The 141,753-nt window shown below is 46.7% G+C and overlaps 5 protein-coding genes and 1 pseudogene across 8 annotated transcripts; 5 read left to right on the forward strand and 1 right to left on the reverse strand.

The window, feature by feature from the left end:
• The first annotated feature begins 9,189 nt into the window (after positions 1-9,189).
• On the forward strand, positions 9,190-10,305 carry LOC128581013 (adiponectin receptor protein 1-like; annotated as a pseudogene).
• Positions 10,306-27,567: 17,262 nt separating this feature from the next.
• On the forward strand, positions 27,568-28,515 carry LOC128581014 (olfactory receptor 1361-like). Its single transcript, XM_053583473.1, has one exon. It carries the CDS (start codon positions 27,568-27,570, stop codon positions 28,513-28,515), a length of 948 nt encoding a protein of 315 aa, XP_053439448.1.
• A 15,565-nt stretch (positions 28,516-44,080) lies between these two features.
• On the forward strand, positions 44,081-67,248 carry TPM4 (tropomyosin 4). 4 transcript variants are annotated; one of them, XM_053586717.1, is made up of 9 exons: positions 44,081-44,290; positions 50,487-50,612; positions 54,683-54,816; positions 57,956-58,073; positions 58,624-58,694; positions 59,617-59,692; positions 61,735-61,797; positions 61,883-61,952; positions 62,891-63,235. In XM_053586717.1, exons 1-9 carry the CDS (start codon positions 44,177-44,179, stop codon positions 62,971-62,973), a joined length of 855 nt encoding a protein of 284 aa, XP_053442692.1. In that variant the 5' UTR covers positions 44,081-44,176; the 3' UTR covers positions 62,974-63,235. The 4 variants fall into 4 exon arrangements, with proteins under 4 accessions (XP_053442692.1, XP_053442690.1, XP_053442693.1 ...); XM_053586715.1 differs by lacking the exon at positions 62,891-63,235 and adding an exon at positions 66,790-67,248 and having other exon boundaries at positions 44,085-44,290; XM_053586718.1 differs by lacking the exons at positions 44,081-44,290; positions 50,487-50,612 and adding an exon at positions 50,719-51,135 and having other exon boundaries at positions 62,891-63,225.
• A 4,950-nt stretch (positions 67,249-72,198) lies between these two features.
• RAB8A (RAB8A, member RAS oncogene family) lies at positions 72,199-92,565 on the forward strand. Its single transcript, XM_053586719.1, has 8 exons — positions 72,199-72,568; positions 78,144-78,204; positions 80,719-80,779; positions 84,859-84,936; positions 86,418-86,507; positions 86,863-86,928; positions 88,458-88,508; positions 91,142-92,565. Exons 1-8 carry the CDS (start codon positions 72,358-72,360, stop codon positions 91,232-91,234), a joined length of 711 nt encoding a protein of 236 aa, XP_053442694.1. The 5' UTR covers positions 72,199-72,357; the 3' UTR covers positions 91,235-92,565.
• A 5,871-nt stretch (positions 92,566-98,436) lies between these two features.
• Positions 98,437-113,023, forward strand: HSH2D (hematopoietic SH2 domain containing). The gene is made up of 6 exons (XM_053586720.1): positions 98,437-98,494; positions 102,360-102,507; positions 104,949-105,038; positions 106,323-106,488; positions 107,636-107,773; positions 111,123-113,023. Exons 2-6 carry the CDS (start codon positions 102,383-102,385, stop codon positions 111,693-111,695), a joined length of 1,092 nt encoding a protein of 363 aa, XP_053442695.1. The 5' UTR covers positions 98,437-98,494; positions 102,360-102,382; the 3' UTR covers positions 111,696-113,023.
• A 1,194-nt stretch (positions 113,024-114,217) lies between these two features.
• On the reverse strand, positions 114,218-122,616 carry CIB3 (calcium and integrin binding family member 3). The gene is made up of 6 exons (XM_053586721.1): positions 122,566-122,616; positions 122,305-122,339; positions 120,524-120,635; positions 119,119-119,266; positions 117,202-117,397; positions 114,218-114,336 (listed from the first exon to the last, which is right to left on the reverse strand). The coding sequence occupies exons 1-6, from the start codon at positions 122,614-122,616 to the stop codon at positions 114,315-114,317; spliced, it is 564 nt and encodes a 187-aa protein (XP_053442696.1). The 3' UTR covers positions 114,218-114,314.
• Between the last annotated feature and the right edge of the window lie 19,137 nt (positions 122,617-141,753).

Below are 141,753 nucleotides of genomic sequence, written 5' to 3' on the forward strand. Positions count from 1 at the left end.
GGTGCGGGGTCACGTGGTTGCCAGCAGAGTCCCTGGCCAGGGTGGGAGTGCAGAGGCCCGTCGGGCACAGGAAGTGGGGCCCCACAGTTGCTGGCAAAGTCCCAGGCTGGGGCCGGCGTGTGGAGGCTCGGTGGGTGCAGAGCACAGGGCTGCGCAGTTGCTGGCAGAGTCCCTAGCTGGGGCAAGCACTGGTCGCTGGGTCACGTGGTTGCCAGCAGAGTCCCTGGCCTGGGCAGGCATGGGCCATGCGGTTGCCAGCAGAGTCCCTGGTGTGGGGGGGAGGGCTCAGCAGGCCCCTAGAGTCTCTTGCTGGGGGGGGCACTTGGTCCAGCAGACAGGGAGGGGTCACTGCTCAAGAACTTCCTTCCTCAGTCTCAGCAGGGGTTAGGCTTCTGGTTCATCAGGTAAGGGGGAAAGGGTGTACTGGAAGTTCAGAATGGCAGGGAAGACTTTAGTTCAATTTTTCTGCCTAGCAAGAAAGTGTTCAGAGTCACAGCAGGGTCCCTCTGAAGAAGTAATCCCCACTTCCCACATCACTCACCCATGGGGTGAGACAAGAGGTCCACAGTTCACTGCTTGTAGAAAACCCGCAGGAGCAAATGAAGAGAAAAAAGAAAGGAGACAGAAAAAAAAAAAACACAGCTTTCTTGGGGGAGGGGACAGAGACTTTTCCTTTCAGATGAATTTTGTACCTGAAGCTTGGTTTCTTGGAGTCGCAGCTTGCCTTAGCAGAGTGACCTGCAGTTATCATTTCTCTCTCAGCTGGGCTCCCAGTCTTCAGCTTAATTGGGCTGTTTCTGGACATTATTGTTCCTTTTGGACAGGAGCCTCTTTCGGAAGCTGCATTCAGTCGGCCATCTTTCCCTCCTCCCCCGAATTCTGACATTTTAAGGCCTTTCCAGAAGGTTCTCCCCAAGGTAAGTGCCCCAGAGACCTCAGTCTCTCACTAACCCAGACTTAACAGACCTAGAGGAAAATGAAAAGGACATACTGAGTGTGGATCTCTTTCCTCAAGTGACCACACCTAGCTGTGCAGACAATTATATGACATCTGAGTCCCTAGTAAGGGACTCAAGGGTCAGCTCAGGGTGCAGAGATGGGGGTAAGAGCATTGTTGGTTCCCCTGGGGACCACAGACCTTCGTTCCCAATGCAGAAACCCCCAACTCCATCCTCCACATGAGTCTGCTCTCCACTGGACAGATATCTCCAAAGCCAGAAGGCACAGATGGACGGGCCGCCCTAAGCTCTAAGGCTCACATCATTACGCACCTACAATGTATTGGGAGAGAGGTAGAACAGGTGGAAGTAGAAGGAGAATGCTGCTGTTCTGGAGTCAGCCAGACCTGCTGAGTGACCTTAGACAAGTAACTTTGCCTCTATGAGCCTTGGATAGTTAGTCTACATATTATATAATAAGAGCAAAAGTACTTCATGGGTCATGCTCGATCCTCTGTCACAATGTACTAAACAGTGGGCTTTTAACAAAACCGACCTGGGTGACTTTACCTCCCAGAGGGGCAGTGTCCTCCTTTAAACAACAAGAGTAATGATAGCTGCCTCAGGGAAAGACATAAAAGAGCACCCATAAAATCACTCACACAGTGAGCACTCAATACCATGTGAACTGTAACAGGGAAATAGGGAGCTACAGCAGAGGTTCATCATGGGGAAGGCAGGTTGGGTTACTTTGCAGATTGTCAGGACGGTGGTGGAGCTAGAGGCGACATTGGGGTGACCCGTGAAGAGGCAGATGGACAGTCCAAGCAAGAGAGGATTCAAATTGCATGTGCTAGGTGGAAGGGTAGGGGACAGGAAGGAGGTCAGATCAGTTGAGGGTGACCATGTGTTGGAGCAAGAGGCAAGAGGAGAAGATAACACCTGGTCTGTTTTTGGTTTTGCTTTTGTTTTTTGATGAAGTCTAGCTCTCTTCTCCAGGCTAGAGTGCAATGGCATCATCATAGCTCACTGCAATATCAAACTCCTGGGCTTAAGTGATCCTCCTGCCTCAGCCTCTTGAGTAGCTGGGACTACAGGTGCACCACAGTGCCCAGCTAAATTTTTTCTAATTTTATTTTTTTATTTTTACTTTTTTTATTGTTGGGATTCATTGAGGGTACAAGAAACCAGATTACACTGATTGCATTTGTTAGGTTAAGTCCCTCTTATAATTGTATCTTACCCCCAAGACACAATTGTTGCACACTGAGACCCCACCCCCTCCCTCCTTCCCTCTCTCTCTGATCTCCCCTTCCCCCACCCCTCACCAAGTACTAGGTCATATCAAAATTAAGTACATATGATTCATGCTTTTCCATTCTTGTGATGCTTTACTAAGAATAATGCGTTCCACTTCCATCCAGGTTAGTACAAAGGATGTACATTTTAATAGAGACAGGGGTCTCACTCTTTCTCAGGCTAGTGTAGAACTCCTAATTTCAAGCAATCCTTCTGCCTCAGCCTCCAAGAACGCTAGGATTACAGATGTAAGCCACCATGCCCAGCCAAAACCTGGTCTCTGGTTTGAAGCTGTGAAGGTGGAGGAGATTATGAGGGCAGCTGAAAGTCCTGGAGAATGTCCACCAGGAGATGCCCAGGAGGGTGACCTCAGCAGAATGGATGGAATCCAGAGATACTGTATTATTTTAGTCCATTGTGGCTGCTATAAAAAAAAAATCTATTAGCTGAGTGCCTTATAAACAACAAAAAATTATATATCTTAGTTCTGGAAGCTGGAAAGTCAAAGATCAAGGCAACAGAAGATTCCATGTCTGGAGGGCATGCTTTCTGGTTCATACATGGCATTTTATACTGTGTCCTCACCTGGTGGAAAGGGTAAAGTTCTTCTCTGGGGTCTTTTTTATGAGGGCACTAATTACTCTCATTAGGGCTCCAACGTCATAACCTAATCACCTCCCAAAGGCTCCACCTCATAAGAACATCATATTGTGGATTTGGTTTCAACATATAAATCTCAAGGAGGATGCAACATTCAGACCATAACATGGATGGTGGATCCACTTCATTTGTTCATACAGTCTTCCTTGAGGATGGAGGACAGGAACCACTCAGCACATGCTTGTATGTATGTATGAAAGAGGAAGAGAGATATACTGAGAGACAGAGGGACAGAGAGACAGAAAGAGAAACAAAGAAAAAAGCATTTAAATTGCAGGCATTCTAAATTCGTCCTATGTCTTTTGTTTTTATTGGGTCTCCATGGAGACTGTCAAAAATCGCCAATATTGACTATATTACAAGTCATCATGGCAGAGTATTGGGAAAATTGAGGGTATATATATGTCGAAATATATCAAATTGTACACTCTAAATTTGCATTGTTTATTACTTTAACAAAGTTAGTTTATAAACAGAATAGGTCAAACATAGTGGCTCACACCTGCAACCCGAGGTTCTGGAAGGCCAAGGCAGAAAGATTGCTCCAGCCCAGAAGTTCAAGACCAACCTGGACAACATAGCAAGCTCATATCTAAGAAAAAAAAAAAAAAAAAACATAAAATATTAACCTGGTGAGCGGCGCCTGTGGCTCAGTGAGTAGGGCGCCGGCCCCATATACCGAGGGTGGTGGGTTCAAACCCAGCCCCGGCCAAACTGCAACAAAAATATAGCCGGGCCTTGTGGCGGGCGCCTGTAGTCCCAGCTACTCGGAAGGCTGAGGCAAGAGAAGCGTGTAAACCCAAGAGCTGGAGGTTGCTGTGAGCCGTGTGACGCCACGGCACTCTACCGAGGGCGGTAAAGTGAAACTCTGTCTCTACAAAAAACAAAAAATTAACCTGCTGTGGTGGTGCAAGCCCACAGTCCCAGCTACTACAGTGGCTGAGGAAGCAGGAGGATCACTTGAAGCCAAGACTTCAAGGCTATAATAAGCTATGATTGTGTGGCTGCACTTCAGTCTAGGTAACAGAGTAAGACCCAGACTCAAAAAAAAAAAAAAAAATTAAAGGAAGAAAATGAATTTTTAAAAACGGAGAGGGAACTGCAGAGGCAAAGGTGGGAAGGGACTGTTTTGTCAAGTGAGAAGAACACCTTCTAGCTGGAGTCTGGGTTCCTGGAGAAGGGATAAGTAGGAGAGAAGAGTAGGGGAAACTGGAAGCCGGATGGTGGCTGCAAGCTGATTTTTCTGCAACCCCATCTGGCGGGGGTCCTGCACTCTCCCAGGGTGCGTTTTCCAATCGAGACGCTGGGGGGCAGTGGTACATTGCGAGCCCCACGGTGGTTATTCCGAGAAAAATACTGCGAAGTCACCAGTTTCTCCTACAGACCGAGAGGCCCAGGGCTGCGCTAGTAGGTTTTCCAGAAGTCTCTGAAAACGTTCAAGGCCTGGAAGAAAAACAAAATTTTAAACCACACAGTTGGATGTTCCAAAACATAAAAGCAGGGCGGCGCCTGTGGCTCAGTCGGTAGGGCGCCGGCCCCATATACCGAGGGTGGCGGGTTCAAACCCGGCCCCGGCCAAACTGCAACAAAAAAAGAAAAAATAGCTGGGCGTTGTGGCGGGCGCCTGTAGTCCCAGCTACTCGGGAGGCTGAGGCAAGAGAATCGCTTAAGCCCAGGAGTTGGAGGTTGCTGTGAGCTGTGTGATGCCATGGCACTCTACCGAGGGTGATAAAGTGAGGGAAAAAAAAAACATAAAAGCAAAGCGGCAAAATCAAAATCCATAAACGTTTGCATGAACCGTGGTGTAGAGGCTCGGCACCAGTAGCTCAGTGAGTAAGGAGCCGGCCGCATACACCAAGCTGGCCGGTTCAAGCCCGGCCCAGGCCTGCTAAACAACAACGACAACTGCAACCAAAAGATAGCTGGGCGCTGTGGTGGGCGCCTTTAGTCCCAGCTACTTGGGAGGCTGAGGCAAGAGAATCGCTTAAGCCCAAGAGTTTGAAGTTGCTGGGAGTTGTGAGGTCACAGCACTCTACCGTGGGTGACAGTGAGATTCTGCCTCAAAAAGAAAAAAAGAAAGAAACGTGGTGTAGACTTGATTGATTGTTGACTTCAACATTCCCCTAAAATGCCAGTTGCACTTGAAAGTTGTGATATTTGTGAGTTAGAGCTCTGTGTGCAAGAATTCCTACAGGCTGGCATTCTTCCTTTCTTCCTTTGGGATGTCACGCCACTGGGTCGCTCCTTTTCTCTCCCTGCCTCCATCTTCCCCTCACTCCCTGCTCTCTGCTCTCTTTTCTCTTTTCTCATCTCTTCCCCCCACTCTCTTACCTTTCTCTAACAAAAAATAAACTATACTTTCATATCCTAATCTTGGCCAAGAGCAGTGTTTTTCAATCTTTTTTATCTCACAGCACACTTGAACCTACAGTTAAACTTCCACAGCACACTTCAATTATGTTGGTCAAAAAAAAAAAGAGTACAAAGAATATACTTACTGTCATTTTAGACTTTCATGGAGCTGCACCATCTCTTTTGCGTACAAGTTTTCTTTTTTAAATTTAGATAAAACTTTATATTTTTCCACTTGGGATTTCTCCTTGATTTGTATTCTTTGTTCTAAACTTTTAGAAATAATCTTCTTCCTTTAGAATGAAAGTAATATGTGTTTACTATAGGGGGATTTGGGAAATATACTAGAGTATGCATTGAAGAATGAAAATCAACCAAATATACTCCATTAACATATCTTCATTTCTGCCCCACTCATGGTCTTTTATGTATTTTATTGGATGCATAGATGGGTGGATCTCTTGATTTGCCTAGTAATTGGTGTCCTGTGGAATACACAGTTTAAGTTCCTTCTTCTTGTCTCTTAACATTTCATTATGAACATTTCCTCAAGTCATTGGGTATTCTCCTACATTTCCTTAAGGTTTCATCATAGTCCACGAATTGGCTGCACCATAATTGTTCTAACTAAGCTTTTTTTGTTTTCGTTTTTACTTACTCGAGGGTGTTTCTCTTTTTATTTCTATTGGTGCACAATAAATTTATATATTTACGGGGAAAAAAAAGAATATACTTACTGTGCTTTGAACTTCTTTTGAAAATAATTTAATTAATGGTCTTCAAATTTTTTGCAGCCACACCTAAGATCCTCTCATGGCATGAAAATTTTTAAACTAAAAAAAAATTAAAAATAGAGAATTCCTGTAAAGTCACAATAAACAAATGTGTCTATCATGGTGCCTTAATAATTTCAAAAGCAAAAACATAACTTTTCTTCTACTTTTTTGTAACAAAAGAAGAAATACATTGAATGAGAATGTATTTTAAAATGTTTGATGTGAAACAGGACAACACCTCCAAGAGCGCAGGTACCCAGGGATATTACGTCCAGCCTTCTGCCTTTGCATATGCTGTTCCTTTGGCCTTAATCACCCTTCCCTTCCTCCCATTTTGGCCAACTCACCCCCAATTCATCCTTCATATCTCAGCTCAGTCACCTCCTTAGGGAAGCCTTCCCTAGCCCCAAATAAGGGCTCCATTACCCACTGTCTTAACACCACATGCTTCATAGCCTTCATCACATTATAACCATAAATCTATTATTTATGCTATTATTGGATTTCTGTCACTCTTCTCCATTCAAAGATACTGTCTTCATCTGGCCTGGGACTAGGAACATAGTAAGTACTCAGTAACAATTGAATGGATGGATGAAAGAATAAATAAAAGAATGAACACAAGTGCATAAATGAGCATGATAAACTTGACCCTACAGGGCTTTCCCATTAAAGTCAAAATTTATGTGATCTCATTGCAACAATATGGATACTAGCTCACAAAGTCGTTCTCCAAACTCACACTCATTCATTTTTATAATAGCCTCTCCCCTCCTGCCGGCCCTTGGCGCCTGCCCTGTGCTGAGCTGTGTTGAGGCAGCAGGGAAAGCTTAGCCTCAGATCCTGCCCTTGCCCAGCTCTGGGGCAGAAGCCCAGAGCCGACACAAACATCCTCAACCTATGTGTTTAGGGACTGGCCAGAGTGAGGGCTCCGGGAAGGGGAGATGTGAAGGGAATATGTCCCATGGAAAGCACTTGGGCTTAGCGTGAGAGCAGAGTGTGAGGAATAGTCGGGAGCATTGGGCATTCCAAGCAGACAGACTGCAGATGCAGAGGACCTGAGGCTTTTCTTTTTTTTTTTTTTTTGTAGAGACAGAGTCTCACTGTACCGCCCTCGGGTAGAGTGCCGTGGCGTCACACGGCTCACAGCAACCTCTAATTCTTGGGCTTAAGCGATTCTCTTGCCTCAACCTCCCGAGCAGCTGGGACTACAGGCGCCCGCCACAACGCCCGGCTATTTTATTATTGCAGTTCGGCCGGGGCTGGGTTTGAACTCGCCACCCTCGCTATGTGGGGCCGGCGCCCCACTCACTGAGCCACATGCGCCACCCAGACCTGAGGTTTTTCGATACCTGTTTTAGGATATAGTAGGGGATGGAAAATGGCTACAGAGGAAACTGGAGCCAGGTTGTAAGCGACCCCGCCTGATGCCGGCATCTGCTGTTATCAAAGTGGAGCGGGCTAGATATTCTCAAGAGAAATCAGACGGGACTGCTAGGAACAGGGCAGCACGTTACGCACCGCACTAACTTTAGGGGCGACAGTGGCATAGCCGGTAACGCGAGAAAGTGTGTGTCACACACATGGGAATTATGCCACACAGTGGTTGCTACTGACTGAATGTTTATGTCTGTACAAAATTCATACATTGAGGGCAGGCACGGTGGCTCATGCCTACAATCCTAGCGCTCTTGGAGGCCGAGATGGGTGGATCACCTGAGCTCAGGAGTTGGAGACCAGACTGAGCAAATCCGAGACCCTGTCTCTAAAAATGGCCAGGCGTTGTGACGGATGCCTATAGTCCCAGCTGTCTGGGAGACAGAGACAAGAGAATCGCTTGAGCCCAAAAGCTTGAGGTTGCTGTGAGCTATTACGCCAGGGCACTGTACCAAGGACGACTGAGACTCTGTCTCAAAAAAAAAAAAAAAAGTGGCCTACATTGAAACCTAATCCCCAATGTGATGGTATTTGGAGGTGGGACCTTTGATAGCTGATTAGGTCATGAGTGAGATTAGTGCCACCCTGTGGCTCAGGGAGTAGGGAGCTGGCCCCATATACCAGAGGTAGCAGGTTCAAACCTGGCCCCAGCCAGAAACTGCAAAAAAAAAAAAAAACAAAGAGAGCTACTTCTGCCAGGTGAAGACACAGTGAGATGACAGCCATCTGTGAACCAGGAAGCAAGTCTTTACCAGACACCAATTCTGCTGCCAGCCTGATTTTGGTCTTCCCAACCTCCAGAACTGTGAACCATAAATGTCTGTTGTTTATAAGCCTCCCAGTCTGTAGTATTTTGTTACAGCAGCCTGAAGACACTAAGACAGTGGTCCTGCATGTAAGATGATAACTGAAAAACTTTCACTCACATTCATTTTTATCTTCTAAAAATGTTTAAAATAGTAATAATTAGAACATGGGAAAAGACTTGAACGCTTGAACACTTCACCAATGACCAAGAAACACAAGGAAAGATGTTCAGCATCACTAGCCGCTAGGAACAAGCAAATTAAAGCCATGATAAGATGCCACTCATCGTGACAGTCACCCAAACCCTCATCTATTACTAGCAGAAGTCCCAAACGGTATGGCTGTTGATATATGCAATGACCCACATGCATCTAAAGTATATTTTGCTGAGAAAAAGAAGCCAGTCTCATGAAATCAAATACTGCTTGATGTTATTTGCGTAACATTCTTGAAATGACAGAATTATAGGGATTATATATGCCAGATTAAGTTGCCAGGGGTATGATGTGGCTAACGAAAAGACAGCATGGGAGAGTTTTGTAGAGGATGCTGGAACAGTTCTGTGTCCTGATTGTGGTTGTGGTTACATGAATCTATGCAAGCAATAAAACTTCATAGAGCAATTCAAAATGACTAAGGGCATGTAAAAACTGATGAACCCTGGGGGAAGAGGGAATGGGGAGTTAGTGTTTAACAGGGTCAGAGTTTCCGTTTTACATGAGTAAGAAAGTTCTGTACTCGAGGGCACTGAAGATCCTGGGCCACTGGGCCGTGGGATGTAGCACAGGGGACCGCGGCCCCCAGGAGAGTCTACACTCCCGGCTTTCCTACCATCACGGAGATCTCTGCCCCCCTGGGGCTGAGAGACCCCAACTTTTCTCCAAGTTGAAGCTGCAGGGCCTTGAGATACCACCAGCCAAATGTCATCCCACAAAGTATCTGTGGTGGCACAGGGCAACGGGGCTCCAGCCAGTAACAGGGAAACTGACACAGTGGAACTGGCTGGACTGCAACCCCTGCTAGAAGAGAAAGGCAAGCAAGTAATCGCCAACCCAACCAAAGCTGAAGAAGAGCAAACATGCCCAGTGCCCCAGGACGAGGTGGAAGTGGTGCAGGTACTGACACTTCCCCTGCAAGCCCACCAGGCCATGGAGAAGATGGAGGCGTTTGTGTATAAGGTCTGGGAGGGGCGCTGGAGAGTCATCCCATATGACATGCTCCCTGATGGCTGAAGGACAATGACTACCTGCTACGTGGCCATAGACCACCCATGGCCTCCTTTCCGGCTTGTTTCAAGAGCATCTTCTACATCTATACAGAAACTGGCAACATCCAGACCCATCTGCTTGGTTTTGTGCTGTTTTTCTTTTTGGGAATCTTGACCGTGCTTAGACCAAATAGGTACTTCCTGGCCCCTCTACAGGAGAAGGTGGTTTGGGGGATGTTCTTTTTGGGTGCAGTGCTCTGCCTCAGCTTCTCCTGGCTCTTCCACACTGTCGTGTCATTCAGAGAAAGTCTCTTGGACTTTTTCCAAACTGGACTATTCAGGGATCTCGCTACTGATTATGGGGAGCTTTGTCCCCTGGCTCTTTCTATGGCTCCCCACAGCCACAGCTCATCTACCTCTCCATTGTCTGTGTCCTGGGCATTTCTGCCATCACTGTGGCACAGTGAGATCGGTTTGCCACCCCTAAGCACCGGCAGACAAGAGCAGGAGCATTCCTGGGACTTGGCTTGAGTGGTGTTGTGCCCACCGTGCACTTTACTATATTGCTGAGGGCTTTGTCAAGGCCACCACAGTGGGCCAGATGGGCTGGCTGTTCCTCAGGGCTGTGATGTACATCACTGGAGCTGGCCTGTATGCTGCTCCAACTCCCGAGCACTTCTTTCCTGGAAAATTTGACATATGGTTCCAGTCTCATCAGATTTTCCATGTCCTAGTGGTGGTGGCAGCCTTTGTCCACTTCTATGGAATCTCCATCCTTCAGGAATTCCATTATGGCCTAGAACAGCGGTTCTTAACCTATGGGTTGTGAGCCACAGGATCTGTTTTAAAGGGCCGCGGCATCAGGAAGGTTGAGAACCACTGGCCTAGAAGGTGGCTGAACTGATGACTCCCTTCTCTGAGCCTTCCCACCTGAGGGGTGGAGGAGGAACTTCCCAAGTGCTTTTAAAAATAACTTCTTTGCTGAAATGAGAAGAAGAGTCTGAGTTGTCTGTTTCTAGAAGAAACTTGATAGAGAATTCAGTATCAGCCAAGCTTCAGCCCACTTTCACACCCACTGGGCAATAAATTTAACATTTCCATTCCCTAGCTGGGAAGGGTAGGGATGGTCAAACTTAGCCATCCCCCTCCTCAGCTAGGTAACTACCGGCCCCTCACAGAGACTGTACTTTGAAACTCATGTTGAGATTTTAGCCCCCCTTCACCATTTTTGAAAAAATAATGGACTGGGACTCTTCAGAAATTCTGGGTTTTTTCTGGAAGAAAATGTTCCTCTCTTATCCCCTTCCTTACTTTGTAACCTGGCTTATAACAGGCCATTCATTCTGTAGCACACTTTTCAAAAACAATTATATAACCTGGTCCCCTCTTTCTAGGGTCTGGACTGCTTACACAGCAGGAAGAATAAAGCCACCAACTTTTACATAGCCCAGCTAATCATGGCAGTGTGTCCAGGCTTAAAACAACTTGAGTTTTAATTTTTTTTCTTGGCAGAGTAATGTAAAATTAAAGTGGGGAAAGATACTTAATATTTAATACTAAGCTTTAAAAAGAAAGATGTTATCATTGCTAGGTATCTTGATGCAAAGACTATGATGATAATAAAAGAAAATACAGAAGACAAAAAAGAAAAAGAAAGTTCTGTACTCAATCAACAGGAAAAGAGCAAACAATCCCATCTATCATTGGGTGGGAGACATGAATAGAACTTTCTCAGAAGAAGACAGATGAATGGCCAATGAACATAGGAACACATGCCCATCATCCCTAATCATCAGAGAAATGCAAATCAAAACCTGAGAGATCACCTAACCTCAGTGAGAACAGCCCACATCACAATGTCCCAAAGCTGCAGATGCCGGCATGCACGTGGAGAGAAGGGAACACTTTTACACTATTGGTGGGTCTACAAACTAATACAACCTGAGAAATACAAGCTGAGTGAATCTAGTAGACTATAAAATATTAACAAGGCACATTAAGAAAAAGAAGTATGGAGAATCTTCAAATAATTCAAAATAGACCTCCCATTTGATCCTGCAATCCCATTCCTAGGCATCTAACCAGAAGAAAAAAATGTATCATAAAGACATTTGCACTAGATTATTTATCGCAGATCAATTTATAATCACCAACATGTGGAAACAACCCAAGGGCCCATCAACCCATGAATGAATTAACAAGCTGTGGTATATGTATACCATAGAATACTATTCAGTCATTAAAAAGGTGGAGACTTGACATCTTTTGTATTAACCTGGATGGAATTGAAACACATTCTGCTTAATAAAGTATTACAAGAATGGAAAACCAAGTATCCAATGGACTCAATACTAAAAGGAAGCCAGTAGACAATTTAATACATACCCACATAAAAGAAAAACTCAGTTTAATTCTAGTTGGGGGAAGGAGGAATGAGAGAGAGGTTAGAGGGCAGGAGGGAGGGGGATTGATGCTCCCACTTCATGGGCACAATGTTAGGGTATATGGCACACCTCCTGGGGGCAGGGCAAAACTACAACAGGGACTTTACCTAACAAACGCAAACCTCGTAACCTGATCATTTATATCCTCATATTAATCTGAAATAAAAATAAATAAATAAATAAATAAAAGTTTAAAAATAGAAAATTTCTGGAGCTGGAGGTTCACCAACAATGTAAATATATCTGATACCACTAAACTATAGTCTTAAAAGTGGTAAAATATTATATTTTATGTTATGTGCATTTTGCCAGATTGAAAAATGCTGGTGAATTTGGAATAAAGTGTCTAGTAAATATTATTGTACCAATGTCAATGTCCTGGTTTTGATAATGTACTATGGTTATGTAAAATGTTAATTTGGGGGAAAATTGGGTAAGAGGTACCCGGGACCACTCTGTGTTATGTTTGAAACCTATATGTGGTTCTAAAATTCTTTCAAAATAAAAGTGTTTTAAAAAATGAGAAGAAAATGTATCTTGATATTTTACAGTCTACTATATTCACTCAGCGTTCAGCCTATTTTGACAGGGATAATGCAGTTTCCATGTGCCAAGATGATTAAATTTATAGGTTGTATTATTCATTCTCTCTCTTTCTCTCTCTCTCTCTCTCTCTCTCTCTCTCTCTCTCTCTCTCTCTCTCCCTCCCTCCCTCCCTCCCTCCTTTTAGACAGGGTCTGGTTATGATGCCCAGGCTAGTTTCAACTTCTTGGACTCAACCAATCCTCCCACATCAGCCTCCCAGGGGGCTGAGATTGCAGGTGAGCACCACTTCATTTGGCTACATTTTTATCTCAACCAATCATCAGAAATGAACCTGGGTGGGGTGGTTCACACTTGTAATTCCCGTGCTTTAGGAGGCCAGGGTAGGAGGGCCCCTTGAGGCTAGGAATTGAGACCATCCTGGTCAACGTATCTAGGGCCGCTTCTCACAAAAAAAAAAAAAAGTTAGCTGGGTGCAATAGTGCTCCTGTAGTCCCCATTACTTGGCAGACCGAGGCAGGAGGATGGCTTGAGCCTAGTAATTTGAGGCTGCTCCAACCACAGTAATGTTTGAAGGGGAGAAATGGGAACATTTGTGCCTTTCTGGTAGGAATTTAAAATGGTATGGCCTATGTAGAAAACAGTTTGGCAGATCTTCCAAAAGTTAAGCATAGAACTGCCACATGATCCAGCAATCCACCCAAAGAACTGAAAAGAGGGCCTCAAACATGTATTTGCACACCAATGTCCATTGCAGCACTATTCATAATTCACAAAAGGTAGAAACAACCCAAATCCATCCATCGAGGGATGAGTGAATGAACAAAATGTAGTATACCCATACAACAGAATATCGTTCAGCCATATAAAGAAATAAAATTCTAATCCCTTAGCCAGGCATTGTGGCGGGGGCCTATAGTCCCAGCTACTTGGGAAGCTGAGGCAAGAGAGTCGCTTAAGCCCAGGAGTTTGAGTTTCCTATGAGTTGAGGTGTCACAGCACTCTACCAAGAGTGACATAGTGAGACTCTGTCTCAAAAAACAAAAAAAGAAGAAGAAATTCTGATCCATGCTACAACGTAGGTAAACCTCAAAAACATGCTGAGTGAAAGAAGCCACATACAAAAGGTTACAAATTGTATAATTCTAGATATGAAATGTCCATAACAGGCAAATCCATAGAGACAGGAAGCAGATTAGTGGCTGCCAGGGGCTGCGGGAGGGGGAGTGGGGAGTGACTGCTAATGGTGACAGGATCTTCTTTGGGTGGAGATGAAAATGTTTTGGAACTAGATAGAGGCTGTGGTTGCACAACAATGCCAATGTACTAAATACCACTGCATTATTTTATTTAAAATAGTTAATTTTATGTAATGAGCTTATTCTCATCTAAATTTAAAAAATAAACTTTAAGAGGTCACTGCTCTCAACAGTGGAGAGCCATGGACTCATCCTAGTGTTTGAGCAGCTCCAGCAGAAGTGGGAGAATTCCCAGGGAGGCCCAGAGCCCCCAGCACACAGGAGCAAAGGGGAAAACCCAGAATGAACCGCAGTCACCTCCTCCCCAAAGAGATGGGCACAGCAGGGATGGAGTATGGAGCAGACAATTAGCAGATGCCCTAATAAAACACAAGGGACTGAGCCCAATGTCTGAGGACAGAGGAATAAATTGCACTCTGCCAGATCTTCCTCTTCCCTCCTGTGGGGCTAAAGACCTTCCCCTCATCTCACATGGCCCAGGACCCTTTCCCAAGAAGAAGTGACTTACCTCCTGCCAGACATGTCCACGGCAGGACAGACACCTCCCTCAGGTGAGTAGAGAAATGATGAGATGGAGATAGAAAAAGAAAGAGACAGAGATGAGAGAGAAACTGACCAACCAACCAGACAGGGAAAGGAAATTGCAAACGGGGGGTTATGGAGTCTCCAGCCAAGCCTGCTGTGTGACCTTGGGGAAGTGACTTTGCCTCTCTGGACCTCAGTTAACTTATCTATAAAATGAAAATAAAATGAAAAGGAAGCCCCACTAAGAGGCTCCAACTTTTAGGTCCCACATGGCAGAGTTCTAGAGCTTTGAAGCAAGAGAGATTGTGAGATACTCGATAGTTAATGTTTCTCTCCAAGCCTCCTCATCCTGTAAATAGAGGTAGGTGTTCTTATGTTAGAAGGTTAAGTAAGAAGGCATGTTGAATTCCTTTCATGGTGTCTGGTGCACAGGAAGCATATAATAAATGTTAGCTATTGGTAGCAGGGTAATAGGGAGGCAGTGCAAGAATTTAAGGAAAGGAGAGGCAGGTCATTTGGTCCTAGAGGTGGCCAGAGTGAACTAGGAGAGCAAGCTGGATCCTGAAAGATCAGTGAAGAGGCAAGTTTGAGAGTCTAAGAGTGACAAGATGAGAATCTGGTGGGGTGCTAGAAAGGAGAGGGGAAGTTCGGAAGGAGAGAGGGAACCAGGTAAAATGGTCAGGAAACAATGAGTGGGGCTTGAGGGGACCTGGCTGCTGCCTGCATCGCTGCCTGGATAAGAGATGACTGGGTGGTCAGCTAATCTGGGTTACAGAAAAAGAACCAGAAGTGGGGATAGATGCTGAGCTGGGTTTGACAGTAGAGGCTGTGAGGGGCTAAATGAGCCCAGCAAGGGCAGAGGGGCACCCAAAAGGTGTTTGCACCATCAGGATGAGAGCTCAAAGGACACAGCTACCTAGGCCAGAGAACGGTGATGGAGTCACCCACCCATCCGTCTCCTAGTAGTTCCTGGAGGGTGGAAACCACATCGGGTATACGCATGCAATATTTCAGGAATTTTTAAAAAGTGTAGACAATAATTCAATCCAGAATACAGCTTGTATTCATCACCCAATTTAAGAAGTAAAAACATTACAGATAAAACCAATGCCCTGTGTACATTCCATTTATCTCTCTCTCTCTCTCTCTCTCATTATTTAGTGTTTATCATCCCATCACATTTTTTTTACCTTTACAACATGAGACAGAGTCATAGAATTGTGTTGTGTTTTAAACTTTATATAAGTGACATTATTCTGTGTACAACCTTCTATAATTATTTTCTTCTGCCTGAATTATGTTTTTGAAATTTATCCAGATCAATGCAAGTAGTTCCACCTTTCTTCTATTTCTGTGACTCCATAAATATCCAAGTAGGAAGATCACATCTGATGCATGCACCCTACTGTGGATGGATATTTCTCCTTTCCAAATATTCTTAAAGGTGTCTTCCCATGCAACTAGAAGGAAATTCTGTTTGATGGAACATGCATGACTTCAACTTCATTAAATGTCACCAAATTTCTCTCCCAAGTGTTTGTACCAACCAGCAAGCCTTCCTGAGGTGTTTTTTCTGTTCCGTGACCACCCCATGTTTGCTGGTGTCAGATACTTCGATTTTGGCCAGTGTCCTGGATGTGAATGACATCTCATTGTGATTTCCTGGTTATCAGTGAAATTGAGCATCTTTTAATTTGTTGAATGGCCATTTGAAGGGTCAGGGATGTCTCTTTTGTGGTGTGCTTATTCATAACTTCTACTTGGTTGTGAGTGAGAAGAAACTGTCTTTACCATCATCTCAGAATCCCCTTCTGCAGCTTGGGGAATGCTTTGCTGAAGATACTCAATAAGTAATCAATAAATTAACAAGAAAGTAAGAAGAGAGTGTAGACTTGCTGGCAGGAAATGATGGGGCCAGCAGCAGGCAGAGGGGCCAAGAGAGAAAGATCCTCTCCATATCCAGAAAACCAAGTCATTGAAGGGCAGAGGACCAAGAAGCCACTGTGGGCTCAGCCATCAGAGAAGAAAGGATTTGATGTGGGTCTCTTTTTTTTTTTTTAAATTAATGTGAGGGTACAAAGAAATAGGTTACAATGTGTGCATTTGTTAGGTAGAATCCCTCTTATAGTTGTGTCCCACACCCAAGAGGTGTGCCATGTACCCTAACATTGTGCCCATTAAGTGGGAACATACCAATTGTTCTGGTATGTTCTGCCCTCTGCCTCTCTGCCCTCTCCACCTTCCCTCATTCCTCCTTCCCCTAACTTGAATTGAATTGAGTTTTTCTCTTATGTGGGTATGCATTAAATCATCTACTGGCTTCGTGTTAGTATTGAGTACATTGGATACTTACTTTTCTATTCTTGTGTTACTTTATTAAGAAGAATGTGTTTCAACTCCATCCGGGTTAATGCAAAAGATGTAAAGTCCCCATCTTTTTATGACTGAATAGTATTCCATGGTATATATATATGTCATGGTTTGTTCATTCATTCATGAGTTGATGGGCATTTAGGTTGTTTCCACATGTTGGTGATTATAAATTGAGCTGTGATAAACAATCTAGTGCAAATGTCATTATGATAAAATGATTCTTTTTTTCTTCCGGGTAGATGCCTAGTCATGGGATTGCAGGATGTGATTATCATGGATTTCTGATGTGAGTTCTTTGAGGAGTCTCCATACTTCTTTCCCAAGAGGTTGTATGAGTTTGCAGTCCCACCAACCGTGTGTTCCCCTCTCTCCACATCCACGCCAGCATCTGCAGCTTTGAGACTTTGTGATGTGTGCTATTCTCACTGAGGTTAGGTGATATCTCAGTGTGATCTTGATTTGCATTTCTCTGATGAACAGGAATGATGAGCACTTTTTTCATGTTTGTTAGCCATTCATCTGTCTTCCTCAGAGAAGATTCTCTTCATTCTATCTCTTGCCCAGTGATAGATGGAATTGTCTGCTCATTTTGTTGATTAATTTGAGTTTTCCTATATTCTAGCTATCAACCCTTTGTCAAATTTGTAACATTCAAATAACTTTTCCATTCTGAAGGTTCTCTTTTTGCTTTAATTGCTGTGTCCTTAGCTGTCCAAAAGCTTTTCAGCTTTAAGTATTATTTGTTTATTTTTGTTGTTGTCACAATTCCCACAGAATTCGTCTTCATAAAATCTTTCCCCAGGCCAACATCCTCAAGAGTTTTTCCCACACTTTCTTCTAGGATTTTTATCATTTCATTTCTTAGATTTAAATCTTTTATCCATCTTGAGTCAATTTTTATAAGGTGTGGGTCCAATTGCAGTCTTTTATATGTAGTTACCCAGTTCTCCCAGCACCATTTATTGAATAGAGATTCTTTGCCCCAGCATATGCTCTTGTTTGGTTTATCAAAGATCAGATAGCCATAGGAGACTGGTTTCATCTCTTGGTTTTCTATTTGGTTCCATATGTCTATGTCTCTATTTTTGTGCCAATATTATGTTATTTTTCTCACTGCGGACTTATAATATAACCTAAAGTCTCACAGAGTGTGATGCCTCCGGCTTTGTTTTTATTATTAAGAATTGTCTTGGTGGGCGGCGCCTGTGGCTCAGCAGGTAGGGTGCCGGACCCATATACCGAGGGTGGCGGGTTCAAACCCGGCCCTGGCCAAAACTGCAACAAAAAAGTAGCCGGGCGTTGTGGTGGGCACCTGTAGTCCCAGCTACTTGGGAGGCTGAGGCAGGAGAATCGCCTAAGCCCAGGAGTTGGTGGTTGCTGTGAGCTGTGTGATGCCATAAGCACTCTACCAAGGGCGATAAGGTGAGACTCTGTCTCCACAAAAAAAAAAAAAAAATGGGCGGCGCCTGTAGCCCAGTGAGTAGGGCGCCGGCCCCATATGCCGAGGGTGGCGGGTTCAAACCCAGCCCCGGCCAAGGCAACAAAAAAAAATAGCTGGGCGTTGTGGAGGGCGCCTGTAGTCCCAGCTGCTCGGGAGGCTGAGGCAAGAGAATCACGTAAGCCCAAGAGTTAGAGGTTGCTGTGAGCCGTGTGACACCACGGCACTCTACCCGAGGGCAGTACGGTGAGACTCTGTCTCTACAAAACAAAAAAAAAGAATTGTCTTGGCTATACAGGGATTTTTTTCTGTCTGTTCTATACAAAAGGAAGAACTATTTTTTCCAGTTCTTCAAAGTACAATATTGGTATTGTAATGGGGATTGCATTGAATCTGCAGGTGGCTTTGGGTAGTATAGACATTTAGGCAATATTTATTCTTTCCATCATGGTATTTTCTTCCATTTGTTAATGTCTTCTGCTATTTCTTTTCTCAGGTTTCATAATTCTCTCTGTAGAGGTCCTTCACCTCTTTTGTTAGTTATATTCCTAGGTATTTCATTTTCTTTGGAGCTACTGTGAAGGGAATTGTGTCCCTTCATAGGATGTGATTATTTTGGAGTATGTTCCATGGGCTGGTGAGAAGAGCATATATTTCTTAGCTTTGGGATGGTGTGTTCTGAATATATCTATTAAGCCCAATTGTTCTATGCTCATGTTGAAGTCCCTTGTATCTTTGTTTAGTTTCTGTTAGAGGATCTGTCCAATTCTGTTAAGAGTGGTATGAAAGTCCCTAGCTATTATGATGTTATGGAATATCATATTGTTCAGACCAATCAAGGTCTGTTTCATAACTCTAGGAACATTTAAGTTGGGTCCATAAATATTTAGAATTGAAATGTCCTCTTGTTGTATTGCTTCCTCAACCAGTATGAAATGACCTGATGTGGGTCTAGAAAGCCGGAAGGGGGGATGGTGCCTGTGGCTCAGTGAGTAGGGTGCTGGCCCCACATATCAAGGATGGTGGGTTTCAACCTGGCCCCAGCCAAACTTCAACAGAAAAATACCTGGGCATTGTGGCGGGTACCTGTGGTCCCTGCTGGTAGGGAGGCTGAGGCAAAAGAATCACCTAAACCCAAGAGCTGGAGGTTACTGTGAGCTGTGATGTCACAGCACTCTACAGAGGGCAAGAAAGTGAGACTCTGTCTCTAAAAAAAAAAAAGAAAGAAAGAAAGAAAGCTGGAGGGAAAAAGAGTGGAAGCAGAGAAAATGGCAAGTGAGCAATCTTGGACAAAGACACCTGTGTGTCTGGGATATGAGTTGAGAATTTGAGATTTGTGATTTTGTTCTAAATGTTATATGGAAAGTGTGCTATGTGGAGGTTAAAATCTAACTTAGTATTGTAAAAGCTCCACCTTCCTGCTTAGTGGAGATGTTATTGTAAGGACCAGAAGTGGTGTGGAAAGTCATGTGGAAAGAGAATTCCAAGCAATGAAAACAGCAAGTGCAAAGGCACCAGGGCAGGAGCATGCCTGGCTTGTTCAAGGACCATCAGAGACCATCAGAATGAACCTGGGAGAGTAAAAAACAAGATCAGAGATGATGGGGTGGAATTTCTGTTAGGGTGTTATAAGCAAGGACTTTGGATTTTTCTTCAGGGATAGACTTTGAACAAAGGGCTAATGAAAACAAATGTACGTTTTTAAAGGATTTGCCCATAAACTGTGGTATATGTACCATGAAGTACTAGTCAGCCATAAAAAAGATAGTGCCTTTACATCTTTTGTATTAACCTGGATGGAGTTGAAACACATTCTTCTTAGTAAAATATCATAAGAATAGAAAAGCAAGTATCCAATGTACTCAATACTAATATAGACCAATAGATAAATAACTACACACCTACATAGGAGAAGAACACAAATGAATTCAAATCAGAGAAGGAGGAGGTGGAGTGAAAGGGGATAGGGAGGAGGAAGGGGATCAGTAAGTTCTCACCTAAGTGCACAGAGTAAGGGTATACAGGAAACCCCCTGGATGAAGGGCTCAACAACTTGAACTTTACCTAAGAAATGCAAACAATGTAACCTAATCAGCTGTTCCCTCATATTAATCTAAAATTAAAAAAAAAAAAAAAAAAAAAAAGGAGTTGCCCAGATGTCATGTGGAGATGAGGCCATAAGAGACCAAGTGTAGAAGCAGAAAAACCAGTCAGGTGACAACTGCAAGATCCAGGTGCTAAGGACAATGGCTTGGAGTAGAAGGGGGAGTCGAAAAGGTAGTGAAACCTGTTTGGACATTTGGGTATATTTTTAGGTGGAGTCAACAAAATTTGCTGAAGGCTCAGATGTGGGTGTGAAAGAAAGACAGTCCAGATGATGCCAAGGTTTTAGGTGTGAATAACAGAAGGATGGAGCTGCCAGGTACTGAGATGGTTTCAAAGTGATAGTCACCAGAGCTCTTGCATCCTCAAAAAAACACAAGATTATTCTTGTAACATAAATAATATCATTCAAAGTGTTTAGTCTTCTCTCAGCGTCTACTGATCTAATAGAATAGTCATTAAAAGCAAAATCCTAGTTCTCATAATACTGTCCAAGATTTTTATGTATTTGAAATCTTACCCATTAATTAAGTCCCAGAAATTGTTGGTCATGTTTCTTTGATCAGCTTAAATTTTATTAATATTTGTTTTACAGAACATTAATGTCATCCTTTGATCAACTTTTAGGATTAAATAAGTGTACTTTTTTTTTTTTACTTTTGTCATCAAACAACAAATTCATTATGAAATTTAGTAGTCCCCCAATACTATCTGCACCACCATCACCTTCTCCCAGGACTGAAATTTATACTGTTGGTTTTCAAATGGCATATTTGATATACTGTCTTAAAATTATACTTGTGTTTCAGCATTCTTTTTGTTTTTTTGGTTTTGTTTTTTTTTTTCAGTGTTGGGCCAGGGTCAGGTTTGAACCCACCACCTCCAGATATAGGGCCAGCACCCTACTCCTTTGAGCCAGAGGCACTGCCCAAGTTTCAGCATTCTTTTAACCAACTTTTATGAGTTCAGTCACTTTTAATGTATTGTTTGGAGCCTATTGTTATGTATCATTGGATATGTTATTTTTAGCTTTAATGACTGAAATATTTCTTTTCTTTCTTTTTTTTTTTTTTTTTTTTTGAGACAGTCTCATTTAGTCACCCTCAGTAGATACCATGGTGTCTTAGCTCACAACAACCTCAAACTCCAGGGCTCAACAATTCTCTTGCCTCAGCCTCCCAGAGTAGCTGGGACTACAGGCACCCGCCACAATGCCTAGCTATTTTTAGAGACAAGGTCTCGCTCTTTCTCAGGCTGGTCTCAAACCTGTGAGCTTAGGCAACCCACCCGCCTCGGCCTCCCAAGTGCTGGGATTACAGGTGTGAACCATCTCGCCTGGCTAAAGTATTTCTTTCTTGTAAAGCCAAATGAAGTATTAACATCCTTCTTAGAATTGCATTTATTAAAGCCAAATCTTAAAAAGAAAAAATCATTATTTTCTAAGCGCTTACTCCTTTCTCACAATTTTTGTTGAGAAGAATTTATAAAACAACATGATTTCTAAACTTCTTTTATAACTCCAGCCCCACCAGGTTGTTCATCTGGGTTTGAATAGTTCTTTAATTCCCTTTTTAGGTACCTTTGGTTTATTCTGTGTTTATTGGACGCATGGTGGCAAAGACAAAGTTTTGAGAAAAGAGTTTAAAATGATTCATTTGAGTTAGGACTTTTGTGTGTGTGTGTGTGTGTGTGATTTTTGGCCAGGGATGGGTTTGCACCCACCAGTATGGGACCGGCGCCCTACTCCTTGAGCCACAGGCGCCACCCTGAGTTAGGACTTTTTTGGAATCATCTTATGTTTGTTATCATTGAGCACAAAGACTGAATGATACCAAATTAAAATATCCAGAACGTTTTTTGTAAATTTTGCCTGAGACTTCAGACTTAACTACATATCTGTACAAAATCCAAGAAGGTTTTCATGTAAATATTTTTCATCAAAATGACAGTTCTAAAATACCACCAGAGCATCACAAACATCATTCAGCCATGTTTTAGGTTAAATAAATTGAGTTACATTTTTTACTCTTCAGATTTTATTTCAAATGTTGCTCTGAAATAAGTCACACCACCCCGTGTGGTCAAGAACAAACCTTAAACTACTTTCAAAGTCCTGAATTTCACTTTTTATTTTTTTTTTTTTTTTTTTTTTTTTTTTGTAGAGACAGAGTCTCACTGTACCGCCCTCGGGTAGAGTGCCGTGGCGTCACACGGCTCACAGCAACCTCTAACTCTTGGGCTTCCGCGATTCTCTTGCCTCAGCCTCCCGAGCAGCTGGGACTACAGGCGCCCGCCACAACACCCAGCTATTTCTTTTTTTATTGCAGTTTGGCCGGGGCTGGGTTTGAACCCGCCACCCTCGGCATATGGGGACAGCACCCTACTCACTGAGCCACAGGCGCTGCCCCTGAATTTCACTTTTTAAATAAATTATGGGAATAATTTTAATGACAACTTTGAGGCTTCATTGATAATGGTTGAGTGGCAAAGTGATGCCCTTATCAGTTTTACTTGTTATTGGATTTCTATTAAATATTTTATTTCTGAAAAGTCTCAAATGCTTTTAACTATGCATTAGAATGGTTTAAAAACCCTGTATTCCTTTATAGGTGCTTTCTCTCTGCTGTGTCAATGTTCTTTTACTTAAAATATGTTTTTTCCTAGAACTCTTTATTATTCCATTGCTTTATAGGAGAAAATTGAATAATGATGCTCTTTTAATTTTTCCTCACCAACTATTGTGAATTTTATTTACTTGAGCCAAATACTAACAAAAAAATTATTGCCAGATTAAATAGTTTAGTATTCACATTTTCACCTTCTTCTTTTTTCAGATTAATGTGAGGTACAAACAACCAGGTTACAATGTTTGCATTTGTTAGGTAGAATCCCTCTTGTAGTTGTGTCCCACAGCCAAGAGGTGTGCCCTGTACCCTCACATGGTGCCCATTCAGTGGGAGCACATGATCCCCTCCTCCTCCCTTGTTCCCCTTCCTTTACTTGAATAACATTGAGTTTTACTCCCATATGGGCGTATTAGATCATCCACTGGCTTCATATTAGTATTGAGTACAATGGATATTTGATTATCCCTTTCTTGTGATACTTTACTAAGAAAAATGTGCTTCAACTCCATCCAAGTTAATACAAAAGATGTAAAGTCTCCATCTTTTTCTGAATAGTATTCCATGGTATACATACACCACAGTTTGTTAATCCATTCCTGAGTTAATGGGCATTTAGGCTGTTCCACAGTTGGCAATTTTTAATTGAGCTGCGATAAACAATTTAGTTCAAATGTCTTTATTTATTTATTTTTTTTTTTGTAGAGACAGAGTTTCACTTTATTGCCCTCGGTAGAGTGCCGTGGCATCACACACCTCTCAGCAACCTCCAACTCCTGGGCTTAGACGATTCTCCTGCCTCAGCCTTCCGAGTAGTTGGGACTACAGGCGCCCGCCACAACACCCGGCTATTTTTTTGTTGTTGCAGTTTGGCTGGGGCTGGGTTTGAACCTGCCACCCTCGGTATATGGGGCCGGCGCCCTGCTCACTGAGCCACAGGCGCTGCCCAGTTCCAAATGTCTTTATGATAAAATGATTTTTTGCTTCTGGGTAGATGCCTAGTAGTGAGATTGGAGGATCAAATGGGAGATCTAATTTGAGTTCTTTCAGGATTCTGCCTACTTCTTTCCAAAGAGGCTGGATGAGTTTGCAGTCCTACCAACCGTGCACAAGTGTTCCCTTCTCTCCACATCCATGCCAGCATCTGCAACTTTGGGAATATGTTTTCACCTTCTTTTCCCCCAGATTACTGAGGGATGATTGATAAATAAAAATTGTATATACCTTAAGGTATACAATGTGATGATTTGCTATACATTGTGAAATGATTACCATAATCGAGCTAATTAACACATCCATCCTCACATAATTACCTTTTCTTTTGTCGTTTGTGGTGAGAATACTTAAGTTCTACCTTTAAGCAAACTTCGAGTATACAATGCATTGTTGTTAACAATAGTTGACTAGAGGGTACATACACAATTTACTCTTCTTATAACTGAAACTTTGTCTCCTTCAATCAATACCTCCTTATTCCAAGCCCCCAATCCCCCAGGAAACACCATTTCTTTCTTTCTATGTATATATCTCTCTCTCTCTTTTTGAGACACAGTCTCACTTTGCTGTCGCCCTGTGTAGAGTGCTATGGCGTCATAGCTCACAGCAACCTCAAACTCTTGGGCTTAAGCGATTCTCTTGCCTCAGCCTCCCAAGTAGCCGGGAGTACAGGAGCCTGCCACCTCACCCGGCTTTTTGTTGTTGTTGTTGTTGTTGTTGTTGTTGTTGTTGCAGTTGTAATTGTTGTTTTAGCTGGCACAGGCTGGGTTCGAACTCACCAGCTTTGGTGTATGTGACCGGCACCCTACCTACTGAGCTACAGATGCCGCCCTCACTCTCTCATTTTTGAGTTTGATGTTTTGATCTCATGTGTGAAATTATGTAGTATTTGTGTTTCTGGCTTATTTCACTTAACATAATGTCCTCCAGATTCATGCATGTTGTCAGAAATGCCAGGATTTCTTTCTTTTTTAAACAATCTCACTTCTGGATATATAGAGGATGCCAAAAAAATGTATATACACTTTTTAAACTGTATTAAAATTGTAGCACTCAATATATACATTTGTTACCTTGCGTCTTGTATCTCTTGTAACATTTGTTATCTTGTATATTGCATCTTACATCTCTTGTAATTGCAGAAGTTAAACATGGCTTGAGTGTTGCAATTTTAATACTTTTTTTTTCATTCTTAAAATATGTATACATTTGAGCGGTGCCTGTGGCTCAAGGAGTAGGGCGCCGGTCCCATATGCCGGAGGTGGTGGGTTCAAACCCAGCCCTGGCCAAAAACCACAAAAAAAAAAAAAAAGTATACATTTTTTGGTAACCTCTGTATATCCAAAGGCAATGAAATCACTATCTCAAGGAAATATCTGCACTCCCAGGTCCATTACAACATTGTTTTTAACTTCTAATGCACAGAATTTGCTACCAATACTTATAACACCCATACCATAAGCTACCTGTGTTCTTGTTTAAAAGTTTTTATTTTTAATTGCAAAAATACAAAGTTGGGTGTTGTAGTTTCCAGTGAGTCTTACTTTACACAGTAGTGAAATTGGTCCAGGTTTCTCTGATTTCCACAAGAATTGGATATTCCAGGACTGCAGTTCACTGTGAATACCAATTCTTCACTGTTCTCACATAAATATAGGAGTATCATTCATGATATTTAATAGGAATTTTAAGATTATTCAAACTTTGTTGCCTGTTCATTCTGGATACTTAAGGTCTTCATGTTTCATTATAAACCCTTGAATTTATAATTACCAAAACATCACATACTTACAACTTATGTAAAAGTTACAATGCACAAACAATAAAAACCAAAGTATATCTTTTTATTTTTTAGTAAACCTTAACTATTTAAAAACCAGAACTGACGCTCAGCACCTGTACTCAGTGGTTAGGGTGCCAGCCACATACACTAAAGGTGGCAGGTTTGAAACTAGCCCAGGCCTGCCAAACAACAATGACAACTACAACCAAAAAATAGCCGGGCGTTGTGGCAGGCACCTGTAGTCCCAGCTATTTGGGAGGCTGAGGCAAGAGAATCACTTAAGTCTAAGAATTTGAGGTTGCTGTGAGCTGTGACGCTACAGCACTCTACTGAGGGTGATGTAGTGAGACTCTGTCTCAAATTTAAAAAAATACATAAATAAGTAAAAATAAAACCCAGAAATAATGATAAATTGGCACTTCTCCTATTGTGCAGAGCATTTCATAGACACACATCGTGCTGTTCACAGTGACATAGGCCACATTGGTAGAAAGCTCCACCAATGTTTCTCAGCTGCCACCTATGTATCATAGCTAAGATTGTTGCAATATTAGCTTGAAATTTCAGTTTACATTATAATTTGTATTAATTGTATTATTCTTTGGAGGTACTATAAGGATATCTGCCAGCCTGTGCCAAATGTTTCTGAATTTTAACAAGACAATTGTACAGGGAATAGGACTATGGCTGGATATTAATCTTAGATCAGCAATAGGATGTCATGGCTGCTCTTGACATGCAAGGACAGATGATATTTTTGAAGACTGTTGAGGTCCAATGGAGCAGAGAAAATGGGTAGCTGGAATGGAGAAGGGATTTTTTTAAAGATAAAATAAATTTTAGAATTTTTGCATCACAGTTTGGATTCTCCCCAAGACAAGTTTTGAATCATGGATTTGAGTGTAAATATTTAGGAGGTTAGGCATGATGGCTCATGCCTGTAATCCCAATACTTTGGGAGGGTGAGGCAAGTGGATCACTTGAGGCCAGGTGTTCAAGACCAGCCTATGCAACATAGCAAGATCCTCATCTCTACAAAAAATAGAAAAATCAGTTAGATGTGTTGGTGCATGCTGGTGGTTCCAGCTACTCGGGAGGCTGAGGCAGGAGGATTGCTTGAGCCTAGGGGTTTCAGGCTGCAGTGAGCTATGATGATACCACTGCACTCTAGCCTAGGGCAACAGAGGGAGACCCTGTTTAAAAACAAACAAAAATGTTTATTTAGGGGCGGCGCTTGTGGCTCAAGGAGTAGGGCGCCTGTCCCATATGCCGGAGGTGGCGGGTTCAAACCTAGCCCCGGCCAAAAAAAAAAAAAAAACCCAGGCAAAAATGTTTATTTAGGGGTGGCGCCTGTGGCTCGCGAGGAGTAGGGCGCCAGTCCCATATGCCGTAGGTGGTGGGTTCAAACCCAGCCCCGGCCAAAAACCACCAAAAAAAAAAAAAAAATGTTTATTTAGGAGATAATACTGAGACCTATTGAGCATGTGGAGAAGAGAAATGGGAATGGAGGCTCCCACTCTGGGCACCTACAGAGTGATTCTGCTAGGGGACCCCGAAAGACCATAGAACACCCCCCAGAACTGCCCCAGTCAGGAATGAGGAAGAGGAAGGCAGGAATTCACCCAACAATCCCTGGCTCTCGACAGCTAAGGGTCACTCTTAAGGGCATCAATTCCCAGGATTGCCTTCATGTGTAAACTGTGCTGCCCTGTGGCCAGATGAAGCATTCAGGCACAGAGGTGCAGGGTGGTGAAAGTAAGCCAGGATCGGTGTGCTTGGAAGCTATCTAGCCAGCTGCAGATGACATGCTGCAGGCTGGCTGGGGGACAAATGAACAGTGTCTGCTCCAGTTTATTTATTGATGAGAATGAAGGAGCAAATGGGGATAGGAAAGAGTGGGGAGAACTGTCGAACTTCTGAAACCAACACGAGGAGATGAGATCGGGGTGCAATGGCCTTGAACGTCTCCACCGTTTTTTGGGTTTTTTTCCAATTGTTCTAGGATGTTTACAGAAGAGGTGAACCTCACCCAGGTCTCGGAGTTCCTGCTTCTGGGCTTCTCGGAGGACCCTGGGCAGCAGCAGCTGCTGTTCATCTTCTTCCTGAGCACATATGTAGTCACAGCTCTAGGGAACCTGCTCATCATGCTGGCCATCTCCAGCGACACCCGGCTTCACACTCCCATGTACTTCTTTCTGGCCAATCTGGCCTTTGTGGACATCTGCTTCACCTCCACCACCATCCCCAAGATGCTTGTCAACCACGTGTCAGGATGCAAAGGGATCCCTTACGCAGGCTGCCTGACCCAAATGTTCTTCTTCATCTGGTTTGCTGGCATCGACAGCTTCCTGCTGACCGCTATGGCCTATGACCGCTATGCGGCCATCTGTCACCCTCTGCATTATGCCAGGACTGTGACGGCACAGCTCTGTGGTCTCCTGGTGGCGGCATCCTGGACCTCTGCCTTCGGGAACGCCCTGATCCACACAGTCTTACTGACCCGCCTCTCATTCTGCACCCACAACCGGGTCCCCCATTTCTTCTGCGATCTGAGCCCTCTGCTGAAGCTGGCCTGCTCAGACACCTTTCTCAACAACCTGATGGTGTACACCGTGGGCGCCCTGCCGATCATCACCCCTTTTGTGGGCATCTTAGTCTCCTACACACGCATCTTTGGGGCGGTGCTGAGGATCCCGTCTGCAGGTGGGAAACGGAAAGCCTTCTCCACCTGTGGTTCTCACCTCTCTGTGGTGTCCCTGTTCTATGGGACACTCATAAGGGTCTATTTCAGCCCCATGTCCTCCCACACGGCCCAGAAGGACACGGCTGCTGCAGTGATGTACACCGTGGTCACCCCAATGCTGAACCCTTTTATCTATAGCCTACGTAACAGCGACATGAAGAGTGCGTTAGGTACCCTCATCAGCTGGAAACCAAATGTTATCCAGTAAACACAGGATTGGGAGGACTGAGCCCTCAAATACACACTCACCTGTCTTGAATTTTCTTGCACAGCCCCCATCTTAAACATTTTCTTCTTATGCTTTCAATTCTTTTTTTTTTTTTTTTGACAGAGTCTCAAGCTATCGCCCTGGGTAGAGTGCTGTGCCATCACAGCTCACAACAACCTCCAACTCTTGGGCTTACGAGATTCCCTTGCTGGTGGCGCCTGTGGCTCAAGGAGTAGGGTGCCAGTCCCATATGCCAGAGGTGGCGGGTTCAAACCTAGCCCCAGCCAAAAACCACAACAAAAAAAAAAAAAAAAAGAGAGAGAGAGAGAGATTCTCTTGCCTCAGCCTCCCAAGTAGCTGGGACTACAGGCACCCGCCACAACGCCCAACTATCAGTTCATTTTTTTATTACTTTATTTTTCCACAAACTATTTATTGAACATCTATTTTAATATCTTGGGCACTCTTTTAAGGGCTGAGGATGCAGAAGGGAAAAAAAAAAATCCTTGACCTTGTGGAGCTTACACTCCAAAACGCAGGACACTGCGGGGTTAAAAGGAAGTGCTCCAGAAACCAGAGAGACCAAGATTCAAGTCCCTGTTTGGACTAAGGTTCACGACAAGCTGCTATTACAAAAAAAAAAAAAGACCTAAAGTGCAAAGGCTCAAAAGTCACAAGCTTTTGCAGACTGGACTCTGTCTCTTTAGCAACAGTTTCTTCAAATAATAAATAGTAGACATCTGGTCTAGTTGCTCTAGTTTAGCTAATTCAATTTCTTGGAATGATATCCCATGTTTGTTTGTTCGTTTGTTTGTTGAGACAGGCTCTTACTCTGTCACCCAGGCTAGAGTGTCATGGTGTCATCATAGCTCACTGAAACCTCCAACTCCTCAACTCAAATGATTCCCCTGCCTCAGACTCCTGAGTAGCTAGGAAGACTACAGGCACCCACCACCACACCTGGATAGTTTTTCCTTTTATTTATTTATTTGTTTTGAGACAGAGTCTCACTTTGTCACCCTCAGTAGAGTGCCGTGGTGTCACAGCTCACAGCAACCTCAACCTCTTGGGCTCAAATGATTCTCTTGCCTCAGCCTCCTAAGTACCTGGGACTACAGGTGCTCACCACAATGCCTAGCTATTTTTAGAGACAGAGTCTGGCTCTTGTTCAGGCTGATCTCAAACTCTTGAACTCAAGTGATCCACCCACCTCGGCCTTCCAGAGTGCTAGGATTACAGGCGTAAGCCATCATGCCTGACAGTTTTTCCACTTTTTTTTAGAAATGGGGTCTCCTTCTTGCTCAGGCTGGTCTTGAACTCCTGGCCTCAAGCAATCCTACAGCCTCAGCCTCCCAGAGCCCTAGGATTACAGGCATGAGCCATCTCGCCTGGCCCTGATGTTCTTTTCTGGCCAGAGTTCTTTTTGTCTGTTTAATTTGCAGCAGTTGCTTCCTTGAACTACCCACATCTTTATCACTCTGTTATCTAAAACAATCGCCTGGAGAGGCAAGCCCCCTATTACTGCTATTTAGAAAACAGGAAGCTATTGGTCTTTCCAATCTGGTGATGTTTTTGACTCTGAAGGATGACCAGCTCTGATCTAAGTTCATATGTTTATTTTAATTCTTGGCTTACAAACAGCAACAAGTGGCCCACTTTTGGTGACATTCATGCTCTTTCCTATCATTCTAGAAACACAGGTTCAGTAGACAGTGATTTACCTTTTAGGTTATCTCAGGTGATGGTCTTAGTAAATGTTGTTCTTTGACATAGCAGAGGTTCCCTACCTTTCTAGCCTGCAATATTTGTGTCCTCACTTCTGGACCACTAAGCTAATGTAATGAATTTTCCATTTTCATATTGGCAACTCACCACTTCTAGAACTGATTTTTGTATTAATTAGAATTAATGCACCAAGCATGGTGGCTCGTGCCTGAAATCCTAGTACTCCGGGAGGCTGAGGCAGGAGGTTCATTTGAGGCCAGTTGTTTGAGACCAGCCTGAGCAAGAACCTCATCTCTACAAAAAATAGAAAAATTAGCTGGGTATGGTGGCACATGCATGTAGTCCCAGCTACTCAGGAGGGTGAGGCAAGCAGATCACTTGAGCTCAGGAGTTGGAGGTTACACTGAGCTATGATGATGCCACTGCCTTCTAACTGGGGTGGCAAAGACAGGCTCTGTCTTGAGAAGAGGAAGAAAAGATGGACAGAGAGAAAGAAGAATGAGAGATCAAGAGAGAAAGAGGAGAGGAGAGAAGGGAAAGGGAGGGGAGGGGAAGAGAGGAAAGGAGGGAAAGGGAGGGGTAAGGATGGGAGGGGAAGAGAAGAGGAGGGGAGAGATGAGGAGAGGAGAGGAGAGGCAACGAGAGGAGAGGAGAGAAGGGAAGGGTAAGGATGGGAGGGGAGAGGAGAGGAGAGAAGAGAAAGGGAGGGAAGGGGAAGAGAGAAGAGGAGAGAAGGGAAAGGGAGGGGAGGGGAAGAGAGGAGAGGAGAGGAGAAAAGGGAAAGGGAGGGGAGGGGAAGAGAGGAGAGGAGAGGCAAGGAGAGGAGAGAAGGGAAGGGTAAGAATGGGAGGGGAAGAGAGGAGAGGAGAGGAGAATGGCTTATTTGCTGTATTAGTTTTCTAGGGCTGCTATAACAAAATACCACAACTAGGTGGCTTAAAGCAGCAGTCCCCAACCTTTAGCACCAGAGACTGGTTTCGTAGAAGACAAATTTTTCCATGGAATGGGAGTTGGGGAGATGGTTTCAGGATGATTCAAGCACATTACATCTCCACCTCAGATGATCGGACATCAGAGTCTTATGAGAAGCATGCAACCTCTATCCCTCACATGTGCCGTTTACAGTAGGGCGCCTGCTCCTGTGAGGATCTAACAGCCACTGCGTGTCTGACAGGAGGTGGAGCTCAGAGAGTGATGTGAGTGATGGGGAGAAGCTGTGAAGATAGGGGAAGCTTTGCTCACTCAGCCTCTGCTCACTTCCTGCAGTTTGGCCTGGTTCCTAACGGGCCACTGACCAGACTGGTACCAGGCCACAGCCTGGGGGCTGGACACTGCAGATTTGAAGAACAGAAATGTACTGTCTTACAGTTCTAGAGCCTAGAAGTGAGATTAAAATGTCTGCGGTTGTGAAGGAGAATCATTCCACATTTCTCCCCTAACTTCTCAGGGTTTGCTGCCCGTCTGTGGTGTTCTGTGGCCTGCAGATCTTCTTTCATCTTCACATGGCATTTCCCTTGTGCGCATGTCTGTCCCCACATGTCCCCTTTCTATAAAGACACCAGTTATATTGGATCGGGGGCCCACTCTTCCCCAGTACAACCTCTCATAACTATACACATGAAAAAATCCTATTTCCAAACAAGGTCACATTCTAGGACACTAGTGGTTAAGACTTCCACATATGAATTGGGAGGAGGAGAGACACAATTCAACTTGTTAAAAAGGAAGATTCTAAAAAGAACTCTAGTGGATAAATGGTACAAGAAAAGTAGATGTTTATTTCTTTCTCGTGTAACAGTTGGAGTCCTAGGGTGGCGCCTGTGGCTAAGTGAGTAGGGAGCCGGCCCCATATACCGAGGGTTGTGGGTTCAAACCCAGCCCCGGCCAAACTGCAACAAAAAAATAGCTGGGCGTTGTGGCGGGCACCTGTAGTCCCAGCTGCTCGGGAGGCTGAGGCAAGAGAATCGCGTAAGCCCAAGGGTTGGAGGTTGCTGTGAGTCCTGTGACGTCATGGCACTCTACTGAGGGTGGTAAAGTGAGACTCTGTCTCTACAAAAAGAACAGTTGGAGTCCTAGGTCAGTGGGTGACCCCACCCCTTTCAATCGCTCAGAGACCCAAGTTTCCTATATCTTATTGCTCTCACATTTCCCGGGACATTATTCTCATCTATAAGATGGAATCTGTGGACTCTAGATTGCTAAAAAATAATCAGAGAGCACAGAAAAGGCAAGCCTAGCATATTGAAATTTGAAAAAAGGACTCTAGTGGTTAAATGGTACAAGCAAAATAGATGTTTATTTGCTATATTAGTTTTCTCACATTCGATGCTGGGTTACACCTCGCTGCAAGAGATTCTAATAAATGTGGTATAGGTGGTCATCTGTGTCACTAGGCTGTGGATCTCTTAATACAGAAAAAGAAGAGAATGGATTTTTGTGGAAAGCTAACAGTCCACATACCATCCCTCTGGCCACCAATTACACGTATATGAAAACATGCTTCTTCCTACCATAGAACACATTTATATCCCTCCTTGAATAAGACTGATGCATCCAGCTCAGAGTTCAAAATCTCTGGCTGATACTCAGTCTTCTTCATTAGGCAGGTCTAAATGTTTGTCTCAGGAGCCAATAATTTGTAAACTCAAAGTCAATTTATGTGGCTCTCTCCTCTATAAGATTATAGCATCTGATGAACATGTACCACGTTAGACCTCTTGAGAGTCCACGGCAAGGATCAAATTTTGGTTGGCAGAACTTATTTTAATGACCGTCTGCTTATAAGGTGGACTAAGTCTTTTTTTTTTTTTTTTTTGTGTGTGTGTGTGGTTTTTGGCCAGGGCTGGGTTTGAACCCGCCACCTCCGGCATATAGGACCGGCGCCCTACTCCTTGAGCCACAGGCACCACCCAACTAAGTCTTTTGATTAGACTCTGGTTGGATCTTTCTGGGAAACTTCATTATCTATTGTTCACTGTAGTCTCGCATTTTGCCATCTGGGATGCTCTTCCTTGTCCACATGCTTCCATAGCCAGTGGAGTTTTAAGGAGGATACCCTGATTGCTCTATAATTACCACAGCCTGATTCCTTTGGTGCAGATTAGGGGTCTGGGTATTTATTGTCTTAGGGCTGAAACACAGGCGGGGCTCGTGGTCTCAAGATAATATTCCAAAACAATTAGCAAGCTACTTGCTTCTAGTCAGTAACCATACCCAAAGTTCTATCATAGATACAGTTTTTGCATTTCTTAGTTCACCCAGATCTCTCTACCACAATATTGGTGACTACCTGAGGTCATTCAAAACAAAAGCCTTACATTGGAAGCCTTACTTAGCACTCACTATTGAAGACATAAAGGTTGGGCCGGGCACAGAGGCTCACACCTATAATCCCAGCACTTGGGAGGCCGAGGTGGGTGGATGCCTGAGCTCACAGGTTCGAGACAGCCTGAGCCAGAGCGAGACCTCATCTCTAAAAATAGCCAGGCATTGTGGTAGATGCCTTTAGTCCCAGCTACTTGGGAGGCTGAGGCAAGAGAATCGCTTAAGCCCAAGAGTTTGAGGTTGCTGTGAGCTATGAAGCCATGACACTCTACCAAGGGTGACAAAGTGAGACTCTGTCTCAAAAAGAAAACAAAAGAAAGAAAGTTCAGGTGATTTCTTCAACTCTTTGAAGAGTCTTATCTGTGGACTCTTCCATCTCTGTTTATAAATTGGCCAAATTCTTGCCCCCAAGTCCATATCTTTAAAAACTTGTAAAATGCTTGGCTAAAAGCAGCAAGAAGCAAACAAATCACAATAATATTCTATCTCTTTCACTTCATCTACAGATGCAGACTCAACTACCATTTGAATTATCTTTCTAGTTCTCTAACATTATCGTTTTACCAACTATTTTGCCTTAGCCTAAGGAAAATATCCAGCTTTCTATGAAGAAATACCTGTGTCATCATGACCCAGCCATTAAGCAAATGCCATCTGTATGGCTGCACCCCACTTCTGAAGCCAATTACTGCATTTGTTAGGACAAAAGTCTAAACTACAGTAAAAAGACGAGAGGTCCAAAATGTAATATTTCAGACAAAGTAAAATTTACATCATTTAGGGACTTAAGTTTTTTCCATCTCATTTCTTCATCAATCCCTAACACATTACTCTGTGTGAAAACTGGGTCAGAGGTAAGTCTATATTCCAGCATGCCAGTGTGGGGGAGGGAGCAAAGAGGTGGCAGGTACACTGTCTTAGAGGCTTCATCTAGAAGGTGCACACATTTTCTTTTTTTTTTTTTTTGTAGAGACGGAGTCTCACTGTACCGCCCTCGGGTAGAGTTCTGTGGCGTCACACGGCTCACAGCAACCTCTTAACTCCTGGGCTTATGCGATTCTCTTGCCTCAGCCTCCCGAGCAGCTGGGACTACAGGCGTCCGCCACAACGCCCGGCTATTTTTTTTGTTGCAGTTTGGCGAGGGCTGGGTTTGAACCCGCCACCCTCGGCATATGGGGCCGGCGCCCTACTCACTGAGCCACAGGCGCCGCCCAGAAGGTGCACACATTTATTCCTATTCCATTCATAACCACCCACATGACCTCACTGTAAGGAAGGCTAGAGAATAAGAGGTGCCTGCCAGGTCACATTTCTGTCTGCTACAGAAGAAGGAGAGAATAGAATTGCTTCAGACTAGGATTCCCCAAAGTTTGCTTCTGCTATTTTCTTCCTGTGTAGACTTGGGCCAGAGTAAAATAAAGTAAAACAAGTAAAATAAAGATAATAATACCTACAGCCTAGAAATGTTAGAAAGATTAAATGAGAAAAAGTGCTGCATGTATACTGGTGAGCAAGATGATTTAAGATGTTAAATGATTACCATACTTTATTTAAATGTGTATTAGGAAAAAACCACAACTAGTACCTCAAGCCTGAACTTAGAATGAGGCTAAATGAGTAATTTGAGATTTTTTAATGATATATTTAAAGAAAAATATATATTTCCTGTATTCTCAGCTACTCTGGAGGCTGAGGTAGAAGGATTATATAAGGCCAGGATTCAAGAGCAGCCTAGGTAATATAGCAAGACCTCATCTCTAAAAAAATTACTTTTTTTAGTTCAGCCAGGTGTGGTAGCACATACCTGTAGTCCCAGCTATTGGAGAGATAAGGTGGGAAGATCACATGAGCCCAGAAATTTGAGGCTGCAGTGAGCTATGGTTCTGCCACTGCACTCCAGCCTTAGCAACAGAGCAAGATCCCATCACTAAAAAATTAAATTAAATTAAAAATAAAGAAAATATCAAGTAAGTGATCTGAGTACCTCTGGTACACAGAGATAGCCTTAACAGATGTTCTTGGTCACCTCTTCCCATATTTCTTTAGCCTATCCCATAGTTCACCTGCACATAGTTCTCATACACACTAGTAATTTCCAACATGGAATATTCCTGGCCCTACACAAGAAAGACCAAAGCACCAGGATATCAATGCCAAAAAGGTAAACATCTACCAAGGGACATCAAGAGCTGGTGGGCAACCACCCTCAGCATCCTTCAGCGCGATACTCTGAGTGTCTTCTGCTCGGCCATTCAGACTATCCCAAGTGGAACCACGCTCAAGTTGTCCACTTGCAAATGTATCTTGCCTCCCTGACTCCTTTCTCCACTCTGTCACTGCACTTCCCTGGGACCAACGCCCACAAACCTCTTGTTTTGGAGCCTGCTTTTTGGGAAACCCAAAGTAAGACATGGACAAAAGTTGGAGGTGATGAAAGAATGAATGAAATGTGTAAACCCTGAAATAACACCTCTACACACTTCCTCCAGGCCTGGCACATAGCGAGTGCTCAGCAAATGCTCAGCGAATGCTATTCGTTATTGTTGGTGTTACTTCTTTCAATTCATATCACATAAAATTCACCACTAAGTGTATAGTTCAGTGGCATTAAGTACATTCACTTTGTGCAGCCATCACCATCTCCAGAACTCTTCATTTTGCCAAACTGAAACTCAGTACCCATTAAACACTTCCTCCCCATCCTCCCTCTCCCTAGCCCCTGGAAGCCATCATCCCACTCTCTAATTCTATGAATACAACTACTTTAATTACTTCATATAAGTGGAATCATACAGTACTTCTCCTTTTGTGACTGGCTTATGTTATTTAGCACAATGTCCTCCAGGTTTATCCACATTGTGTCAGAATTTCCTTCCTTTCTAAGGCTGAATAATATTCCATTGCTCAGATATATCACATTTTGCTCAATCCTTCAACAACTAATGGATAATTGGGTTGCTTTCACCTTTTGATTATCACGGATAAGGCTTCTATAAATATGAGTGTACAGGCTCAGAACCCGTAGGTCAGTGGTTAGGGCACCAGCCACATCCACAAGGGCTGGTGAGTTGGAATCCAACCCCCCTGCTAAACAACAATGACAATAACAACAAAAAAATAGCTGGGCATTGTGGCGGGCACCTGTAGTCCCAGCTACTTGGAAAGCTGAGACAAGAGAATGACTTGAGCTCCACAATTTGAGGTTGCTACAAGCTGTGACGCCACGGCACTCTACCGTGAGTGACATAATGAGACTCTGTTTAAAAAAAAAAAGGGTGTACAATGCCGTTTTTACCTTTTATTATTCATTTATTTATCCAAAGTTCCAGGAATTCCAATGTGCCAATGTCCAAACTGAGGTCATTTTAGGAATAATTTCCATATACAGTCAGCCCTCCATGTCCATCCTCAGATTCAACCAATCACAGATCCAAAAGATTTGAGAAAAAACAATTAAAAATTACAGCACATGGCTCAGTGCCTGAAGCTCGGGAGTATAGGGCACTGAGCCCAGCCTGGGCCTGCTAAACAACAATGACAACTACAACCAAAAAAAAAAAAAAAAAATAGCCAGGCATTGTGGCAGGTGCCTGTAGTCCCAGCTACATGGGAGGCTGAGGCAAGAGAATCACTTAAGCCCAAGAGTTTGAGGTTGCTGTGAGCTATGATGCCACAGCACTCTATCAAGGCAACATGGTGAGACTCTGTCTCAAAAAAAAAAAAAAAAGTTACAGTACAGCAATAAAAAATAATACAAATTTTAAAACAATATAGCATAAGAACTATTTACACAGCATTTACATTGCATTAGGTATTATAAGTAGACTAGAGAAGATTCAAAGTATACAGGAGGGTACATGAAGAATATTTGCATCTACTAGGCCATTTTATATAAGGGACTTGAACATTCACAGGTTTAGTATCCAAAGGGAATCCTGAATCAATCCCTTGAAGATACATAGGGATGACTGTAATTTGGGGATATAAAGTGATTTCTCATAAAAATTGATTTATTGTCCAGTGTCCAAGATTGGCCTGGTCAATGTCCAAGATTTTGGTCTTTCCTTAAGGGAATGATTCACCAAAAAAGTGGACAATTTAGCCTACTGACCAGTGAATATTTGGCAATGTCAGGAAATATTTTTGGTTATTGTGACTGGGGATGGGTCATGACATCTAGCAGTTGTTGCTAGATCGACATCCTCCCATGCACAGGAGTGTCTCATGCTATAAGAAAGGAGTCAGGCAGTTAAGAGCTAAGGAATTCCGTCCTTTCAGGCTAATACTTCAACCTTGGCACTTTTAACTCTTGGCTGCTGCACTCTGCACCTGGTCAGAAAGGTAGCACAAAAGTGGACCAAATCCAGGTTTCCAAAAGAGACACGTTGGTGACAGATGACATCTTAGAGACAGCAAGTAAGTGTCAATACCATGAAGGGTCTGAAATCTTACCCTCCTTGCAAATTGACTTTTTAACCTGCCACACCTTAATGGATGTGGCAGAAGACATGAGACTCCAGGGTCAGAAACAAAAGACTTTATTGTTGGCAGCACAGCAGGCAATATGTGGTTTGTGTTCGCACCAGTTCCTTCCATGTCCCGGATTGGGTTTATTCTACGGCCACAGAACTCTGAGCTCCAAATTCCCAATTTTTACAGTGGACTGCAAACAAACCTGTCCTATTTCTATGTCAGCGGGAGATGTTATCTTTATCATATAGACAGTAAGCAAACCTGCCCTCTGCACAGCAGACAAAAACTATCTTTCAAAGCTGTTTGCTATATAAATAGTTAATTCTAATCCCACATCTGCCACTTCTCAGCTGTGTGGCCAGCATTGAGCAAGTTACTTCATCTTTCTCCTTTGGTAAAATGGGAATAACAGCTCCTATTTCACGGAGTTATTGGGAAAATAAGTGAGTTTCTACATGCAAGGCACTTAAAACAGCATGGGCAGATTGACATGTCAATGTTAACTATAATTATTATTAATTATTGTGATGATGGTGCCAACCTTGTGGTCATGCCTGCTGTTCGGCATCCATGGGCAAGTTCTCTAACCCACGTAGTCCCCTCGGAGTATGCCTGAGATTTTGAGGAGGACATGCAGCCCTTTATGCCCTCTCCTCAAACACTGACTTACCCCTTCCCAGGTAATTCCTTTTTGAAACAAGGTTTCACTCTGTTGTCCTGGCTAGAGAACAGCAGTGTCATGATGGCTCACTGCAACTTCAAATTCCTGGACTCAAGTGATCCTCCTGCCTCAGCCTCCCAAGTAACTAGGACTTCAGGGGCCTGCCACATTGCCCTGCTAAGTTTTTTACTTTTTGTAGAGATGAGGTGTCTACAAAGTCCAGGTTGGCTACAAACTCCTGGGTTCAAGCAATCCTCCTACCTCAGCCTTCCAAAGTGCTGGGATTATAGGTGTGAGCCACCATGCCTGGCCCAAGGCCATTTTTATCATCATCCTGGTCACATTATTATTCAATTGCACCCTGTGGAGCAAGACTGCAAAGGATACAAGCTGGGAACATACTTACTGTTCTCTATCAGAACTCAGTAAACTCACTCTGTCTTCTTGGTCTCTCTGCATGCCTCAGACTGCAGAAGACCCCTTGGTGGTGGCTGGGGTGGGGGAGGGATCATTGTACTCCCTCCTGTGTTGTTTGATTCCCGCAGCCTTGACACGCACCACACTCCACCCCCACTTCTGCACTCTAGGTGGATACTCTCCTGCTCTGGGTCCCTTCTGCTTATGACCTTTGCATATGCCCCACCACCACCCCTACCATTCAGACTTCAATTGTCACCTCCTCAAGGAAGCCTTCCCAGATTTTCCACTCAGTACTAATCAGGTGCTCAAATTATACATTCTACTTGCTTGTTTTTGCAGTTTCTAGCAGGGCCTGGGTTTGAAACCTCTGGCATATGGGGCCAGCATCCTCCCATTTTACTTGTATTTTTAACCTGCACTCTTGATGCCCTCCCAGGTGTTGTTTTGTGCACCAAAGGTGACCTTCTTCCAGTACCTGCATCTCTCTACTGGGGAGAAAGAGGGGCTTTCTCCAGCTGACGTAGCCTAATAAAGGCAGACAGCAGTGTTAGCAAATCAACACCCCCGCCCCAAGAGCAGCCTTTAAGGAATGAAGGTGTAGAATTGGTGGATAAATACCCCAGCTCCCTCGCCTCTCAGGTGAGACAAGGCCAAAGAATGTGCTCTCTGCTACCACCAAGAGGTCCCAGTGGGACTGCATCCTATTTGCCCAGGAGGCAACTGGCTTCATCACACACCCTTCACTGACCACTTCTCTTCCTTGTTTCACTGCCCCACCCTTTTTGTGTCTCTTCCGGTAACCTCCCAAATAAACTGCTTTCCCTCAAATTCTTGTATCAGGGTCTACTTGTAGGGGTGCCCCAATTAAGAGAGGCACTTCCTCTATTGAAATTAATTCCATAATTTGAGTTATTGGTTGTTTATGAAAAACTCAAACCATGATTTTCCTCTGCTCTCACACCACACCCATGCAAAAGATTCCTGTGACCCCAAAACATGTGGAGATTTCTCCCCACCAGCAAGCAAGAAATCATCAGACACAAGCTGGGTATCCTTCAAGTCAATTCCCACACTGCCTACCAAGAGGTAACATCAGATACTACAGGGTGAGGGCTCAGCCCCCAAGACTGTCCCCTGCTTTGGACCCCAGTGGCAAGTCTATACCTCCAGAACTTCTGACCGACTGGCTTCAAGTTGGGGTTCCCACAACCCCCTCTTTAGGTTCAATTAATTTACTAGAGCAGCTCACAGAACTGGGGGAACACTTATGTTTGCTAGTTGATTATAAAAGATATGAATTAACAGCCAATTGAAGGTATACGTAGGATGAAATCTGGGAGGCTGTAAGGATCCCTTAATCAACTTTCTACCAGCCTCCATGAGTTCAGCTCTCCCGAAGCTCTCCAAACTCTGACCTCTTGGGTTTTTACAGAGGCATTACATAGGCATGATTGACAACCATGTAGAAATGTGATTGGACAAAAAAGGAATGATCTCAACCCAGCAAGTCCTGTCTGTTCAGATTCTTCCTGGCCTTTCTGGGCAGCATTCCTTCCTCCAGGATATAGAACAGGACTCTCTCAGGAATGAGGGTCTTAGGACCCATAGTCAGATTACAGTCCTGCCTTGGACAAGTGAAGGTCAGAGAGACATTCTGTCTCCTGAGGCTGTTTCTAAGGCTGAAAACACCACAAAATTATGAAAGAAGACTGTAAAAAGTGCTATGGAAGTTATGAGCCAGGAACTGTGGATGAAAACTGATATATATACACACGTACTATATATATACTGGACTATATATACACCATAATATCACATGGGTTGTCTTTCCCGACTGGGCTGAGTCATGTCCAACACAGGGTCCCTAGAACTGACAGTGTCTGGCATATAGTAGATGTTTGATAAATGACCCTGAATCCCATGACTGAGGTGACTGGGATGGTGCCAGAGACTCCTGTCGCCCCCTACCCCCTCCTAAAGCCCCAGTGGGAAAGTTGAAGGGCAGGAAGGAAGTTCATTCCTTCCAAGCTATAAATGGCAGCCTCTATCTGCCCCATGCCCCAAGCCACACAGCCCAGAGAGCTGGGCCAGGGTCTCCCAGGAGCCAGGAACCCCAAATGACCCTCCAAGCCCTGGCCAGGATTCCTAAGGTGTCCCTGGGGCAAATGCACAGGGAGGTTGTAAGTCCATTCCTAAGGCTGTAGAATGGGGTCGGGGTGGGGACACAAAAGACCCTGATGGAGGCGTGCAGCCAGCCTAATGCCGTCCATCCCTAACCACCTTCTCCCCTCCTCGGCATAAGATTCCACCTCAGGAGATCCCTGACCAAAAGACTGTACCAGGAACAAGGGTCTGCCCTACAAGGCCATGGAGCAAGTGGACATCTCCTACGGGAGGGATCCCTTTCCAGAAGTGGTGGTGTCAGGTCTGGAATTAGCCACAGCACCTGTGGTGAGGCTGGTTTTAGGGTCTCTGGGGACAGGAAGGGGAGACAAGCTGACCTCTGTTGACTTCAGTGTGAGGCAGTGAAGCTAATGAAGGCAGAGTGGAAAGGGGAGCCTTAGGTCTCTCACCAGCTCTGTTCTAGAGTCAGCTGGGTCACTCACAAGCTGGGTGGCTGTGGAGAGCCACTCTTGGCCTCAGTTTCCCCATCTATAACATGGACAGGAGATAATAACTGTAACTCATTTCTAGGGTTTGTTGCTGAAACAAAGGAGACTCAGTTTGAGCCACCTCGCCTGGCTAGATGGCGTTGGGCAAACCACATGACCTTGAAAACGAACCTCAGCTTCCTCCTGTGTAAAATAGGAATAAACTCAGTCCCCAACCTCTTAGGTCACAGGGAGACAGAAGTGACATGTTGCAAGTTATGAGCTTAGCTGATGAGGTATTCATCACCTATTCCATGTCTCTCAATCGGCATTGACATTCTCCAGGATGCAATTACTACATTCTGCTTGAATCACTAGAGGAAATGGAGTCTGCACAGCCAGAACATGAGGAAGGATGAGATAAGAGAAGGATAGAGAACAGAGTTGGGGAGGAGTCTGGGAAGGACCCCCTCAGCTGCTGAACATGGGGAAAAGCCAACCTTACTGCATGAAAGAGGTTCTAGAATGTTCTGTTGCTACCATTTTGCCCCCTCTCCCCAGCACAGGAGTGAAGTTCTCACCATAACTAAGAGCAGGAAGCTGGCTTAAGGATGATGAAGCAGCTGGGCCCAGGGCTAGGAGCTAATTATCCTGGCCTGAACCCTATGCTCCCCAGAGTTTTACTCTTCATCCTGTTCCCCCTGAGGCCTTGGGCAGAAAATAACGAGGTCTCCCTACCTACACTCCATCACACCTAGAAGTCTTACTGCTTGATCCAGGTCAGTGTTTGGGAATCCAGGAAGGCTTCCTGGAGGAAGTGACATCTGATCTGGGCCTTGAAGCATGAAGATAAGTTTCATAGGCAGAGAAGCCCATGTATGTGTATATTTGTGTGTGTGTGTGTGTGTGTATGTATGCATGTGTGAATACACAGGGGAAATTGCTCATTTTATTAATATGATTTCCTCATTTTCAGGTGGCCGCAGACAAGACTGTAGCACAGGCCTGCTTCAAAGCACTTCACAGTCCAAAAACAATACTTGAATAATAACAGTAATAGTAATAGCTCCCACATTCTGAGCGTGCACTGCCAGGGCACAGCACATGAGAGGAACCCCATTTCAGTCAAATGAGTTAATGAATGAATGAATTGAACTTTCTGAAGTTAGCAAATCCTGCTCCACATTGCTGGTAGAAGGCAGGGATGGCACAACAAGCCAAGGGGACTCCACAAGCAAAGGCCTGAAGGTGGGAAAACAGAGGTCCTGTGTGGGGAGAGGTGGAGAGAGGAGTCTGTGTGGTCTATGTGGGGAGTTGAGGAGCTAAGGCCATCTCTTGTTCTCGTGAGTACTGGGGAGCCATAGCCAGGTTTGAGCAGGGAGGGAGGGAGAGCATGGGATCTAAGGAGGGCAGCAGGGGTCTCCATGAGTTCAGAGACACAGCCCGGAGTAATTGATTGAATGTAAGCTGGATGTGATGGAAGCAAGGGTGGGAGGGCAGGAAAGACAGAGGCAGAAAGAGATAGAAAAAGGGTTGGGCAGGGTGTGGTGGCGACACCTGTAATCCCAGCACTCTGGGAGGCCAAGGCGGGTGGGTTGCCTGAGCTCACTGGTTTGAGACCAGCCTGAGCTAGAGTGAAACCCTGTCTCTAAAAATTCCCTGGCATTGTAGCAGGTGCCTGTAGTCCCAGCTACTTGGGAGGCTGAGGCAAGAGAATTGCCTGAGCCCAAGAGTTTGAGGTTGCTGTGAGCTATGACACCACAGCACTCTACCGAGGGTAACAGTTTGAGACTCTGTCTAAAAAAAAAAGAAATAAAAGGAAAAGAGGTGGAGAGAGACAAAGAGACAGTCATGGAAAGAGTCAGAGGAAGAAGATGATGAGAATGAGACCCAGCAGAAATAGGTGGCAGTAATCCAGGAAGGGTCCCTGGCGTGGTGGCAGAAGTTGGGACAGAAAACTGACCCATAGAAGGGAGGAGGAAGGAGGATAGGAGCTTTCCCACTTCACAGCACCCAGACCCTACATCCACCCACAGCTTCTCTTCAATCTTTCCAATGACAGATGGGGAAACTGAGGCCACCTGGAGTGCCCCCACCCCCAGGCTCTGCTACTACAGTTCCCTCTGGGCCTGTGCTATGCTCTCATGCCCACACAGGACCTGTGTCACCAGGTTAAAAATGGAAATGGTACAGGCCTTTTTTTTCCCTCCCTTTAAGAAAACCCTAGGCCCAAATAAGGCGAGAGCTGCGGGGAGCCGGTGAGCTGGCCAAATCCTCCTGAGCAAGCGAGTGGTGGCTGGCCCGGTTGGCCTGGGCTTGGGCCTCCTCCAAGACTCACCCAGCAGCAGGGCGGGTGCACCCTGGAAGGCTATAAGGGCCTGTCCTCCACCCTCCAAGGTTCACTCAGCCCCACAGAAGCCACAGCCACCCCCCCCCGAGCCCGTGACTCCCACCCCAGCGCCCAGACATGGAGGCCATCAAGAAAAAGATGCAGATGCTGAAGCTGGACAAGGAGAATGCCATTGACCGGGCAGAGCAGGCAGAGGCTGATAAGAAAGCCGCCGAGGACAAATGCAAGCAGGTGAGCTGCCCTTCTCTGCTGGGCTGCACCACGCTGCCCAGCACCCACTCTGTGCTTGCTCCCCAGCCAGGGAAGGCCAGGCTCTGGGGCGGAGGACGCGTGGGCACAGAAACCTGCTGAGGTGAGGGCAGAGAAAGAGTGAGGCGCCATTGTCTTCCCGGGAATTGGGTGCCTGAGCTGGAAACGGAGAGAGGAGCAGGGGGCCCCATCCTCAGCAGGGTCAGTGGGAACAAGGTGAATTGGAGAGGAAGAGAGAGACAGGAGAGAGAGACAGGAGAGGGTAAAAGTAAAAGTGAGAAAATTTGTACAAAAGGGAGGGGGTATACTAGATTTTCTTAACACGGGAATGTAAGCATATTTGTGTGTATTTGAGCAATTTCATGTGTCTGTGTATAAGTGTATTTGTGTGTGTTTGAGCATTTCTACGTGTGTACCTGTGTTGTACGGTCTGTGCTGTTTGTGTGTGCGTGTGTTTTGACTGGAGAGAGGATGAGGGTTAAGGTCACTGTGAGATGGAGAGGGTAGGAGGAGAGGTGTGAGTGTGGAGGGAGCTGCGTGTGAAAGAGCGTGGATGTGTGTGACTGTGTGTAGACATGTGGTGTCAGTGTGAGTCGGTAGAGGGGAGAGTCTGGCGGTGTGTGCGCTTATGTGAAAGTTGTTGTGGGCGGCGCCTGTGGCTCAGTGAGTAGGGCGTCGGCCCCATATGCCGAGGGTGGCGGGTTCAAACCCAGCCCCGGCCAAACTGCAACAAAAAAATAGCTGGGCGTTGTGGCGGGCGCCTGTGGTCCCAGCTACTCGGGAGGCTGAGGCAAGAGAATCACGTAAGCCCAAGAGCTGGAGGTTGCTGTGAGCCGTGTGACGCCACGGCACTCTACCGAGGGCGGTAAAGTAAGACTCTGTCTCTACAAAAAAAAAGAAAGAAAGTTGCTTTGACAGTGACTGGCTGCCTGCTTGTGCTGGCATGTGTTTGTGTGTGTGTGTGTGTGTGTGTGTGTGTGTGTGTCAGGGTGACAGCAAGTTCTCCTGAGATGTATGTGTGTGGGGTTGTGCTTGTTTGGATGAGTGTGTGTTCCTGTTGGGGCATGTGTGTGTGTGGTGATGTGTTTCTGTTGGTGTGTGTCGGTGATTATGTCTCTGTGCGTGTGTGTGTGTGACTGTGTTTCTGTGGGGTATGTGCATATGTGTGTGTGACTGCTGGTGTGTATGTGTGGATGTCAGTAGCTGTGTTTCTGTTGGTGTGCGTGCCCATGTTTGAATGAGTGTATCTTTCTGCTGGCATATGTGCACACAGAAGAGAGGGTGGCAGAGGTGTGTGTGAGTATGAGTGACACTATGCCATGTATCTGGGAACACCCAACCGTGACTGGAGCCTGTAAGTTCACACCGAGGCTGCCCAGGGAGGGTGGCCCCACGCATGGGTGTGTGGTGGGGGCCCAGGGCTATGACCTGCAATGGGGGTGAAAAGATGGGGCCTGGGGGCCAGGGTGGAAGGTGAGTTAAGAGTGAGCCTGAGATGGGGCGGCGCCTGTGGCTCAGTCGGTAAGGCGCCAGCCCCATATACCGAGGGTGACGGGTTCAAACCCGGCCCCGGCCAAACTGCAACCAAAAAATAGCCGGGCGTTGTGGCAGGCGCCTGTAGTCCCAGCTACTCGGGAGGCTGAGGCAGGAGAATCGCTTAAGCCCAGGAGTTGGAGGTTGCTGTGAGCTGTGTGAGGCCACAGCACTCTACCGAGGGCCATAAAGTGAGACTCTGTCTCTACAAAAAAAAAAAGAGTGAGCCTGAGAATCTCAAAGTGTCCCTGTAAATCTGGGAATGCCCCTGCCATCACTGCTATAATCCTGCGGTCAGGGGTAAGTGGTCTACTCATGGCGGGCAGAGGGCATAGAGATCAGTTTCCATCCCCCAGTGTTCCAGGAGACCACCCAGACCAAGGGCTTTGGGGACTAGAGTCCCAGGAGGCCCTGGCACTAGGGGTGTATCAAGGAGCTAATGAGGGGCAGTAAGCAGAGGCCTGGAACAGAACAGAAGTCAGTCATCTAGGTCTGGGTGACGGGAGCAGTGAGAGGAGAAGGAAAGGTGTCCCCACAAGGCTTACCATACCCCAGGGTCAACTGCCAAGCCCTCAGAAGCATCCAGGTCTCAGATAAACCCAGGGAGACACCCAGGAGGGAGACATCCAGGTTGGTGGCAGCGAGCATCCAGCCCTGCCCAGTCTAGGCGCCAGGCCAACCTGGCAGGTAAAGGCAGCAGCTCTGAGCTCACACTGGCCATGTCTGAATTGCAGCTAGGTTACTGGGTGACCAGAGCAAACACCCTCCTAACCTCTCTGTACCTTGATGGCCACATGTGTGAGACAAGGACGTAACAGTGGAGCCTCCCTCACTGCCACCATAGCAGGATTAGAGGTGACTGTGCAGGCGGGGCCCTTGGCCCAGCCTCTGGCACAGAGTAAGCACTCAATAAATGTGGGTTTATTTCTTGCCCCACCCTACTTCCCTTTTGGACCTCCCCATCCCCCAATGTCCTGCCACACACACACTCCTCCTTCCCTTGCCTCTCCCTGGCAAACACAGAGGTCCATCCTGTGCTGGGCCCTGGACTACCAGCTTCTAGCCATTATTTAGCCCTCACATGAAGGACTTAGACAGAGATACAGACAGAAGCAAATTTATGGCTCTAATTCTCACTAAAGTGTGAGTGACTGATGCAGCTTATTTCCCATAGGCAGCCACAAGTTCAAAAGGGAATGATCCGTAAATCCTTTAGCCAGGCATGTGGCCAATGAGGTGAGGACAGATTCTCCAGCCTCTACCTGGACTTTTCATTATGCTTTAAAAAAATTTTTTTTTTTTGCCCACAAAGCTACCCTACTGGGGTGAACTTAGCTTCTTCTAGATTTGTGACTCAGAGAAGGGCATTTTCCTGCATATCCCTGAGCCCTCAGTGTTCTCATGTGTGAAAGGGGTGCAGACAATGTCCTCTGATGGCTGGGTGTGGAACCCAAAACCCCAGAGGTCCAAAGTAGCAACCAGAGACCCATGCAGCGGGTGGCTAGTCCTACCTGGGAACCGAGGTAGGAGGTGGTGAGCAACTCAAACTACTTAGAGTGCCTTATGCAGCAAGAGGCCAGAGAAAGCACATCTCAGGGCTAGGCTGACCCAGGGATGCTCAGCAAAGTCCAGATTCCTGGTTCTGCCTTTCTAGTGTGGGAACAGGACAAAGCAGGCCAGCCCCAGCCACTTCCTGTCTGCCCCCTCCCAGATCAGTGACATCCTCCACAACTGGCCTTTGACCCCACTTCCTGCTGCAGTCCTGCCCTAAGGCCTGTTTGCAGGGACTAAGGTGTGCAGCCCTTGATCCTTCTGGCTGTCTCACAGGCAGGGAAACTGAAGTCCATAGAAGGACAATGACTTGTAGGGCAAGGCTGCATGGAATTTGGACAGAAGAAAACAAAGCCAATGCATGTCAGCTTTCTTTATTTTTCATAGCCACCCCCTACGGCTGAAGAGTTTAAGGTTGTGATATTGAACCATTCCACAAACTTCCCACAGTGTTCCAATGCTGGGCCCACAGTGACTTCAGCCCTGACCTCAGGACTGACCCCCTAGGAGTCCCAGGCTAGGGGAGACAGAGTTAAACACAGATGTCCCCAGCTCAGAGGTCAGGGCTATGCCAGAGGGAGAGAGAGAAGCTGGGAGTGCCCAAGGTATGGTGAGGACTCCGCTCAGGGAAGCAGAACAGGCCACTGAGGGCATATGGAAGACCAATCAGAGTCCTCCCAGCAGAAAGTGGGCAAGCAAACCAGCTTAATATTTATAATGTTAATATTTATAATGCCTGGTATATTCTAAATGCCTGATACCCATCTTGTCTAACATCACCAAAAAATATTGTCAAAACCCCAAGCCATTTTTAAACCCTGATGAGTCCGGAGCTGTCAGATTTTTCTCTCACTCTTCTTACATGTTAAGAGAGTCCTGTGCTGGGCACACAGTTGGTGCCTAGTAAATGCTGTGATCCACAGATATGGAAGGAAGCTGGGTCAGGACTGACCTATGAAATATCTTTAAGGAAACTGGCTCATTTTCTCAGTCAAAGCAGAAGTTCAAAAGCAGCTGCTAAGGTGCTCAGAGACCACCATGACAAGGCTTCTGTTCTGCAGATGGGAAAACTGAGGCCAGAATAGGAAATGAGTCACAGGGCTGGGATTTGGTGTCAGGCTTCTAGGCTTCCCCTCTACCCCAAACTGCCTAGAGGTCAAAGTCAGGCCCTGTAAACCCTGACTTTGGCTGAAGCTGTTATCAGCCCTTGGGTGGGCCCTGTCACCTGCCCCTGGATGACCATGGCCATCCTTGGTGTGCCCCTGGGGACTTCAGATAGACCAGCCCTCCCTGTTGTCCACAGCACCCCAGCTAGAGACCCTTGCAGGGCACCTCAGTAACTTAAGCCAAACTCCCAGTCTCTGGTGCCACCCTCCCCACCATGTTTTTCTCCATCCCTCAGCTCAGCAGTAGGACACTCAGCAAGTTCTGGGACGGGAAGCCCCAAGATGATACTGCCCTGAGGCAGGAGGCCTTTTAAGAATTTACACTAGCATGTGCATGCAAACATACACAGAGCACTTGGTACATTTTGTACATGGTCTCAGGGGTGAGCAAATAACCCAGATCAGATTCGGAGCTTGGTCTAGTTGCAGAACAGCTTTTAGAATAACATACCCTCCTGGGGAAGCAAGTCATAGAGGAAAGAAAGCCTAACTGGTCCTGTGAGGGACAGGACCAACATTGTCTTTGTCAATTCAGGCATTTATAACAAAACACCATAAACTGGCTGGCCTAAATAACAGACAATTATTGCTCACAGTTCTGGAAACAGGATGTCCAAGATCAAGGTGGTTGGTGAGGGCTCTCTAGATGGCTTTAGACAGCTGCCTTCCTACTGTGTCCTTACACTGAGCAGGATGATGTCTGGTGTCTTCCTTTTCTTATTGGGCCCTGATCCTATCACTGGAAGGTCTACTTTCACGATCTCGCCTAAACCTAACCACCTCCCAAGGGCCCCATCCTCAAATTACCATCACATTGGAGATGAGGGGTTCAAGATATGAATGGGGGGTGAGGCAAAAGCATTCAGTTCATAACCAGCTTGTATTCAGCAGTGAGTTCAAATCCTACACTGTGTGACCTGGGGAAAGTCATGCCACCTCTTTGGGCCTCCAGTTGTGAAGAGGCGGGATAGTGAAGGAATGGATCCAGTGAGGGCTGCCTGGGCACCCTGGAATAATGTATAAGATCCGGGGGACAACAGCCTGAGACACAAGTCAGATCAAGACATGAGCTGGACACCACCACCCCAGCCTAGAGAAGGGGGTGGAGGGAGGAAGATACAGCCTGGAGGTGGCAGGGAAGGTTTTCCCAGCTGACTCTTGACCAGTGTGATGGGGGCTGATGGAGGTGTGATGAGGAATGTGGTTTATATCCCACAGACCTGAGCATCTCAAATTGGGGGTGGCAGGAGGATGGAGGCAGACCCTAAGGATAAACAGAAACTACTGAAAAATTGGGGAAAGTAGGGGACATTTTTATTAAGTGAACACACCAAATAGACAAGAATTTTAAAAATTTAGCCTGAGCCTTCAAAAAAAGTGATTCTTGAGGGATGGGTTTCTTCTAGCCAAGGCCCCCACGCCCCTCTGAGGACCACTGCCTTGGGCAACAGCGGGGAGGGGGGCCAGACCCACTCCTTAGAAAGTTTCCTGGCTTGCCGAGGGGGGTGGGGGGCAAGCAGAAATAGAGGGAGATAGACTGAGGATAGTGAGGATAGGTAGCCGGTATCCAGACACCCTTATTATACTTTTCCCAGGATCACCGGGAGGCTGCAACCTTGAAACTGAAAATGGAAAACTGAACCTGTTTCCAGGAAACGCTTCGGTTTCCCAAAACTGTATATGATTCCCTAAGAGAACCGGGAACTCTAACAAGGATAAGAACAGGTGGTCCCCAAAACAAGCGAAGGATGTGAGAGCCCTATTAACAGGTAGCATTTATTGAATGATGCATAGAATTGTTAACCCTGTTTTACAGATGAGGAAACTAAGCCCAGGGAGAAAGACAAAGGCTCTTGTGAATAAGGGGGACACCCCTGCACTACAGGGTCGTTGCCCCCAAGCTGATGGGTCCCCCCATCTGTCCCCAGGTGGAGGAGGAGCTGACGCACCTCCAGAAGAAGCTTAAAGGGACGGAGGACGAACTGGAAAAATACTCTGAGGACCTAAAGGAAGCACAAGAGAAGCTGGAGCTGACCGAGAAGAAAGCCTCCGACGTACGTGCGCAGTAAAGGGGGTGCCGTGGCAGGGCCAGGCGGGAACCCGGGGATCCCGCGGGCGGGAAGCGCCCGAGGAAGAGAAGGAGGAGGAGGCGGTGCCTCCCGGCACTTTCTCCAAATAAGTCCCGAAAAGGGGCACTTTCCAGCAGCTGCGGCCAGCGGTGCCGACGTCAGGCCCTCCCCCAGAGGTGCTGACGTCGGCGGCCGGGCCGGGTGACCTCATCGCCCCGACGGCAGCCGGGCTGGGGGCGGGGAGAGGCGGGGGTGGCCCGGGCGCAGGCAAAGGCGCGGGGGTCTGGGCGCGGCTGCTGCAGCTCTCGCCGGAGCCGAGCCGAGCCGAGCCGAGCGCCCGCCGCTGCCCTCTGCCCGCTGCGTGCGCCTCCGCGCCATGGCCGGCCTCAACTCCCTGGAGGCGGTGAAACGCAAGATCCAGGCCCTGCAGCAGCAGGCGGATGAGGCGGAGGACCGCGCACAGGGCCTGCAGCGGGAGCTAGACGGCGAGCGCGAGCGGCGCGAGAAAGTGAGCGCCCCAGCCCAGCGCCCGCACTCCCCGGCCCGGCGCGCCCTCCTTTTTCCCTTCTCCCGGCGCCGCTGCCTTCCCGCGCTCCCCGCCCGCCTTCGCGCCCTCCCGCCCTGCGGCGCCGGATCGTAGACCTGTACCCCGCACCCCTTTCTCCGCGGCCATCCTTCCTCCTGGGCCTGGGGACGCGGGAGGGAGCACCGCATCCGCGTCGGGCTGGGCCGGCTGAGCGGGAAAGGGGGGATGGGGCTGGGAGGGGTGCTCAATCCCGGGGTGGAGAGGTGGGAGCGGGATGCCTGCCGGCTCCGACTTGGGACTGGCGCCGGAGTCCAGGGCTGGGTGGAACCCGTGACTGGACCTGGAGGCGGGAATGAGGATAGAAATGTTGAGCTTCCATTGTCTGGGGTTTGACCAGCCGACACCGATTTCGGCAGTGGGGTTGGGGGGTGGGGGCGCGGGGCGTCGCACTTTCTCGCCTCTTTCGCGGCTTCCTGGCTCCTGCCAAACTTTCCCAACCGTTCCCAGGGGCGCGGCGGCGACGTGTCTAATTCAGGCCGCGGCGGGTGGGGGTGGGACAGCGTAAGTTCGGTTTTCTGTAGGGCCGCAAGACCCGGTGTCGTCCTGAAGGCCCCTGAAATGTTAGCACTGGGCCCTAGACTATCTTTGAGCTCCTACGGTGTTCCTCTGCTGTATGTTGGGGGGGGGGGGTTCTGAGATAGACAACAAGTCTGAAAAAGGAGGGGGTCTCAGTGTCCCCTGACTGTCCCTTGGGACAGATCTGGATTCTAATCCCATCTCATACCTTTTACCAGCTGTATGACTTGGTACTTAATCTCTGGGAATGTGTCTCCTAGTCTGTAAAGTAGGTGATAATACTGATACCCTCCCGGCCAGTAGGTGGGAGAGTCCCAAGAGTAGTATCTCCCAACATGATTTCTGGCACACAGTAGGTGCACAATTCGTAGTTTTTGTTCCCTTCCTCTATCCTAGGATGAGTTCACAGTGTAATGGAAGCAAGCAGAAGCAGACAAATAAGGCCAACGAAGTGTGGCTTGTGTTCCTGAAGGTTTTTGTGCTTTGTTGCGAGAATATGACAGGAAAACATCCAAGCGGCGGCGGACAGGGGAGGCTTCAAAATGGAGGTTGAGCAGAGTCTTGTAGTATAGATAAGTTCGCTGGGACAAGAGAACTGGGTGTGCAAAGACTCAGAGACAAGATAGACATGTTGCAGGGAGAGGGGGTTGAGGCCTAGGGACTGTGAAAGCTGAGTGCTGTGGCTCAGAGTGCAGACCTCAGAAGTGTAAAAGATGCTGGGTCAGATGGTGTGTATTGACAATTATAGGAAGTGCCCAGACTCTGGCTGTCCTCTCTTCAGTGCTGGCCCGGGTTGAAGTGTTTCATCCTTTATAAGGGCTCCTTTGACCTAAGGAGGCATTAGAAACCCAGCGTAAACCTCAAACAGTAGCTGGTCTGGCCTCTTTTCACACACCTAACTACATAACTCTCTCTCTCTGATCTCATCCCAAGCCATCTCGCTGGAGAACAATTACTTCTGCTTCAAAATGGCCCTCAGCCACCAGCCAAGACTTAGGAATGGGGACAGTCCAGTTGAGAGGGAAGATGTTTTGGGAAAGTTTAAGATTTCTTAAAAAGTTCACTTTACAAAGTATGCTTCTCTTGGTCAGAAGAGGGAAAGGCTTAAGATGGATCCAGGGCATAGGAACTGAAACCAGGAGACCAAAAAAAAAAAAAAAAGCCTCTCTCAGTCTCTTGGAGAATAAGCCAAGAGCCTGGCGTGTGGCAGACTTCTGGGCCTGCCTCCACAGCTGGTTTCGTTTAGATTTTTGTGTGATTAACCCGACATCTTCCTGTTCCTTTGCCACATGTATCTAGCAAGCCTCTTTTACCTTATAAGGGAAATCCTTTGTAAGGCTTTGATTGCAGGAAGGGGTGGAGCCCAACATGACTAGCAGTGACTAGCAGTTTTTCAAAAATATATACATATATAATACTATGTACATGTGTGTGTATATCAGACCTCTTTCAAGTCCAGACATTTGAAAATCTGCCAAAGGCATGGTATTTAGGATTCAGAATTTCCCACATAAGGGTTACTCACTTTTATTTTTTAAGATTCACAAATCAAGCACCTCTATATGATCTTAAAAATTAATTCCCTGACTGCTAATGAACATGTGGCTTTTCAGGGTGATGAAAATGTTTTAGAATTAGTGATGTTAGTTGCAGAATTGTGTAACTATACTAAAAACTCTTAAAAGGAAAATAAAAATTGATTTCTACCCCAGTTGCTGAAGGTGTTAGGAGAAGTTAAGGTTTATACAATTTAAAAGAATGAAAGGCACCCACTCCTCAGAAGGAGGAGGTGACATTTCTTAAGACAGTTAACCAGTGGCTTTATAGGATTCTCCACGTTAGTGTTTCAGAGGACACTGTGACTAGAAACACCTTTGAAGTCCTAGAAGTTCTCTGCTTCTGGAACGCGGATTGAGAAGCCTTCCTGACTTTCTACCTGTGCTTTTTAGCTAATTTTTCTATCTTTTGTAGAGACAGGGTCTTGCTCTTGCTCAAGCTGGTCTCAGACTTCTGGCCTTAGGTGATTCTCCCACATCAGCCTCCCAGAGTGCTAGGATTGCAGGTGTGAGCCATCATGCCTGGCCAACTGGGATTCTGACCCAGCACTTTTTGACCCTGGAATTCCTGTTTTTATGCACTCTGCCAAACTTCCTTCCTGGAAAAGCCAATAATGTGTTTCAGATAATCTCCATACCTGTAACCAAGTTTTCTTTTCCTTCTCATAGCTTTTTGTCCCATCTCAGCCAGGCTTAGTTAAGGATGGTGTTCTGACTGGGCTGCCTCCCTCTCACCCTTGCTAATGGTATGGTCAACATTGAACTGAGGCTACCATATTCTAGCATTTATCTTGCCATTCTGATGAGAGAGAGTGGATCTTATGGGACAGGATGAGCTAAGAGGTCACTGGTACCTCTCCAGGAATACCACAGTGAGCCCTAGAACCCTCTACATGGTAGCACTGAGTGTCTTTTTCAGGGAGGAGACTCCATTAGGTCTTATCCTAACATTGGCTCTATTAAGAGTTGCTGGAGAGCCCAGCACTGTCATCTTGGAGCACACAGTGTACTTGTTTCTCTTCTCTGTTGATGTGAGTGCCCGTCACAGACTGGGACACTTACCTTTGTCACTGAGTGGGTGGATGTTCCTTGACATTTTCAGGGAAGATTATACTGATACTTTACATTCTTTAAACAAGAAAGTGTGAGTTCCTTATAGCCTGGATTCCTGAGTAGGCTTTTGTAGGGAATTAAAAGGGTGCAGGGGAGGCTCCCATTGGTGGCTGGTTTGGTATTTCTTTTTTTTCTTTCCTTCCTTTTTTTTTTGCAGTTTTTGGCCGGGGCTAGGTTTGAACCCGCCACCTCTGGCATATGGGGCCGGCGCCCTACCCCTTTGAGCCACAGGCACCACCCTGGTTTGGTATTTCTTAATTTGGCTGCACCTCTGACCTCCCTAGGCTGAAGGTGATGTGGCAGCTCTCAATCGACGCATCCAGCTAGTTGAGGAGGAGTTAGACCGGGCTCAAGAACGTCTGGCCACAGCCCTCCAGAAGCTGGAGGAGGCAGAAAAAGCTGCAGATGAGAGCGAGAGGTAAGGATGCTTCTTTGTGGTGTCAGTGTTTGCTTCTGGAAAATGGGGATCGTACTGACCTCCCAGAGCTGGGGTGTGAGTAGACAAGACCATATGGACATGTGCATGTCCACAAACAAATGACAGTGCTTTGCAAACAATCACACTGTGTGTAGAGATGTCTATCCTTATGGTGGCCATAAAGAAAAACTTCCAACAAGCAGAGAAAGGCAAAACATGGGCATATACAAGACTGCAAGTGTGACTGTCTGTGGTGGGCAGTTTGCAAAGCTCTGCTTTTCATTGGTAGTTTCAAGACATCAATTTTTAGGGTGATATGAGAAGGGGAAATGACAACTTGGAATGGGCTGTCTGCATCGATGATTGTTAGTAGTGCTGTCAGGCAGGCTTTTGCCTCTCAGATGGTGACAGCTATATTTTAGGGACATGTGCAAACTAGCACAGTTAATGTCCTTGCAGTGGGCAGTGCTTCTCACCCTCATAGCATTTGTACTGTGTTCAGGCCTCCAACAAAGTGCTCTGCCTTGAGGAGCAGGATCATTCTCTGACACGCCTTGGCACAGGCTCTGGGAAGACTGAGGGTAGTTTGTGTAATTCACAGAAGCAGCAGTCTCTGTGTGGTGGTAAATGGGTTCCTTGTGCAGCAATGATGTGGGCCGGCCAAATGGTCATAGTATCTGCCATGCAATCACACCAGAGTTTTCACTTGACCAATAAGAATCCACCATGATTTTCCACTTTAAACTCCTCCAAAGGATTCATTTCTCATTGTGCTGTTGTAACTGTTAATCAGAGATTAGAAATCTACCAGGGAATCTTTTTTTTTTTTTTTTGCAGTTTTTGGCCAGGGCCAGGTTTGAACCTGCCACCTCTGGTATATGGGGCTGGCGCCCTACTCCTTAAGCCATAGGCGCCGCCCTCTACCAGGGATCTTAAAGATTGCATGTTGCCCAAGTTGGAAATTTCCTTCTGTGTAGTGGAACAGCCAGGATGGAGGGAGCAGGCTCTGCTGCTTCAGCCACTAAATAGAGGGTGAAGGTGGCAGCTCAGAGTGGTAATGGGGAAGTGTGAAGAAGGCAGTCATGAGGAGGCTGTGCCTGGTGCCTGGATCAACTGCTACCTGTGTTCCCAGCGTGGCAGGATGTTCACTTCAATGGCCTCCTCGGGGGCAAACCAGAAGAGCCTGAGAAGGCCAATAGCTTGTTTGCATCATGTTATGAGAGGCCTCTGGTGACATCCTTGTTGGAGACTGCTATGTTTCAATAGAAAGAATTCTTTTTTTTTTTTTGTAGAGACAGAGTCTCATTTTATGGCCCTCGGTAGAGTGCCATGGCCTCACACAGCTCACAGCAACCTCCAACTCCTGGGCTTAAGGGATTCTCTTGCCTCAGCCTCCCGAGTAGCTGGGACTACAGGCGCCCACCACAACGCCCGGCTATTTTTTGGTTGCAGTTTGGCCGGGGCCGGGTTTGAACCCGCTACCCTTGGTATATGGGGCTGGCACCTGACTGAGCCACAGGCACCACCCAATAGAAAGAATTCTACACTTAGAACTAGACATCTACATTCAAGTCCTTCCATTGCCTTGAATTTCTTGCTTTGGACATGTCACTTTGAACCCTTAATTACTTACTACAAAAGGTTTCAAACAATAAACATCCCAGCAGGCATACTCACATGCTGAGGAGTAAGGCTTTGTACAGGTGTGGAGGGTGTTTTTGACAGCTGAACATGGGAATGACAGCCCAAATGGGTGTGTGTATAGTCCTCCACTCTGGGTGGGAACACCACACATCAATGCTCTACTATACAGGTTGGCCTCTTCTTTGGGGTCTCTGACCTTACCGTATCCATTCCAGGCAGGGAAGATCAGAATGACTCAAGACACATTTCATGGTCAGTTAGCTGAGTTGTACCAGAGTTCCAACTTTAGTTCAGGCCCTCCTCATCCCTTACCTCATTGGTACCTGCCTCTTACCTAATCTTCCCATGCAGTCTGTCCATCATTCTGATTTCTACTCACTCCTATTTTTGAAATCCATCACCAGGTCCTCTCTGCCGCCCGTCCCCCACACCTTACCATGCCATTCAAGCATCCAGCCTGAACTTTGAACCCCTTGTCAGTTTCTAGACTTATCTGTTCTCTTGTTTCTCTAGGGCTTTCTTGTGCAGTTCTCCCTCACCACAAAATACCCTTCTTCTCCTTGTTCATTTGCGGACTCTTTCCTACCTTTGGATGCCTAGCATTAAATGTCACCTCTTCTAGAAAACCTTTTGTGACCTACCCTCTAACCCCAGCTGCAGTAGAATTCATCACTGCTCCTTGGCATTTCCACAGCCAGCTAGCACAGCTGTAATTGTAATTTCTTGAATTACAATGTGGCCACTGTTAGCTTACAAGTATCACTAGTTATTGAGTGAAGTATGGAAGGGGAGCACAGATTCTGCAGCCAGACTGCCAAGTGTCCTAGCTCTGCCACGTCGCAGTGTAACCTTGAGCCAGTTACTTAACCGCTTGCTCTACCTCAGTTTCTTCATCTGTAAAATAGGGATAAAATACCTACTTCATAGGGCAGTCATGAAGGTTAAGGCACTTAGAATAGTGCCCAGCTATCAGTAAAGATTTAGTCAATGTGAGCTTGATGGTGGCAGGGCCTACAGAGCTTTTGAGACAGAGTCTCACTATGTTGCCCTTGGTAGAGTGCTGTGCCGTCACACCTCACAGCAACCTCAAACTCTTGGGCTTAAGCGAGTCTCTTACCTCAGCCTCCCAAGTAGCTGGGACAGCACGCACCCACAACACCACCCAGCTTTTTTTTTTTTTTTTTGCAGTTTTTGGCCGGGGGCCAGGTTTGAACCTGCCACCTCCAGTATATGGGGCCAGTGCCCTACTCCTTTGAGCCACAGGTGCTGCCGCAGCTTTTTGTTGCGGTTGTCATTGTTGTTTAGCTGGCCCCGGGCAGGGTTTGAATCCACCAGCCTTGGTGTATGTGGTCGGCGCTGTACCCACTGTGCTACAGGCACCAAGCAGCCTACAGAGTTTTCATCTTACAGTATGGTGGATCAGAGATGCCTTTACATGAGATGCGGGTGGAGGTATTTGAGTGAATGGTGGTGACGATGGGGTTGCTCCTTGCAGAGGAATGAAGGTGATAGAAAACCGGGCCATGAAAGATGAGGAAAAGATGGAGATTCAGGAGATGCAGCTCAAAGAGGCCAAGCACATCGCTGAAGAGGCTGACCGCAAATACGAGGAGGTGAGTGGAACTAGCGCGTGGGCAGGAAGCAGGAGGAAATGGATCTGCTGATAGGGAGGATGCTGGGGCTGCCTAAAGGAAGCTGTGATTAGGTCAGCAGTCCTTCTGCATGCACATGTTTGTGCAGGACAGCCAGTTGGCTATGAAACTATATCTCCCACCATGCCAGAAGTCCTGAGGACACTTGTCTCTTGGTAGGAAAATCAACTGATCAAATCACTTGTCCATCAGCTGAGTGTTTTGGCATAGTTTGGTGAAAAATTGAGGATCATGGTCTCCAGCTGTGGATTTTCTGAGCGTGAAAGCTCACTCCCTCTTTTGCCTGTTTCTGTGACTCAGCCTTTATTCCCCTTCATCTGCCTCATTTCTGGAGCCTAAGGAGTGAATTAGGATTTCCTCTAGGCTCCAGAAATATTCGACTTGAGAAACCAGCAGAAGGCCCCACACTGTAGAGGGTATGGGCAGGGTGGGGGTGTCTGTACCTTGGTGGGCATCCTAGTAGATGCAGCTGGTGGGGATCAGTCTCAATTGGTCCTTTCTGTCTCTGCAGGTAGCTCGTAAGTTGGTCATCCTGGAAGGTGAGCTGGAAAGGGCAGAAGAACGTGCAGAGGTGTCTGAACTGTGAGTGGCAGGACGGGACTGAGCTGGGGCACAGCGGGAGGGAGTTATGTTAGGAATTGACACTGACCAGGGCCTTGAGTGCTCAAGTAGACAGGCATCCAGGACTCATGGCTCATCTCTCCTGTTTGTTTGCATGGCTGACAAAGAGAGATGGTGGCTATTTTTAGTCCCCTGGGAAGTGTTGCCCATGTATGGACTCTTCCCACAAAGACATTGGGAAATAAGAGTGAGACAAGTGGTTGCAGAGAAGCCCAGAAATCCCATTATTATAGGGAAGATATCTCAGGAGGTGTGCCTTCTTAACAGAACACTAACCTAAAGAAAGCAGGCTGCCCCGTCAGTGTTTAAATGTTTGGTTTCTGGTGTCAGTGTTTGGCCATGACACATTCTTGAGAGGAAGGTGAGAAGCCTCACCAGGATCCTACAACCTCAAAAAGACCCCAGAATACCTCTCATCTTGGTCTTGGAGATGAGGAATCTGGCTCCACTGAGCATCCTATGGTGCTGAATGAGATCTGGTTTCATAAATCCACTCCAGGCTTGCTTCCTGGAATGTCCGGTGTGAACTCTGATTGCAATCTCCCAGCCTCCTGGCCTGGATCTCGTTCCTACACCTTCCAGAGCCTGCCTCATCAATCATAGATTTCACAAGTCCCTGATACCTCACCCTTGGCAGAAGCCCAGGAGTGCTTTACAAGGAAGGCCTCCAAATACTCCTCAGACTGCCTCGCCTCTGCCTGGTATGATAGGGTTTTGATAAGTACACAGCATTGCATCTCAGAAAAATCCATTAACATTTTTCCCCACATTCCTTCTGCCCCCCCCCCCCAGCAGTGTAGGTTTCTCCTTTTGAAAGCATCTTTTAGGGGAATTGCCCACTGTAAAGGACTATAAGACACAAAAATCTTTTGTCTTTGTGCAGAAAATGTGGTGACCTAGAAGAAGAACTCAGGAATGTCACTAACAATCTGAAATCACTCGAGGCTGCATCTGAAAAGGTTAGTGGTTGGCTTAAGTTGGAGGGTGGCTTGCTGGATGTTGTTACTTTCTTCTCCCAAAGTACACAGGAACATGCCAGAGTATCAGGAATCTGATGTTTATTTGTTAACAGCAGCTTTGGTGCCTAGCAGCCATGGTTTTTCCTCACAGAAAGAGCTTTCCTATGGCTGGATTTCTCATGCAGGCTCTTGGGTACTCTCTTCCATGGTGTCTTAGTAGCATTTTTTATCTCCACCTTATATAAGGATTGAGATGGAATATGAGACTCCTCTTGGGAAGATCTGAGCATAATCATATAAATATAGTCTCTCTCTCTCACCTGAATCCCCTGGTTCCCCCAGAAATACCATCTCAAAGGTGGAACAGCAGGTATCAGAGTTAGAATTGGGCTTTTTAGGCTGAAACAGTACCCCAAAACAGTTGTTATGTGACAGCTGCATCAGGAGCTATGTACGCACCTCATCTCTTCCTCACGATCCCACTCCTACTTCCCTGCAGTTGCACTGAACTTGTTTCACAGACATTCCAAGTTCTTCCATCACTTACAATTCTTTGAAACGACGATCCCCTTAACCTGATATAACCTTCCCTTTGCTCTCTGTTCGATAAACCTCCTTGGTCCTTTAGGCCTCTGCTTAAACATCACTCCTTTACTGATTTCGCACCTAGATTAGATGTTTCCTTACTGTGTGGTCCCATCTGCTTCTTTTCTTATCACTATGGTTTATCACATTATAACTACCCAATTAATTTTATGCCTTTCTTGCTAGAATGTAAGTTTTTAAGGACAGAGAACATATCTGTCTTGTTCAGAGATATGTCCCTAGTACTTGCATTGTGCCTGGTATATATCTGATACCAGGATATGCAAGGAATAAATGCAGCCTGTGTAAGCCAAACAGTGTGCTAGGCCAAAAGGGTAGGTGTTACGATTATATATGGCTTCTGCTCTTTTTACAAAAATTTTTTTAATTTTTAATTATTATGGGTACATTATGGTTGTATATGTTTATAAGGTGCATGTGATGTTTTGGTACAGGTGTACAATGTGTATTAATCAAATCAGGGTAATTAGGGTATCTGTCACCTCAAGCATTTATCATTTCTTTGTGTTAGGAACATCCCAATTCCACTCTTCTAGTTATTTTAAAGTACACCATAACTTTCGGTGACTCTACTCTGGCTTCTGTTCTTAAAGGGCTGAGAGTCTAATCAAGAGGAAGAGGTTGACTAACAATTGCTTTAGGACTACAATAGAGGGATCATAGAAATTTGGGGAAGGTGATACCGAGGAGAGATGATTGATGGGAACACAAATTCCAGAGTCACCCTCCAGTCTTGGCTTTGTCACTTAATAGCCGAGTGACCTTAGATAACTTTTCTGTGACCCTTTCTCCATCTATAAAATGGGATTAAGGACATTTAACTGTAATAACATTAACTGTGTCTGGACCATGGCAAGCAGTTAACAAATATTAGTTAATATTAATCTGAGTTGAGCTTTGAAAGACAAATATAATTTCTGATAGGTAGTCATGGGGGGGATGAATATTCCATGCTAATGGACACATTCATAGACAAAGCCTTAAAGATAGGAGTCTATATGCAGGGAGTGGCTAGCACCTTGGGGAAATTGGTGGGAAAAGGGGTTAGAAACACTGGGCCAACTACTACAAAGGGCTCTGAGTGGCATCAATTTCCATTATTGGCCCCATTGTACTTGTCTCTCAAGTTCTAAAAGGCTCTCCTGGACATTCTGTGTTTCCCACACATTTCTTCCTCCTAGAAAGGTCCCTGCCTCTACTTTGCTTCTTAGTCATGTTTATAGTGCTTTTGTACACTCACTTTTCTCCAAGAAATAGGGAACCTGCTTTCTTTTTTTTTTTTTTTATTGTTGGGGATTCATTGAGGGTACAATAAGCCAGGTTACACTGATTGCAATTGTTAGGCAAAGTCCCTCTTGCAATCATGTCGGGAACCTGCTTTCTTTTATGCTTTTTTTTCTTCTTTTCTTAAAGCAGTGTTTTGGTTTCTCCCACAGTATTCTGAAAAGGAGGACAAATATGAAGAAGAAATTAAACTTCTTTCTGATAAACTGAAAGAGGTGAGTGTGATTGCACCTATCTAATTCAGGTTTCTTCTGGGGCTGGTCTTAGAAAAATGATAGTAACTCCTTTCTTCTTCTTTAGGCTGAGACCCGTGCTGAATTTGCAGAGAGAACAGTTGCGAAACTGGAAAAGACAATTGATGACCTGGAAGGTATGAAATAACCATTTAACTGTGTTTGTGGTTCCTCTCTGAAACATCCACAATCAGCTGGGGATATCTGTGGAGTGGTAGAGTTGGGTTTTGCTCACCTAAGCAAAGTGCAAAGTAATGTCACATCTGGAGCACTGGAATAGGACAGTGCAAATCAAATTCAGACTTGAGTTGCCATTTTCAGGAAGTAAAATATCTCTGCTTAATTAGGTCCACATGTGAGTATCAGAGACCCAAATATGGCTCTCTGATTTAAAAATAAAAGTCTTTAGAATGTCCTTCAATTTGCTCATTTCTGAGAGATGCCTGGCATTTTTTAAAATGCCTTACATTTTTACAGAAGTTCTCTCCCAGAGAGCTCAAAGCTTATCACAAGATGAGAAAACAAATATAGAGAATGTAGAGACCTAAATAGCCCAGAATTTGTTGAAGTCCAATTTTAAAAATTCTGTCGTGTGTTCTTCGTGACATAGCCTAGAAAGTCCCGAATCTTGAGGTTCAAATGAAATCTCTCAAATGTTCTGTCCCACTCAGAAAGGGTGCAAAAACTCATTCTTCAGGCCATGTACCCCAGTGTGTGGTTTGGAAAGTGAAGTTTCCATATAAGGAAAACAACCTGGGTAACATCACTAGAAGTCAGAAATAAAGGGATCAAGGGGTTGGTCGGGGGAAGCTCTGTCCTTTTCTCGTCACCACTGTTCTAAAGGTTCATTATGGCTAATCCTGTACAGAACCTCAGACCACTTAGAACTCACTCTGTAGATCTTTTGTTTTTCCTTTGCTTTACACAGAATGCAACTTTCTTCTAGTTCATGCTTTGTTTTCTCACTTTTGTTTTCCTTTCTTGTTGGTCATCTGTGGCACTCCATTCTGACCCTCATGATCTATACCCTGTACCTCTCCTTCTGTACCTCTCCCTGGGGACCTCCACCCTCTAGATGAGTTATACACTCAGAAGCTCAAGTACAAAGCTATCAGCGAAGAGCTGGACCATGCTCTCAACGACATGACCTCTCTCTGAGAGGCAGCTGGGGTGCTGCCTTCTGTCCTAGCAATACTGAAGTCTGCCTTCTCACTGTGGTGCCTACACTCCCATGGGCTTCTAGGAACTCCAGTTGCCTGCCTCCTGGTTTGATCGTTCAAGCCTTCTTCTGATGTGTCTGTGACTTTGTCTGAAATAAAAATAGGCAATCCTGATCTTCATGCCCTCTCATTCTCATTTTCTCCACTTGCTGCCTTTGAACCATAGATATATGCCCTTGTCTGTGGCTGGAACAAAAAGTAGGTGGTTAGCCTTCTCTCAAAATGTAGAGCCCATTACAAAAAAGAAAAGTTGGGTGGCGCCTGTGACTCAGTTGGTAGGGCACCGCCCCATATACCAAGGGTGGCAGGTTCAAACCCAGCCCCGGCCAAACTGCAACAAAAAAATAGCCAGGCGTTGTGGCGGACGCCTGTAGTCCCAGCTACTTGGGAGGTGAGGCAAGAGAATCACCTAAGCCCAGGAATTGGAGGTTGCTGTGAGCTGTGTGACACCACTGCACTCTACAAGGGTGACAAAGTGAGACTCTGTCTCTACAAAAAAAAAAGTTATGCCGATATGATTCTTTTCGGAAGAAGTAAAAACAAAAGCAAGTTTGGCATGTGCTCTCAAATGGGTGTTAGCTAACTGCATCTACATGCCAACAGTTTTTCCTTAAATAGAAATTGTTTGAATGGAGACTCATCCCTATAGTCCTCTTAAGTAGCTTAAGAATCAGCAGTACTTGCAAAAACCAGCAAGCCTGTGTCTAAATAAGGCTACCCTTGAAAAGGGTTTGAGCTAGCGTTGTGGCGGGCGCCTGTGGTCCCAGCTGCTCGGGAGGCTGAGGCAAGAGAATCGTGTAAGCCCAAGAGTTAGAGGTTGCTGTGAGCCGTGTGACGCCACGGCACTCTACCCGAGGGCGGTACAGTGAGACTCTGTCTCTACAAAAAAAAAAAAAAGAAAAGGGTTTGAGCTATGTATTCAAATAGCGGCAGTGGCACTTTGGTCTCCTTATTCTTTTGTCATTTGTTCTCTGTGTTATACTCTGAGAATGGGATTTTCCATGTCTTCATTGTTCATGAAACATTCATCCCTCAGTCCTGGGAGGAAGTTCACCAGTGAAGAAACTGACTGTATAGGAATTAGAGCATCCCAGACAGGGAAAGGGAGTAAAAACTGCTATGATATCAAAGAAAAGAAGTGAGGTGATTCTTTCCTGAGTTCCAAACAAAGTTGTCTGAGGTGCTAACATCTATCTCCCTTCATACTTAACTATAACCAGGAACCTTGCTTTAGTAACATCTCATAAGGTTGGCCTGTGGGTATAAAAGGTCATACTTTTAGTGATCAAAAACACAGACTTTTCCCAAGAAAATTCAAATTTCAAATAGTCTATCCAATTCTCTCCTGCATCTCACCACTACCACCTCAAATTATCCTGCAAACAAACATTTAGATCTCCAACCCACGTCTACCAAACTCCCCTTTGAACCTGGCATTGGCACACAAATCTACAATTAAATCATCAATTTTTGGTCACTAACTTGTTAGTCCTCATCCTATAATTTTTTAATTCAGATGGGAAGATCTCAACTGTTAATATTCATTCCTCCAAAATACATCTCCCCTTAGCTACCTACACTTTTCCACCTCCAGCCTCTCCCTGTTCCTAACTGCCACCCATCCTGAACTTTTATAAAAACTATTCCCCTGGCCGGACAAGGTGGCTCATACTTGTAATCTAGCACTCTGGGAGGCTGAGGCAGGTGAATTACTTGAGCTCACAAGTTCAAGACCAGCCTGGGCAAAAAGTGAGACCCCCCCATCTCTACTAAAAATAGAAAAACTGAGGCAAGAGAATCACTTGAGCACAAGAGTTGGAGGTTGCTGTGAGCTATGATGACACCATGACACTCTACCCAGGGCAACAGTAAGACTCTGTCTCAAAAAAATAAAAACAGAAAACAAAAAAACATTCCCTTTACATATTGCCTTCCATACCCTCTTGGAAAGATTACAGACTATGTAGGAGGCTACTGTTTGTTTGCTCTCTCTGTTCCCAGGATTTTTCCAGACATTTGTAGCCTCCACCCTTTGAAATAACTACGCAGACTGGCTATCCAGTCATTCTACATAACTAAGCACCTAAATGGAATTTCAGAGAATAATGCTATGGAGTTGCACTACTATGTTGTTGATAGTCTGTGAGCCTTGTCACAATTCTCAAGGGCAATTAACATCTTAAGGGAAAGTAATTTTATCTAGGACCTAATAACAAAATAGATGCCAGGGAATCCAGGTGACATGGTAAAGTGAGGTTAGGACTTATAGTTGAGAGACCAGGGTTTGAATCCTAGCTCTACTACTTTAGCTGTGCAACCCTGAATAAGCTTTCCTGCAAAGTAAAGGTGATATCTCAGTTATTCTGAGGATTAACTGAGATAAAGGAGAAATTGACTCATACATAGTCAGCATTCAGTTAATATTTACTCACCCAGACTAGATAGACCTGATAGATCCAGGTCAGTCACTTGATTTTTTTTTTTAAAGAGGTTTGTCAAAGGAAAGGTCAGTAGTTGTAATATGCCATTTCTGCAGTCATTTTTCTTTCTGAAAAGTTTCCAGGCTGATTATACATATTATGAGGCATTTTGCTTCCCTCCAGTATTTTAATGAGTTTTGGCCTTATCCTTAATCAGCCATCGCTCATTACAAACCAGTTCTTTACATAGCTCAAACCATGTTCTCGTGCATAGCTCTAAATAGCTTTTTTAACTTGTTTCATCAGCTCAACCATATAATAATATGCCAGTAAGTCTGGCCTAAATTTCAGCCATGTTGCATTTACCTGGGGTTTGACTGCATTGCTATAGATACACAGACACAATAACACAACTATGCTTGGAATTTAAACAACCACTCCCAGAAGCTCCAAAGGAAAGATGGGTTACTGGATAACATTTTCCTACCCATGGCGCAGGAACTAATTAACTGGTACCAGGGAGATAATGTATTACGTCACCCATATCTAGGACTAAAATCTTACGTTTGTGTAGCAAGTCACAGGTTCTGAAGCAATTCTCATTTATTCCACAGCATACATAGGTTATTATTATCCCCATTTGACATATTGTAAAACTGAGACCTAGAAAGATTAAACAGTTTATTTCCGTGGTAAAACTGGGACTTAAATTCAGGTATTCTGACTCTAGACTTGATAGACATAGCAAATAAAAATATAGGACATTAAGTTGAATTTGAATACCAGATAGGTGATGAATAATTTTTTTGGCATAAGAATATTTCATGCAACATTTGGGATATACTTATACTAAAATAGGGTGCCAGCCACATACATTGGAGCTGGCGGGTTCTGATTCAGCCTGGGCCTGCCAAACAACAATGACAGCTACAACCAAAAAATAGCTGGGCATTGTGGTGGGCGCCAGTAGTCCCATCTACTTGGGAGGCTGAGGAGAGAGAATCACGTTAGCCCAAGAGTCTGAGGTTGCTGTGAGCTGTGACACCATGGCAGTCTACCCAGGGCAAAAGCTTGAGACTCTGTCTCAAAAAAAATTATTAGGGTGTTATCTGAAATTCACTTTAACTAAGCATCCTGTATTTTATCTTGAAATCCTGACTCAATAGGTGCTTGGTCCCTATTGTCCCATGGTGTTCTGCTATAATTAAAATACAAAGTACTTTCTCTGCGGTGACTTTCACTGTGGCACTCTGAGGTTTAGAAACCTTTTTTTTCTCTTCCTTTAACAAACATGCTTATTAATTTATCTCCCCTCCGCTCTTAATCCTCACCAGAAAAACTTGCCCAGGCCAAAGAAGAGAACGTGGGCTTACATCAGACACTGGATCAGACACTAAACGAACTTAACTGTATATAACCAAACAGAAGTCTTGTTTCAACTGAACTCCAGAGCTCCATGTCTCTTCTCTTGTAAGAAGTTTCTTTTGTTATTGCATCTTCACTTGCTGGAAATGTCAAGCAAATTATGAATACATGACCAAATATTTTGTATCAGAGAAGCTTTGAGCACCAGTTAAATCTTATTCCTTCCTTTTTTTCAAATGGCACCAGCTTTTTCGGCTCATATTTTTTTATTTTCCTTAATTGCGTTTATTACTAAGGTAGGCAGGGTATTTCATACTGAGCATACTCTCTTTAAGACTGAGGGCATTTGGTTCTAGGAAGAATAGCCCCACACTTTCAAGAACACAGAATCCAATTTCTACTCATAGATCAATTTAAAACACTGAAGAATATAACCTTCTGGGTCACTGTTGGTCAAACTACAGGAGGCAGAGACAATCACACGAGTGGGGATTTTTCCATCCAGAGCCAAAAAAAAACAAGGGAAGGGCTATTGTGAGAAGTCACAAACCACAGCTAGATTAACCTAATCATTCTGGCTCTTCTCCACACTCTACTATGCAAAGCAAACATTCTCTTGAGCAGCCAGCATAGAATGCTTGGAAAATAGTCATAATAATTACCCAAATATTTTCTGGATAGATCTGTGGTGTGTTGTTCTACATATTCCTTTCATTCAAATGTTGTTCTCTGAAGAGCAAGTATCTTAGTCCAATAATGACTCATGTTTTTCTGTTCTGATATAAAGCCATCCACTCAGCAGGAATATGGTGTTCAATCCTATTAGGACCAGCCATATCAAAAAGATTGATTGCTATCAATAAACTGAGCAAAGAGTTTTTTTCTATTAGCAGAAACGGCCTCTCTGGCACCAAAGGAGATAGAAATGTAATTGGTGTAACTTCATTTCCATACTTCAGAGAATGGCGTATTGAAGATTTATTTATTTGATTCCTTCTTTGGAACCAAGTTAAAAGAAGACCAAGAAACTCCTGATTAAACTGGATATGGAGTATTTTATAGGCAAGGCTGCACATTTTGGCTGTTATATTTGTTTTCTCAGTTAACATCTCAGCTGAAACATTCCACATCCCCCAACAGTGTGGGGGCTAAATCAAGTTTACAGGTATGACTAAAAATCACCCTGCTTTTAGCCTATCTGAATCCCCTCCCCTTCACTCCTATTTATTACGCATTACACTACCCAGGAGATACACTAGTAAATTGTGCAATTGAATAAAATCCACACTTTTCTTTAGATTCTTGCAGCTGTATCATATGTAATACTATCACTTTTCTACATTTTGGTCAAATAAATTTTTACATAAACTACAAATGTGTTAATTTTAAAATTTATGGGAACAACAAATGTTAATGGGATGGAAAGGGAGGTACCTGTGCCAGAAACTTAGCGAGTGTTATTTATTTGCTTTATACTATGAGAGCACTTAACCTTAGTAACTCAAAAGCCCCTAGCCTTTGTTATCCCCAGCCCTGCCTAAGCCAGGCTGTGAATGAGTAGGATTTTAATAGATGAGATAAGTGCAGGAAAGGAGGTCTCTCTTGCCTGCATTAGAAAAGAATGAGTGTACATACAAAGCAAAGAAGTAGGAAAGCTGGAAAGTAGGCTTGTTCCACACTGATGAGAGCCAGAACTTAATTTGGTCAAGAGTACTGAGCCACTAAAGACTAAACAAATCAGGAAGGACTACAGTGGGGGTAGATTTCAGGAAGAAAGCCAGTTAGGAAAATGTTTTAGTCCAGGATACTGATTGCCATAGAATAAGAGGGAAGTGATCTGAAGAATATAATCTTAAAATTTAGCTGACTGGATGACAGGGAACTGAGAGAATAGTGTCAAAGACCACTGCAGTTTCACTACCTGAATAGCTTTGATATTTTGCCTCAAGATTTTATGTTGGGGAGGGGAAATCCTTTAAAATGCTAATGAAGCCAGGCACAGTAGCTCTTGTCTGTAGTCCAGCTACTCAGGTAGCTAAAGTGGGAGGATCCCTTTAAGCCAGGAGTTCAAGACCAGCCTGGGCAAAATAGGGAGACCCGCGTATCTAAAAAACTTTTTTTTTTTTTTTTTAGAGACAAAGTCTCACTTTATCGCCCTTGGTAGAGTGCTGTGGTGTCATAGCTCACAGTAACCTCCAACTCCTGGGCTTAGGTGATTCTGTTGCCTCAGCCTCCCAAGTAGCTGGGACTACAGGCACCTGCCACAATGCCCGGCTATTTTTTGTTGCAGTTTGTCCAAGTTTTTGTTGCAGTTCGAACCCGCCACCCTCAGTATATGGGGCCAGTGTCCTACCTACTGAGCCGTAAGTGCTGCCCATCTCTAAAAAACTTTAAAAAAAGAAAAAAGGGAGGTGGCTTACACTTGTAATCCTAGCACTCTGGGAGGCTGAGGTGGGTGGATTGCTTGAGCTCACAAGTTCAAGACCAGCCTGAGCAAAACCAAGACCCCATCCCTACTAAAAATAGAAAAACTGAGGCAAGAGATCACTTGAGCCCAAGAGTTGGAGGTTGCTGTGAGCTATGATACAGCACTCTACACAAGAGCTTGAGACTGTCTCAAAAAAAAAAAAAGGTAAGATGGGCATGCTAGAGCATACCTATAGTCCCAGCTACTCAGGAGGCTGAGGTGGAAGGATCACTTGAGCCCAGGAGTTCAAAGCTACAATGAACTATGATCATGCCACTGACTCCAGCCTCAATGACATAGAGCAAGACCCCATCTCTTTAAAATAAAATGTTAATGCAGTGTGCAATTTTCTGTTATCCAGTATGATTAAAACATTAACTAACAACTGTTAGCTTATTCAGATGGTAGGTATGAAGATGTCAATAAAGTATAATTCCTTCCTCTAAGTGGGAATTACTAGATTGAAGTTACTCTTTTGTGTCTATTTTTTCCCTCCTATTACAAATCCCTTAGGTTGTAAAATTTTTTTTTTTTTTCCAGAGATGTAGTCTCACTGTTTCCTTTGGTAAAATGCTGTGGCATCATAGCTCACAGCAACCTCTAACTCCTGGGCTCAAGCAATTCTATTGCCTCAGCCTCCCCAGGAGCTGGGACTACAGGCACCTGCCACAGTGCCAGGCTAGGTTAAAAGACTAGATCCCCCTGTGGCTGAGCCTGGTCTGGAACGTGTGAGCTCAGGCAATCCACCCTCCTTGGTCTCCCAGAGTGCTAGGATTACAGGCCTGAGACCTTGGGTTGTAATCTTATTTTAGGATACCGTTTTAGTCATCTTCTGGCTTAAGTAGTGAATGTTAAACTCATCTGTCCCAGCTCCTGGGTGTTTCCAATCCCATGAAGTGTGGGTGGAACACAGGGTGAGGTTAGGACCAGATTGTGAGGGCTATATGCTAAGGGAAAAGTCTTGGGCTTTTCCTGCTAAAAGATCACAGAGGGATATTAGATAAGTGTTTTAGAATGGAATCTAGGTGAGAGAAAATGCTCAGGGAGGCCAGTGGAGAAATGGAAATGGAAGAGCAAGATTCAAGAGCAATTCAGAACCTCAAGAACCAGGATGTGAGAGATGTAAGATAGGTGTCAAAGGCAACCTAAATTCACTCAGAAGGCAATTCAAGACAAGCCAGTCTGAGAAGTTGATGAGTTCAGTGTAGACATGCTGAGCTTGTAGTATCTTTTGACAAAGGTGAATGTCCAGAAAGCAGCTGAACATAGAAGGCAGGCTGGGCTATGGATAAAACTTAAGAATCACCACAGTGGAGATGTCAAAACCACAAGAATGAATGAGATCACCCAGAAAGTGAAAACAGAAAAAACCATGAGGAACACCATCCAAGGGACAGACACCCCCCCTCCTCCAAAGACTGCAATGGGATCTGATAAGCAGAAACCCAGAAAAGGGGGTAGGGGTCGAGGTGCTAGAAGAAACTGACAAAATGGGGAAAGTACTAAGAAGAAAAGAGACTATCCAGAGGTGTCCAGAGTATCAAAAACCAGGCTCGGCACCTGTAGCACAGTTGTTACCGCGCCAGCCACGTACACCCAGGGTGGCAAGTTCAAACGCGGGCCCAGGCCAACTAAAACAATTGCAACAAAAAAATAGCCGCAAAAAAACAAAAAAATAGCCGGGTGTTGTGGGGGGGTGCCTGTAGTCCCAGCTACTTGGGAGGGTGAGGCAAGTGAATCTGGTCGCTTAAGCCCAAGAGTTTGAGGTTGCTGTGAGCTGTGACGCTACCACACTCTAAGAGGGCAACATAGACTCTCTCAAAAAAAAAGGGGAAAAACTATCAAAAACCAGAGGCTGAGGCCTCCTAAGTGGTCAGTGGCACTGGCTGAAGCTTTTCTGACCTAACATTAGGAAAAGAACGAGCTGAAGTGGAAGGAAGGAGGAAAGACCACTACCATCTCTCGAAAGGTCCTTAGGTGAGTCCCGAGACATCTCTGAGGTCCCAGAGTGCCCTAAAGGAGACTGGAGCATCTCTGAGGAGCAGAAAACTCCAGAGATGAAGCTTGGTTGTCTGAGTTCAAATTCCACCTTTCCACATTGGAGCCAGAGAAAGTCACTTCGCCGCCTCTGGCTTGTTTTCTTACCATAACGGGAGTAAGGGGGAACCAATAATACCTACCTCAACGGGTTGGTGTGGGAATTAAATATTTTGTATCTTTTATGAAATGTTGAGAGCACTCCCAGGCACAGAACCAAATGCTCCTAAATAGGACCTGGAACTATCACCACTTGGTGGGTGCCACCTCAAAATGCCAACTGGCCCAGCAGAGTGTGGCCCGAACCACCCCTAATTAGGCCCGAATCTTTCCAGCGCGCCTCAGGGCGCCTCTTGTAGCGGTGAAGCCACACGTGGAGCAGGCCTTCGGTATCTAATAAGCACCTTGGTCAGCACTGAGATACCGGGGCAAGTCTCCAGGGGCCACTTTTCGATTACGATCAGCGTTTTTTCTCTCTTTTTTTTAATTCGGCTCCCGCTGGCCTGAAGTAGAGGTTTCAAGACAACGCCGCTGACGCCTCCGGCAATGTGGTGTCCTCCCGCTCTCGCTTGTGTGCCTACTGCACCTGCGCGAGTCTGGAGGGCTGGACCCAAAGGCATCCCCTCATCTCCCGCCAATGCGCGTGCGCCCTCTGCTGGTACGAAACGGCTTTCCTGGCGTACGTGCGCACGCGCTTCAAGCCCCGCCCCCAGGCTTCTGGCGCGCGGAGCCGTTGGCGACGCTCCCTGTACTCCTCCCATCCCGGGGCGGGGCAGAACGGCCCCAGAGTCGGGGGGGGAAGAAGGCGGAGACATAGACTGCCACGCCCTCGCCCCGTGTCCATTTGAAGCCCCTTTACTCTTCAGGGGCTACACAATCACAGCCCGCCCTCTCTCGAGCACCAGCCAATGGGCGGCACGCTCGGACTGCTTCCGGCTCCGCGCCACCCTCGCCCCTTCCCCAAGTCTCCCCGCGAAGGGCGGGGCACAGGGGCGGGCGTCGGCCCCAGTGACGCGCGGCAGGCTAGGAGCCAATGGGGGGCGGGTTCGGCGCTGATGGACGGGGCCAGTGGCCAGTGGCGAGGCGCTGGCCGCACTTCCCGTCAGGGAGAGAGTGTAATATGGCGAAGACCTACGATTACCTGTTTAAGCTGCTGCTGATCGGGGACTCGGGGGTGGGGAAGACCTGTGTCCTGTTCCGCTTCTCTGAGGACGCCTTCAACTCCACTTTCATCTCCACCATAGGTAGCGAGGCTGGGGAGTGGCCGGGGAATCGGGAGGCCCGGGCCGGGCGCGCCTCTGAGTGGCTAGAACTGAGGGATCGACTGGGCTGGGCGGGCCGGGGCACCTAAGAAGGTAGAGGGGGCCTGAAGGAAAAATAGCAGCCGTCTCCACCACCGTTGGGGAGTTCCTGGGCCGTTGGGGTTGTTGGGAGGACCCAAGTGCAAGCTGGAGAGAATGAAGCTCCAATCCTCAGCCTGCTTGTTAGGGTTAGGGAGCATATGTCCTGGGCGGGGGTCTTCGCGCCGTTGTCTCGTTCTGAACCTCCAAACCTCGAAGCGGTTCTTTTGGGATTCCCGTATTATAGAAATGGGAACTGCGGCATGAGGAATTGGCCATGGGAAAAAGACAGTGACTTCTGGCTTTTTGAGCATTTACTGTGTGCCAGCTGCACTGTGCATGATGATACTCTCCAGTCTTCTGTATTAGGTGCTATAATGAGCTCATCTCACAGATTAGGAATTTGAGGTTCAGGGAGAGCATGGAACTTGCCCAAGGTCACACAGTGTGCAGATGGTGAGAATGGGATTTGAACCCAGTTGTATATGACCCCAAAACTCAAGGCTGAGCCATCAGAGAGATGCCACCATACACTCCTCAAAACAAGCACAGCTGATCCACCTCAGAGCTAGGTCTGTAACCCACACCTCTTTCCTGTGGAACATTCAGAGGTTGAGCCTTTCTCCATAAGCTTGTCCCCCAGCCCCAAGGGAGTGTATTTTCCTCTAGAAGGAATGATGAGAGGGAGTCAGGAACCTTTTCCTGCCTGCCTTCTTTTCTGCTCAAGGATGACAGCAATGGAGAGTGACAGCTGCCCTGTCATCCCTGAGAAGGTGCAAGATAAAAGCCTCAGTGAGAAACTAAAAACAGCCATTGTCATAGACAGCTTTGACTTCCCTATCACAGGGTCTAGGACTCCAGTTGTGGCTTCAGAACAGCCTTTCCCACAGGGCCAGCCCACAATGTGGTTGAATAGAATTAGGTTGTTGAATCTCAACTGACATCCTCAGAAGTGGAGCTGAATTCCCCCCATGCCACAAGAACAGTCATTGCCCATAATGGAAAGGTTTGACTTGGGAGTAACATGGATCAAATAGAGTGGCCTGTGAGCTGTGTAGCCCTGCTCAGGATGGGGGAAATGAGGGAACAGTCACTAAGTCCAGGAGTTTATTCCAAATGGAGAAAACATAGGGAATGGGCTTTGCCCTAGTGTGTAATAACTTCAGCCAAATTGTGTTATCTCCTTGAACCATGGCCTGCTAATTCTATCCTTGCCCTCTTTCAGAAGCTGCATTTTGTAAAACAGTTATATACCTCATGTAAAGTAGAGAGAATTGGACTAGAATCATCATGCCTTGGTTTCCAGTTTCTGTTTGCCTTTCAACAAGCACTGCCCCTCTCTGTGCCCTGTTTCTTCAGAGTGGGAATAACACTCTCTGCCTTGGCCAGAGCTCTGGGTGATTGAAGGTTTTCACCACTGCCTTAGGCCATATAGAAGTACAGCAGCATCCTCTCCTGAATTCTTCCCCTTCACTCCAAGCTCAAACTTTGGGCTAACTCTTGAATCTCCACCAATCAGGAAGTGGTGTTAAATGCAGGCTTGCCGTGGCTCAGCTACCCAGACCTCATTTTCCCAGCCTCAGCACCTGTCCTCATCCCCAGCACTGATACAGTGAGATCAACTCAGGGATTTTTTTTTTTTTTTTAAGAGACTGGGCCTGGGCCAAGACCAGACTGAGCTAAAGTGAGACCCTGTCTCTTAAAAATAGCCGGGCGTTATGGCAGGCATTTGTAGTCCCAGCTACTTGGGAGGCTGAGGCGAGAGAATCACTTGAGCCCAAGAGTCTGAGGTTGCTGTGAGTTATGACCCCACAGCACTCTACTGGGCACAACAAAATGAAACTCTGTCTCAAAAAAAAAAAGACAGGGTCTCACTCATTGACCCAGGCTAGACTAGAGAGCAAGGAAGTTTTTTATTTTTTATTTTTTATTTTTTTGAGTCAGGGTTTCACTTTGTTACCCAGGCTAGAGTGCAATGGTGTCATCATAGCTTGCTGCAACCTCAGACTTCTGGGCTCAAACAACCCTCCTGCCTCAGCGTCTCTAGTAGCTGGGACTACAGGTGCCTCCCACAACACGTCTAATTTTTCTATTTTTTTGTGTAGACAGAGTCTCTCTTTTAGTCAGGCTGGTCTCAAACTCCTGGCCTCCCACCTTGGCCTCCCAAATTGCTAGGATTACAGTTGTGAGCTACTGCTCGCAGCCAGTTTTTAATTCTTGACCAGAGAATCCTGTTTGGCACTTCAGGGGTCTTTGCAGTGAGGATGGATCTTGGTCAAAGTTGCCTAGTGAGATGAAGGTGACATATTGAACCCAGGATCCCTCCCTCCCACCCCAGTATTGTTCTCTTTACATTTACAGCCTTCCTACAGTGCCTCTGTCTTCTAAGAAAGTTTAATTCGCCATGATCTTGTTATATTTTTTAGGCCTCATAAAGTGTATACTTCCTAATTAAATTTGACTTGTTAATAAAACCCAGGAGGAATATAGGACAGAGTAACACTATGGGTCTCAGGCGATTGAACAGTGCTTCTTGGTTTTGTGTATCCCTGTATATTTGTGACAAGCAGTGGTGAGTGTTTTAGGAAGAGTCAACACTGGATGGCTTAGTCTTGAATTACAACTTAATCCATAAAGGCATTCCTTTATTAGCACAGAGTGCACCTCTGGGTTTTCTTTATAGATAAAGGATTGAGTGGCTGTTCATTTTCTGCCCAGGTTACATTTTGCCAAAGCCTATTCTCATAAGCTCCATCTATCATTTGTCGTGTGAACTTGGCACTGTGGCTTCCTGGAATCAGTTCTCGTCAGTCTGGCACAGTCCCCACTGCCTTTTCAGGAGCCCATTCATTCCTTCAGTGAGATGGATGGTGCTTATAAAAGTGCTTCATAAACCACACATCACCACAGCCCCTGTTGCACTTTAATTCTTTTATCCGGCCTTTTTTTGCCAACTAATACCGACAGTGTCCCAGCCATTCGCCTGGGTATGGGGACTACAGAGATAACTTGGGTAAATCAGAGGAAAGCAAAAATGTAATGAGGCTTGGAGTCAGGATGTGTGAAGAGCTGGGCAGTCAGCTCCTAGCAAATCCACATTCAGCCCCTATCATGTTTAGTTCCTGGAGGTGACAGCAATAAGATGTATCAAGTGCTTGCTTGTGTGGAGCTTATGTTGTTGGGTTGTTTTTTTTGTTTGTTTGTTTATTTTGCAGTTTTTTGCTGGAGCCGGGTTTGAAACCACCACCTCTGGTATATGGGGACAGCACCCTACTCCTTGAGCCACAGGTGCCGCCCGAGCTTTTTTTTTTTTTTTTTGAGACAGAACCTCCAGCTGTCGCCCTGGGTAGAGTGCCGTGGCAACAGGCTCACAGCAACCTCCAACTCCTGGGCTCAAGCAATTCTCCTGCCTTTGCCTCCCAAGTAGCTGGGACTACAGGCGCCTGCCACAATGCCTGGCTATTTTGGTTGCAGCCGTCATTGTTGTTTGGCGGGTCCAGGCTGGATTCGAACCTGCCAGTTCAGATGTATGAGCCACAGGCACCGAGCCACAAGCTTATGTTTTTATTTTTTTGTTTTTTTGTTTTTTGTAGAGACAGAGTCTCACTGTACCGCCCTCGGATAGAGTGCCGTGGCGTCACACGGCTCACAGCAACCTCTAACTCTTGGGCTTACGTGATTCTCTTGCCTCAGCCTCCAGAGCAGCTGGGACTACAGGCGCCCACCACAACGCCTGGCTATTTTTTTGTTGCAGTTTGGCTGGGGCTGAGTTTGAACCCGCCACCCTCGGCATATGGGGCTGGCGCCCTACTCACTGAGCCACAGGCGCCGCCCTCACAAGCTTATGTTTTAAAGGGCAAAATTCCAGTGCTATGGCTGGAGGGATGGAATTAGCACCCCCATCCTGAGTTCAGGAATGTTAAGCCAGGCAGAGGCTTCCAGTCTTCTGAGGCGGAGATTTTGGATTTGGCTGTTTCAAGGCCGCCCTGAGGATGGGGACTAGAAAGAAGGCCTGAGTGAAGATGGATGGAGAGCCTGGTGGCTACAGAAGGAAAGAACATTCCAGGAGAGGGAAGAAAAGGTGTAAAAGCCCTGAGGCAGGAGCATGCTCAGGATGTTTAAGAAATAGCCATACTAACAATGTGGCCAAGGTATGGCAGGAGAGAAAGGGTCACAAGCTGGGCTTTTCTCCTCCAGAGATATGGTGCTGGGGCTGACCAGGTTTAGGCAAGTCCCTGGTGTACACAAGCAGCCATTTTTACTTTTTCCTGGAGGAACAGAAGGCAAAGAAGCCACTCAAAAGTGCTTTTTTTTAATAAGCAGCTTTTTTTGAGCTATAATTCACATACTGTACAATTCACCCATTTAAAGTTCATGATTCGGTGACATTTGGTATATTCACAAAGGTGTGTATCTATCACCATAGTCAATTTTAGGACATTTTCATTATCCCAAAAGAAAGCCCTTACCCATCAGCAAACCTTCGCAGTCTCCCCACTCCCCTCCCCCAGCCTCTGGCTGCCACTGATCTGCTCTCTGTCTCTCATTTGCCTGTTCTGGACATTTCATATCAATGGAATTTATCCTCTGCAGCCTTTTGTCTGACTGCTTTCGCTCAGCATCCTATTTTCAAGGTTTCATCTGCATCGTAGTAGGTGTCAGTCTTTGCTCCTTTTGTGGCTGCGTAGTATTCTATTGTGTGGGTAAGCCACATTGTGGTTGTCCATTCAAAATGTGATTTTCCAATCTGTTGGTGGACACGCTGGCAGATTGGGAGCCTAGGTGAGCTTCGAGACATAGTTAGGGTTGCATTTTTGAAGGCAATGGAAGAGTGGGAGCCTTGGGTGCAGCATGGTCACTGCAAGGTCACTCTGGGAAGAAGAGATGAAAGTGGGGAGTGGGAGAGAAGGAGGACAGGGTTAGGAAGGCTCCCTGGAGGGGACCTTTGGGCGGACCTTAAAGGAGAAATTTGCCCAGCTGATGGGGGCACTGGAGCCCAAGCTAGGAGGGGGTGTGGCCTGCATGCATCAGTGCATTGTGGTTGGTGAGGAGAGGCATTTGCAGGTTGGATGGAAGTGTGGGACTCAGACTTGCAAAGGGCTCTGCTGAAGCCTGTTCTGCACAACTGCCTGGGGCAGGGAGGCAGGTTCAGCTGGCAGTTGTGGTAGGGGATGAGAGCAAGGCTTTGCCACCTGCATCCTCTGGGTTTACTCCCTGCCCAGTCCTGCCGCTTGCCATCTTTGCTCTAGGGAGCTTCCATCAGCCCTCAGAGCCTCAGGCTCCTCTTCTATGAGAGAGCAAAGTCTCTCCAGATGCTTCTAGACTTGTCATGGGGGATTCTGAGATTCTGCATGTCCAGGGCCAGGCAGGTGCTCCATAAGCCATGGCAGGTGTTACCTGCATAGGTTGGCAGCTCCCACCTCAGACACAGCATGGGAAATGGGCTCACAGGGATAAGCCTGTTTTTCTTTTCTTTCAGGAATTGACTTTAAGATTAGGACCATAGAGCTCGATGGCAAAAGAATTAAACTACAGATATGGTAAGAGTCATTGCTGTTTGTCACCAGGGAAGTACTTCAAGCCAGAAGTCCCCCTCAGGTTCCTCCTCTCCACTCTCCCTGTGACACAGCTTCTATCTCTTAATCTCCAGCTCTGACACATGGGGCTTTCTTAAGAAGCTCCGTGAGTTTCAGACCTGGCCCAGGGAGCTGTGCTCTGCTGGCTGTGGGAGCCTAGAACTACCCAGTCGGCATTCAGTGTGGGCAAAGCTTGAGTCTGCACTTCAGAGTGGCCTGTTTCTATTGAACTTGGAGAGAGCCCTCTGTGCCAGATGGCAGTAAAGGCTGTCGGGATGGTGAGATGCTCGGCAGGGAGTTTCCTTTTGAGCCTGTCAGCCCACTGAGAAGTGTGACAGTCTGACATTGCTTCCCCTTTCTCTTCTGAGGAAGGTCAGGTCTCACTTCCTGGCATACAGACCTGAAACCGCCTGAATCAAAATTAAGCTGAGGCCCAATCGAGGGACCTATTTCCATTTCTCAGACCTGAGAGTGACTTCTTCTGCTACATAAAATGAGGAAAATGGTCAGACTCCAAGTCATTGCCACCGATGCTGACTCTAGTCTCTAGCCCACGGCATGGGGTGCTGAATTTAAGTGTCTGGGTACGTGGAAACCGACCCTGTATCCAGGTCACTTGCATAGAATCACTAGCCTTGAGCAAAATATAGAGGAGAAGTCATATTTAAGTGTGTGTTGCAGTCTTCCATACCAGGCAAGCACCTGATTTATGCCACTGCCCTCCTCTGCAGCATTACCCTCCCTCAAGTCCCAGAGCACAAGCTGTCACCCTGGCTTTGCTGGAACTGTGGGCGCCTCATTTATACCCTCAACTGCAGGTGATACTCATCTCTTAGTCTGACTTCATAGGTGAAATCTGGGTGAAGTTTAACACCTTGTCAATCCTACAGACATTGGTAGTAAGTCATTCTCTGGCCACTTGTATGTTATGAGCTGTGGAAGTGTGTCCATTTCCAACATCTTGGCATCCCAGCAACCTTTGTTCCCAAGTCCAAAGTGACACTGTCCCAGCAAGCAGGAGGTGCACTTTCCTCCTGTCTTCTGCTTCTGTTCCTACCAATCTTCAGATTTTTTTTTTTTTTTTTGTAGAGACAGAGTCTTACTTTATGGCCCTCGGTAGAGTGCCGTGGCCTCACACAGCTCACAGCAACCTCCAACTTCTAGGCTTAAGCGATTCTCTTGCCTCAGCCTCCCGAGTAGCTGGGACTACAGGCGCCCACCACAACGCCCGGCTATTTTTTGGTTGCAGTTTGGCCGGGGCCGGGTTTGAACCCGCCACCCTCGGTATATGGGGCCGGCGCCTTACCCACTGAGCCACAGGCGCTGCCCTGTTCCTACCAATCTTGATGGGGTCAGTGACTCACAGCTCTTCTAAGGCAAGTAGGACCTTGGTTAAGATTAAAATGACTGTTCTTAATCACCAGTGTCACCTGCTACTGGTAACAGAAAGAAAATCAACTTAGCACTAAATGAAGTATTTTTGTACAGTCCAGAAATACAGAGCACTCCTGGGGTATGCAAGGCTTCAGGAGAAGCCCTGGGCTCAGATACAAAACACGTGGGTCTTTCCCTTGCTCTGCCACTAAGCAGTTGGGCCACCTTTTCTAGTGGGGTGGGGGGAGTGGCATGGCTTCATAGCTCATAGCAACCTCACTCTTGGGCTCAAGTGATCCTCTTGCCTCAGCCTCCAAAGTAGCTGGGACTATAGGCGCCCGCCACAGCACCCAGCGAGTTTTTCTATTTTTAGTAGAGATGGGGTCTGGCTTTGCTCAGGCTGATCTCAAACACCTAAACTCAAATGATCCACCCGCCTCAGCCTCCCAGAGTGCTAGGATTACAGGTGTGAGCCACCGTGCCCAACACATTTAGGCTACCTTTAAACCAACCGCTGAGTATCCTCTGCCAGGAGCTAGGCATGGTTGCATTACCCAGGCATCACCAGCTGGGTGATAAGTACTGCTTCCCTCATCATACAGAGGAGGAAGGACCTTCCCCATCACCCAGATAAAGGTAGCGAACCCAAAAATGCTCTCTGAGTCTCAGCCCTTCCCAATAGCAAGGGCCATGTTCTTGTGCCACATGACTGGCTTTTCTATGGCTCAGAAACTCTGGAGAAAATTTCCTGGAAGCAAAGGTGCAGGAGAGGAGACCCTCTCCAGATGGCTCTGCCACATGCCAGCAGAGAACCATCAAAGGACTTTATCCTTTCCAAGCCACAGTTTTTCCTTCTGAGTAGTAACAGGGAGATTACAAGATGCTGCCTCACACAATTAATAAAAAAAAAAAAAAGAAAGAAAGAAAAAATCTTTTTAAAATCTTCCAATACATGATTGATTTTAAAAACATAAAAAAGAAGGTGCTACCTCATTAGGAGGATGAATCACAGCAGTTAGAAAACCAGGCTTCCCAGGTAGATGCTTCCTGCTGGGGACAGTTATTCACCTTGGTGTCACTAATATCTCTTCTCCTCATGTTTAGGGACACAGCTGGTCAGGAACGGTTTCGGACAATCACAACGGCCTACTACAGAGGTGCAATGGTATGAATTGGGGTTTTCGTTTGTTTTTGTAATTTTTAAGTCTAAATGAATGTCATTGTGCATTTAATACCAAATCCTGACTGTTTCTATAAGTCTGTCCTCTGGCTTCTCAGGGCTCTTTGGTCCCAAGTCCTAGAAAGCAGCTGTGTGTGCCCCCTACCCTGCCTCTTAGTGTATGCCTCCCCTTCTGGCTGCAGAGACAACGCAAGGTTTAAATAAAGTGGAAACATAATTCTTTGGAAATGAAAGAAGACACAAGAAGCTGGTTTTTCCAGTGAGGTCAGTGAAGTAGCTGGCATGCCCCAACATTTAGGAGCATTCACATGGCCCACATCAGTCTCTGTGGAATTTGCTACCCAAAACTTGAAGACCTTCTGGAAGCCGACTTGTTCTGGACTGTTGGACGTTATATCTTTCACCTAGGCCTGAGGTGGGGTGACAGAAAGACTCATTTGTCATCCCTGAAATATTTCCTGAGCACCTTCTCTGGGCCAGACCTAAACCTAGATACAGAAGGTGGCAGACAGTATTTCTCAACTGTTTTCATCTCACGGCACACTTGAACCTATGGTTAAACTTCCACAGCACACTTAAATTATGTTGATCCAAAAAAAAAAAAAAAGAGTAAAAAGAAAGAATATACCTACTGTGCTTTGAAGTTTTCAAAAATAGTGATCTTTAAAATGTTCATGGCACAACTAATATACTCTCATAGCACACCAGTTGAAAATAACTAGTGGCAGGGGATGAGATGGGCTTCTGCCCTCAAAGGCAACTGTATTTCTGGTACCCCAGGAACTGTATGAGGCCAACAGCAGCCATATGGGACAGAACAGAGACCATTGTTGCTGTTGAAGCTACATCATAATCTCCATCCTAGAGGTCCTAGACCCTTGGGTTGAGAAGTCCCAAATTTGGGGAGCATTGGATGTCTGGTGACCAGTTAAAACATATGTAGAGTTGTGCCCAGGCAGGGGTCCAGAAAGTTGTCCCTTGGAGCCCTGCAGGGAATTTCAAGGAGGGCCTAGGATAGGGTGACCCTGCGTTTTCCAGGTACTTCTGCTGTATCCTAATAGAGATCTGAAACCACTGCCTCCTAATTCCCAGTTACCTCCCCTCCTCTCTTACAATAGGTAAAAATCTAAGAATTTGGAATGTTGGGTACATGGTGCCAACTTACAGGTGGTGGCTGGAAGCCTGGCTGGAAGCCGGGGCCTTCAGAAGGAGAGTCCAGGGCATTCAGGGTTAGAAGGAGTAGGAGGCCATGCCCCTGGACTTGGCCCAAGACCCTGTGTTGCTATCTGAGCTCCGGTTCCTTCCTTAGAAAATGGAACGGAGAACTTGACAACAACCTAGCCTGCAGTGAGGATGAATGGCCATATCTGCCCCTTCCCAGCACCCATTGCTGCCTACACTTTCCCTAGCACACCCCATTATTAATTGCATGGGCACTTGTTTCCTCTGCTAGACCACATACTTTGTGAGGGCAGTACCTGGTTTCAGTCACTGTCGTGTGCCTATTCCCTGGGAACCTGCCAAGTATGTAGTAGGAGCTCAGGAAAGACCTGTGGGCTGCAGCAGTGAATGAGGACATTAAGTATTTAGAGCATCCCTCATACCATCTGAAACAGAATAGAAACTCAACTGTGTGGGTTGAAACCTTAGTGCTCCTCATTAAAATTAATTCACTTATTTTCCCCTCACCTCTCTGTGCTCTGGTACAGGGTAAGGTGGGGCAGGGACCTCAGGATCCTGGGGTCCTAAGGGAGCTTCTGCCCTTGGAGAGAGCTGTGTGACCTCAGGTAGGTCCCAACCCTCTCTGGGCTGAAGTTGCTACCCAATACCATGTCCCGATCACTGAGCCCTCCATGTGCCAGCGGTAGGGCCCAGGTCTTAGCTCAGATTATCTCATTGCTTCTTGGCCATAACCCCCTGAGTGCAAGTGCCAGCGTTATTGCCTTGTGTGACTGGCAACCTGAGGTTAGGCTTGGTTGCCTGCCCTACTTAAATTGACTCAGGGCAAATGGCAGGGTCAGGGCAGGCTGGCTGGCTCCCACATTCTCAGTTAGCACCGAGATGATTGTGCTTTTCGGTCTTCCTAAACACAAGTCAACCCTACTTAAATCTAAACCATTTAAAATTCAAATTCCAGTCCCTCTGTCAAAGCAGCTTGGTTCATGCATCTCAGAGCTGTGTTAGCAGTGGCTGTGCAGGACAGAGCAGAGAACTTCACCATTGCATCTACATCAGTTTCTCCTACCTAGAGGTCTAGACCCTTGGGTTGAGAAGTCCCAAATTTGGGGAGCATTGGACGTCTGGTGACCCACTGTGAGCTTTACCAACATGTGGAGGTGTTTTGGGTAGGGGCCCAGAAAATAGTCACTTGCAGCCCTATAGGGAGTTTCAAGGAAGGCCTGGAATGGGGTGATCCAGTGTTTTCCAGGTGCTTCTGCTCTATTCCTGATAGACAGCTATACCCACTGCCTCTAAATTCCCAGATTATCTTCCTTCTCCCCCATAATAGATAAAAATCCAGGAACTTGGAATGTTGGGCACATGGTGCCAACTGCTAATGGTGGGGGGAAGCCTGGGCCATCAGAGAGTCCAGCCCCTGGAATAAAGGGGCAAAAAGATCCTCACTTCCCTGCCCCTGACAGTGCTTGACTCATAGGGTCTGCCCACCTTAGCTAGGGCATGACAGACCATCGGGGACCACCAAAACCCCCTCTCAGTCCTCCATTAGTGGCCCTTCAAGGGATCCCTGAAAGTGAGGGGCCTTGGCCTTGGCAGTGGTTATAAGGCTGTAAGGACATTCATTTCCCTGAGCTCGTAGAGGAATTTGGTAGTGCGGTGGCTTTCTCACCCAATCTGCGTGGTTTTGTCCCACACCTATCTACCTAGTGCCATATGGCCCATGTTCTTATTCTGCAGAGTCCAGCAGCCACAGAGATGACCTAGCCAGCATCAGAGGCCATCAAGTGTGCCTCTAGGTGCCACAGACACAAGGCTTGGCCCTTGAAACTGGTAGCATGGAGGAACAGATTAAGCTGGTCCAGGGTATGAAGGGGCATGTGCCTCAGAGCCAAGAATGCTCAGCTGCAAAGGGGGCCTTGCAGTGGTGCTGCACACTGCCCCACTGTGGGTGCCCCTGGAGGTTGTCCAAGACAACAGCAAGCACCCATCAAAGAGTGGCCCCACATGTTGCTTTTGGTGCTGAAAAAGGCCCAGGGAGGTTCCCAAGAGGAGCAGTGTTACCAGCTCTTTCAGGATGAGCCCCACCTGGGCTTGAATCTTAAAGGTCAGGTCTCTCAGTGCCTGTTTCCCCTTGTATCACATGGAGACATTTGCCCTTCTCCACAATGATGATGAGATTGTGGGCTGAGGCAGGGCCACTCTACAGCTCTTCTAGGACTGTCGATCGTCTCTCAGGCACTCATGCAATGCTTAGGGAACTGAGAGGAGGCTCACTGGAAGGCACAGGGGCGGTTGGCTTCAGACTGCCTGCATTCATACCCCCATCCTACCATTTACACTCATGTATGAGTGTAGAGGGGCCTGGCCACCACCTGCACCCTCAGGCTTCCAGCTACAGAGTGGGAATGGTGGGACCCACCCAGTCAGGGCCTGGGAGGCTTCAGTGAGACCCCACTGCAGTACCTGGCACATTGTAGGGTGTGGAGGAGGAGGGTGTGAGGGCTGAGGAGGAGGCAAGGTCAGCATGAGGGGATGTAGTAGGCTACAGGCTTAGGGTAGCCTACATTGCTCACCATGAGGGGACTGTGGGATCTCATGGGCCCCAGCGATTGCTGGCAGGACTTACCTGCTAGTGCAGGAAGCTAGCCAGGCTGGGAAACCAGGGCATGATGGCCTAGTTTGTGGGGTGGCCAAGGGAACCAGGCTAGAGCCTGGAGACCAGAAGGGGGCTGGCTTCCAGGGTGCTTCATTGGAAAGGGTGGCAACCAATGGGCTTGGCAGGCAGTGGGCCCCATGCCACCGTCCCCATCTCCACTGTTCTGCTGTGGCTTCCCCTTCTAAGAGCCTGCCGCTTGTTAGGAGCCTGTGTCTCTGTCCCTGTCTAGGGCATCATGCTGGTCTACGACATCACCAATGAGAAGTCCTTTGATAACATCCGGAACTGGATTCGGAACATCGAAGAGGTAAGGCTTGCTGACCCCTACCTCAAGTCTGCTCCTCGGCCCTTACCCAGAGGCACCTAGAAGTAACTTTCCCAGAGCGTGGGAGTTAAGGATAGAAGGGAGCAGGGGCTGAGGCCCTGGCTGTCTACGGGCCTGTCTGTCACAGAGCAGCTCCCAGAGCCCATTCCCCCAGCTGAGCTGTCAGGTCTGACCAGTGTCACAATCATGAGAAAGGGTATTTAAGCTTGTGGTCACCGTGAGCATTTGGTGTTGTTCTAGCACTGGCATGACCCTTGTATTGGGAGGGTGTGATGAACAGGCAGATCAGATTGTACTTTGAGCTACATCACAGCAGGGTGTGAGCTGGTACAAGCTACCCACATTCAGACCTTGAACTGTGAAAGAATAAGGGGAGGCCAGCCCCACCCCAAAAGCCAGCATCTCCATCTTCCAGCTTCCCAGAAAGCTGACCTCACCCTCAAAGCCTTTCTGGACTGTGGTACCTGCAGCTTTTGATAAGTAACTAGGTGGGGCTTTGGGTCTGAGGCACAGCCAAAGAACATTACCCATCCATAAAGCCACAGCAGAAGGTCACATCACTGTTTACCCAGAACTCAGGGGCCCCTCAGGCCAGGCTGAGAGGCCAGCCCCATCATTTAAGAGCACCTGCCCTGGCCCACCGCCAAGGACCCCAAGAGGGCTGCAGCTGCCCTTAGGCTGGGGGAGCTGTCTTGATGAGGAGAGACAGGGAGAGACTGCCCACACTGGTCTTTGTGGATGTCCTCTGTTTCTGGCCAGTGAGTGAGAGGTTCTTCTAGTCCTAGGAAGTTAAGCTGGGAGGAGTAGAGTGGATCTACTGAGACCAGGCCCAAGGTGGTGGGAAAGAATGGTACTTTCCAATGTCCCCATCCTTTGGGGAGCAAGATCCACTGCACTGGGGGTGGGGAGGGTTTGACGAAGGAGCCACTTTGAGGGACCAGGGCAGAGTTAAAACAATACTGGGAGATGGTAAAATACCAAGGGCTGGCAATAGCAGAGACCTGTGGCCACCTCAGGCACAGTACATTTCTGGAGCGTAAATAGAATTGAAAGGTCAGAGCAGAAGATCCCAGGACAACAGCCAGGGCCTCCCATAGAGGAGCTGAGGAGGGAGGGAGGAGAGCAAGAGTGTTGGGGCATTAAATATCTCAGTCTCACCTCTCATAGACTAGACCCCACCAAAAACCCAGGCCTGGGGGCCTGACTGACAGCTGCTCTCCACAGCCAGAAGTATGCTTGGTCGGAGTAACAGCTAGAACCTTGACCTCAGCCCTGGCCCTAGCATTGACTGTGTGATGTGGGCCCTGCTGCTCAGCCTCTGAGTTTCAGCTTGTCCTCTGGCCCAGGCTTTGCCTAGCAGTCCTGACCCAGTCACTGATTTCAAGGGACAGGCCGTGTGTTGGCAGAGGTGCCCGGCCTGTGTTGTCTGATCTGACAACCCTCTTTTGTGCCTCTCCCCTCAGCATGCCTCTGCAGATGTCGAAAAGATGATACTCGGGAACAAGTGTGATGTGAATGACAGGAGACAAGTTTCCAAGGAACGGGGAGAAAAGGTGGGCATGGTGGCCCTGAGGGGCAAAAGGACCTTGGAATTTCAGAGTTCCCACACACAGAGGGCTTCTCTTGTCTTTGCTCTCTCTGCTCCAGGGCCTCCCAAGTGCTCATTGGTGGAAAGACTGGGCTTGAGGGGGATAATCTTCACAATCTTGGCTTCAAGCTACAGATTGCTCACTGCAAATCCATAGGGCTTTAGGGCCACCGGAAACGGGGTGGATCCATGGTTGAGCATAGCAGGCCCCTGTCCACCCTCCCAGCCCCAGCACTGCTCCCCATTGGTGTCAGCCTCAGTCCTCAGCTCAGGAATGCCTGGCAGCTCATGTGCACACACATGTTTCTTCCCCCTCACAGCTGGCCCTCGACTATGGAATCAAGTTCATGGAGACCAGTGCAAAGGCCAACATCAATGTGGAGAATGTGAGTCCTGGGCCCTGCTGGGGGACACGGGGTCTGCAAGATCCACCAAGGGATGGGCTGGTGTCCTCCAGAGAGTTTTTGCCAGAGGGGTTGTCTTCAAGCTGTCAGTCAGTCTTCTGTGGAGCATTTCCTGGGCAGCACCATGTGTCAGGCACAGGTGGGCTGTGAAAATCTGAGAACAGCAGGCACAGACCCCATTTAGGCCATGTGGGACACATCCCAGGTGGCTGGGTGCCTGGGCCCAGCTCCAGGTTCATGCTTTTAGCCATGCTGGTCATCTACAGACAGGCCCTGGACAAATTCCAGGCATAGTAGGAAGCTCGGACCAGGCCTTGTCCCAGGCACCCCTCCTCTCCACAGGATGACACTGGCCTGTGGCCAGCCCCATTTCCCTGCATTTCACCATCCTGGTAATGTTTCCAAAATGAATCTTCCACATCACACCCAACTTAATGCAGCCCAGGCTCCTGACCTAGCATGGAACTCAACCTAGCACAAAAAGCCCTTCCGTGCTGGTCCTGGTTGGTGTTTGCCATCCAGGGCTGGGACTTTCCCCAACCCTGCCCTCTGCCCTCCCCAGGCCACCTGGGCCATTCCATCCTGCAAGCTTTTGCCATGTTCTCTCCCTTGTCCCCACTCTTACACCAATCAGATTTCCCACCGGGGCTCAGCCCAGATAGTCTGACATCGCGGAAGCCTCTATACCCACCTCAAGTTTCCTCAGCACCCTGAGCCACCCTTCCCGACAGATCTCCCCACGTCACACGTGTATGTGTGCAAACTGGGCCTGTCCCACCATCTGGATAGGTCCCTCCCCAGGGGTAAAGTTAGCTCACAGAGAGGAGTTTATAGGTTTTTGTGGAAAAAGCACATGAGGGGCAGGAGGAAATGTTCAAAAGGCCATGTTGACAGCGTGAGCCTTGGCCACACTGGAAGATGAGCTTTCCACTCCCTTGTCCCGCCAGGCACGGACTCAAAATGGAGCTTGTTTGGCCAAAAGAGCTGCTTGTCCTTCTTCCTGACTATCGGAATTGGTGCTAGAATGGCCAGAACGAACCTAGGAGTCGGCGATGAAGAGCTAGACTCTCCTTCCAGATCTTTCTGGATCAGTCAATTAAGCACTGAGTACCTTTGGACAAGTCACTTGGCCCCTCCTCAATTTTCTTCCTGGCCAACTGTGTGTGGCCCCACTTCACAGGATTGTTGCCTCGGGGGAGGCGGCCCGTGCAGAAGTCCCCCCTCTGAGGGATCCAAGGAGGTCTGTCTGACATAAGGCACTCTGCAGATGTGAGAGCTGACATTTTAGAGAGTTAGGCAGTCTAGGTGGGCAGAGGATAGGACTGGACAGGCCGGCTGAGTCCACTGTCACAGGCAGGTATCAAAGGGCCAAATGGGAGACCCATGCCCGGAATTCATCTCAAGGTTGGGTCCTGCCCATGCTCGCTGTCCTGCCACACCCACGTCATATGGCTGGCCAAGGATTCAGGGTCCTGCCACTCCAGGCTACTAACACTGTGCTGATTCCACAGGCATTTTTCACTCTCGCCAGAGACATCAAAGCAAAAATGGACAAAAAATTGGTGAGTACATGTCCTTCTCAGATCCCCAAGTGGGTCTCTGCCAGATCCTGCTTTTTAGGGCCCAGGTAGACCCCATAGGAAATTGATAGGGAAGGGGAAGAGTTTGCAGGTATGGTCAGGGCAGCAGCAGCTTCTGCCATCCGAGGGGCACTGCCCAGGCAGACAAGGCCCTGCCTGTCAAGCCCCTAGGGGACAAACAGCCCTTTGCATTCAGCTTATGAGAAGGACCACCCAGGCAACCCATGTGGTGTTTAAGAGAGCCTCTTCTGAAGAAGAACCTCCCAGACCTCTTGGGCAGGGCCAAGGTCAGAGTTCACGCAGTAACAAGACCCTCCATGGTTCTTGTGTCTGACAACCACTGGCTTACCATCTTCACAAGTATGGCAGATTAGTGACCTCCCCCTGTCCCCTACCTTAGCCCCAGTTCTGCAAGTGGTGATGGCTCAATGACCTTTATCGGGTCCCAGGGTTCTCTGAGGGATTCAGGGAAGTCTGCCTGAATCCCTCCCCAGACACCTGTTGGTTTGTTTCCTCCTTTTTTTGTTTACCACTCAAGTGATTTCATAGTCCACCAGGCTCAGCGTCAAAACATATCCCTGTACTTGGGGACATATAGTGCCCAAACACCATTGTGACCCTTTCTCCTAACCCCTAGTTCCAGTGGCCACCCTCTCACCAGTAAGTTCCATTCACTGTCTGACCAAAGACCATAGAGTGCTCTGTTTCACACAAGGCTGCACATAAAATGCAAAGTGCCAGTCAGGTAGTTGACAAAATACGTACATTTTCATAATTCTGAGAGGATGTGAGTTGAATAGTAACACATATGATTGATTTAATAGCTTTTTGGCCATTAAATGAAACTAGGAAACACTCCACGTAAACCAATGTACTGACTGGGATTTTCTTGCAGTTTATTTTTCTTCAGTGTAACGGTCAAGGTCTGACTCTTTACATCCCCTCTGATTCACTGTGGCTCCCTAAGCATTGTGGTGATATTTTGCCTTCCTCCGCCTGCCCCTGTGATGCCAGGCAGTTGACTACCTGGAGAATATGCCAGATCCTTTGATGTCATAGAATATGAAGTGCCCACGCACAACTCCAGTCCTTGTGATTTTGCTTTTCCTTTTTTTTTTTTTTTTTTTTGTAGAGACAGAGTCTACTTTATGGCCCTCGGTAGAGTGCCGTGGCCTCACACAGCTCACAGCAACCTCCAACTCCTGGGCTTAAGCGATTCTCCCACCTCAGCCTCCCAAGTAGCTGGGACCACAGGCGCCCGCCACAACGCCCAGCTATTTTTGGTTGCAGTTTGGCCGGGGCCGCCACCCGACTGAGCCACAGGCGCCGCCCGATTTTGCTTTTTCTTAATTGATTTGCAAAGCACTGGCAGTTTAGTCCCTCTCTGTTCCCTACCGATTTATCTGACCATACCTGCTCTTGCTTTTAAGGGTTCCTGTGATCAGAATGGTCCCACCTGGATATTCCTCACCCCACCTCACCTAAATCACATCTGCAAAGTCCCTTTTGCCATGTCACATGCCATATTTTCAGGTTCCAGGGATTAGGTATGGACATCTTCAGGGGCAGTGTTCTACTAATCTCAAGTCTGGATCACCCCTGGCTAGTCTGACTTCCTCCCTTTGTGAAATCTCCATTCAGACATTGCCATCAAAACACACCTCCCACTGTCACCTCTGCCCCTTGTTCCTTTCTCTCTCATTGCTCACCACTGTGGGAAGTCACACTGCCTGTGTACTTCCTCCACGGTCTGTCTTCCCCCTGTACAGTGCACGGTCCCCTGGACAGGAGCTTTTGTCTCATCTGCCGCTGCTTGCCCAGTGCCCAGTAACAAGCCTGGCACATTGGAGGCCTTGAGTAGTTGCAGTTGCATCAATCCAGCTTTTACCTAAGAGCTCAGAAATGAGAAAGAGTTAATCAAAGAAAAGAAGGTGTAGGAGAGGGAAGGGGGTGCAAGCCTTTTAAACAGGGTGAGGTGGAAGAAAACAGGATTTGAGTTCCCAGGATCCACAGATCACACAAGCTCTGCATGCCAGGCAGCAGACTTGGGACATTCTGTTCTGAAGGCTGTGGGGACGCTGGTGGGTTTTTAGTAGAGAGTAAGTTGACAAGAGTAGAGCGCAGGTCTTTCATCCACCATAGCAAAAGGTGGAAGGCAGATTAGAGAGAAGAGATAGTGAGGCAGAGCTGTGGCACAAGGATAGAGCCAGTTGAGTTGAAGTGGCAGTGGGACCTGGAACCCAGCTTTCTGCCCCAGGCTGCTTCAATGGATGGTACTCAGCACAGAAAGAAGGAAAGAGGAAAGGGCAGGTGAATGCAGGGAAGGAAGTATAGAAAGAAGAGAGTTGGATGGGAGAACAAATGGTTCGAAATATGTCAGAAGGGTGAGTGAGCTGGGTATTGGTAGGTGAATAAATGATTGACGTAATGGATGGAATGGGTGGTAGGTAGTAGATGAAAAGGAAATCTGTGAAAGATGAACTGTCATTTGGAAGGAACGGTTGGATGGATGGATGGATGGATAATTGGTTGAAAGGATATGGATGCACCAACTGGCAGATGGCATGCCGATGTTCTGAGGTAACCATAGAAATCAAATCCTATTGTGATTCCAGGAAGGCAACAGCCCCCAGGGGAGCAACCAAGGAGTCAAAATCACACCAGACCAGCAGAAAAGGAGCAGCTTTTTCCGATGTGTTCTTCTGTGAGGAATTCAGCCTTACTCTGATCCTTGCTCAGCTGAGCTGACTGTGCCTGTTCTGAGTGAGCTCCTCACTCAGCCGGGGCCCTCCCATCTCCAACGCCCCGTCCGCACCATGGCCACTGGGCCCATGGCCACTGGGCCCACAGCCACCAGAATGCAATTGAGAAATTGTTTATTTTAGTAACTGTCTGATCTTTTTCAACTTTGGAGATGGAATAAGTTAAGAATTTGCTATTTTTTCTGTAACGTCCACTGAAGAATGGGCCCACCCACGCATCGAGTATCCAGAAAGAGAGAGAGGGAGATGGAGTCAAGATGTGACCAGCACAAGAACCAGTGGCAGCCTCCATCTCTGGGTCTGCAGTTCCTTGCCTTGCCATGACGCAAATCCCCACCAGAAAGCCCATTCCCGTCCCCCACAGGCCAGTGGCAGTTCTGGGAGTGTCAGTCTCTGCACCATGATGGAAGTCGCCAATCCCACCAGGAAGCGTCCGCCCACCAGACTGCTGCCCACTTCCTCTCAGTTTTGGACAAGTGACAAAAATCATTCCCCCTCTCCTCTCTTTTTTAACTGTTAAACCAAAGGGAAAGCACAAATTAAGGAAATCCTATTTAAAGTGTTGAGAAGGAAAGAACCCTGGGCAGCTTCTGTTCACAGACAGGTTTAGGGCTGCAGTCCAGCCAGGCCCATCGGCCGTCCATGTCTGAGCACCAAGGGGACACTGTGCGTACCACAGGTGACCCTAAAAACATACCTGCCACGTAGTCCTCCTACAATGGGGTCACTCTTCTCAGCACCAAAATGGCCCCCACTCCGCATCCTCCTGCTGTCTCCAAATCGGACACCCTTCCTAGCTGAGATTTTTATTTTTCCATATTCATAATGCCATGAAGTGATTCCATCTTTGATTTCCAATGTCAAACCTAGGTGATTGGGAACAAGCTCCTATTACCCCTAGCTGGATGTGGCTAAAACAAGAGGCATTCCATGGCAATGGGCTGCCCAAAGGCAGTCTGGGTTAGTTTTGAGCCATCATCATTGGGTTCTGTTTTGACAGTTAGTGTCCCATAGAGGGACTGCAGTTGGGACCAGGTCACCAGGCTGGAGGGGTGTCACCAGGGAGCCTTTTCTTCTGTTAGGGGTTTTCTTCCTTGACCTGCTGTCAATCCAAGCCATTGGCATCATGGTGTCTCTCTTTTTTTTTTTTTTTTTTTATTAAAACCAATGTACCAGCAATAGTCTGCTCTCCCCTGGAATCTCTAACATGCTCTGTTTACATTGATAAATGCACTTAAAGGAAAACAAACAAATTAAAGCTCATTATCAAATTCATGGATTTTGATGTCCATGTTTTCCCTATAGGCCACGTGGGGTGGCCAAGTGTCAGGAGAGGAGGGCTCAGGTCTGGACAAAATCAAAGCAAAAGCCATGGGCTACCCCGGCTAGGAAGGGTGCCTTGGAGGACATGACACGTCATAAAAGGGCCAACTTGGTTGAAGTTAGCTCTCCAGGGCTCCCCCCCACCCCCGCAGCCATAGTCCTACCTCTGCCCACCTTTCGCAGGAAAACAGAGGTATCCCCCTCACAGTTCTACTTTTGTGTCCTGTATGCTCTGCTAAGCCAACCTCAGTCCCCATCATGTTCCTGATACCCACATGGCCAAGTTCTGTGTCCTCCCCGCCCACCCCTCACCTGGTTTCTGCCATACATCTTGGCCACTGTTTCCCTCCTACCTCCCTGGTGCTTCCTACCAGGGCCACCTTCTAACTATTTCCCAGGGTGTTTCTTCTGCCCCACCAGGGGTCCTCCCCCAGCACCCCCTCCCTTGGTCAGTGGTTCACTAGGTCTTGCCATATAACTGTACTCATGGCTAAGGTGCATCACAGCAAAGAGCTGCAACGGAAAACCAGCAGACAGAAAAGGCACAGAGGGTGAAGTCGAGGGGAAACCAGGCAGAAGCTCCCAGAATCTTTTCCCAGTGGGGCCACACACCACATGTTTAATTCCCCCAGCAACAAACGTGCAGTGTGACTATCAGAAGCTCAGAGACTCCACAGCCAGATTCTTACTGGGGCTAATCATGTAGACACCCTTGGCCTGGCACATAGCAAGATTCCAGACTCCAGAAAGAAAGCATGTGTTGAGCATAAATGGCGTTGTTTGCTCAAAAAAGTTTAGACTGGGTGCAGTGGCTCATGCCTATAATACCAACACTTCGGGGAGGCCAAGGCAGGAGGATCATTAGAGGCCAATAGTTTGAGATCACCCTGGGCAATATAGCAAGACCTCATGTCTACAAAAAAAATAGAAAAGCTAGTGAAGCGTGGTGGTGCACACCTATAGTCCCGGCTACTCAGGAGGCTGAGGCAAGAAGGTCACTTGAGAGTTCAACGTTACAGTGGCCACTAGTCTAGCCTGGGCAACGCAGCATGACCCTGCCTCTTAAGAAAAAGTTTAGGCACAGTTTTGAGCCACACGTGTAGGGAAGTTACCAGGAGGGAATTTTACCAGCTAAGGGACCACCTTGCCAGCAGGCCTTTCTCAAGAATAAGTCTCAGGTCTGTTGCATTAATTTCTGCACACACTCCTGTGCCTTCAGACAGGTCACTGGCTTCAAAGTTGCGAATGCAGCCCAGATCCAAGTCTGAGCTCACCTGCGTGCTCCCTATTCCAATCTGAACATCTAATCAGCACCCTAAAAGTAACGCGGCTCTTACCTTGGGCTCCATCCCCTGTCTTTTTCATCGTGCCCAGTAACTGACCCCTCTTATGTTGGAGCCTTATGACCAAAACCTCTGTGACAGCTTCCTCATGGACCACTCAGCCTCCTTTGTCCTTCAAACTATTTCCAGTGTATCCTTAAGAAACAGAAATTGGGTGGCGCCTGTGGCTCAGTGAGTGGGGCGCTGGCCCCATATACCGAGGGTGGCGGGTTCAAACCCAGCCCCGGCCAACCTGCAACAACAACAAAAAAATAGCCGGGCGTTGTGGCAGGCGCCTGTAGTCCCAGCTGCTCAGGAGGCTGAGGCAGAAGAATCGCGGAAGCCCAAGAGCTGGAGGTTGCTGTGAGTCCTGTGACGCCATGGCACTCTACCGAGGGCGGTAAAGTAAGACTCTGTCTCCACAAAAAAAAAAAAAGAAACAGAAATCATGCTCAGTGCCTGCAGCTCAGCGGCTAGGGTGCCAGCCATGTACACAGGAGCTGGCAGTTTCAAATCCAGCCCAAGCCTGCCAAACAATGGCAACTACAACCAAAAAAAAATAGCTGGGCATCGTGGTGGATGCCTGTAGTCCCAACTACTTGGGAGACTGAGGCAAAAGAATCACTTAAGCCCAAGAGTTTGAGGTTGCCATGAGCTGTGATGCCACAGCACTGTACCGAGGGCTACACAGTGAAAGTCAGTCTGGGGGGGGTGGAGGGAGGAGAGAAACAGAAATCAGGCCACGAGCTGTGGTGGCTCACACCTGTAGTCCTAGCCCTTTGGGAGGCTGAGGCCAGGAGTTCAAGACCAACAAGAACAAGAGTGTCACCCCCACACACCATCTCTACAAAAAAAAAAAAATATATATATATATATAGAAAAATTAGCCAGGCACACCTATAGTTCCACTAGGAAGGCTAAGGCATGAGGATGGCTTGAGCCCAGGAGTTGGAGGCATCAGGGAGCTGGTTATGCCACCACACTCCAGCTGGGTGACAGAGCAAGAGCCTGCCTATTAAAAGAAAAATGAAGGACACATATATGGCCTCTAGGGTGAAGGAGTGAGCAAGGAAGAGCTGACATTCTCTCCTCTCAGAGCAACCAGCTGCAACCTAGTGGCCTCTGCAACCTAGAGGCCTGTTCCCAGGGCTCCCCCTCTCTGGACACCCCAAAGCCCACCAAGAAGGCAGTACAAACTCAAAAGGTTTAGGAGCCCCCAACCACACACTCCCTCCCCACCTCATAAGGTTAGGAGCCTGCCCTGAAAGTCTCCAGCTCAGCCGCCCTCAACATCTTGTATCTCTATCCTTGGGCTTCCGAGCACCCACTTTCAGAGGGCCCCAAATCCTGCTTCTAGAACTCAAAGCCCCCTGGCAAAGCCTGATACATCATCAAAATAGCTTACAGATTGCTGAAGAAGGAAATCCTCCTTCCTCAGCCTCCCAAAGTGCTGGGATTACAGGCATGATCCACCACACCTGCCCCCAAGTCAATTTTTGAACATTTTCATTATCTGGTCTCCATTAGCAGTCAGTCACTCCCCCTCCCGCAGCCCCTGGCCACCATTAATCTGCCTTATGTCTCTGGATTTGCCTGTTGGGAACATTTCATATCAATGGAGTCACAAAATACTTGTCCTTTTGTTTCTGGCTTCTTTTACTTGACATGAAGTTTTGGGCATCATCCACAGTGCAGCACATATCACTGCTTCTTCATTCCTTCCTAAGGCTGAACCATATTCCATTGTGTGGCTGGACCACATTTGGTTGATCTGTTCATGCACTGATGGGCATTTGGGCTATTTCTGCCTCTTGGACACCTTAGCTGTTCTCTATTCCTCAAGTGTGCCTAGTTCATTCCCTCCCCAGGACCTTTGCCCTTGCTGTCTCCTCTTCTGCCAGCATTTCCTACATATGAAATCCTTCAGCATGTGTCTCTTTATGGACTCTGGGCCCCAGCAGGGCAGGGACCATGTGTGTCCTGTCTCCAGCTTCATCCCTAGCATCTAGCATGGTGCCTGCACAGACCTGGGGCTCAGCCAGTGTTTGTGGGATCAATGACTGAAAAGAGACATTGTAGGAAGCTAGAACCATAAAACTGCACCAAGCCCAGCACTGGCAGAGCCCAAGGACTTCACCCCTCCCTAACTTCTGTGATTCCAGCCTTTTTTCAGCAGTGATAAAGCATCGTGATCACTAGTCTAAGGGCCACCTCACATAGGACCATGAACATCCCACTCACCAGCTGAGAAGCCCCCATGTATCTCCCTAGATGAAGCTGACATCGGACAGAGGGGGACTTTGGATTCCAGCCCCACTACCTCCCCACTGGGGCACCTCCATTCCCCTACCACACAGGCTGCCACTAGTCCCCTTCCTTCCTCTGGGGGCTGCATGTCTACTTGCAGGCCAAAAACTCTGAGGGGGTGAGGGGTTGTTCTGTTGTTTCTGAAAAGAAGTCGTTAGTTTGTGGGAGACCACATTGCCTAAGCAGGTCAGGGGAAGTGAGATGGAGCCCTTCCCCATGGGGCCTCAAGGAGCTGGGCCAGAACTAAGCCCTGTGTTCCTACAGACCTTGAACCCCCACCCCTCATGCCTGATTCCCAAACTTTCCAAGTGCCAAGGATCTCCCAGGCATATCTAATCCCCTCCCAACAGCACTTGTTCCTCACTGGGAGTGAAGCTGGGAGTCAGCCCAATGGGCTGCAGAGTGCATGGAAGATCAGAGGTGAAGTGATTTGCTCAAAGCAGCCCAGCCATGAGATCTGGAGCCCAAGCCTGCCTCTCCCACAACCAAGCACAGAGGCACTGGATTAAGCCACAATGAAGAATCCTGATGTTATTACTCTCATCTGAGCTCCATGCTCTCTCTGGGCTGTAGGGTTGTTTCTCCTATCATCTTCACGTGATTAAGGGGTTCTATTAACACTCCTACTTCCAAGATGTGGAACTGATAGGCTCAGAGAGGCTGAGCAACTCACCTAAGGCCACACAGCAAGTGAGCAAGAAGCCAGGTTCCATGTGTCTGTCTCCTGCTTGGGGCTTGTTGACATACAGACTCCAGACAACACTCCCTGCCCCCTGCCACCTGGAGAAGGAATAAGGGGTGGGGGGTGGGCAGTGAGAGGGGCACCCAGCTTCAGCCTACAGTGGGGCTTATCTAGCCCAGCTGGGCTAGGGTGATAGGCTGGTAGAGAGGCCCCTTGCCCAGCTACAAGTATCTGGGCCATTTTTTCTTTTTTGAGATAGAGTCTCACTATGTCACCCTCAGTAGAGTACCATGATGTCACAGCTCACAGCAACCTCAAACTCTTGGGCTTAAGCATTTCTCTTGCCTCAGCCTCCCAAGTAGCTAGGACTAAAGGCACCCGCCACAACACCCAGCTATTTTTTTTTTTTTTTTTTTTTTGTAGAGACAGAGTCTCACTTTATGGCCCTCGGTAGAGTGCCATGGCATCACACAGCTCACAGCAACCTCCAACTCCTGGGCTTAAATGATTCTCTTGCCTCAGCCTCCCGAGTAGCTGGGACTACAGGCGCCTGCCACGAGGCCCAGCTATTTTTTTGTTGCAGTTGTCATTGTCGTTTAGCAGGCCCAGGCCAGGTTCAAACCCGCCAGCTTCAGCATATGTGGCCGGCACCCTAACCACTGACCATGGGAACCAAGCCTATCTGGGCTATTTTTACATGCAAGACAAAGAGGAAGCGGTTTTGCCCGTATGCTCATGAGCACCCAGAGCACAGCCAGGAATGTGTTAAGCACAGGGGGCCACACTCTGGGCCCACAAAGTATGTGTAGGAGCTCCCAAAACATTCTAACTTCTTTTAAAATCAGGTAAAAAAAAAAACCAAACACATAATAAATATGTAATAAGGAATCCAGCCTGGACTACATCAGCCTTGATGCAATGTAAAATCTAATTAATTCTGAACGAGTTTTTGGTTTGTTTGGGTTTTTTTTGACCCTGTGCTCGCCCAGAGACTCACCTGTCAAGGTTCAGTCCAGTCTCAGAGTCTTTTCCTGTGTTGTTCCTTCCACATACAACACTCTTCCTGCACCAGCCCTAAATCCAGTTAACTCCTGTATGCCCCCAAATTCTTCTTTCTCTAGGTCTGCCCCACCCTCTGCCCCACCACCACCACCTTCCTGACAATCTGGCCACTTTGTAATGATGACATTAATGATTTTCCACTGATAGATAGATTACATGTGCCAGGAGAAGAGAGCTTGCACCTGTCTTGGGTTCACCCCTTGGTCCCCGGAGAAGCTGGCACATAACAGATTCTCAAAAAAAGCTCGCTGAAGGCTAGGCAGGAGCAAATTGTCCCCCCACCTGCAGCTTTAGTGGCTTTGGTGGACTGCAGATAGACAGCAACTTGGGTTGCCTTGGTCCCGCCTCCAGGGCTCACCTGCTTGCTAGAGGAAACAGAAACACAGAAACCGCCTAGGGGCGGCTGATCCCGCCCCACTGATGACAAGCAGACCCTGAATCGAAACCCAGGCTCCTGCAGGCACCAGCACAGCCAGAGTAAGCGCCTCGGCCACCCGGGGGGGCTTCCAGGTACGTGCTCCAAGAGCCTCAGCACCCTTCCGTCCTCAAGGAGACAGCATGGGAGCCAGGCTGGGCCAGAAGGAGGGACAGGGCCGGTGGGGTACAGGAGAGGCATGAGGAATTTTCTGGGGGATTGGGGCAGGGCTTCCTGAAGGAGGGATCATTTGAGGCAACCATGAGAAAATGGAACCTCAGTTTGGGGAAAGTGTGCTTCCGGCAGGGGAATGCAGGCAAAGGCTGGAGGGGGGAGAGACAGCAACATGTCCTTAGGACTAGAATGTGGGGAATGAGGAAGTAGGAGAGGCCCTAAGGCCCAGATCAGAACTTTGAAATTTAGTATGGGTTTATTCATCACTACATAGCTGTTCATCAACAAGCACCCTTGCCCCCTCATCTGGGCCCAGCCAACAGGAGGGGGTTCTGGAAACCCAGATAAAAAAAAAATTAATAGGACGGCACCTGTGGCTCAGTGAGTAGGCCGCCGGCCCCATATGCCTAGGGTGGCAGGTTCAAACCCAGCCCCGGCCAAACTGCAACAAAAAAATAGCCGGGCGTTGTGGCGGGCGCCTGTAGTCGCAGCTGCTCGGGAGGCTGAGGCAAGAGAATCGCGTAAGCCCAAGAGTTAGAGGTTGCTGTGAGCTGTGGGACGCCACGGCACTCTACCCGAGGGCGGTACAGTGAGACTCTGTCTCTAAAAAAAAAAAAAAAAAAATTAATAAAAGAACCCAACTCTGGACCCTGGTACTCAGGAGGCCCCAGTCTGATGGAGACAGCCAGACAAAGACACTCCAGCTCCATGGGATCATGGCTGTGCCAGAGGGAGAAATGCTGGGGAAGGTGGGGACAGACAGGGGTGTCAGAGCTTCGTCTGGGGAAAGAGGCAGGAAAGCTAGCTTGATGAGGGGACACCTTTCCTGGGTTTTGAAGGATAAGTAGTGGTTCTTCCAAGTAGGAAAAATAATAAGCCTGTAAACATTGCCCTGTGCTAGGCCACAACTACAAATATCATAAATTTATATGCATATACACACACAGTGCTTACTCTGTGTCAACTATACATTCCCAAGTAAATATCATTATCCCCAAATAACAGGTGAAAATACAGGCAAGAGAAGCTAAGTGACTTACCCAAGGTCACACAGCTAAGTAGGGAAAGCTAGGCTTTGAACCTAGGCCAGCTTGCTCCAATTCCAGGCTTTTTATCTCATTGTCACCCTGTTTTATTGAACATTTCTTAATAGATCCATTTAATTTCACTTACCTCAGAATTCTTTTGGGCTCCATCCTGGAGGGTATGGGTATGTTTGTCTTCCGGCAGCAGAAAGTCAATATTGACTGCCATTGGTCAACGTGTCAATGTTTCTATGTCCCCAGAGAAACAGCACTGTAACAAAGACCTTTTGAAATATTGAAAAATCAGATGAGGCCAGTGGGTAGGGTTCTGAGCACAAGTCTAGGGCCAGAATTAAGAATGAGAGGGAGGGGCCGTGGAGACAATCCATGAGGCACAATCTTTTTGCTTGTTTTATACAGACTTAAAACTGTGCTGCAAATTGGTACTGCTTTCTCTCTTTCTCCAGCTCTGGGTTAATTGACTCACAGTGTTCCAGTGGTACCTTGAACTTAACATTGCCAAAAATGTGTGTGAATTAATGACACATCTCACACATCGCTGATAGGTGTGTCATCAGTGGTCACTATGTGTGGCAACATTGGTGACAGAAGCAACTATCTGGAGCCACGTTTCTCTAGTGTTTAATGAAATCAAAGCACCCTTTTTGGCACCCACTGTGAGTCAGCTGTTTCTTTCTTTTTTTTTTTTCTTGAGACAAAGTCTCACTTTGTCGCCCTTGGTAGAGTGCCATGGTGTCATAGTTCGCAGCAACCTCAAACTCTTGGGCTCAAGTGATTCTTTTGCCTCAGCCTCCCAAATAGCTGGGACTACAGGTGCCTGCCACAACACCCGGCTATTATTTTAGAGACGAGGTCTCACTCTGGCTCAGGCTGGTCTCCAACCTGTGAGCTCAGGCAATCCATCCACCTAGGCCTCCCAAGTGCTAGGATTACAGGCGTGAGCCACAGCACCCAGCTCTTTTTCTTTTTTTTCTTTTTTTTGGAACAGAATCTCCAGCTGTTGCCCTGGGTAGAGTGCCATGGCAACATCACAGCTCACAGCAACCTTTAACTCTTGGGCTCAAGTGGTCCTCTTGCCTCAGTTTTTTGTATTTTTAGTAGAGACAGGATCTCATTCTGGCTCAGGCTGGTCTCGAATACATGAGCTCAAACAATACACCTGCCTCGGCCTCCCAGAGTTTCATTCATTTGCTTACTTACTATTTTGCCATCTCCTCATCTCTCCAAGGACATTGATGTTACCAATATTCAAATGAACTCTATTTGTAATGGCCTCTTTTTAGGGGGGGACAGAGTCTTACTTTGTGCCCTGTATAGAGGGCCATGGCATCATAGCTCACAGCAACCTCAGACTCTTGGGCTCAAGTGATCCTCCTGCTTCAGCCTCCCAAGTAGCCACTATTACAAGTACCCACCACAATGCCCACCTAGTTTTTCTATTTTTAGTAAAGATGGGTTTTGCTTTTTGCTCAGGCCAGTCTCGAACTCCTGAGCTCAAGCAATCCACCTGCCTCAGCCTACTAGAGTGGTGGGATTACAGGCATGAGCTACTGCACCCAGCCTCTATTTGTAAATTTTTTTTTTTTTTTTTTTTTTTGAGACAGAGTCTCACTTTGTCTTCCTCGGTAGAGTGCCATGATGTCACAGCTCACAGAGTCCTCAAACTCCTGGGCTCAAGTGATTCTCTTGCCTCAGCCTCCCAAATAGCTGGGACTACAGGCGCCTGCCACAATACCTGGCTATTTTTAGAGATGGGGTCTTGTTCTGGCTCAGGCTGGTCTCAAACCTGTGAGCTCAGGCAATCCATCCACCTTGGCCTCCCAAGTGCTAGGATTACAGGCGGGAGCCACCGTGCCTGGCCTCTATTTGTAAATTTAAATACATTTATTTATGAAGGAAACTTTCTAGCCCTTGTAGTTAGGCCAGATATAGTGGCTCACACCTGTAATCCCAGCACTTTGGGAGGATGAGGTGGGATGATCACTTGAGGACAGGAGTTCAAGACCAGCCTGGGCAACATTGTGAGACCCTGTGTCTACAAAAAAAATTTTAATTAGCTGGATGTGGTAGCACATACCTGTAGTCCCAGCTATTCAAGAGGCTACAGCAGGAGGATTGTTTGAACCCAGGACCCAGGACAGTATAGCCAGTTCCTGTTTCTGCAAAACAAAGAAAGGAAGGAGGGGAGGCAGGAAGGGAGGAAAGAAGGAAGAAAGGAAGGGAGCAAGGGAGAGAGGGAGGGAGAGAGGGAGGGGGAAAAGGAAGGGAGAAGGGCAGGGAGGAGAGGAAAAAATTAGCCAGACATGGTAGCACATGCCTATAGTCACAGTTACTCAGGAGGCTAAGGCTGTAGGGTTATTCGAACCCAAGAGTTCAAGGCTGCAGTCCAGCCTGGGCAACAGAAGAGACCCTCTGTTTAAAAAAAAAAAAGATGGCAGAGTAAGAGGAGGAGGAGAAAGAGAAAGAAGCTGAAGAAGGAGAAGAGGAGGAGGAGGAAAGAAAAAGTAAAAGAAATGAATAAAAGGAAAAGTGCTTGAAGAATTTTGGAGAGAAGACAATGAATAAATGTGTAAAAAGTGCCAGGCACATAGTTGGTACTCAAAAAACATAAGCCAGGTTTAAGGCCATTGCTCTGTCACTACTGGGAATTTCTCAAAGAAGGAGGAAACACAAACTATAAGAATAGAGCAAATATAGGAAGTGCACCAAGCTTGACTCTCTCTCTCCTTCCTGCCCCCAGGTGAACCGCACCCCTCGGAAGCTATGACAGAGGCTGGAAGGCTGCCCCCACCGCTACCCCCACGACTAGACTGGTTTGTGCACACCCAGGTGGGCCAGCTGGCCCGAGGCGGGGTCCCCGAGTGGTTCCATGGTGCCATCTCAAGAGAGTGAGGACACACCCTTACCCTCTTTCCTTGTCTGCCTCTACCTTGAGCAGGTTTTACTTCAGAACTCTGGGCTCACCTCAGCTGAATAAGAGGGTGAAAAAGGTCTCAAGTTCTGGGCTTGAATCCTGCCTCCTCTATGGACTCACTGTGTGAACTTGGGCAAGTTACTTCCCTTCTCTGAGCCTCAGCTTTCTCTGTACAAGTAGCCACCAGGTTAGCACTGCCAAGAACCCAGCAGTACCCCTCACATTGCCCTGACCAGGTATCACCAACTAGTGATAGCAGGATGTAGCCTCAGAATCCTTCTGACACAGTGCTGCAAGCATCTGTTCTCAATCCATCAGTATGTAAGCATCTGTTCTCAATCCATCAGTATATAACCAATGTGTCTCTTTCTACTTCAGACTGTGAACTCTGAGGACTTGAACAAATAAGTCCACCTAGTCGGTTACCTCCAGGCCTTCTGCATACAGGAAATGGAGAGAATTCTGTGAAGGCCACAGAGAGGAAGCATGTGGCATGCTTCCTGATCCTGGGGCCATGCTGTCCAAGAGAAATATAACATGAGCTGCACATTGCAATTTAACAAGTTTTAGTTGTTATAAAGAGAAATACCTGGGGCGGCGCCTGTGGCTCAGTGAGGGGGGCGCCGGCCCCATATACCGAGGGTGGCGGGTTCGAGCCCGGCCCCGGCCAAACTGCAACCAAAAAATAGCCGGGCGTTGTGGCGGGCGCCTGTAGTCCCAGCTACTCGGGAGGCTGAGGCAAGAGAATCGCTTAAGCCCAAGAGTTACAGGTTGCTGTGAGCCGTGTGACGCCACGGCACTCTACCAAGGGCGGTACAGTGAGACTCCGTCTCTACAAAAAAAAAAAAAGAGAGAAATACCTGGGCACAGTAGCACACAACTGAGGTCCCAGTTATTTGGGAAGCTGAGGCAGGAGGATCACTAGAACCCAGGTGTCTGAGGCCAGTCTGGGAAACATAGCAAAACCCTGCCTCAAAAAAAAAATGAAGTCAAAAGTAACAGGTGGAATTAATTTTAATCATATATTTTATTTATCCCAGTCTATCCAAGATAATCACTTCAACGTGTAATTTACACTAAGAAAATGATTGATGAGGGCCAGGAGCAGCAGCTCACACCTATAATCCCAGTACTTTGGGAGGCCAACATGGGAGTATTACTTGAGACCAGGAATCTGAGACCAGTCTGGGCCACATATCAAGACCCCATCTCTACACAAAAATGTTTCTCAAGTTGGATGAGTGTGATGGTGCATGCCTACAGTTCTTGCTACTTGGGAGGTTGAGAAGGAAGGATTGCTCAAGCCCAAGAGTTCAAGGCTGCAGTGAACTATGATCACACCACTACCTTCCTGCCTAAGCAATGGAGGGGTGACCCTATTTTTAAAAAAAGAGTATCGTCGGGGCAGCACCTATGGCTCAGTGGGTAGGGCACCCGCCCCTTATACCGAGGGTGGCGGGTTCGAACCCAGCCCCAGCCAAAATGCAACAACAACAACAAAATAGCCGGGCATTGTGGTGGGCACCTGTAGTCCCAACTACTCAGGAGGCTGAGGCAAGAGAATCACCTAAGCCCAGGACTTAGAGGTTGCTGTGAGCTGTAATGCTACAGCACTCTACAGAGGGCAATAAAGTGAGACTCTGTCTCTAAAAAAAAAACAAAAAAAAGAGTATTGTCTTCAAAGTCCAGTGTGTATTGCAAAATAAATAAGAGAACATCTTAATTTGGACGAGCCACATTTCAAGTGCTCAGTAGTCACATGTGGCCAGTGGCCACTGTATTGAACAGTGCAGGTCCAAAGGCTCCTCACATTATCCCACAGAAGGCGGCCTCATTGTGAACCCCAGATAATAGTAGTAATAATATAGTAAATAATAGTAATAATAATAGCAGATACTTGGGGAGCACATACCAGGTAGCAGGTCCCATGTTCACAACATTGCATGTGTTTCATCCGTTCTCACATCTGCCCTGTGAGTGAGTGTTTACTTTCCCCTGGAGGAAGCTGAAGGTCAGAAAGGGATAGGCTATCACGTGAGGTCACACAGCTGAACAACAGCAGAGCTGGGCTTTGAACTCAAATGCATGTGAATGTTGTCACCTGTGATACTTTGAGACATCCAAAAGTGCCTTAACAGGGGAATTGCAGGCATTAGGAAGGTAGGCGGAGACTGACAGAGATAAAAGGAGGTCTGGGCTGGTGTCAAGGTCATCAAAGGCTCTCTACCATCTCTGGGTGAACACCCCTAGTCCCTGAATATCCCAACTGAGGAAAAAAATGGTTTTAGGCTGTTTATTTATTTAAAAAAAACAAAATGGACTGGCCTCCATGGTTGCATGGCACTAGGATGCCAGTTGGCCCGTACCTAGGACGGCTGGACTGTGTCCATCTCCTTCCCGTGTGTGCCCTTCTAGGGATGCTGAGAACTTGCTGGAGTCACAGCCACTGGGATCTTTTCTCATCAGAGTCAGTCACAGCCACGTGGGCTATACACTCTCCTACAAGTAAGACCTGTGCAGGTGACCAGGGTAGGGGGCCCTGGGGCTTCCTTAGAGGGAGAAAGGGATGAATTATGCCACAACTTCTCAGAGAGAAAACTGTATGAGGGTCTGGCCAGATCGGGATGAAGAGCAAGTGGCTGCAGGTCTGGTTGTAACCAGCAGACATAGACTCTGCAGTGACAGAGACTGTAGGTCTAAGAACGGGGTGGGAGCTGCTGGAGGCTTGAGAATGTTTGCTGTTTTCCCTCCACCCTGTGGCTTAAGAAACCCCAGGGAGGACCAACTGCTTAACTCTTCAAAGCCTGATCTAGTATTATTTCAGAGAATTCAGAAGCACAAAACTATTTTTCAAAAGGCAAATCCAAAGGATACCAAGCCAAAGAAATAAAAAAGTTCAATGGTTCAATTACAGAGTTACCCATAATGACAAAAGTTGGGGCCAGGAGTCAAACAGTCCAAGGTTCAGTCCTACCATTCTGCACTTGTGTGACCTTAGACAAGTTATTCAACCTCTCTGTTCCTCCTGCAAAGGAATGCTAAAATTCTATTCAGAAGTGGCACCTGTAGCTCAAGCAGTAAGGCACCAGCCACATACACCAGAGCTGGCAGGTTCAAATCTGGTCCAGGTCTGCCAAACAACAATGACAACTACAACCAAAAAATAGCCAGGCATTGTGGTGGGTACTTGTAGTCCCAGCTACTTGGAAGGCTGAGGCAAGAGAATCGCCTAAGCCCAGGAGTTGGAGGTTGCTGTGAGCTGTGATGCCATGGCACTCTACCCAGGGCGACAGCTTGAGGCTCTGTCTCAAAAAAAAAAAAAAAATCTAGTCAGAGATTGATGTGAAGATTAAATGAGATATAATAAGCACAGAGTCATTAATAAATGCTTTCATTGATTAACGCAGCATTTATTGAGCATCTGCCTCTGTGCCAGGCACACAGCCTTACTACAGTGGGGTCTGACTCAACATTTTTCATTATTATCATGTCTCCTGCTTATTTACCCCTAGTCAGACACGAGAGTTGTGCCTGTAGTAGCTTTTTCTATTTTTGAAAGAACTGAGGTCAGCTTTAGTAGCCCCATATTATAAATGGGGAAGCTGAGGCATCAAGGTTAGTAACGTGGTGGATGTTACATGTCTAGCAAGTGGAGAAGACTAAATGAAAACCAGCAGTCAGGCTGCCCCTGGTATGCTGCCTTCTCAAGGGCTGGGGTTGGGTGGAGGAGGAATGAAGGGAAGGCATGAGGGGGAGTGGGATGTCCCAGCTCAGACATTGTCTCTGCAGGGCCCAAAGCTGCTGCCGCCACTTCATGGTGAAGCTCTTGGACGATGGGAGTTTCCTGATGCTGGGGGAGAAAGTGGCCCACGCCTCACTGGACGCCCTGGTCACCTTCCACCAGCAGAAGCCAATTGAGTTGCACGGGGAGCTGCTGACACAGCCCTGTGGGCAGGTGAGGGTCCACGAAGGCCACAGTCATTTCCTTGAGGGTCAAGCCTCCCAGGAACCTTTTGCTCCCACCCACCCTCTTCAGCTCCTTCTTGACTCTGTCTCTCTCACGGTCCTTGGCCCCTCCTGGCCCCGCCCTACCTAGCCCCAGCCCCCAACTTCCGCCAAGCTCGGCCCCTCATAGTCTCTCTGTCCTCATGGGTCCATCTTCATGCCCCTTGTTATCAGTCTGATTTTTTCTAAGGGTTCATGTGCAGGCCTTGGCTGATCTGTAGGAATGGCACATTTCCTTAGAAGGCTCAGGGAACGTGGTCTAGCCCCTAGGAACTTAATATGGGTGGGGCATCTTTTCTTTTTTTTTTTTTTGTAGAGACAGAGTCTCACTTTATGTCCCTCGGTAGAGTGCCGTGGCATCACACAGCTCACAGCAACCTCCAACTCCTGGGCTTAAGCGATTCTCTTGCCTCAGCCTCTCGAGTAGCTGGGACTACAGGCGTCTGCCACAACGCCCGGCTATTTTTTGGTTGCAGTTTGGCCGGGGCCGGGTCCGAACCCGCCACCCTCGGTATATGGGGCCGGCGCCCTACCGACTGAGCCACAGGTGCCGCCCCCGGGCATCTTTTCTTATATGTCTCAGGTGGGTGTGGCCAAGCCACTAGGAAACTTCTGGGGCGGGGCTTATTTCCTTATTAGGCTCAGTGGGTAAGGTCTAGTCCTTAAGAAACTACCATGGGCGAGCGGCACCTATGGCTCAGAGGGTAGGGCGCCGGCCCCATATACCGAGGGTAGCGGGGTTCGAGCCCGCCCCGGCCAAACTGCAACAAATAGCCGGGCGTTGCGGCGGGTGCCTGTAGTCCCAGCTACTCGGGAGGCTGAGGCAAGAGAATCGCTTAAGCCCAGGAGTTGGAGGTTGCTGTGAGCTGTGTGATGCCATGGCACTCTACTGAGGACCATAAAGTGAGACTCTGTCTCAAAAAAAAATAAATAAATAAAAAATAAAAATAAAGCTTAGTGGTCGCCATCTAGGATCTAAGAAACTGCTGTGAGGTGGGATAGTCCCTGAAACCCTCCTTGCAGGGTTCATCCAGGGCCCAAGCCCCACCCTTTTCCCCTTCCATAGTGCCCATCTGCAGGTCCCTTTAATTCTGCAGAATGATCCAGCAAACGTGGATTACGAGAATCTCTTCCTTTTCTCTAATTCATTGGCTGAGGAAGCTGCCAGCCCCGCCCAGGGCCCAGCATCAAAGGAACATCAAAGGCTTTCCTGCTGTCTGGTCGCACGTGAGGAGGTATGTGATGGAGGGTGCCACCTACCACCTAAGGGAAGAGCAGAAACAGAGGTGATCAACAGCTGCCAGCCTAGTGCTTAAACACCTTCCAGTGATTTTCTGAGATTAAATTCAAACGCCAACCTTAACTCCTGTTTCTGCCCATCTCCACTAAGGGCCCTTTTCCATGCTGATTCCACCTCAGGACCTTTGCATATGCTGTGTGTGTGCTCTGCCTCCTGACTTTCCATGCCTTCCTAAGTTCTCCTTCAAGTGTCTCCTTCCCCAGGCTCCAGACTTAAAGCAAGACCCACTGCATTCTCTCTTTTATCACCCTGTTTGTTCAGACTGCTTCTCAGCATTTAAAAAAAAATCTTCTTTACTAGTATAAGCAGGACCATCACAAAAAATTTTTTATTTATATATGGTTTTACATGTTCCCTGTCTGCCTCCCCCATCAGACTGAGCTTTGGGAGGCTCCAAAATCTGTCTTGCTTTCCTTTTCTTCTCCCACCCCAGTTGAAAGTGCTCAACTGATGAGTCGTGTAGTAGATAAATGAATGAACATCTGAGTCTATCCCAGCTTCTAGGGGATGGGTGGACCCTTGGATGCCCCTGGGTCAAGGCCTAAGTGTTCTCCAAGCCCCCTGCGTAGCAGGGAAGTTCTGACAGTGGTAGAAACAAAACAGGCTGATGTGATGGACATCGGTGTAAGTGGAAGTACAAGACAGGGCAGGCAATCAGGGAAAGCTTCCTGGAGATGACACAGAACAGGGATGTGCAGGGTGAAGAGGAAATTGGCACACATAGAGATGCAGGGAGAGCGTACAGGCAGTAGGCATGGCACATGCAAAGGTCCTGTGGCTCAGTGTGTTTGAAAAGTAGAATAGCCAGTGCATAGACAAAGTAGAGTTAATGAGAGAGAGATATTTGAAAAGTAAAGCGCCAGAGTCAGCAGTGGCCAATTGCTGCAGGACTCTGGGGCCAGAATGAGGAGCCAAGATTGTATTTTGAGTGTGCCAGGGAGCTGTAGGAGACCTTGAGCATGACTGCATTGATGGTTTTGTGGCTGCTGGCTGAAGATCTTGTTCTGCAGATCTTCTGGCTTTTGTGGAGGAGCACTGGTAGAGGCAGAAAGAAGGAGGGAAGAGCAGAATCCAGGTGAAAGGGACCAGAATGGGGTGGAAAGAAAAGTGGATATTTGGGACATGTTTTAGGAGGGAGCTTGTGGATGGCTCAGAGGTGGAAGAGGACAAGGGACATTGTTAAGGTGTGAGACTCTTGATCCTCCATTATTTGAAAGATGATCCCGGGAGATTGCAGTAGGGGAGGCAGGAAATGGGGCGAGAGAGAGAGGACAGTGAATGAAGGGTGCGTTAGTGAATGGGTTATGCCTGCCTGTGTGCAACCAGGGCTCAGTGGGGTCTGTGTAGAACATGCATCTCAGTCATGCCTCCTTAGGGGCAAGGGAGCTGGGCTATTTATCCTCCAACTGCCATCAGTCATTGGGAGATTTTAATTCTCTGTTACTTTTAGTTTGCCGTGCATGAATACAGTGGGCATTGGTGACCAAAGGAGGTCCCCAGGCAGAGTCCCCAGTACTGGCCTCTGGGAGTAGGGCTGGGCGCACTGAAGTCCTCAAGACAAAGGGATATAGAAGGGTGGGGGCATTTACAGCATTTGCTATAAATGACACTTATGATTATGGCCTGAACAACTGGTTGGATCAGAGGTTGGCAAACTAAGGTCCTTGGGCCACATCTGGTCTACCACCTATTTCTGTACAGCCCATAACTATAAAACATGGCTGGATGGCGCCTGTGGCTCGGTGAGTAGGCACCAGCCCCATATACCGAGGGTGGCGGGTTCAAACCCAGCCCCGGCTGAACTGCAACCAAAAAATAGCCAGGCATTGTGGCGGGCGCCTGCCGTCCCAGCTGCTCGGGAGGCTGAGGCAGGAGAATCACGGAAGCCCAAGAGCTAGAGGTTGCTGTGAGTCCTGTGACGTCATGGCACTCTACCGAGGGTGGTAAAAAGAGACTCTGTCTCTACAAAAAAAAAAAAAATGGGCGGCGCCTGTGGCTCAGTCGGTAGGGCGCCGGCCCCATATACCGAGGGTGGCGGGTTCAAGCCGGGCCCCGGCCGAACTGCAACCAAAGAAGAGCTGGGCGTTGTGGCGGGCGCCTGTAGTCCCAGCTACTCGGGAGGCTGAGGCAGGAGGATCGCTTAAGCCCAGGAGTTGGAGGTTGCTGTGAGCTGTTTGATGCCAAGGCACTCTACCGAGGGCCATAAAGTAGTGAGACTCTGTCTCTACAAAAAAAAAAAAAAAAAAAAAAAAATATATGGCTTCTATTTTTTTTTTTTTTTGAGACAGAGTCTCATTTTGTCGCCTCAGTAGAGTGCCATGAGATCATAGCTCGCAGAACCCTAAAACTCCTGGGCTCAAGTGATTCTCTTGTCTCAGCCTCCCAAAGCAGCTGGGACTACAGGTACCTGCCACAATGCCCAGGTATTTTTTTTTGTTTCATTTGTCATTGTGGTTTTAGCTGGCCCTGGCTGGGTTTGAACTGGCCAGCGTCAATGTATGTGGCCAGTACCCTACCCACTGAGCTACAGGCTATTTTTTAGAAATGGGGTCTCGCTCTTGCTCAGGCTGATCTCGAACCTGTGAACTCAGGCGATCCTCCAGCCTCAGCCTCCCAGAGTACTAGGATTACAGGCACGAGCCACCACACCTGGCTGTCGCGGAGACAGTCTTACTCTGTCACCCTGGATGGAATGCCATGGCATCATAGCTCACAGCAACCTCAAACTCTTAGGCTCAAGTGATCCTCTTGCCTCAGCCTTACAAGTAGGTGGGAATACATGTGCCTGCCATAGCGCCTAGCTAGTTTTTCTATTTTTAGTAGAGATGGGGTCTGGCTTTTTTTCAGGCTGGTCTCCAACTCCTGAGCTCAAGCAATCCACCCACCTTGGCCTCCCATAGTGCTAGGATTATAGGCGTAAAGCCACACCATGCCCAGCCTGGGTTTTACATTTTTGAATGGTTTATATAAACAAAGTGAAGATAATATAGAATCCAATGAAATTCAAATAAAGTTTTATTAGAACACAGGCATGCCTGTACACTGATGCATAGCCTATGGCTACTTTTGCCCTATAACAGCAGAATGGAGACAGACACTCTGGGGAATATGGTGAAGCCATTTACTGCGATGGGAAGGATGGAGCATGACATCCGGTTTGGGGGTTCACACAGGGAAGTGTCTTGGTCCCAGGGCATGAAGTGGAACCCCAGTCACAATTTCCAGGGCAGATTTGGTACGTGTTAGGCAGGTTGGCCCCAGGTCTCACCTGCTCTTGATTTCAGGCCTCTCCAAAGCCAGTCTTGCCCTATCAGCCAGAAGAAAAGAAGCCATTGGCAGAGATGGACAGAGTACTCAGAGAGGAAGGCTCTTCCTCTTACCTCCTGAAATCCCCTCTTCAGGACATGCACCAGAAACTCTGGAGGAACCTCAAAACGCTCCCCGAGAGGGGCAAGAGGGTCCAACAACAGCTGAAGTCCCACCTCATGTCTGTGAGTTTGTCACCACTCTGGGATGCTGGAAAATCAACAGTGACCTGTGGCTCCAGAGACAGGGCAGGCAGCTGGAAGCACCCAGGTGACACAGCCCAGAAGGACAATGTCTGCAGGGCTACATCCCTTAAGAGCCCCTTTTGTTCTCAAACTCCCAGCCACAGAAATTTCCCTTTCAGGAAGATCAAGCGGTCCGTCAGCTGGAATGAGGTAAACTCATGTGATAGGAGCTGGAACCAATCAGTAGTAAGGGCCCTGTCTTCCCAGGTGTCCAAGCCAGAGCTGAGGGACTTGGCAGAGCCCCAGGAGGACTGGCTTCCAGAGGAATACCGCCTGCCACCACCCTTTGCCCCTGGGTACTGCTAAAGAAGGGGTTCACCCCAGCTCTAGGACCCTTGCTATCATAGACTGCCACACCCCTGGATATCCTTGCTCTGCCATGGCCCCACGCCACTCCTCAGGAACCCAGGAAATACAATAAAGCTGTTTTTTTGTTTTTTTTTTTTTTGCTGTTTTTGGCCGGCGCCAGGTTTGAACCCACCACCTCCTGTATATGGGGCTGGCGCCCTATTCCTTGAGCCACAGGGGCCGCCCACAATAAAGCTATTTTGTGGGTCTGGTTCTAAATTCAACAATGGAGTGACCTGGTTATTTTAGTAACAATAATCAGAGTTAAAGCCATGGTTCCAAGAACCTACCCCACCCTCTTCTCTTTCTTTTTCACCTCTGAGCAAACCCATCAGATAGGGTCATTCTCTATGTTTTAAAGAAGAGGCTGAGGCTCAGAGAAGCAAAGAGGCATGACAAAGGCCACAGACTGGAGCTCCAGGATCTGAAGTGGATGAGTCTGAGCTTTTTTCCCCACATAGTCTGTTCTCTTCTCTAAAACCAGAGCTGCACCTGGGCTCACCTTCTGGTATGTTCTTGCCTGGCTATTGACACCTTCCTCCTGTGGCTTCTATGCAAATTAAGGAGATGAGATGTGTTGAGGGCTCCATAAGGGGCTATGACATCATCAGTGGCAGTTTCAGGAAAGTGAGCCCTTTTTCTTTAAAAACCGGAGGAGGTGGGCGACGCCTGTGGCTCAGTGAGTAGGGCACCGGCCCCATATACCAAGGGTGGCGGGTTCAAACCCAGCCCCAGCCAAACTGCAACCAAAAAATAGCCGGGCATTGTGGCGGGCGCCTGTAGTCCCAGCTGCTCCGGAGGCTGAGGCAGGAGAACCGCATAAGCCCAAGAGCTAGAGGTTGCTGTGAGCCGTGTGACGTCATGGCACTCTACCCAAGGGCGGTACAGTGAGACTCTGTCTCTGAAAAAAAAACAAAAAAGAACCGGAGGAGATGGTTTGGTGCCCCTTGCACAATGGTTACAGTGCCAGCCACGTGCACAAAGAGGCTGGCAGGTTTGAACCCGGCCCAGCCCAGCTAAGCAACAATGACAACTCCAACAAAAAAATAGCTAGGTGTTGTGGCAGATACCTGTAGTCCCAGCTACTTGGGAGGCTGAGACAAAAGAATCGTTTAAGCCCAAGAGTTTGAGGTTGCTGTGAGCTGTGATGCCACAGCACTCTACCGAGGGTGACATAGCAAGACTCTGTCTCAAAAAAAAAAAAAAAAACCACAGGAGGCATAATAGGGTCATGCTTGGGGATGGGCTTGAGAGGGAATCCCAGGTTACAGTAGTGTGACCTTTGGCGAGTCTAGACCTCTCTGAGCCTATTTTTTTTTTTTTTTCTTCCCTGTAGAGACAGAGTCTCACTTTATGGCCCTCGGTAGAGTGCCGTGGCCTCACACAGCTCACAGCAACCTCCAACTCCTGGGCTTAAGCGATTCTCTTGCCTCAGCCTCCCGAGTAGCTGGGACTACAGGCGCCCGCCACAACGCCCGGCTATTTTTTGGTTGCAGTTTGGCCAGGGCCGGGCTTGAACCCGCCACCCTCGGTATATGGGGCCGGCGCCTTACCGACTGAGCCACAGGCGCCACCCTCTGAGCCTATTTCTTTACCTGGAAAATGAGGTGAACAAGTAGTCTCTCCTCAGGATAAACTAGCCGGATGCATGTAAAACCTGGGCTCTGTTACACAGCAGGTGGTTCATTTATTAAGGGGCTATAAATCTCAGTAGGGTGAGAATGAGCTCTCTAGAAATGACACACTATACAGTGGAGGTGTCTGAGAAGGACCCTGAGTACTGTTCTAGGCTGCAGGAATGACCACTTGTTGGATGGACCTAAGGGCATGTAGAGGTCCTGGGACAATCTTTGGTGGAGTGGGTGTGGGAATCCCCAAATTTGCAAAGTGTGAATGGCTGGGATCTGGAATGGGGTACACCTCAGTTCAATTTGGTCTCTGCAAATGAATGTGATGTGGCCTGGGGCAAGTCACAAATGAGAGTATGATTACTCCTCCACCAACCTTGCAGGGATGCCATAGGCAGTCAATGTGATGGCACAGGGACAGGTGCCTCATAAACTATAAAATGCTGTGCCTATCTCAGCAAATGGCATTCCAGCCACTCTCCATAACAGGTGTCCTCTTGACAGCTTGAAGGAATTAGTAAAGAGTAAAAATGTCAGTCCCTTTGAAGGACTCAGGGATTAGGGGAAAAGAACAAACAAACGAGGGACAATTCCGACCTGATGTTTCACCTCAGGGGACCCTAGGTCCACCACCTTATCTCTGCTCATAAACCTACCATAAGGAATTTCCACCCTTCACAGTGGAGAAAATCTAGGCATCAGCCCCTTCCTTGTACAAAGAGGGAGATCGTGGCCCAGAGAGGGTATGGCCACACCCAGCATCACACAGTGGCAGGCAAATATAAAATTCCAGGCCTACTCCCTCCTTTCTGCCAGTTTCAAAGTAGAAAATGTGTCCTCCCAAGAAATATAACTCAGTGACTTGTGTTTATTCCCCAAGACCAGACTCCACAATGGGGCAAAAGGTCAACCTGCCCTTCTGTAGCTCAATTTCTCCTCCATGGTTCTCTCAGATTCGAATGTGGAAGGTGCTGTGTGCAAAGAGAAAAGGTGTCAGTGTCACCAAATAGAGGGCAAGCCCTTGTCATCCCCCTCAGCATTCTTGCTGGAAGTCCCTGAAGCAGGCAGGAAACCATGTGGGGAGGTGGACCCCCTCATTCAGCCCTAAGTTGTGGCTCTCAGAGCCCTCACAAGGGTCCAGAGCACATGTCTCTGAGTTTATATCCCAGCTGCACTTGGGACTCGCTACGGGACTCTGAGCTGGTAGCTGTCCTTCTCTGAGCCTCAGTCTATTCCTCTACAAAATGAGAATAATAGCTGTTTCTCCTTCCTAAGACTGTAATGAGGGGTAAAGGGGCAAATGCACTTGGTGGGACACACAGAAAATGTTTAGTCAGTAGTGGGGTATTCATCCTGTTTTCATTCTTTTTTCTTTTGTTTCTTTTTTTTTTTTTTTTGAAACAGAGTCTTACTCTGTCACCCTGGGGTAGAGTGTTGTGGCATTATAGCTCACAGCAACTTCAAACTCCTGGGCTCAAGAGATCCTCTTGCCCTGGCCTCCCAAGTAGCTAGGACTACAGGTGCCTGCCACAACACCTGGATATAATTTTTTTTTTAGAGACAGGGTCTTGCTCTTGCTCAGGCTGTTTGGAACTTCTGAGCTCAAGCAATCCACCCGCCTCAGCCTCCTAGAGTGCTAGTATTATAGACATGAGCCACCATGCCTGGCCTTGTTTTCATTGTTCATGCCTCGATCTTGCTTACCTGGGGTAGAGGAGGCCCTCTGTGTACAAAAGAACACCACGAATAATAACAGCAACAACAGGGGAAGAGAGGGGTAGGGAGAGATTTTTTTTTTCCTTTTATGAGATAGTCTTGCTCTGTCATCCAGGAATGTGGTAATTCAATCAATCTTAGCTCACTGCTGCCTCAAACTCCTGGACTCAAGCAATCCTCCTGCCTCAGACTCCTGAGTAACTGGGATTACAGGCATATAGCCACCACACATAGCTAATTAAAAAAATAGATTTTTTTAGAGATGGAGTCTCACTATGTTGCCCAGGCTGGTCTTAAACTCCTGCCTTGGCCTTCCAAAGAACTGAGATTTCAGATGTGTGTCCCTGTGCCTTACCACATGTGTGATAAAGGACACAATTTCACAGCTAGATAAGAGGAATAAATTCAAATGTTCTATACCCCTGTAAAATGACTATAGTTAATAGTAATATACAATAGAAGCTCCATAAGTTGACTACCCAAGAAATTGTAACAAATTGGTTAACACATGGAGATGGGCCGGGTGCGGTGGCTCATGCCTGTAATCTAGCACTCTGGAGGCTGAGGCAGGTGAATTGCCTGAGCTTGTGAGTTTGAGACCTGCCTGAGCCAGAGCAAGACCCCATCTCTAAAAATAGCCGCATGTTGTGGAGGGGCCTGAGGTCCCAGCTACTCAGGAGGCTGAGGCAAGAGAATCACTTGAGCCCAAAAGTTTGGGGTTGCTGTGAGCTAGGATGCCATGACACTCTACTGGGGTGACAAAGTGAGACTCTGTCTCAAAAAACAAAAACAAAACATACAGAGGTGGTCAATATAAGGAACTAGGTTTGCTATAAACTATGTACATATGGGCATGTGCAGTCTATGAAAATTAGGTCAACTTAAGGAGGTGGTCAATGTAGGGAGCTGGTTAATTATGGAGGTACTACTGCATTATATAGTTTAAATAGCTAGAAGGATATTGTATGTTCCCTACACAAAGACATGATAAATGTTTTGAGATGCTGGACATGCTAATTACCCTGATCTGCTGCCATACATTATATGTATCAAAACATTACTATGTACCCCATGAACATGTACAATTATTAATTGTCAATTTAAAAATAAAATAAAATATTAAAGGAAGTAATAGCAGCAATAACAATAGTACACAATTATTGAACACCGTGCTGCCCTAAATTCTCTTCTCAGAGATCAACAAACTTTTTTCTATAAAGGGCCAAATAGCCGATATTCTTAATTTTGCACCATGACTCAACTCTTCTGTTGCAGCACAAAACCAGCCATGGACAATATGTACACAATGGGTGTGGCTGTGTGCCAATAAAACTATTTATAGGCACAGAAATATAAATTTCATATCATGTTCACATGTCACAGAATATTGGGGTTTTTTTTCCCAACCATTTAAAAATGTAAAAACTGGGCAGCACCTGTGGCTCAGTGAGTAGGGCACCAGCCCCATACACTGAGGGTAGTGGGTTCGAACCCGGCCCGGCCAGCTAAAACAGCAATGAGAATTGCAACAAAAAATAGCCGGGCCTGTAGTCCCAGCTACTCAGGAGGCTGAGGCAAGAGAATCGCTTAAGCCCAAGAGTGGGAGGTTGCTTTGAACTGTGATGCCATGGCTCTCTACTGAGGGCGACAAAGTGTAAAAAAAAAAAAAAAAAAGTATAAAAACCGTTCTTACCTCACAAGAGGCACAAAATCAGGCTTTGGGTCAGATGTGGCCTGGTGGCCATACTTTGCCAACCTTTGTATTAACTCATTTAACCCTTGATATTAGCCCTGCAGTGGGGGCTCTGATTTTCCTCCAAGGCTGCCAAAGACTGTTGTACAGTCTGTTCAGTGCAAAAAACTTTTCAGGAAATGAGGAATGAAGTCTGGCTGGGCTCTGCTTGCTGAAGGAACTGCAACCACCCACAAGGGGTGCCTCCAGGGTCCTGAATTATCCCCATTTTATAGATATAGACACTGAAACCAGGGAAATTAAGAAAGTTCTCCAAGGTCACAAATTAACAAACAAAGGAAATTTATAAGCAGAGTCTGTGAAGTATCACAAGCAAAGCCCCTTTCAGATATAGAAATGGATTGTGCAAGGTGGTGAGAAACGTCACCTGAGGAAGTCGGGGGCTCTCAAGATGATGTTCTGAAAGTCTTCCAGGGACAGCCGCCCATCATGGTCCCCATCAGCCTCGTCCAGCACCTTCTCACACACCAGGTTCACCTCCTCGGCGCTCAGCTCCCCCCGAGTCAGCTTGGTCACCGTCTGCTCCAGATCCCATGCACAGATGTAGTCATCATTGTTAAAGTCTGTGGAACAGGATAGATGGGGAGAGACAGCAGGTGGCAGGCAAGATGGGCTCTCTGTGGGTATATCTTGTTCCCATGTTTCAGAGGAGGAAACTGAGGCATTAGGAGGGCCCCAAGATCCTGAAGTAAAATCTGGATCTTACCTTGGAATTGGGTAAGGACCTGCTGGGAGTTCATTCATTTATTCATACAACAAGTATTTATTTATTTTATTTATGTATGTATTTATGTAGAGAGAGTCTCACTTTATCACTCTTGGTAGAGTGCCGTGGCAACACACAGCTCACAGCAATATCCAACTCCTGGGCTTAGGTGATTCTCTTGCCTCAGCCTCCCGAGTAGCTGGGACTACAGGCGCCCGCCACAACGCTCAGCTATTTTTTTGTTGCAGTTTGGCCGGGCCAGGTTTGAACTCACCACCCTTGGTATATGGGGCTGGCGCCCTACCCACTGAGCCACAAGTGCCGCCCACAACAAGTATTTATTGAGCACCCACTATTTGTTTGGGGGCCCATGATAACTGATTTTCATGTATTCACTAACTCAACAAGTATTTCTAGGTGCCAGACACCACAGTAGTTATTGAGTGCCTACTGTGTGCTAGGCACTATAATAACCTGCATTCATTCATTTTATGGCAGGTATTTATTGATCACCTACTATGTGTCAGGCAGGATGATAATTGATTTTCATTCACTCACTCAACAAGTATCTCTTGAGTGTCTACTAGGTACCAGGCCCTGAGATAATGGCTTTTCTTTCATTTTTTCATTCAACAAATATTTACTGAGCACTTACTATGTGCCAGGCACAGGCGACAGATGATGACTAAAACAGACAGTGGCGCTACCTTTGGGTCTCCTCAAACAGAAAGTCAATAAGAAGTGAACAGATTGGCTCGGAGCCTGTAGCTCAAGTGGCTAAAGCGCCAGCCACATACAACAGAGCTGGTGAGTTCGAATCCAGCCCTGGCCTGCCAAACAACAATGACAACTAAAAAAAAAACAAAAACCAAAAACAAAACCAAAAAATAGCCGGGCGTTGTGATATATGCCTATAGTTCCAGCTACTTGGGAGGCTAAGGCAAGAGAATTGCTTAAGCCCAGGAGTTGGAGGTTGCTGTGAGCTGTGATGCCACAGCACTCTACCCAGGGCCGACAGCTTGAGGCTCTGTCTCAAAAAAAAAAAAAAAGTGAACAGATCAATGAATAAGAACTTAAAACATTAATAGCATGTAAGGTGCATGTAACTTACACTGGTTTTGAGCCCAGGGCCTCATGAAGCATATATAATTCACTTGTCTCTTTACCTTGAGTACCTTAGGTACCATGTGGGCCCCAAAGGAAAAAAAATTTTTCTAATGTGGCCATCAGTGTTAAGGCGCACTGGCCAGTGCTAGGAGAGAAATAGGATGGTGGATGGGGAGTGGCTGGGAACAGGGCCTACTTTTTACCAGTGCTTCAAAGATAAGAAAGAGCTGAGGGAAAGGTGTTCCAGCCAGAAAGTATAGCACAGGTAAAGGCCTGAAGGCAGAAAGAGTTTGATGTATTCAGGGAACAGCAAGGTCAGTGTGGCTGGAATGGAGTGAGCCAGGGAATGAGAAGAGGAGGTACCAGGGCAGGGTGGAGAAGAGGGTCACTCATGTCCTCAAAGACCTGGGGTGACATTTGTGGTGGAAGATACACCTCATGCCCCACTCCACCCTGGGGCTATTCACACACCATAAATTTTAAAAGCATAATAGGCCTTGAGGTCGCGGGGAGCCATTTCACTCATCACAGAAAACATATCTAGGAAGTTGTTGAGAGTCATGTGGCCATCTCCATCATCTGAGAAGACCTGGGCAATCCTCTGGCGGAAGGGGTTGTCCTGGGGACAGAAAGGAAGGAGGGTGTCCATCCTCTGACCAGTGTCCCTGAGGGCCCACAGAGTCTCACTTTCAGCACCCACCTTCCTGGAAAGTTCCAAATACCCTCTGGCAAGACTTTCTCCCTCCCACAGTCTCTAAACAGGATTTGTGGAACTCTGCTCCCTGCCTCTGTGGTCTGAGTAAGGCTGACTTCACTTCCAGATCCACAAGCAGCCACGTGACCCAGGTGAAGCCAATCAGAGATTTCCATTCTCCTGGCAACTGTGATTGGCTCTAAAATGGGCAGGTGTCTCAAACTGGCCAATCAGAGGCTGCCCTGGAATGTTTTTCTGAAATATTGGGAGGGTGGGACCTGCTTTCTGCTGGTTGCAAAGCTGACAGAAGATAAAGCTAGGTGGTTGAAGGTTCCCTTCAAAACCTCATCCTGCCAAGAGATAAGAGGTGGAGGGAGATTCCTGGGCACACATCATCAAAGGCCCTGGTTCCAGCTACATCTGACACTTAGTTCCTGCCGTAGATGTTTTGTTCAGGTGATCCAGTCTGTTTTGTCCCTCTTGAATAAGGTTTCTCTCAGTTGTAATAAAGTAATCCCAACTCACAGTCACTCACCCTTCCCCCCCAAATTCCTTTCAGAGGCACAAACCATGCATCAAACATCCAGGTGAGTAGAATCTGCATTTAGCAGCTTTAATTATGAAAAAAAGAGCAAATATTGCCTGAGTACTTGACACGCAACACATCCTGTCCTGAGCGCATCACCTGTGTTGTCCTATGTTATCTCATCCCCCCCAAAACTCTGAGGGTTGTTGTTTGTTTGTTTTTGAGACAGAGTCTCACTTTGTCACCCTCAGTAGAGAGCTGTGGCATCGCAGTTCAAAGCAACCTCCAACTCTTGGGCATAAGCAATTCTCTCGCCTCTGCCTCCCAAGTAGCTGGGACTACAGGCGCCCGGCTATTTTTTGGTTGTATTTGTCATTGTTGTTTGGCAGGCCCGGGCTGGATTCGAACCCACCAGTTCTGGTGTATGTGGCTGGAGCCCTAGCCACTGAGCTACAGGTGCCAAGCCAATTCTGAGTTTTAATCCTGTCTCTATCACATTGTACCTGTGTGACATTGAACAAACGTCACTTCTGTGAGCCTCAGTTTTCTTATCTGTAAGATGGAGATAACTGAAGAATCTACCTCATAAGGATACAATGAAGGACATCACTACTATTCCTCCCCATTCCCCCACCTGTCTCATGCCTCAGGCATACCTTCAACTCAGGCATACTGCCAATGAGCTCATAGGGGACCTTCACATCAGGGCAGCTGGTGTAGTCCAGAGGGACGAGCTGAGGGGCCAGGTCCTGGTAGCGATAGAAGAGCCTGGTGTGGGAAGGGAAAAGCTGAGGAAGACTGGGAGGAGGAAGGGAGCAAGAGACTTATCCCTCCTTTCTCACATCTTAAGCTACTCAATCCACACTGAAGGGTGCTAGATCCCCCAAAGCCATCAGCTCTAGGCCTGTCCTTCAAGCAGCAGAGCCAGACACAGGTACCTCTACCCCACTGGAACCAGGGCCAAGGTGGGGAGAGGACCTGAAGTCTAGGAGAAAATAACTGGGAAAAGTAAGCCAGGGAGGAAGAAGAGCTTCTTCGTAGGGAAGGGGGCATTGGTGCTGGGCTTTAAAGCATGAGCAGGAGCTTACCAGGCACATGGAGTTGGGAGAAGGGAGGATGTTTATGGTCATTCTCATTCTCATTTTGAGAATTCTAGATAACCCATCAATATCTGGAAATCATTACATTACTGACAAGACCCTAAATCTAAAGATCCCCCCATTTTCACATTTTCCTTTCCTCCCTTTATAATAGAAGGTGGGTTCTTCAAGGGAGACAGAAGTAGAGGCAAACAGCTAATATTCAGGGTTTTTTAAAGGACAAATGAAAGAGATTGTGCAAAGCACTGAATACCTTGCACACTACCTAGATTATAAGACCAGCTCACCCCTTAAACGCCCCCACCTGGTGATGTTGCACTATCATTGAGTAGCAGCCTTGTGGAGACCATTCTTGATGAATCTGAAGTCCCCAAGCTGCTAAGAACTGTCTCTCGGGGAGACAGGAGCCCCTGGGTCATATAATGACTAGGACCTGGGTGGTGTGAGGAGGGTCCTAGAACTTCAGTCCTGACCACCCTGTTTTGGGTCCTCTCAGAGACCACCCTGGGTTTAGGCTTCTGTGTGGCCTTGAGCAAGTACCTTCCCCCTTCTGAGCCTCGGTTATCCTATCTGATAAGCAAGAAGCTTGGGACAGACTAAAAGTCAGCCTTCACACTCCCTGGGGCTCTGCACATCTGCCCTAAGGTTTAGGGTCAGTCTGGCCCTTTGTCTGAGCCTCAGTTTCCCCAACAGTAATCTGATCATGATGGCCAAGGTGACCCCGCAAGCTGTCCTCACCCAGACAATGGGGCTCACTGGTAAAAGGTGTGCCCATCAATAATGGATGCCTTGTGACCACATAATTGGGGCCCCGGCCCCTATCACTCTGCAGCTGAACCCCAGCCAGATTGGGTTTCACAGCTCCAAGTTCACGGGTCAGAGCCTCTGGACAATGTCCCCACAGTCTGAGTGATGATGTGGGATACTCATCTGTGCCCATCTTGCTGGTCTTACTCCAGGGATCTGCAACCGTCTCCGGCCACGTCCCTGCCCCGCACTCTCTCCTTGGTTTCAACCCCACACCCCAGAGCTGCCTCCGTCCGGACTCTGCACTTGGACTCCTGGCCTCCAGTCCCAGCCTCTCCACATAGGCCGGTGGGGGGGTTGGTTTTTCTAATGTGTTGATTGGTCTCTCCCCTCCTCACACACACTTCATGACTCCCTGCCACCCTTGGGAGAGAAGCCAAGCTCATCAGCTTAGAAACTGTGATGATAGGCATGCCTATGACCCCCTGCCCCATCTTTAGCACTTTTAAGTCCCATCAGATTGCAAATATCCTCCAGCAATGAACAGAAAGTTGTTTCCAGGCCTTCTCTCTCCTCCTCCCCACACTGACCTCATGATCTCCTTCCTTGTGAAGAACGTACAGTCCTGTGGAGAGAAACGGTGGCTTTACCCAGACCCTGCCTTTGGAGCCTTTTTTCCCCACCTCCTCCCACCACTCCATACCCGCACCAATAACCTGACGCTACTGCATACAGAGCCATACCAGAAACCCCGGCTGGCTGTGACCCCAGATAGAGAGATACTTTTCCCATTTCTCAGACCCGAGAAGCTAAGCTGTCAAGCCTACGGAGGGCTAGCCCGTCCCCTCTACCTGATATGCTTCCATCTGCTCATGAGTGAAGACAGTCTGCTTGCTGCCCATAGCGAGGACACAGCACATGCTCCGGGATCGACCCTTGAAGCTCCCAGTCTCCTCAGGCCACACGTTTGGGTTGCCAGGCTGCTGTGTACCAGCGTCTGGGCAAATCTCCCTGCCCTGCCTGTCACCTGCCCACCTGCACTGTCATGCCCAGCCTGATTGAGACTCAAGTTACAGCCGTACTCTCTGGGAAACAGCTTGAATGTGTCCACTGGCAAAGAGGTCATGGAGTAGCCCTCAGTGGGAGCCCACATCTGCCACCACCAGGTGAGTCTGGGGGGCAGGGGCACCTTTGAGAGATAGGCAGAGTATCAGAAAGGCTGTGGGTACATCCAAGCTCAAATTCTAGCTCTCTGCCCTCTAGCTGTGTGGACTTGGTTAAGCTACTTGACTTCTCTGAACCTCATTTCTGATAAGAAATTATTATGTATCTCACAGGGTCTTTCTGAGAATCTAATGAGATAACAAAGTATTTCACCATTGACTATGAGCCAATTCTAGGCACTGGGAGCATAACGATGAGCAAGCTGGATGAGGTTCTGAGGTGTCCATTGGAGTTTTTAATCATTATTATTATAAGTATTATGTCAAGACTTGAGAAAAATGATCCAAGTTCTAAGTTTGAAAAATGGGTTAAAGAACACCAGATAGAGGTCTTCTTTTTTTTTTTTTTTTTTTAAATTTCAATGTGCTTGTTCATTCTTCTTTGTTTGAAGTACTCCTTTTGTGTTGATTTTCTTCTTCCTCTGGCGGTGCTGGCTGTTTTTGATGTTGTTAGTAGAGACGAGGTCTTACTCTGGCTCCCTGCTGCTCATACTGGTCTTGAACCTCTGAGCTCAGACAATCCACCCGCCTCGGCCTCCCACAGCACTGGGACTACAGGCGTGAGCCACCACGCCTGGCCCAGATAGAGTTCTTTATTGCAGAAATTATCAGAGCCTTTATTCTCCTTCTCCCTCTCACCCTCTGCCTCCTCCTCCCTCTCCTCCTCCTCCTTCTTTTAAGAATCAGGGTTTCCCTCTATTGTCCAGGGCTGGAGTACAGTGGTGCAATCACAGCTCCCTACAGTCCTGACTCTTAAGCTCAAGTGATCCTTCCACCTTAGCCTCCTAAGTAAGTTAGGACTACAAGTGCATGCCACAATGCCCAGCAGATAATTTAAAAAACAACAAAAAAAATTTTTTTGAGACAGAGTCTCACTTCATCTCTCTCAGTAGAGTGCTGTGCTGTCATAGCTCACAGCAACCTCAGACTCTTGGGCTCAAGCAATTCTCTTGCCTCAGCCTCCCAAGTAGCTGAGACTAAAGATGCCTGCCACAACACTCGGCTATTGTTAGAGATGGGGTCTCACTCTGACTCAGCTTGTCTCAAACCCATGAGCTCAGGCCATCCACCACCTTGGCCTCCCAGAGTGCTAGGATTACAGGTATGAGCCACCACACTGGCCTAAAAAAAAATTTTTTTTTTGTAGAGATAAGGTCTTACTATGTTGCCCAAGCTGGTCTTGAACTCCTGGCCTCAAGTAATCCTCTTGCCTCAGACTCTCAAAGTGCTGGGATTACAGGTGGGAGCCACCATGCCTGCCCAGAAGCTTTAATATTGTAATGTGTACTGTGCATCCTCAAGGAGAAGATACCATGTAGCTGCTACCAACATTATTAAGACCCAAGATCCAGGCCCAGCATTGGCTCATGCCTATAATCCTAGCACTCTGGGAGGCTGAGGCGGGTAGGTCACCTGAGCTCAGGAGTTCAAGACCAGCCTGAACAAGAGTGATATCCCCCATATGTACTAAAAATAGAAAAAACTAGCTGGGCACTGTAGTGGGCACCTGTAGTCCCAGCTGCTTGGGAGGCAAGAGGATCTCATGAGCCCAGGAGTTTAAGGTTGCTGTGAGCTATGACAGCATGGTACTCAATGCAGAGCAACAGAGTGAGACTCTATCTCAAAAAAAAAACCAAGATCCTGCTGGGGAGTCTAAAGTTCTTAGCCTTGTTCTTCATGCCTTTCTCACTCTCTTTCCACTTTCCTCTCCTGATCAGCCCTTTGTGGACCCATTACCCCAAACCCCTGAACCATTCTTGAGTCTTTCCCTTCCCTTATCCCCATTCTCTAAAGCCTGGACAGAAGACGTCCAAGAGATTTCCCTGCCTCAGCCTTTACTGAACAACGAGCTCACTTCCTGACATGCATAGAAGGCAATATTATGGCACCAGCTTTCAAGAAAAGAAAATGTTTCGTTGTGAGTCCACTGGCAAAGAGCAGGGGCAATACTTAAATCTATCTTTCCAAGCTGGAGTTTGTGGGTAATGCAAAGAGTAAGGGATGGGGGAGAGGACGATGAGAAGATGCAGCAAGGCATGATCTCATTGGGTCAGATTTGGGTCAGGTGAGGAAGCAGTGATCTGATTGGATGGGGGGTCCTTGGCTCTTCAGTCTGTACTGCAACAAAACTGCACCCATAGCTTCTTGATTCAGTCCCTGCTCCTCAATCCAAGCATTTAGGTTTTGTTTTGCCTGTGGCTGACTTTTTCATTATGGCTGGAGCTGGGGTCATGAATTGGGCATACTTGGTTCATCTGGGCACGCTCAGGTTACATGACCTGCAACCCAGGGGGTCTGTTGCACTGAAAAACAACTCTCATTTCATTACATTTTCTCACTGGCAAAGTTGAACCAAAGTTGAACTAGACTGAACTGGTTCTGCAGTTACAGCCTTATCAACCCATCCTCTACCCAAATCTACAGTCATCTCATAAAATGTGACCCTAATCAGGTTTTAAAGACTCCCCACCAAGGTGACTTTTTAAAAACTGACATCATTTGATCAGGTGCCATTTATTTATTTTTGGTGTTACTGCAATTTGCCAGTGGGGTCTTCTTCATAAAATCTTCCACAGGGGGAGGATTGATAGGAGGGAGTGTGGTGTGCTTACACCTAATGGGCATAACAGGGTATATGGCACTCCTCCTGGGTGCAGGACACAACTACAACAGGGACCTTACCTAACAAACACTGTAACCTAATCATTCGTATCCTCATATTAATGCCTGGCTAATTTTTCTATTTTTAGTAGACACTGGGTCATGCTCTTGCTCAGGCCAGTCTCAAACTCCTAGGATTACAGGCATAAGCCACCCCACAGAGCTATTTAAATTATCTTTAATATTTTTATGGCTGTATTTTTACAATTTTTGTTGTTTCCAATATCTTCCATCTATTGGATTTGTTGAATCCATGGATGCAGACCCCACAGATATGGAGACCTGACTGCAGTTGCAAATCATCTATCTCATAAGAAACTAATATTCAGAATCTATAAAGTACTTTTGTCACTCAACGATAAAAAGACACATAACTCAAGGACAACATGCTGAATACTCAATGACAACATGTTCTATAAGAAGAGTCCAGAATCTGCTTTCTCCTCCCCTGGGAATGGGGGAAAGAAGGAATTGGGGCGGGGGGAGGGACTTTTCTATATCTTGAGAGTAGTGTTGGTTTTATTAAAAGAAAAACTTTCGGATGAGTGTGATGGCTCATACCTGTAATCCTAGCATTCTGAAGGCTGAAGTGGGTGGATTCCTTGGCTCAGGAGTTGGAGGCCAGCCTGAGCAAGAGTGAGACCCCATCTCTACTAAAAATAGAAAAACGGAGGCAAGAGTATTGCTTGAGCCCAAGAGTTGGATGTTGCTGTGAGCTATGATGACATGATGGCACTCTACCCAGGGCAACAGCTTGAGACTGTCTCAAATAATAATAATTAATTAATTAATTAATAATAATAAATACTTTCAAAAACCTATGTGGGCAGCTCTCAGTACTAGAAGAAGTTCAGAAAGCACCACCTAGCCATGTGGGCAGGCAATATTCATAGACAGAAAAAATAAATGACATACGGAAACAGTCAGGCATTTGCTTGATAAGGACGTGGTCTCATCAGTGGACAGCTATGACTGGCTGAAGTTCAATTGCTGCAACTGGCTGAGATTCAGCTATTCGTTATACAAATAAGACATATACCCTATTAGGTTGCAGCTGTTTGCATACAAGTTAGATTGATGTTTGCTACAGAGGGATGCAAGATATGGGGGCAGCTTTAGGTCAAATCTATTTTAACAGTGACACGGCAGGCTGTATTTATTTGATGAAACTCAGAACTCTTCACTAAAAAGGTTAATTTTATTGCAATTTTTAAAATGAAAATAATAGCAAAACTAATTAGAAAGGTCTCCTTACTTCCTATTGCTTCATGACTGAAGTCCAGATTCCTATGCCTAATCAGACACCTTATGGTTCGGTTATACCCTGGCCCTCCAGCAACAATTAATTATTGATCACTTACTGTGTGCTGGGCACTGTTCTAGGTCTTGGTAATACATCAGTGAGCAAAGCCAGGCCCCAACTCTCATGGAGTTCACATTCCAATGGACAAGCCATCAAATAAATACATAATTAGTCAGGAGTGCTAAATTTTACAAAAAATAAAACAGAGCATGGATTGAGAGAGATAGAGGTAGGCTATAAGGATCAGAAAGGAAAAGAAACTCTGTCAGGCTGGCATTTGAGTAGTGACCTAAAGGAAGTGAGAGAACAGGCTGAGTAGGAAGAGAGTTCCTGGCAGAGAACAGAACAGGGGGAAAAAGCCCTGAGGCTGGAATAATCTTGACGCAGTAGAGGAAGGGCAAGGAGGTTTAGCACCGAGTAAGGACTCTACAAGCACTATGATTAGTTAGCTGCTCACGTCTGCCAGTCACCAGAGGTTGTTTCTCTGACTCTCCAGCTCCAATAATGGGTTTGTGGTTATTTTGCATTTCCAAGAAATCATTCTTAATGACATAGATAAATTAATTTTATCTTTGTATGGATCAATTCCACCTTCGTTATTATAAACAATATGCAACAGTACCCCTTATAATATAAGATATAGCGCATAGACTTGCAATCATAACAGTACTGCACATCATTAACCATCTTGGAAATGCAAACCAAAATCACAATGAGATAGCACCTCACACCTACTTAAAACAGTAAACATGTTGTCAAGATTGGAGCCCCTGCACTGTTGGTGGGAATGCAAAATGGTGTAGCTGCTATGGGAAACGGCATGAAGGTTCCTCAAAAAATTAAAAATAGAAATACCACATGATCCGGCAATCCTGCTTCTGGGAATTTATTTGAAAGAATTGAGATCAGGATCTTGAAGAGATATTAATATTCCATGTTCACAGCAGCATTATTCAGAATAGCCAGGACGTGGAAACGACTAAAGGTTTATTGACAAATGAATGAAAGACAATATGGTATACTACACTCACACACACAACGGGATACTAATCAGCTTTTAAAAGGAAGGAAATCTTAGAATACTTAATAACATGGATGAAACTTGAGGACATTATGGTAAGTGAAATAAGCCACACTCAGAAAGACAAATACTATATGACTCATATAAAATGGGGTTCTAAAATAGTCAAATTCATAGACTTGAAGAGTGGAAAGGTACTTGCCAGGGGATGGGGGAAAGTAGCAAATGGGAAGTTACTACTAATCGACAGCATAAAGTATCAGTCAAGCAAGCTGAATAAGCTCAACTGACATGCTGTACAACATTGTACCTAGAGTTAATGATAATGAATTATACACTTAAAATTAGACCTCATGTTAAGTGTTCTTATCACAATAAAACAATTTAATCTGTCACACGCAGCTATCCTATCATCCAACAGTTGCACTTCTGGGTAATTCCAAAGGAGTGAAACCTTATGTTCACACAAGAACCTGCAACAGATGTTGAGAGCCCCAAACTGGAAACTACCCACATGTGAAAGGTTAAGCAAACTGATACACCCATGTCATCCAAGAATACTACTCCTACATCTAAGAATTACTACTCAGTAATATAAACGATACATACACTTGTATAAAACCTCTGGGGAATTACGTTGAGTGGAAGCAAGCCGATGCTAACATGCTGTCACCTTCCATTTATGTCACATTCTTTTTTTTTTTTGAGACAGAGTCTTACTATGTCGCCCTTGGTAGAGTGCCATGGCGTCACAGGTCAGAGCAACCTCAGACTCTTGGACTTAAGTGATTCTCTTGCCTCAGCTTCCCAAGTAGGTGGAACAATAGGCACCCGCCACAACGCCCAGCTATTTTTGCTGTTGTTGTTGCAGCTGGCCTGGGCCAGGTTCAAACCTGCCAGCCTCGGTGTATGTGGCTGGCCCCGTAACCACTGTGCTATGGGTGCCAAGCCTATGTCACATTCTTAAAACAACAATATCAGAGAAATGAAGAACAGATGGCTGACTGCCAGTGAGTGTGCAGGAATGGAGGCATACCAATAAAAGGGCAACAATTGGGCTCTTTGTGATGACAGAACCATTCTGTACCTTTTCTGTGGTAATGTGGTAATGTCAATATCCTGGTTTTGATACCTTAGATGTTACCATCAGACAAAACCATTGACATTAAAGTTACAAAATCTTTGAAGATTTTGTTTTTTTGTTTTTGTGTTTTGTTTTGTTTTGAGACAGAGTCTCAAGCTGTCACCCTGGGTAGAGTGCCGTGGCATCACAGCTCACAGCAACCTCAAACTCTTAGGCTTAACCAATTCTCTTGCCTCAGCCCCCCAAGTAGCTGGGACTACAGGCACCTGCCACAACACTGGCAATTTTTGGATATAGTTGTCATTGTTGTTTAACAGGCCTGGGCTGGGTTCGAACCCACCACCCCAGTGTATGTGGCCATTGCCCTAAACACTGTGCTATGGGCACCAAGCCTGAAGGATGGTTTGGACGTATTCCCACAGTTATTATTCCTTGGGGGATTTTGTACAAGATTATTTTCTTTTTTTTTTTTTGTAGAGACAGAGTCTCACTGTACCGCCCTTGGGTAGAGTGCCGTGGCGTCACACAGCTCACAGCAACTTCCAACTCCTAGGCTTAGGCAATTCTCCTGTCTCAGCCTCCCGAGCAGCTGGGACTACAGGCGCCCGCCACAACGCCCGGCTATTTTTTTGTTGCAGTTTGGCAGGGGCTGGGTTTGAACCTGCCACCCTCGGCATATGGGGCCGGCGCCCTACTCACTGAGCCACAGGTGCCACCCACAAGATTATTTTCTTGAGATTGCTCTTTTCTTTTTCTTACTTTCTTTCTTTTTTTTTTTTTTTGGAGACAGAGTCTCATTGAGTTGCCCTGAGTAAAGTGCCCTGACATCATTGCTCACACCAACCTCATACTCTTGGGATCAAAAAGATCCTCTTGCCCCAGCCTTCTGAGTATCTGGGAGAACAGGCACCTGCCACAAGGCCCTGCTAGTTTTTTCTATTTTTAGTAGCGACAGGGGTCTCACTCTTACTCAGGCTGGTCTTAAACTCCTGAGCTGAAGCAATCCACCTGCCTAGGCCTCCCAGAATGCTAGGATTACAGACATGTGCCACCAGGCCTGGCCTGTTTTATTTCTTAAAACTCTAAGTCTCCAATTATATCAAATTCAAAGTCTAATTTTTGTAAAGCTCAATACTGCTTCTCATTCAAAGATCCACATTTCAGTGTGTCTAAAATCAAGATGTGGGCTCCACACCTGTGCTTCAAGCGGCTAAGGCGCCAGCCATATACACCTGAGTTGGCTAGTTCAAATCCAGCCCAGGCCTGCCAAACAACAATGACAACCATAACCAAAAAATAGCCGGGCATTGTGGCAGGCACCTGTAGTCCCAGCTACCTGGGAGGCTGAGGCAGGAGAATCGCTTGAGCTCAGGAATGGGAGGTTGCTGTAAGCTGTGATGCCACAGTACTCTATCCAGGGTGATAGCTCTGTCTCAAAAAATCAAATCAAATCAAATCAAATCAAAATGCATCACACAAGTGCTGTTAGCATGTTCTCATTGTCTACATGTGCATGCACGTCAAAAGCACAGCTCCTAAGTGGGGTCCAGTGGTGCATGCCTATAGTCCTAGCTACTGAAGAGGTTGAGGCCCAGGAGTTCGAGGCCAGCCTAGCTAGTATAGCAAGACCTTCATCTCTGGGGGGAAAATAATAAAAAGAAAGAAGGGCAGGGGCAATCCCGAACTTCTCATATTAGCCAGAGACAAAGCAGCCCATGCCTGATTCAGATGCCTTGAACATACAGAGAAGAAAAAGCACCAGCTTCCAAACTCACAGAATAGAAGCTTGTGGCTGGGAAAACAGTCCCCTAGGGTTGTGAGTGATGGGGCTGTGGAATCCATGTGCGTAGCTCTATTCCTAAAATGAGAGTTCAAAGTCAGCTATCTTGATGTCATTGCAAAGTTGGCTAAAAACATCTACCTCCTGGCGGTGCCTGTGGCTCAGCGGGTAGGGCACCGGCCCCATATGCCGAGGGTGGTGGGTTCAAACCCAGCCCTGGCCAAAACTGTAACAAAAAAATAGCCGGGCATTGTGGTGGGTGCCTGTAGTCCCAGCTGCTCTGGAGGCTGAGGCAAGAGAATCGCCTAAGCCCAGGAGTTGGAGGTTGCTGTGAGCTGTGTGACGCCACGGCACTCTACCGAGGGTGATAAAGTGAGACTCTGTCTCTACAAAAAAAAATTAAGTCTTGACTGAGCACAGTGGCCAACACCTATAATCCTTGCACTTTGGAATGCTGAGGTGGGAGGATTGCTTTAGGGCAGGAGTGTGAGACCAGCCTGAGCAAGAGTGAGATTCCATTTCTACAAAAGATTAGCTGGGGGGCTCGGAGCCCGTAGCACAGTGGTTACAGCGTCAGCCACATACACCGAGGCTGGCGGGTTCAAACCTGGACTGGTTCAGCTAAAACAACAATGACAACTGCAACAAAAAATAGCCGGGCATTGTGGCCGATGCCTGTAGTCCTAGGTACTTGGGAGGCTGAGGCAAGAGAATTGCTTAAGCCCAAGAGTTTGAGGTTGCTGTGATGCTACAGCACTCTACTGAGGGCAATATAGTGAGACTCTGTCTCAAAAAAAAAAAGATTAGCTGGGTACAGTGGCTCATGCCTATAGTCTGAGCTACTCAGGAAGCTGAGGCAGAAGCATCACTTGAGCCCAGGGTTTGGTGGTTTCAGTGAGCAAGATTGACAGCACTGTGATACAGTGAGACTATGCCTCAAAAGACAAAAAGACTTGTACAAGAACATTTTGACCCCATCCAAAGCATTGGTTCTAATAATCAAGTTTTTTTCTAGGTAACCTTTTTTTATTATAGTAAAAATATGTATTTTTCTATTTTTTTTATTTATTTTTTGAGACAGAGTCTGTAAGCTGACACCCTGGGTAGAGTTCTGTGGCGTCACTGCTCACAGCAACCTCTAACTCTTGGGCTTAAGCAGTTCTCTAGCCTCAGCCTCCAGGTACCCACCACAATGCCCGGCTATTTTTGGTTATAGTTGTAATTGTTGTTTGGCGGGCCCAAACTGGATTCGAACCCGCCAGCTCCGATGTAGGTGGCTGGCACTTTAGCCGCTTGAGCTGCAGGTGCCGAGCCTATTTTTTTCTATTTTTAGTAGAGACAGACTTGCTTTTGCTCAGGCTGGTCTTAAACTCCTGAGCTCAAGCTTGGCCTCCCAGAGTGCTGGGATTACAGGTGAGAACAACCACACCAACATCATTTTAACCACTTTTAGATATACCAGGCAATGGCATTAAGCATATTCACATTATTGTTCAACCATCACCACCATCTCCAGAATTTTCTCATCTTCCCAAACAGAAACTCTGTCTTCATGAAATATTCGCTCCCTATTCTCCCTCCCCCAGCACCCTGTCAACTCTCCTGTTTTATACCCCCTCACGGCCCTCTCTGTCCTGAGCACCTCCTGCCCCTCCCTGTGTACTCAGCCCCGCTGCTGGCTCTTGAGGCAGGACTCCTTTTCTGCTGTGAATCATCTTTGAACCTCTTTCAACTGAGAGCTGAGCCCGGGACATAGGAATTCTCTGCTTCCTCCGACCCCCCGTCCTAAGAGGGAGTCACTGGTCTGGGACCCTTATTCATGGGATCAAGGGAGTCCTGGCTTTTCTAAGCACACAGCAAGTAGGGAGGGTGGTGTGCTCACCAGCCTGTTTCTATGTTTCACCCCTAACCTATGGCTTTCAAAGTGGGGGCCCCCTCCTGCAGCATCTCCATCACCTGAGAGCTTGTGAAGTACAGATTTTAGGACCAGACCCACAGACCAGGGGCTCCAGGCTCGGACTGGTGATGGTCTCTGTGCAGGCCCTCCTGAATTTGGTACAGCTGAAGGTCAAGAATCCCAGATCTAAAAGCACCACATTTTCTTACAGCTGAGCCAGCATTGCTTTCTGAATTGTTGTCTGTGCAACTTGCTTTTCATGCCTGCTGTGCTCCGGCTCCTGTGGTGAAAGCTGCCCTGGACCTCATGGTTTGGTGCTGGGTGGGGCTGTGCAGACTCAGGGCTGCGCCAGTACAACCCGTGCTGTGCTAGTACCACCTTTGGGTAAGACTACCCTGACAATAGAGTGACTGAGGATTTTGTCCTCCTGACCTTTATTTTCTATCACCAAATTGATCTGATGTGCCCTACCTCAGGTGCGGGCAGGGGCGTGTGAGGGCCCAGTATTCATGAGAATGATGTCACACCCTTGCCACTCTCCTTCTGCTGGTCTTTGGAATATTCTCTCCTGCCATTCTATGTTCAGTCTCTATGAGGGGGACCTCATATGAGTGCAAGTATTCAGTATCTGTCCTTATATGTCTGACTTATTTTATTTAGCATAATGTCCCCAAAGTTCATCCAAGTTGTAGCATGTGTCAGATTTATTACAGCTGAATAATACTCCATTGTATGGAATAGGCCACTTTTAGTTTATCCATTTATCCAGTGATGGACATTTGGGGTGTTTCCACTTCCTGGCCACTGTGAATAGTGCTGCCATTAACACGGTTGTACACATGTAGTAATGTCCTTTTCTTCTGTGCCATGATTCCACATTGCATTTAGTCACCATTATCTTCTGAGTCTCCCGATCTGTGACAGCTCTTGAGCTTTTTGTTTTCTTTCTTGGTCTTTTCTTTTCCGTAATCTTTGCAATCTTGAGGAATACTGGTCAGGTATTTTGTAGACTGTCCCTCAACTTGGGTATGCCTGGTACTTTCTCACGATTAGACTAGATTTATAGGGGTTTGGGGGGGAGAGGGAAGATTCCAGAGGCTGGATGCCCTCCTCCTCACACAACGTCACTAAGAATGTTAACTTTGCTCACTTGGGTAAGGTGGAGCTTGCAAGGTTTCCTTCACCATCAAGTTCCTTTTCATTTTCCCTTTTCAATACTCTATTCTTTGGAAACAACATAGGTTTTTGGTGTTTTGTTTTGTTTTTTAAAGAATCCCAACACTTTAGGAGGATGAAGGAGGATTGCTTGAACCCAGGAGTTAAGAGACCAGCTGGGCAACATAACAACACCCTGCCTCTACTAAAAATAGAAAAAAAATCTGGTTGTTGTGGCTCACACCTATAGTCTCAACTAGTTGGGGGGTTGGAGCATGAAGATCGCTTGAGCTCTGAAGATTAAAGTTGCAGGCTGGGCGAGGTGGCTCATGCCTGTAATCCCAGCACTTGAGAGGCTGAAATGGCTGGATCACCTGAGCTCAAGAGTTCAAGGCTAGCCTGAGCAAGAGTGAGACGCCGTCTCTAAAAAATAGCCAGCACTGTGGCAGGCACCTGTAGTCCCAGCTACTTGGAAGGCTTAGGTAAGAGAATCGCTTGAGCCCAAGAGTTTGAGGTTGCTATAAGCTGTGACACTATGGCACTCTACAGAGTGTGACAAATGAAACTCTGTCTCTAAATAAATAAACAAATTAAAATTAAGTTTTCTTTTATTTAAATAAAGTAATTGCAGGGAGCTGTGATTATGCCACTGCATTCTAGCCCAGGCAATGCAACAGAGCAAGACCATGTCTCAAAAAAAGAAAGAAAAGAAAAAGAAAGGAATGGCTCTCACCAGTTCTTGATAGCACAGAGAACAATATCATGTGATATAGGAAAGATAATGACATCCCTAACTTAAAAAGTAATTTGAAAGTATACAATTTGGAAGAAGTTCAGGAAACCTTACCCAATTTATTGTATTTTCTTTGCACATATACACATTTATTACATATAATAAAATTCTAAGTGTATGTAAATCTCAAGACTCTTTAAAATGGATATGAAAAAAATTTTAAGTGAGCAAAAGCATCGTATCATAGATTATTTGGCAGTTTTCTCTCCTTAGCATATGCATTGACAATGGGAGCAATATTGCCCCCAACAGGTTAAAATGTGGCTGGAGGGAGGGATGAAAAATTCTTAGCTATTTCAATGGTTTGTGTCTCTCCAAATCTCAGCTCTCCCTGACAAAATTTTATTCATCAATATTTAACTAATCTCATTAAATAAAATGCCCTCTTTAGGGACTAATAATGCAAAAAAAAGGTCGAGCAACACTCCTCCGAGGTGTAGAAAATATGGTGCACTTTACTATAGATGATCTCAGTGTGGTGACAAAAAGTGACAGTGGATAACTCAGTGTAGGCTGGATTACAGTTTGTGCCTCAGTTTCCCCAATAGGGTAGCTGTGACAGTAAATAAGATGATTTATATAAATCCATATAAAGTATTAACTGATGCTGCTGTTTTTATTTATTTATTATTATTATTTTTTTTTTTTTTTGCAGTTTTGGCTGGGGTTGGGTTTGAACCCGCCATCTCCAGCATATGGGGCTGGCGCCTTACTCCTTTGAGCCACAGGCGCCACCCCTGATGCTGCTGTTTTTATTATCAGCAGTAGCCCTACTTAATAAAAGAGGAAAAGGAAGCTCAGAGAGGTTAAGCCACCTGCTCCAGGACACACAGCTTTAGATTTGCCATAGATGAGCGCCACAGCCTCACCCACAACCTCCAAGGCCAGGCGGCCGGGTTGGCTGGGAGGGAACAGGTTTCCCCAGTTGAGTCTGTCCAGTTACACTCTGCGGAATTGATTATACTGGAAGCCCCTTTAGCTGATACTAGAAGCAGGTTATCTCCAGGGGCTCTCATCCAATTGTAAATTATCAAAAGTTGTGCTGGTGGCCCAAGAATTAGGCAGTCCCTTGCTGCCCCCTACAGGTAAGATTGAGAAAGGTAGTCACTGTGCCTTCCTTTGTCCTGAATCCTAGATTTGGGGACATTTGCTGCTTCTTTCTTTTCTACTTTCTGAGTTCCCCCACCCCCAAAATAAAAGCATCCCTGACACAATTTGAGCAATAGTTGTAAGAAATAAAAATACATAGACTAGCGCCTGTGGCTCAAAGGAGTAGGGCGCCGGCCCCATATACCGGAGGTGGCAGGTTCAAACCCAGCCCTGGCCAAAAAAAACGTAAATGTACATAAACTTGGACACAGCAATTCCACTGCTTGCAGAAGTTGGCTAAGATTTGCAGGCGTGGGGGCGGCGCCTGTGGCTCAAGGAGTAGGGTGCTGGTCCCATATGCCAGAGGTGGCGGGTTCAAACTCAGCCCCGGCCAAAAACCACAAAAAAAAAAAAAAAAAAAAAGATTTGCAGGTGTGGAGACAGTTATTGGTTGGGGACCAGTTCACTCAGCCCCAGGACATCCAGCCTTCAAGGAAGGTGCAGTGGGGTTATGTTTTATGCCATGGAAAAATATTTCAGCCATTTTGCTAAGTGAAAAGCTGAGGACAGAAATGGAAACAGCATTGCACAAGTCTGTAGATGTTGGCGTTTACACACTTCTGTGAATCATAACAAAATTGTTCATCAATTTGAGAGAAGATGGGAAGGGAGGTTCCCACTTTTTGTGGTGGTTATTTTCTGTTTTTATTTTTATTTATTTATTTGTTGAGACAGTGTCTTGTTCTGTCACCCAGTCTGGAGTACAGTGGCATCATTATACTTCACTGTAGCCTCAAACTCCTGGGCACAAGTGATCCTCCTGCCTCAGCCTCCTGAGTAGCTAGGACTACAGCTGTGCACAATACCTGGATGATTTTTCTATTTTTAGCAAATACAGGATCTCACTATGTTACTCAGGCTGGCCTCAAACTCCTGAGTTTAATCTTCTTGCCTCAGTTTCCTACAGTGCTGGAATTACAGGTGTGAGCTTCTATACCTGGCCATTTTCTTTTTTTTCATGCCCTTTCTGCACTGTGTGGTTTTCTCACACAGGGTATGTACATGTGTGTGTGTATATATATAATATATATACACTTTTTTTGAGGTAGAGTCTCACTTTGTTGCCTGGGCTACCGAGCAGTGGCATCATTATATCTCTGTGCAAACTCCTAGGCTCAAGCAGTCCTCCTGGCTCAGCCTCCCAAGTATCTAAAACTACAGACATGCACCATCACACCTGACTAATTTTACTATTGTTTTGTAGAAAGTGGTTCTCACTCTTACTCCTGGCTCGAAGTGATCCTCCCCCCTGAGCCTTTCAAAGTGCTGGAATTATGGGGATGAGCCACAGCACCCAGCCAGAAACCTGGTGATGAGATTTAAGCACAACACAAAAAGTCAGTCACAATATCCCAATAAGGGAAAAGGTCACTGACCAAGCAAGTATAGAATGAGATCCTATTTTCCTTTTTATTTTTTTTAATTATTTTTTTTTTTTTTTTGAGACAGAGTGTCAAGCTGTCCCCCTGTGGCGTCACAGCTCACAGCAACCTCCAGCTCTTGGGCTTAGGCAATTCTCTTGCCTCAGCCTCCCAAGTAGCTGGGACTACAGGCGCCCGCCACAACACCCAGCTATTTTTTTGTTGTTGCAGTTGTCATTGTTGTTTTAGCTGACACAGGCTGGATTTGAACCTTCCAGCCTTGGTATATGTGGCCAGCACCCTAGCTACTGAGCTATGGGTGCTGCCATATTTTCCTTTTTAAATTATAGATAATAAGAGACTGAAAATAAATCAAAAACCATAACAGATATTATCTCTGGGAGAGAGTAATTTCTGCTGTCTTCTCAGGGCATCTCTATATTTTTCCAATTATATATTCCATAGTAAATGTTTGTGTACTTTTTTTAATCAGATAAAGAGACATATGAAGCCTGACAATTAAGTTCATGAACTGTTGTCATATGGCATACAAAAACACACAATGACAATAATGAACACCATTCAGCAAGACACTGTCACACATTGACACAAAAATATGAAACACTGATATATCAAGGTTATGAAACTTTACTGCATTGTTTGTACAGTGCTGCCAGCATAAATGCTGGATGGGAAGTTCATGTACTTAATGGTCAGACCTTGTACAACAACAACTCTGATGGTCATTCCAGAAAAAGAGTTCCAAAATTGTTTCAAAGGGGGGAGTAGGCACTGGTGTCTGTCCACAGCTTCCCAAGGCAAGTATTTCAAAGGTGACTGTAGTGATATTTGACAATGAGGTATATAGCCCTTTTTTTTTTTTTGAGACAGACACTCACTCTGTGACCCTGGGTAGAGTGCTATGGCATCATAGCTAACAGCAATCTCAAACTCTTGGGCTTAGGCAATCTTTGTGCCTCAGCCTCCCAAGTAGGTGAGCCTATAGGTGCCACCACGATGCCTGGCTAGTTTTTCTATTTTTAATAGAGACAGCATCTCACCCTTGCTTGGGCTGGTCTCAAACTCCTGAGCTCAAGCAGTCCACCCCCCTCAACCTCCCAAAGTGCTGTGATTCTAGGAGTGAGCCACTGCAACCTGCCTATAGCACTTTTTTAAGGATGAGCTCACGAACTTAATTGTCATACCTTTATACAATGTTGTGAATGTACTAAATGCTACTGAATTGTATATTTTTAAATGGTTACAATGTTTAATTTTATTTCATGTGTAGTTTACTACAATAAAAATAATATGTTGAAAGAAATTAAGAAAAAGAAAGGACAAGTGTAAGAGGTGTTAGACTTTCTCTCCCACAGATCATAAACTGTGAGTGATACAGACCTGCTCCCACGCAGATTGTCAAAAATGCCAGGCACGGTGGCTCACACCTATAAACCTAGTGCTCTGGAAGGCTGAGGCAGGAGGATCACTTGAACTCAGGAGTTTTGAGACCAGCCTGAGCAAGAACGAAATCCCGCGTCTACAAAAATAAGAAAAATTAGCTGGGCATGGTGGCACATACCTGTAGTCCCAGCTACTCAGAAGCTGATGCAGGAGGATCACTTGAGCCCAGGAGCTTGAGATTGCTATGAGATCCAGCCAGAATGAGACTCTGTCTCACAAAAAAAAAAAAGATATGGCCCCTAGAACCTGCCTCCCATTCTTGTCTCCTCAGTCAGATCATTGATGTAAATTGAGTATATGGCACACCTCTTGGGTACAGGACACAAGTACAAAAGGGACTCTACTTAACAAATGCAAACTTTGTAACCTAGCTGTATGTACCCTCACATTAACATGAAATCAAACAATTTTTTTAAAGATATAAATTGAATTCAGAGGAGAGAAGAGAAGCTTTGATGAGAAGCCTGGTGGCAAGATGGCCATGCTGCAAGTTCTCACGTTTTTAGGGGAGCAGTGGATAGGATGTTACATTCCACCACCAATCCCAGCAAAGGAGCCTTCAACAGAACCCATGGAGAGCTTTGAGATTGTTCCTTACTCTTGGAAGAACCAGACAACCCAGCTGGACCCATGCTTGAGAGAGTTAAAAGGAGACATCTACAGCGATAGCCCCAACCTTTGGGCACCAAGGACCAGTTTCATGGATGACAGGTTTCCCACATACCGGAGGAGGGTGGAGATGGTTTGGTGATGATTCAAGTGTGCTTGATCTCCACCTCAGATCATCAGGTATTAGATTCTCATAAAGAATGCATGCAACTTAGACCAGGTGTCCTCAAACTGCGGCCCACAGGCCACATGAAGCGGTGTGAATTGTATTTGCTCCCGTTTTGTTTTTTACTTCAAAATAAGATATGTGCAGTGTGCATAGGAATTTGTTCATAGTTTTGTTTTTTTTTAAACTATAGTCTGGCCCTCCAACGGTCTGAAGGACAGTGAATTGGCCCCCTGTTGAAAAAGTTTGAGGATGCCTGACTTAGACCCTTCAAAGGCTCGAGATATAGTAGGGTTCCCACTCCTCTGAGAATCTAATGCCTCTGCTTATCTGACTGGTGGTAGAGCTCAGGCAGTGATGTGAGTGATGGGGAACAACTGTAAATACAGATGAAGCTTCACTTGCTCACTTGATGTTTACCTGCTGCTGTGCAGTCTGGTTCCTAAGCCCCAGGGGGTTGTGGACTGCCAATCTAGAGGAAAAGATATGGGTGTGATGGCAGAACCAGGTGCCTCAGGGTGTGTTGGCATGAGCTTGTGTCAGTTTCCCGAGGACCCTATGGGAGCCAAGTGAGACACAGAGTTGGTGGGGTGGTCTCATGTCCTGTCAATATGGCTGCTTAGCAGCATGAGACCTCTGGAGAACAAAGCTGGCAGAGCCCTGCTGGCAGTACAGTGGCTGAGGAAGGAGCCATAAGCCACCTCCAGGAATGGGAATACATAGTCCAGGGTCAAGGGAACTGCAGGGGAGAGGGAGCCTGCTGGAAATTGCTAGAACGCACGTGAAAAACACCCACAGAAGATCAGCCACAGCCAGTGAAGAACTGTCTTATTCCCTTACTTCTCCCCCCTCCTCCACCGCTCCCTGGTGGGGACACAGCAGCTGGCAATGGAAAAGAGGGAACAGAAGACTTGTGTCCTTTCTCCCCCCTTCTGTAGCAGGTCCGAGCTGAGGGAGAGGAGAAACCATTCTCTCCAAATCAAATTCTGAGCATTCTAGTTATTGAATTGACTTACTTGCTCTGAAAACAATATCCTAAAATAAAGACCCCAGAGACAGCCTCAGAAACAAACAAAAAACATCTTTCTCTAACTTCCTTCTGCTCCCCTATCTCTCAGTCCCACTCTCTCCAGAAGCTAGCCATTAAAGCTATTAATAAAATCCTTCTTCTCCAAGGCGAGTCATAGAAACCCAAACCCCTTTCCCCCAAAGCCAGCCATAAAACCTAAAAATATTACCGTATCTTTCCCTCTGCCTTCCTGCGTAAAAATCAGCCATGAAGAAATTATCTGGCTTGCCTTGTTTGCCTGTAGGTCATGAGACCACTATTTCAGAGAAGGTCCTGCCCCACACCCAGAAGGAAGGTATCCTGCTCAGAGAGGCCAAGAAGAATCTAGACAGACAGGCCTTGCAAGGTTTCTGTACTCAGTCTATTAGCATTAGATCATATCATTTTTGTCTAATCAGATCTTTGCATTCCTGTTCTTACTTTTATTAAACTTAAGCATAAAAATAGACAATTTCTGGCTGGGTGTAGTACCTCATGCCTGTAATCCTAGCACCTTGAGAGGCTGACTAGCAAGATCACTTGAGTTTGAGACCAACCTGAGCAACTTTTGATACCCAGCTTTACAAAAAATTAGGCAGGTGTGATGCACACCTGTAGTCCCAGATACTTGGGAGGTTGAGGCATTGCTCAAGCCCAGGAATTTGAGGTTATAGTGTAGCCCAGGTGACAGAGACGCTGTCTCAAAAAAAAGGACAATTTCCCCTGTATCTCTGGGTCTTCATTTTGAAGGCTCCTTGTATATATGGAATAAATTTACATAACTTTTCCCCTATTCACGTTGTCATAATTTTCAACAAACCTTCAGAGGGCAAAGGAAAAACTTTCCTGTGGCCCCCACACTACTCAGCATGACAACAGCATGTTACACAAAAAAACAAAAGGAGAGTCCTGGGGACATCTTCATCCAGGTCCAGAGGAAGGTGACTCACATTTTTTAAGAAGTTTAAAGGAAAAAATAAAACAAAAGTAGAATTTGGGTTATGATAGTAGTTCTGCCTGTTCAGCAAATTACTCGTCATATTGAGGAATTTAAACAAATTAACCCATGGGAGCCCCAAGTATTACAGTACCAGCATATCAGGTTGTTTGGTACACTCTATGCAATACTTTCCTCATGCCTCAAAGTCAGAGTGGCTGAGAATCAAATTTAGTTCTGGGGAAACCCAAAGCTTGTTACAATTCTATATCAAGTAACAAAGGCATCAGGCTTGAGCATAGGAAAAGTGAAACATACATCCACACAGACTTATACATTGAAGTTCATAACACTTTAATTCATTGTGTCTCCCAACTGGTAACAACCC

The sequence above is a fragment of the Nycticebus coucang genome, chromosome 3 (assembly GCF_027406575.1).
Source record: "Nycticebus coucang isolate mNycCou1 chromosome 3, mNycCou1.pri, whole genome shotgun sequence".
In the NCBI taxonomy this organism is placed as follows: domain Eukaryota; kingdom Metazoa; phylum Chordata; class Mammalia; order Primates; family Lorisidae; genus Nycticebus; species Nycticebus coucang.

Excerpts from the sequence above, each read along its gene's own strand:
- TPM4 (XM_053586717.1), top strand. The coding sequence starts at position 44,177 with ATGGAGGCCATCAAGAAAAAGATGCAGATGCTGAAGCTGGACAAGGAG. Across the intron at positions 61,798-61,882 it reads TTTCTGATAAACTGAAAGAG|GCTGAGACCCGTGCTGAATT; the intron begins GTGAGTGTGATT and ends CTTCTTCTTTAG. Across the intron at positions 61,953-62,890 it reads GACAATTGATGACCTGGAAG|ATGAGTTATACACTCAGAAG; the intron begins GTATGAAATAAC and ends TCCACCCTCTAG.
- HSH2D (XM_053586720.1), top strand. The coding sequence starts at position 102,383 with ATGACAGAGGCTGGAAGGCTGCCCCCACCGCTACCCCCACGACTAGAC. Across the intron at positions 106,489-107,635 it reads TGACACAGCCCTGTGGGCAG|AATGATCCAGCAAACGTGGA; the intron begins GTGAGGGTCCAC and ends TTAATTCTGCAG. Across the intron at positions 107,774-111,122 it reads GTCTGGTCGCACGTGAGGAG|GCCTCTCCAAAGCCAGTCTT; the intron begins GTATGTGATGGA and ends TCTTGATTTCAG.
- RAB8A (XM_053586719.1), top strand. The coding sequence starts at position 72,358 with ATGGGGGGCGGGTTCGGCGCTGATGGACGGGGCCAGTGGCCAGTGGCG. Across the intron at positions 78,205-80,718 it reads AGAATTAAACTACAGATATG|GGACACAGCTGGTCAGGAAC; the intron begins GTAAGAGTCATT and ends CCTCATGTTTAG. Across the intron at positions 86,508-86,862 it reads CCAAGGAACGGGGAGAAAAG|CTGGCCCTCGACTATGGAAT; the intron begins GTGGGCATGGTG and ends TCCCCCTCACAG.
- LOC128581014 (XM_053583473.1), top strand. The coding sequence starts at position 27,568 with ATGTTTACAGAAGAGGTGAACCTCACCCAGGTCTCGGAGTTCCTGCTT.
- CIB3 (XM_053586721.1), bottom strand. The coding sequence starts at position 122,616 with ATGGGCAGCAAGCAGACTGTCTTCACTCATGAGCAGATGGAAGCATAT. Across the intron at positions 117,398-119,118 it reads TTATGCTTTTAAAATTTATG|ACTTTAACAATGATGACTAC; the intron begins GTGTGTGAATAG and ends CCTGTTCCACAG. Across the intron at positions 114,337-117,201 it reads AGAGCCCCCGACTTCCTCAG|CACCTTCCACATTCGAATCT; the intron begins GTGACGTTTCTC and ends CTTTGCACACAG.